Source organism: Halichoerus grypus, chromosome 15, assembly GCF_964656455.1.
Source record: "Halichoerus grypus chromosome 15, mHalGry1.hap1.1, whole genome shotgun sequence".
NCBI lineage: Eukaryota > Metazoa > Chordata > Mammalia > Carnivora > Phocidae > Halichoerus > Halichoerus grypus.
The window spans coordinates 11,996,775-12,140,953 of record NC_135726.1 but is presented as its reverse complement, the minus strand read 5'-3'; the positions used below and the strand labels follow the sequence as shown (position 1 = coordinate 12,140,953).

Here is a 144,179-nt window from a genome sequence, read left to right as displayed (position 1 = left end):
TGAAAAGCCAAGATAATCTTGAAGAACAAAGTTGAAGGATTTATCCTACCAGATTTTATGACTTATTAAAGGTATATAGTACTTCAGTAGTATGGTATTGGTTCAAGAGTAGACCAAATATATTAATGGCACAGATCTGGGAACCAAGAAACTGATACCACAGAGAAGTGGAGAAAAGACTGTTTTTTTTCAATAGCCATTGAACAAATTGAATGTGCATATGGGAAAAAAATGAATCTTGACCCATACCTTACACCATCTTCAAAAATCAATTTCAAGTTGATTAGAGATCTAAATATGAAAGGCAGAACAACAAAGCTTCTAGAAGATGATATAGAAGAATGTATTATTTGGAGGTAGGCAAATATTTCTTAAGTAAGACCCAAAAAGGTCCAATCATAAAATAAAAGACTGATTAGTGAAACTACTTTATGATTAACCAAAACCCATGTCCTTCAAAAGACGCCATTAAGAAAGAAAAAAGGTAATGGGTATTATACGCAACTGAGGAATCACTAAATTCTACCCCTGAAGGTAATAATACACTATATGTTAACTAAATTGAATTTAAATAAAATCTGAAAGAAACAAAGAAAGAAAGAAAGGAAGGAAGAAAGAAAAAGCAAGCAAGCCACACTTGGGAGAAACTATTTGCAAAACACATAGCTGACAAAGAACTCCTATTTAGAATAAAAAAGACTCATGAAAGAAGAGAAGGTTAGAATAATAGAGACTCACATAATTAAATAATAATAATAAAACTGGTCTGCATGGCCAGTCCCTCAAGGCACCACTGCTGAATGCTGAGATGTTACCAACTGCTCTGCCTTGCTCCCCGTGCTCTCCAAAAGGTAAGATGATTTTACTGCAATGATACTGAATGCCACAGTAAGGAAGTCATTCTTATGTCAATTTTCCCCAGTCCTTCTGCTTATGTCAAAGAGAAAGCCTCTGTTTGATGTTAATATATCTTTAACACCTTGCTGGAAATTATCTTTGGCAGCCAAACGAAATCTTGCTAGAACTGATTAACAATAAGGTATTTGTTTTGTTTTTGTTGTGTTTATCTTTATAGCTACCTTATATTTTTTCTAAAGATTATTTATTTATTTATTTGAAAGAGAGAGCCAGAGAAGGCACAAGCAGGGGGAGGGGCAGAAGGAGAAGGAGAGGGAGAAGCAGACTCCGTGCTGAGTGGGGAGTCCAACTTGGGGCTCAATCCCTGGACCCCAAGATCATGACCTGAGCTGAAGGCAGACGCTTAACCGACTGAGCCATCCAGGTGCCCCTACAGGTACTTTATATTTTTGGCAAGAGATACCGGACTTTCCATTTGTGAAAGTGGTATATAGTATTCTTTTTATATACATTTATTTCAGTAAAGAAGTGAGTCCATTAAATAAAATTAATGCATATTTAAATAACGATGGCAAAATCCATCAGGTGGTAACGACCGTGCTTAGAATACAAAAAGCAAGGAAGGCCCCTGTATATGCCCCTGGTAGCGTCCCTACCCCCTCTATATGCCCCAGGGGAGTGTCAGTACCCCTTATATATGCCATGGCTGTGTCCCCAGCTCCCTGAAAGCCTGCTGGGGCAGGAAAGCTTTGTGAGCACACACCAGGTTAGAAAGTTGTGTTTAGAAGATTGGATGGGAATGCAACCCTCTCCCTCCCTCATGACCTTGGGCTGTATCTCTCCCTGGGGCATCCCTCCATCGGCACTCACCCCTGCACAAGCTGGCAGGGCGTCATCTGAAGAGCCTTCCATGTTGAGGCCTAGAAGGAGGTGCAGAGGAGAAAATTTAAATTTGGGGCCCTGGAGGGGTGTGTCAGGGTGTGTGTGTCAGGGGATGGTCACCATCTGGCGTCCTGGGAGTGGATGGGCAGCTGAGTGGGGGCGCTGGACCACCTCTGGGCTGGGTGCAGACTCCCCGTGGGGTGCCCGCCCTCGCAGCCCTTCACCACTAGGTGGCAGATTCATACTAGCAGTCTGGAACCAGCCACACCCCCTGCCCTGCCTGACCTGCCCAGGACCTCTGCAGGGCTAAGTCAGTCTCATTCCCCCTCAAAACCAAATCCCAGACAACAGGAATGGATCTAGAGGGTATAATGCTAAGTGAAATAAGTCAGACTGAGAAAGACAAATACCATATGATTCCACTCATAAGTAGAATCTAAAAACAAACTACTAGTGAATAAACTAACAAAAGCAGAATCAGACCTATAAATAGAGAGAACAAAATGATGGTTGCCAGAGAGAAAGGAGGTGGTGGGATGGGCAAAATGGGTGAAGGGGAGAGGGCAAAAAGAGGCAGAGCATAAGGAATCCAGTCAATGATATTGGAATAGCCATATAACTGGACAGATGGTAGCTACACTTGTGAGCACAGCATAATGTATAAACCGACAAAGTATAGTATCAAATTACTATGTTGTACACCTGAAACTAACGTTAACATCGTATGCCAACTATACTCAAATAAAAATGAGAAGAAGAAAATAAAAACAAACAAAACAAACACACAAAAACAGATCCCAGAGCCATCTGGAGCACCAGAAAATGAAAATGACCCCAATCAGGGATTCTTTACCCATTTTGTGCTTGGACTCCTTGTAGAGGCCTGAGGAAGTTGTGCCACCATCACTGAATGATGTTTCCAAATGCATAAAATATATAGGAATAAATAAGAAGATCTAAGAATTTTGAAAAAGTGGGCATAAGCGCTTTTCTAGATCTCCGCAATGACTAATATGACATGAAAATGTCTCCAATTTCTATTGGTACTGCTAATACCACTATGGTTTATTTGGAAGAAAATAATGGAAGAAAATCCTAAATATCATGTAGAGGTTAATAGACAGGTTTAAGAATTCCATGATTTCTATCTGCAAACCCAAGATTAAGAAACCCTTAGTGAAAAGAGAGGTGGTAAGGATGGGCAAAATTTAAACTGAGTGCCTTAAATCATGCACAGGTACACCTCAGTCCCTCCATATGGGAAGTGCCAAACATTTTCCTGTTCTGCCCCAGCTTCAGTGCTTCCTCAGCCTTGACCTCAAGAGGCTGGCTGTGAGCAGCACTAGACAAAGGCATAGTCCAGGCCACCAGGGTCTCAGGAGACATTCCTAGAAAAAGTGAAGATTGGCAGGAGCCTAAAATATCATCCAGGCACACCCATTTAGTTTCCAGACATTGAGATACAGGAGGAAGTAAGTGCCCAGCATCTTACCACACTCATTCAGGGCACAGCCAAGGCCCACCTTTCATTTCCATTTCCCTACTTGGGCCTAGAGAACAAATTGGGAGGGACACAATGAGGGACATCTCCCCAAAGCAGACTAGGGGGCTCTCCAGGGCCTTGGTAAGTCACCAGTAGCCATGATGGGGAGCCTGGTTTCTTTGGGAGTAGGGGTGCTCAGAGGAAGTCTCCCTGAGAAAATGACAATTGAGGCAAAACGTGAAAGAGGGAGGGATGGATATCTGGGAATGGAGAGGGAGAGAGAATCTGAAGCAAACTTGTGCTGAGCATGGAGCCCAACATGGGGCTCAATCTCATGACCCTGAGATCATGACCTGAGCTGAAACCAAGAGTCAGAGGCTTAACCAACTGCGCCATCCAGGCACCCCAATCTGACTTATGTCTTAACCAGGGTGATCACATGTTCTGATTTGCTGGAGTCAGTACTGGCTTACTCCTGTTGGCCATTGTAATTATTATTAGCCCTCCTTTTTCCTCTCAAAGAGGTAATAACTTACAGTCACATTAGCAGGATCACCTGGCTGCCATGTTGAGAAAGACTGAAGGGGGTCAAAGGCGGGAGGAAGAAGATCATTCAAGAGACCACTACAATAATCTGGGCAAGAGCAAATGGTGACTTTGGCCAGGGTGGTGGCAGTGGAAGTGGTGAGAAATGGAGGAATAAATCTAGAATTCAATGTTTGACATGTTAATTCTTTAGACTTCCAAGAAGCCATTGGGCAAGAGGTGGATGCTGCTGGTCCATGATGAGCCTCTGGTTCCTTGTACCCTGTCTCTTCTGTCCTCCACTGCCTGGACCACACAGACTTGTTGAAGAGGCAGTTGGATACATAGAAAAGATGCTATAATCTAGGGGTGGTGGGGGCAGCTCTGGCTGTCCCTCCACAGAGCCTGGACCAGAGAATCTCTTACATCCTGCAGGGATCCAGCTCCAGAAATCCAGATACTCTCCCAGTGTCTTCCTGACCCAACCAGAAGCTCAAGAGTTTAGAGGGGCACTCAGTTCTGTGAGCCAAGCTGTGTTCATGGTTCAACACTCAGATATTATCCACCACTTTTTGCTAGGACTTCACACACCCTATATCTAGGACTGGCTACATAATTTGTGGGGTCCAGTGCAAAATCAAAATGCAGGGCCCTTATTAAAAAATTATTAAGAATTTCAAGACAAGGGTGGCAGAGCATTAAGCCAAGCGCCAGGCCCTGTGCAATCACACAGGTCATACATCCATGAAGTCAGCCCTACCTGAAAGATGTTTCACAATTACTTCCAGAAACCGCAAGTGAAAGTCGTACGGTATGTAAGAAAGGGAAAGACATGGAAGCCCAGGTTCACAGAACTCTGAGTTGCAATTTCCACCTCCACCACTCCAGCTGCAAATATTTATGTGTCTGGTGGACTTCCTGTTGAAAATAAGCATTATAATGAAAGACCTACCAGACCCAGTAGGTTTCTGGTCTCAGCTGCTGGATAATTTTAAAATGTGGGGCAAATGATTTCCCTGATAAGTCACACACAGATGGAGGGTGGGCATGGAAAGAAAGTGCTGGAAGGAAATTGTTCTTGGTGGGAGGCCAGGGACAAATCAAGAGAAGTCATAGGGTAAAGGGCCAGTCGGTGGCATGACAGCAATGAATAAAATACCAGCAGCCCCCCAACACTGGACTAACTGATCTGGTGTGGTGACCCTAAGTCTGGTGAGGCCTAAGTGTAGAGGTGATGCACAATGACACAGGGGTGCAGAAATGAGGACAAGATAGGTCCTACCACAGGTCCAGGGGCGAGATTGCAGGGATGCTGCCTAGGAAGAGGCTGGGGAGACAAGATGAGTTGGAGGATCTTCTAGGGGATTTGACCAGGCAGAACCAGTGATTCTTCCAGATGCTCCCTACAATCCAGGTGAGGATTCTCTCTCCCACCCAATCAAGTCTGGCCTTGATCTTGGATTTTGATCTTTGTCCCAATCTATCTCATTTGATCTGAGCTCCAAGAAGTGTTTCACTCTCTAGCAAGACGGTCAGTCAGGGTCTATCCAAGAAAACAGAAACCACACTAGTTATTTCAACAGAGAGAATTCAATATAGGGAATTCAACAGATACTGGAGCAATAAAAAGGTGAAAAGGTAAATATTGACATAACACAGACATTGTAACTTCAGGAAGCAGCTCCCCACTCCAAGGGCTGGGAGAACAAAGGAGAGACATTGGGTCTATTGGAATGCAGACGATTATAGGAAGGGGCCCAGGGTGCTACAGCTCAGACCTCTGGGGGAAGTCCCCACTAGGTTAATGTGGCACCTCAAAGGTTGAGGGATGGACCCTCCACCTCCAGAGCTGGGGCCCCAGATTTCAAGAGAGTAGGCATTTGTCTGGCTGTTATCTTTAAGGAGTGTAATGAAACTGGCTTGGCAGGTGTAGAAAGTGCCTGTCAGGGTAGAGAACAGTTGCTATGGTGAGGTTGGTAGGAACAGAGAGGGAACAGGATGGAGCAGCTCCCTCCTCCTTGTCCCCGCATTTCTGTTCCCCCTTGCTACCCTAATTGGCAGAGCTCAATGTGGAGCCAGCTGGCAAAACAGAAACATGGACATCAGACTCCCAGCCCAGCACCACAAATCAGAGCATGGAGGGTAAGTTGGAAGAGGTGAGATAGTAGATTGGACCTACCAAGTCACAAAGTTGGACAGGCCAGAGTGGTCCATCGTAGGATGGAAATGGTATACCTGAACCTGAGTCCATGAAGAACCAGAGGACAAAAGTAAGCTGTGTAGGCAGGCAGCCCAGACCTGCATGCCACCCACCAGAGTCACAAGTGTCCCAGCTGTGGTGCTCTGAAATCTATCACTGTGACTGCACTGAGGCTGTGCCTGCCATGAGCTGGTCCCTGCCATGACCACACATGGCATGTACACTAAAGCAGACCCATTCCTAGTAGACATAGGACTTCTGTGACAGCCAACTTTAGCTCAAGAACTTCCTGATGGCTTGGCTAAACCTTCCTGATGCCTGGCAGTCTAGAATGCTTCCATCCATCTCTGTCCCCACTTGGGCTCAGACTTACACTGGGGTCTAATGATTCCCTCAGCCTCCCTATTTTCCTTCATACAGGCATTCCCACACCCCCCCTTTGCTTCTTGGAGCATCTGAGTTTCTCAGCATTGTCAGAAACAAATCCTCAGGATGGTCAGCATCTGCTCCAGCCCCAATTCCTCTGGCAGGAAATCCCCCACTTCTGGTCCCCAAATTTCTACTAGAAACAGATTTTTCTTTAAAGATTTTATTTATCCATTTGTCAGAGAAAGAGAGAGAGAGCACAAGCAGGGGGAGTGGCAGGCAGAGGGAGAAGCAGGCTCCCCACTGAGCACGGAGCCCAATGAGGGAACTTCTAGAAGTCTGCTCTACTGAGGGACGTCGCTCCAGTGGCTAAGTGGGGGGTGGAACCCTCGCGGGACAGTGTGGTCTCAGGACCCTCGGGGTCACAGAAAGCCCGGGGCTGCCTGAGTGCGGCAGAGCTCCCAGGTATCGGAGCAGGGAAGCCGGCTGCAGAGATGGAGCCGAGGCGCGGGCTCTCAGCTTGGGGTTGCCATAAACCGTGATCCGCGGCACAGTCGGGCCACTGCTCTTCCAGCAGGGACCCAACAAGCGGCAGATCCGGGGAGACTCCCCTTCTTCCCCTGGAGGACTTGCTGGGTTTGGAGACTCAAAACAGGGTCATGTGACTGAGATAGAAGTGCTTGGTCACAGGCCGGATGAGCACAAGCACGGCCTGAGACCAGGGAGAAGGAAGTGATTGCTTTTTTCTGAGGGTGCACTGAGGAGTGGGGCCCAGAGTTTTTGGCTCCAGGGCCAGAGACTGGGAGGCCATTTTCTTCCTTTCTTTCTTTTTTCTTTCTTTCTTTCTTGCTTTCTTTCTTTTTTCTTTCTTCCTTCCTTCGTTCCTTCCATCCGTCCTTTCTTTTTCTTTCTTTCCTTCCTTCTTTCTCTCTCTCTCTTTTTTTTTTTTTTTGCACTGATTTCATATCCTGCCACTTTGCTGAATTCCTGTATGAGTTCAGGCAATTTTGGGGTGGAGTCTTTTGGGTTTTCCACAGAGTATCATGTCATCTGCAAAGAATGAGAGTTTGACTTCTTTGCCTATTCAGATGCCTTTTATTTCTTTTTGTTGTCTGATTGCTGAGGCTAGGACTTCTAATACTATGTTGAATAGCAGTGGTGATAGTGGACCTCCCTGCCGTGTTCCTGACCTTAGGGGGAAAGCTCTCAGTTTTTCCCCATTGAGAATGATATTCGCTGTAGGTTTTTCATAGATGGCTTTTACGATATTAAGGTATGTACGCTCTATCCCTATACTTTGAAGAGTTTTGATCAAGAAAGGATGCTGTACTTTGTCAAATGCTTTTTCTGCATCTATTGAGAGGATCATATGGTTTCTTGTTCTTTCTTTTATTAATGTATTGCATCACAGTGATTGATTTGCGGATGTTGAACCAACCTTGCAGCCCAGGGATAAATCCCACTTGGTCGTGGTGAATAATCCTTTTAATGTACTGTTGGATCCTATTGGCTAGTATCTTGGTGAGAATTTTTGCATCCATGTTCATCAGAGATATTGGTCTGTAATTCTCCTTTTGGTGGGGTCTTTGGTTTTGGGATCAAAGTAATGCTGGCCTCATAAAGTGAGGAGAAGCTGCCATTTTCATTCTCATCCTCTAAAGCTGTGAGGAAAGCCTTCTGGGAACAAAAGCCACATAGAGCAAACCCGAGCAGATTACTTAGCCTGGCCCCTGGCAAGGGCGGTGCAATGCGGCCTGGGGCAAATACACTTGAAAATCAATGCAACAGACCCCGCCCCCAGAAGATCAGCAAGAACATGCAGCCAAGACCAAGTTTACTGATCAATGAGAACGGCAGAACTCCAGCACTACGGGAATACAGCACAGAATTCATGGCTTTTCCCCCGATTCTTTAGTCTTTCAACTTTAATTTTTTTTAATTTCTTTATTTTTTCTTAAATTTTTCTTCTTTCCTTTTTCAACCAACTTATTTTATCAACTCCTTTTTAAAAATCTTTTTTAAATTTTCATTTTTACAGTCACATTCTATCCCTTCATTGTATTTAATCTTATTTTTGTGTAAATATAAGTTTTTCTTTCTTTAAAATTTTGGGATGCAGTTTCTTCTAACAGACTAAAATACACCCAAAATCTAGTGTATGGCTCTGTTCTATTCACCCACCTGATTATATTCTTTTTCTTTTTTTTTTTCTCTTTTTTTGTTTTGTTAAAGTCTTTTTAAATATTCATCTTTACAGTTACATTCTTTCCTTTCAATGTATTTAATTTTATTTTTGCTTTTTAAAAAGATTTTATTTATTTATTTGAGAGAGAGAATGAGAGAGAGAGAGACAGCACGAGAGGGGGGAGGGTCAGAGGGCGAAGCAGGCTCCCTGAGCAGGGAGCCCGATGTGGGACCCAATCCCAGGACTCCAGGATTGTGACCTAAGCTGAAGGCAGTTGCCCAACCAACTGAGCCACTCAGGTGCCCTTTAATTTTATTTTTGTATATGTAAGTTTTCTTCCTTTACAATTTTGAGATGTAGCTTCCTCTAACAAACTGACCAAAATACACTCAGGAGATAGCGTATTACTCTGTTCTGTTCACCTGTCTGTTTATATCCCTTCCTGTTGTTGTTGTTTTTCTTTCTCTTTTGTTTTTTCTTCTTTTAATGTCCGTTTTACAGTTACATTCTATCCTTTCATTGTATTTAATTTTATTTTTGTACATATATAAGTTTTTATTTCTTTACAATCTTGGGATCTAGTTTTCTAAAAAACAGACCAAAATACACACAGAATCCAGTGTATTGTTCTATTCTGCTCACCTGTCTCATTATATTCTTCCCCCCGCCCCCAGTTTTGGGTCTCCTCTGATTTGTTTAGTGTATATTTCTCTGGGGTTGTTGCCATTTTAGTATTTTGCTTTCTCATTCATCAATTCTTCTCTGGACAGAATGACAAGATGGAAAAACTCACCTCAAAAAAGAGAACAAGAGTCAGTACTAACTGTCAGGGACCTAATCAATATGGACATTAGTAAGCTGTCGGAACTAGAGTTAGAATAACGATTATAAAGAAACTATCTGGGCTTGAAAAAAGCATAGAAGACACTAGAGAATCCCTTTCTGGAGAAATAAAAGAACTAAAATCTAACCAAGTCAAAATCAAAAAGGCTATTAATGAGATGCAATAAAAAATGGATGCTCTAACTGCTAGGATAAATGAGGCAGAAGAGAGAATTAGTGATCTAGAAAACGAAATTATGGTGAATAAAGAAGCTGATAAAAAGAGAGATAAACAACTACTACAAGGGGAGAATTCGAGATATAAGTGATACCATAAAACAAAACAATATTAGAATAATTGTGATCCCAGAGGAAGAGAAAAGAGAGAGGGGGGCAGAAGGTATATTGGAGCAAACTATGGAAAGAGTCCAGATGTCCATCAACAATTGAATGGATAAAGAAGATGTGGTATATATATAGAATGGAATACTACTCAGCCATCAAAAAAATGAAATCTTGCCATTTGCAACGACCATGGATAGAACCAGAGGGTATTATGCTAGGGGAAACAAGTCAATCAGAGAAAGAAAATTATCATATGATCTCACTGATATGTGGAATTTGAGAAATAAAGCAGAGGATCATAGGGGAAGAGAAAAAAAATGAAACAAGAAGAAACCAGAGAGGGAGACAAACCATAAGAGACTCTTAATCTTAGGAAACAGACTGAGGGTTGCTGGAGGGGAGGGGTGTGGGGGGATGGGGTAACAGGGTGATGGACATTGGGGAGGGTATGTGTTGTAATGAGCACTGGGTATTATGTAAGACTGATGAATCATAGACCTGTACCCCTGAAACAAATAATACATTATATGTTAATTAATTGAATTTAAATTTTAAAAATTTAGGATTGTTTGTTCTAGTTCTGTGAAAAACACCATTGAAATTTTGATGGGGTTTGCACTGAATCTGTAGATTGCTTTGAGTTGTATGGGCATTTTAACAATATTTAACAATTATTTAACAATAATTCTTCCAATCCATGAGCATGGAATATCTTTCTATTTATTTGTGTCTTCAATTTCTTTAATCAATGTCTTATAGTTCACCTCCTTGATTAAATTTATTCCCAGGTATTTTGTTCTTTAAAAAAAAAAAAAGACTTTATTTATTTCTTTAGAGAGCGAGCAAGCAGGGGGAGAGGCAAAGGGAGAAGGAGAGAGAGAATCCTAAGCTCCACTGAGCATGGAGCCCAACATGGGGCTGGATCTCACAACCCTGCGATCATGACCTGAGCTGAAATCAAGAGTCAGACACTTAACCGACTGAGCCACCCACGTGCCCCTATTTTGGTTCTTTTTTTTTTTTTTTCAAATATTTTATTTATTAGAGAGAGACTGAGAGAGAGAGAGAGAATGAGAGCATGAGTGGGGGGAGGGGCAGAGGGAGAAGCAGACTCCCCACTGAGCAGGGAGCCAGACGTGGGACTCGATCACAGGACCCTGGGATAGTGATCTGAGTCGAAGGCAGAGGCTTAAGCAACTGAGCCACCCAGGTGCCCCTGTTTTGTTCTTTTTTGATAAAATTGTAAACAGGCTTCTTTTCTTGATTTCTCTTTCCAATAATTCACTATTAGTGTATAGAAATGCCATATATTTTTGTATATTAATTTTGTATCCTGCAACTTTACTGAATTATTAGTTCTAACAGTTTTTGGTGAAGTCTTTAGGATTTTCTATGTACAGTATCATGTCATCTGCAAATAGTGACAGTTTTACTTCCTCTTTTACAATTTGGGTGCCTTTAATTTCTTCTTCTTGCCTAATTTCTTTTATTTTTTTTTTTAAGATTTTATTTATTTATTTGAGAGAGAGAGAATGAGAGAGAGCACATGAGAGGGGTTAGGGTCAGAGGGAGAAGCAGACTCCCTGCTGAGCAGGGACCCCGATGCGGGACTCGATCCTGGGACTCCAGGATCATGACCTGAGCCGAAGGCAGTCGCTTAACCAACTGAGCCACCCAGGCGCCCTCTTGCCTAATTTCTATAGCTAGGACTTCCAATACTATGTTCAATAATAGTGGGGAGAGTGGGTATCCTTGTCTTATTCCTAATCTTAGAGGACAAGCTTTCAGTTTTTCACCATTGAGTGTGATGTTAGTCAAGGGCTTTATTATGTTGAGATAATTTCCTTCTATTTCTAGTTTGTGGAGAGTTTTTACCATGAAAGATTGTTGAATATTGTGAAATGCTTTTTCTGCATCTACTGAGATTTTATCCTTTATTTTGTTAATGTGGTATATCACATTAATTGATTTTCATATGCTGAAACATTCCTGCATCCCTGCAGTGAATCCCACTTAAATCATGGTGTATGATCCTTTTAATGTGTTGGTGAATCTGGCCTGCTAATATTTTGTTGAGGATTTTTACATCTATGCTCATCAGGGATATTGGCCTGTAATTTTCTTTTTCTGTGGTGTCCTTGTCTGGTTCTAGAAACATTTAATGAGGTATTTTAATACATTTTAAATGCAGTAAGTCTTTGAAAGTCAGTATGAGTTTTGTATTCAAAGCACATGTCAATTCAGACTAGCCACATTCCTAGTGCTCAGTAGCCACAGGGGACCAGTGACTGGATACTGAGCAGTACAGGTTCATCTGCTACACAGCAGCCATTATCTGAGCACTTACACCCATGTCATGATGATAAGAACAATTACAATCAGACTGTACTGCATGTTTCATACTTACATCATGTCAGGCTCTATGCTAAGAGCTTCTCTTGGATTATTGCATTTAATCTTCAGAGCAATCCTGTGAATACATGCCATTATTATACTCACTTTCCAATAAGGTGACTGAGGATTAGCAATATTAAGAAATGAGCCCTAATGGGGCGCCCAGGTGGCTCAGTCGGTTGGGCGTCTGCCTTCAGCTCAGGTCATGATCCCTGGGTCCTGGGATCAAGCCCCGCATCGGGCTCCCTGCTCAGCAGGAAGCCTGCTTCTCCCTCTCCCACTCCCCCTGCTTGTGTTCCTGCTCTCGCTGTGTCTCTCTCTGTCAAATAAATAAATAAAATCTTAAAAAAAAAAAGAAAGAAAGAAAGAAAGAAATGAGCCCTTAGCCACATAGCTACTGAGTGAAGGAGCCAGGCCAGGAAGCCTTAGGCAGAAACTGCCTTCATGAATAGCTTCTACCTTGTCTCCCAAAATCCTCACACCCATCTGGCAAAGCAGGTTTCTATTATGTCTTTTTGGAAAATAAGTTTACCTGTATACTCTGTCAGGCTAAATTAATGCAGATTGAGCTATAAATATGTATTCATTTTGGCTAAGTAAATTTTCACCACCACAGTATCATTGTTCCTTAAAAGATTATTAAGAAACAGGGTATAAGCCATGCAACCATCTATCTGCCTTTACTTCACAAGTAAAAGACCATAATTTACTTCCCTGTTGATTTGATTTGTGATTTCCAGTGATGCAGATTGTTGATTTTCAAGCAGAGATCAGAACAGAATATGGCTGTCTATACTTCTATCCATGTTTTTCAATGTGATTTAAATAGTTTTCCCAAAGGTTAAGATCTTCCAAGACACATCATTTTCAACCTTATTCAGTAGCATACAGGGCGTTGCAAAAATAGCTATTTTAGGGAAAGCAAGGGCATTAGGCTCTTGTGGCAATTTCTATACTATTTGGACATGGGATCCCTAAGATTAGGGATACCTTCTATTCTCTTTGGGGAAGCGGTTAGAAAAAGCAAGAAAATAATGATATGATCATTGCTTTCAGGTTCTGAAGTCCTTTCAGTTTCTGGTGTTATGTAAATTCCACTGTTCTGCCTGCTCAGAAAGGCTGATTTTTTTAAATGTGAGGAAACAATGATTTCAAGGTGGTGATTTCTCAAATTTTAGAGTTTGGTAAGAATCATTTGGGATTATAATCACCTGCTTATAAAAATGCAGCTTTTGCCCCAATCCTCTGAGATGTTGATTTATTTAGAGTGAGCTCACAAATCTACACGGCCTCGCCAAATTTTCTCCTCCACAAAACAACGAGAAAACTGACAAAAATGTCCAGAATCAATTTTTTTTTAGAATTTTAAAAATTAGCCAAAATTTTGCAGCAAATCAGGAAGCATTTATTCAAGAAAAGTTGCCATATAATTTGTGCTCTTTTCTGTAAGTATGCCAAATAAAAACAGAGCTCACCCCATGAAAAAAAGCCTTTTCCCCAGGAGCATTTGTCAAAAACATTTAGACATACTAGTTTAATTTCATAGTTGCATGAAGTGGTGGATAACAGCTGGGGCAAACAATAGCCTTTTTTCTTTAAGAGCTTAAAAGGAAAAGCTGGGTTATGAGATTTTCATAGAGGTGAACATTTTTCTATTTTGTGTGAAGTCAAATGTCAACTTGGACGCCCTCTGGAGTACTGTAGTGCTGATTAATGAGGCTTAATTTTATTAAATACTTCTTGGTGGCAGCCCGAACAAAATCCTTTCAAAGCCTTTCCTAATGTCTTGGTATGACTCACAAAAGGTGAAGCCATAATATTCCTTGCTCTTCATCAAAGTTGGCAGGAAACGAAAACAGGGCAAATTCTTGCAAGTATGTCACCATATGAGCTGAGTAACTGGAAACCTGGAGGGGTCAGGGTTACTGTGTTTGAAAACCAGTTGTTGAAGAGACTCATAGTGGATTTTATAGGAAGTTTCACAGAAAACTGAAGGCTTGCACCTCAGATTTAAGCAGAAGGATTTTTCCTTTCTTCTTCTCCTTCTCCTTCCCCTCCTCCTCCTCTTCCACCCCCTCCTTCTCCTCCTCCTCCTCTTCTTCTCCTTCTTCTCCTCCTTCTCCTCTTCTTCTCCTTCTCCTCCTCCTTTTTTTTAAGTAGGCTCCACCCCAGAATGGAGCCCAACGTGGGGCCTTGAACTCACAATCCTGAGGTCAAGACCTGATCTGAGATCAAGAGTCGGACACTTAACTAACTAACCCACCCAGGCACCCAGATTTTTCCTTTCTAACTGCACTTTTAAGAATGGATACTTCATGTCCCGTACCTTGTCTTTGTCAGAGCTCCTACATTACAATAACATCAGGCAAATTAAAATAAGACTTTAAATGGGAAACTATCCCCCCCCACCTTACCTTCCACAATTCTTAAAACATACTCATTCTTATCCTACTTCCTCCTTTTGTCCATCCATCTATAAGGTATATTGATGGCTTACAAGATTTCATTCATTCATTCAATGAACATTTACTAATGCACCAACCCTGTCCTTTGGGTATGCAAAGGTGACTGTGTTAGTTACGACTCTTGGTTGTAGGTAGCAGAAACAAACAAGAATATTCTGGAAGAAACAGATGGGACGCAAGGGAAATGGGCTTGGAAAATGGACAGGAGAAGGAGCAGCTATGGAGAACCAATAAGCAGGAGGACAACCACCATTTTTTAGCAGAAACCACTTGGTTGGCATGCTACCCACTGCCACTACAGGTCACCGCTGGATGCCACCGTCACCGTGAGCAAGGCCTGCTCATCTCATTGTCATCTGTGTCATTAGGACAAGCGATTGGCCAAGCCAGGTCCCATGTCCATGCCTTGGTGGCTGGAGACAAAGAGTGTTTCTTGTCCTTTTATGCTTCCATAGTGGGACGTAAACTATACAATGGCAGGGGAAGGAGGGAGCTCAAAAAATGGGAAGGGCAGGGGCGGAGCAAGATGGCGGAGGAGTAGGAGACCTGGATTTCATCTCCTCTCAGGAATTCAGCTGGATGGGGATCAAACCATTCTGAACACCTACAAACTCAACAGGAGATCGAAGAAAAGAATAGCAACAACTCTCTGAACAGAAAAGCGACCACTTTCTGGAAGGTAGGACGTGCGGAGAAGTGAATCCGAGGCGATATTCGGGAGGATAGACGGCGGGGGAGGGGCCTCCGTCGGCCGCTTCTGGCAAGTGATAGAGCCATGGAGCACAAAATCGGAACTTTTAGAAGTCTGCTCCGCTGAGGGACGTCACTCTGGTGGCTAAGTGGGGGGTGGAACCCTCGCGGGACAGTGTGGTCGCAGGACCCTCGGGGTCACAGAAAGACCGGGGGTGCCTGAGTGCGGCAGAGCTCCCAGGTACCGGAGCGGGGAAGCCGGCTGCAGAGACGGAGCCCAGGCGCGGGCTCTCAGCTCGGGGTTGCTATAAACCGTGATCCGCGGCACAGTCGGGCCACTGCTCCTCCAGCAGGGACCCAACAAGCGGCAGATCCGGGGAGACTCACCTTCTTCCCCCGGGAGGAGAGGTGTGGGAGCGCACCGCGGGGATCTGCTGGGTTTGGAGACTCCACACAGGGTCGGGTGCCAGATAGAAAGGCGCGGTCACAGGCCGGGTGAGCGCGGAGTGCGGCCGGAGACCGGGGAGACGGGAGTGACTGACTGCTTTTCTCTGGAGGCTGAGGAGCGGGACGCTGAGTTCTCGGCTCCGCCGGGGCGGAGACTGGGAGGCCGCCATTTTCACTCTCCGCCTCCAAAGCTGTACGGAAAGCTTGCAGGGAACAAAAGCTCCCGAGGGGAAACCTGAGCAGATTACTTAGCCCGGACCGGCAAGGGCGGGGCAATTCTGCCTCCGGCAAAGACATTTGGGAACCACGGCAACAGGCCCCTCCCCCAGAAGATCAGCGAGAACAGCCAGCCAAGACCAGGTTTACCGATCAGTGAGAACGGCGGAACTCCAGCGCTAGGGGAATACTGCACATAGAATTCATGGCTTTTTTACCATGATTCTTTAGTCTTTCAAAGTTAATTATTTTTTTAACTGTCTTTTTTTCTTTTTTCTTTTCTTTTTTTTTGAATTTTTCTTTTTCCCTTTTTCAACCAACATCTTATCAATCCCTTTTTTAAAAAACATTTTTATTTTTCATTTTTAGAGTCATATTCTATCCCTTCATAGTAGTTACCCATATTTTTGGCATATATATATATAAGTTGTTCTCTCTTTAAAATTTTGAGATAGTTTCTTCTAACAGATCAAAATATACTCTAAATCTCTAGTGTATGGTTTTTTTCTACTCCCCTGCCTGATCACATTCTCTCCCTTTTTTTTTTTAAATCCTCTTCTTTCTTTTTTCAAACAACTTATCAATTCCTTTTATAAAATTTTTTATAATTTCCATCTTTACAGTCATATTCCATCCCTTCATCATATCAACCCGTATTTTTGTACATATATAAGTTTTTCTTTCTTTAAAATTTTGGGAGGCACTTTCTTTTAACAGACCAAAATACACCCAAAATCTAGTGTGTGGCACTGATCTATAAACCAGCCTGATCATATTTGATCACATTCTGTTTTTGTTTTGTTTTGTTCTGTTTTTGTTTCTTTTTATCTTTATCTTTTTCTTTTTCTTTTTTTTTTTTTTTTCCTTTTTCTTTTTTCTCTCTTTCCCTTTCTTTTCCCACTGCTTCAGGTCTTTTCTGATTTGTTTAGAGTATATTTTCTGGGGACGTTGTTACCCTGCTAGCATTTTGTTCTCTCATTAATCTATTCTCCTCTGCACAAAATGACAAGACGGAAAAAATCACCTCAACAAAAAGAACAAGAGGTAGTACCGACTGCCAGGGACCTACTCAATATGGACATTAGTACGATGTCAGATCTAGAGTTCAGAATCATCACTTTAAAGATACTAGCTGGGCTTGAAAAAAGCATGGAAGTTATTAGAGAAACCCTTTCTGGAGAAGTAAAAGAACTAAAATCTAACCAAGTAGAAATCAAAAAGGCTATTAATGAGGTGCAATCAAATATGGGGGCACTAACTGCTAGGATAAATGAGGCAGAAGAGAGAATCAGTGAGATAGAAGACCAAATGATGGAAAATAAAGAAGCTGAGAAAAAGAGAGATAAACAACTACTGGATCACGAGGGCAGAATTCGAGAGATAAACGATACCATAAGATGAAACAACATTAGAATAATTGGGATCCCAGAAGAAGAAGAAAGAGAGAGAGGGGCAGAAGGTATAATGGAGCAAATTATAGCAGAGAACTTCCCTAATTTTGGGAAGGAAACAGGCATCAAAATCCAGGAAGCACAGAGAACCCCTCTCAAAATCAATAAAAATAGGTCAACACCCCGACATCTAATAGTAAAACTTACGGGTCTCAGAGACAAAGAGAAAGTCCTGAAAGCAGCTTGGGAGAAGAGATATGTAACCTACAATCGTAGAAACATTAGATTGGCAACAGACTTATCCACAGAGACCTGGCAGGCCAGGAAGGACTGGCAGGACATATTCAGAGCACTAAATGAGAGAAATATGCAACCAAGAATACTATATCCAGCTAGGCTATCATTGAAAATTGAAGGAGAGATAAAAAGCTTCCAGGACAAACAAAAACTAAAGGAATTTGCAAACACGAAACCAGCCCTACAAGAAATCTTGAAAGGGGTCCTCTAAGCAAAGAGAGAGCCTAAAAGCAACATAGACCAGAAAGGAACACAGACAATATACAGTAACAGTCACCTTACAGGCAATACAATGGCACTAAATTTCTATCTTTCAATAGTTACCCTGAATGTAAATGGGCTAAATGCCCCAATCAAAAGACACAGGCTATCAGATTGGATTAAAAAACAAGACCCATCGATATGCTGTCTGCAAGAGACTCATTTTAGAACCAAAGACACCCCCAGATTGAAAGTGAGGGGGTGGAAAACCATTTACCATGCTAATGGACACCAAAAGAAAGCTGGGGTGGCAATCCTTAAATCAGACAAATTAGATTTTAAACCAAAGACTGTAATAAGAGATGAGGAAGGACACTATATCCTACTTAAAGGGTCTATCCAACAAGAAGATCTAACAATTGTAAATATCTATGCCCCTAACATGGGAGCAGCCAATTATATGAGGCAATTAATAACAAAAGCAAAGAAACACATCAACAACAATACAATAATAGTGGGGGACTTTAACACCCCCCTCACTGAAATGGACAGATCATCTAAGCAAAAGATCAACAAGGAAATAAAGACTTTAAATGACACACTGGACCAAATGGACTTCACAGACATATTCAGAACATTCCATCCCAAAGCAACGGAATACACATTCTTCTCTAGTGCCCATGGAACATTCTCCAGAATCGATCACATCCTAGGTCATAAATCAGGTCTCAACTGGTACCAAAAGATTGGGATCATTCCCTGCCTATTTTCAGACCACAATGCTTTGAAACTAGAACTCAATCACAAGAGGAAAGTCGGAAAGAACTCAAATACATGGAGGCTAAAGAGCATCCTACTAAAGAATGAATGGGTCAACCAGGAAATTAAAGAAGAATTAAAAAAATTCATGGAAACCAATGAAAATGAAAACACAACGGTTCAAAATCTTTGGGATGCAGCAAAGGCAGTCCTAAGAGGAAAGTATATAGCAATACAAGCCTTTCTCAAGAAACAAGAAAGGTCTCAAGTACACAACCTAACCCTACACCTAAAGGAGCTGGAGAAAGAACAGCAAATAAAGCCTAAACCCAGCAGGAGAAGAGAAATAATAAAGATCACAGCAGAAATCAATGAAATAGAAACTAAAAGAACAGTAGAACAGATCAACGAAACAAGGAGCTGGTTCTTTGAAAGAATTAACAAGATTGATAAACCCCTGGCCAGACTTATCAAAAAGAAAAGAGAAATGACCCAAATAAATAAAATCATGAATGAAAGAGGAGAGATCACAACCAACACCAAAGAAATACAAACAATTATAAGAACATATTATGAGCAACTTTATGCCAGCAAATTAGATAACCTGGAAGAAATGGATGCATTCCTAGAGATGTATCAACTACCAAAACTGAACCAGGAAGAAATAGAAAACCTGAACAGACCTATAACCACTAAGGAAATTGAAGCAGTCATCAAAAATCTCCCAAAACACAAAAGCCCAGGGCCAGATGGCTTCCCAGGGGAATTCTACCAAACATTTAAAGAAGAATTAATACCTATTCTTCTGAAACTGTTCCAAAAAATAGAAATGGAAGGAAAACTTCCAAACTCATTTTATGAGGCCAGCATTACCTTGATCCCAAAACCAGACAAAGACCCCATCAAAAAGGAGAATTACAGACCAATATCCCTGATGAACATGGATGCAAAAATTCTCACCAAAATACTAGCCAATAGGATCCAACAGTACATTAAAAGGATTATTCATCACGACCAAGTGGGATTTATCCCTGGGCTGCAAGGTTGGTTCAACATCCGCAAATCAATCAACGTGATACAATACATTAACAAAAGAAAGAACAAGAATCATATGATCCTCTCAATAGATGCAGAAAAAGCATTTGACAAAGTACAGCATCCTTTCTTGATCAAAACTCTTCAGAGTATAGGCATAGAGGGTACATACCTCAATATCATAAAAGCCATCTATGAAAAACCTACAGCGAATATCATTCTCAATGGGGAAAAACTGAGAGCTTTCCCCCTAAGGTCAGGAACGCGGCAGGGATGTCCACTATCACCACTGCTATTCAACATAGTATTGGAAGTCCTAGCCACAGCAATCAGACAACAAAAAGAAATCAAAGGCATCCAAATCGGCAAAGAAGAAGTCAAACTCTCACTCTCTGCAGATGATATGATACTTTATGTGGAAAATCCCAAAGACTCCACCCCAAAACTGCTAGAACTCATACAGGAATTCAGTAAAGTGGCAGGATATATAATCAATGCACAGAAGTCAGTGGCATTCCTATACACCAACAACAAGACAGAAGAAAGAGAAATTAAGGAGTCGATCCCATTTACAATTGCACCCAAAACCATAAGATACCTAGGAATAAATCTAACCAAAGAGGCAAAGGATCTGTACTCAGAAAACTATAAAATACTCATGAAAGAAATTGAGGAAGACACAAAGAAATGGAAAAACATTCCATGCTCATGGATTGGAAGAACAAATATTGTGAAGATGTCAATGCTACCTAGAGCAATCTACACATTCAATGCAATCCCCATCAAAATACCATCCACTTTTTTCAAAGAAATGGAACAAATAATCCTAAAATTTGTATGGAACCAGAAAAGACCCCGCATAGCCAGAGGAATGTTGAAAAAGAAAAGCAAAGCTGGCGGCATCACAATTCCGGACTTCCAGCTCTACTACAAAGCTGTCATCATCAAGACAGTATGGTACTGGCACAAAAACAGGCACATAGATCAATGGAACAGAATAGAGAGCCCAGAAATGGACCCTCAACTCTATGGTCAACTAATCTTTGACAAAGCAGGAAAGAATGTCCAATGGAAAAAAGACAGTCTCGGGCGCCTGGGTGGCTCAGTCGTTAAGCGTCTGCCTTCGGCTCAGGTCATGATCCCAGGGTCCTGGGATCGAGCCCCGCATCGGGCTCCCTGCTCCGCGGGAAGCCTGCTTCTCCCTCTCCCCCTCCCCCTGCTTGTGTTCCCTCTCTCGCTGTGTCTCTCTGTCAAATAAATAATAAAATAAAAATCTTTAAAAAAAAAAAAAAAAAAAAGGAAAAAAGACAGTCTCTTCAACAAATGGTGTTGGGAAAATTGGACAGCCACATGCAGAGAATGAAACTGGACCATTTCCTTACACCACACACAAAAATAGACTCCAAATGGTTGAAAGACCTCAATGTGAGACAGGAGTCCATCAAAATCCTAAAGGAGAACACAGGCAGCAACCTCTTCGACCTCAGCCGCAGCAACTTCTTCCTAGAAACATCGCCAAAGGCAAGGGAAGCAAGAGCAAAAATGAACTATTGGGACTTCATCAAGATAAAAAGCTTTTGCAAAGCAAAGGAAACAGTCAAAAAAACCAAAAGACAACTGACAGAATGGGAGAAGATATTTGCAAATGACATATCAGATAAAGGGCTAGTATCCAAAATCTATAAAGAACTCATCAAACTCAACACCAAAAGAACAAAGAATCCAATCAAGAAATGGGCAGAAGACATGAACAGACATTTTTCCAAAGAAGACATCCAAATGGCCAACAGACACATGAAAAAGTGCTCAATATCACTCGGCATTAGGGAAATCCAAATCAAAACCTCAATGAGATACCACCTCACACCAGTCAGAATGGCTAAAATTAACAAGTCAGGAAATGACAGATGTTGGCGGGGATGCGGAGAAAGGGGAACCCTCCTACACTGTTGGTGGGAATGCAAGCTGGTGCAGCCACTCTGGAAAACAGTATGGAGGTTCCTCAAAAAGTTGAAAATAGAGCTACCATATGATCCAGCAATTGCACTACTGGGTATTTACCCCAAAGATACAAAAGTAGGGATCCGAAAGGGTACGTGCCCCCCGATGTTTATAGCAGCAATGTCCACAATAGCCAAACTGTGGAAAGAGCCAAGATGTCCATCGACAGATGAATGGATAAAGAAGAGGTGGTATATATATATACAATGGAATATTATGCAGCCATCAAAAGGAATGAGATCTTGCCATTTGCAACGACGTGGATGGAACTGGAGGGTATTATGCTGAGCAAAGTAAGTCAAACAGAGAAAGACATGTATCATATGACCTCACTGATATGAGGAATTCTTAATCTCAGGAAACAAACTGAGGGTTGCTGGAGTGGGGGGTGGGGTGGGAGGGATGGGGTGACTGGGTTATGGACACTGGGGAGGGTATGTGCTCTGGTAAGTGCTGTGAATTGTGCAAGACTGTTGAATCTCAGATCTGTACCTCTGAAACAAATAATGCAATATAAGAAAGAAAAAAAGAAAGAAGAAGAATGTAGCAGAAGGGGAAGAATGAAGGGGGGGAAATCGGAGGGGTAGACGAACCATGAGAGACGATGGACTCTGAAAAACAAACTGAGGGTTCTAGAGGGGAGGGGGGTGGGAGGATGGGTTAGCCTGGTGATGGATATTGAGGAGGGAATGTTCTGCATGGAGCACTGGGTGTTATGCACAAACAATGAATCATGGAACACTATATCTAAAACTAATGATGTAATGTATGGGGATTAACATAACAATAAAAAAATTAAAAAAAAATGGGAAGGGCCTTGGTAGCTAAAAACAACAACACATTCCAAAAAAGGAAGGCACTGACTTTGCTCATAATACATTCCAAGTCTTGTAGGAAAGACAGACAGCAAATAGAGCAAACCCAACTTAGAATATGATACCAGAGACATGATCAGAAAAAAGTACAGTGCCAAAGTTCTGGGCACAAACTTGCAGTCAGTTGAGTTGGGGTTAAATCTTGCTTCTACTAGATGTAAGCTGTGTGACCTTGAACAGTCATCTAGCCTCTAGTTGCCTCCTCACTTATAAGGAGAGATGAATAATAGTAATCTCTTCAGAGGATGGTTACAAAATAAAGTATACAAAGTGGCTGGCATAGTGCGTGGTCACAGTAACACCCCAATAAATGTTAGCAATGAGTATTATTACAGAGGGCCATGGGAGCCCTACCAGAATTGGCCAGAAAGTTCATTGTTCACATGCACAAAACTGAGACCTACAAGCTCTATCCACTCACCTCCTTCCAGAAAATAGAATCATTTTAACTTGGCCTTTGGAAGCAGGTAAGTGACTCTGCCTAAAGCAGGGACATAAACTACCAGCTTATCTTCCTATCTTTTCCCCAGTTCCTCATTTAATTCATAGAAAAATGGGCGGAGATAGATCAAAAGACTTGCTTCAAATTCACAGAAGGTTTAGCGACTTCAAGAACAAAGTTGGGAGCCCCCACCCTAGAAGGAAGCTGTGAAGAAAGAGGTTTTGAGAATTGTGATGTTGGGAGAGGAACTGGAATTGTATGCACATACCCAAGTAGGGATGTCCAGAGAGGCCAGCTGAAGTTTTAAAAACATTATCCACCTTTCCTGCCTCTCTTCATCCTACCATTATTGAATATTCTGGGATTATTTAAGAGAAGAGTGTTTCTCTTTGTGGTTCCACTGCCTTGTCTTGTGATCTCTGTCAAACCAGACAATCATTTCATTTCTTTCATCCTCCGAAGCTGCCCTGTCCACTAGAATTTTCCACAATGATGGAGACGTTCTCTACCTGCACTGTCCAACATGGTAGCCACTGGTTATTAAGTCTAGTTATTAAGAGTTTGAAATATGGCTAGCTTGACTAAGAAACTGAATTTTTATTTTAATTAATTTAAATTTAAATAACTATGTGTAGCTAATAGTTACTATGTGGGATGGTTAATTTTATGTCAACTTGTCTGAGCTAAAGGATGCTCAGATGGCTGGCCAAACATTATTTCTGGCTGGCTGTGAGTAGGTTTCTGGAAGTAATTAGCACTTGGATCGTACACTGAGTCAAGAAGATCACCCTTACCAACGTGGGTGAGCATCATCTAAACTGTTGAGGGCCCAAATATAATAAGAAGGTGGAGGAACAGTGAATCAGAGCACAGTCTTTAAGATTTTGGAGCAAGACCCTTCCAATATCTACACATAACCACTCTGCTTTTGAGAAACAGCTCTTGGCCTCCTACTGGGCCCCAGTAGAGGCTGAACACTTGACAATGGGCCGTTAAGTTACCATGCAACCTGAGCTGCCTGTGAACTGGGAGTGTTCTCTGCCACACCAAGCCATAAAGTTAGGTGTGCCTGGCAACACTCCAACATCAGATGGAAGTGGTATATATGTGATCAGGCTGGAGCAGGTTCTGAAGGCCCAGGAAAGCTACATGATTGAGTGGCCCAAATAGCCACGGTCGCTACTCCTGCTACGCTGCCTTCTCTCTCCCAGGCTGCACCTATGGCTTTATAGGGAGTTCCCTATAATTAGTTGGCAGAGAAAAGACTCAGGCCTGGTTTACAGATCTTTCTGTAAGATATACAGGCACTCCCCAAAATGGACAGCTACAACACTCCAGCCTCTCTCTGGGACACCCCTGAAAGGTAATGTTAAGGGAAATCCTCTCAACGGGTAGGACTTCGGGCAGAGTACCTGGTTATGCACTTCGCTTGGAAGGAGAAATGGCCATAAGTGCAATTATGTACCGATTCATGGTCCGTAGCCACACATGGTCAGGGACTTGGAAGGAACATGATGGAAAGTTAGTGACAAAGAAATATGTAGAGAGAGGTATGTGGATAGACCTCCCTGAACGGGCAAAAAATGTGAAGATATTTGTATCTCATGTGAATGCTCACCAAAGAGTGACCTCAGCAGAGGATTTTAATAATCAAGTGGACAGAATGACTTGCTCTGTGGAGACCACTCAGCTTCTTTCCCGACCCACTCTTGTCATCTCCCCATGGGCTCACGAACAGTGTCTGTGGTGGAAGGGATGGAGGTTATGCATGTGGTCAGCAACGTGGGCTTCTACCCAACAAGGCTGACCCGGTTACAGCCCCCACTGAGGGCCCAATCAGCCAGCAGCAGAGACCAACACTGGCCCTTGATACGGAGCCCTTCTCGGGAGTGCTCCGCCAGCTGCTGGTGGCAGGTCCCCTCCACTGAACCTCCACCATCATGGAAGGGGCAGCGTTTTGTCTTTCCTGCAATAGACACTTACTCTGGATACAGACTTGCCTTCCCTGCATGCAATGCTTCTGCCAAAACTACCATCCGTGGACTTACAGAATGTCCTATCCCCTGCCATGCTATTCCACACGGCATCACTTCTGATCAAGAAACTCACTTCACAGCAAAGAAGTACAGCTAGGGCCCATGCTTATTGGTCTTATGATGTTCCCCACCGTCCGGAAGCAGCTGGCTTGCCAGAACAGCACGGTGGTACTACGTGTTGAGTTACAGCAAGCTTCTCCAGAGTCTCTAGATGCTCCGAGTCTGTGTCCAATAGGTGGCTCTTCTATCTGGCAGCCTGGACCCACTGGTCCAGGAATCAAGAGGTGGAGATAGGAGTGGCACCAGTCACTATTACCCCTAGTGACCCACTAGCAACATTTGTGCGTCCTGTCCCCACATCTTTATACTCTGCTAGCCTAGAGGTCTGTTCCAGAGGGAGGAATGCTTCTCCCAGGAGACACAACAATGACTCCACTGAACCGGCAGTTAAGCCTGCCACCCAGCCACTTTGGGCTCCTCATGAATCGACAGGCAAAGAAGGAAGTTGCAGCAAACGGGGCAGCTATTCAATAATGAAGATAAGAAGGAGAATGTCTGGAATACAAGAAATTCGTGAGGGTGTCGCTTAGTATTACCATGCCTTGTGATTAAGGTCAAAGGAAAATGACCACCATCCAGTCCAGGAAGGACTCCTAGTGGCCCAGACCCCTCAGAAATGAAGGTTTGAATATCTCCAAGTAAAGAACCATTCAGCTGAAGCACTTGCTGAAGACAAAAGGAATATAGAATGAGCAGTAGAAGAAGGTAAGTAATTATAAATACCAGCCATGACCACGTGACCAGCTACAGAAACAAAGACTGCAATTAGCATGAGTATTTCCTCCTTGTTTTGTGATGACTATGTCTGTGTGTATATATGCACATATTAGGCAAATATTTTAAAATATATTTTATGTATATTATATAATACATATTATATACATATACGTTACATATAGAAATCTAGGTGTAGGTACGGATATATAGATATAGATCTCTCCATCCTATTGGTTCTGTTTCTCTGGAGAACCTGACTAATACAAGAACCAAGATTCACAAGCTAGGGCCCCCCCCCAAAAAAACTTAAAAAGGACAGTGTATGGCTTCAGTAATGGGAGAACAGATTCTAATAAGTTCAAGGGAGATACATATTCTGATGATAATACCAATAACAGCTAACATTTATGATGTGGAGACACTGTTCTGAGCATTTTATGTGACTCTTTTTTAATAATAGCTTCATTCACATACCATACAACTGACCTGTTTAAGGTATACATACAATTCAGTGGTTTTTAGTATGTTCACAGGGTTGTGCAACTATCACCACAACCAATTGTAGAACATCTTAATCACCCCAAAAGGAAACCCTGTGCCCATCAGTAGTCCCTTCTCATTTTCCCCCAAGTCCTCCAGCCCCTGGAAACCTTTAATCTACTGTTGTCTCTATATTTGCCTATTCTGGACATTATATAACTCATTTTAATCTTCACAACCACCTTTGAAGTGGGTACTGTGATTGTCCCCCTTTTAGGCATCAGGAAAGAGAGGCATGGCTCACACAGGCAGACAGTGGGAGCTGGGGTTTGAACCCAAACAGTTTCTCTCCGTGGTCCACAGGACATCGCCCAGGTCTCATCAGCGGGATCTGCCCTTTTGAGCTATGTTTGAGCAAACCACTCCCTGCATCCCAAGGAGCTTGATTGGAAGCATTTGGAGAAGAGAAGGGCTAGCAGCCAGAACACCAGGTAGCTGTGTGCAGGCTGGGCTGAGAAGTCTATGGGTGAGGCTACCTCTCAGGTTGAAGGGGAATAACCACACGCTTACTTACCTAAAACCAAAGCTTTAGTCACACAAGTCAATCATCCCTAGGACTGCAAACTACCTTGCCTTCAAATGTGCCCCTGGCCCGATCTCAAGACCCACGCCTGTATCCTAGGGAAGAGAATTATTCATCTGGTTGATTTATTTATTTTTTTTTAATTTTATTTATTTATTCGAGAGAGAGAGAGAAAGCCAGAGACAGAACAAAAGCAGAGGGGAAGGGGAAGGGCAGAGGGGGAGGGAGAAGCAGACTCCCCGCTGAGCAGGGGTCCTGGGATCATGACCTGACCTGAAGGCAGACACTTAACCGACTGAGCCACCCAGGCGCCCCATCTGGTTGATTTAAGCAGGACTATGTGCAACAGTGTGCTCCCAGCCTTGCTTGAGGCTCTCTCGGAAAGCAGGAAGAGAGAAAGTGAGCACTCACACCTCTACGTTGCCTCAGGCCAGGAGTATCTCTAGAATTCAGGTGCATTACTAGGACTCTGCAGGGAGCTGGTGAGAACAGTATGAGGAGCGCTCCTTTTCCCAAGCACAGCTGTTAAGTGGAGGACTGGGGGACTGATGAATGGAAATGAGGTTACCTGAGCCCAACTCCAGAGCCCACCAAGCAGATACCTTGCCAGGGGCAACGGGACTGCCTGCAACGTGTGTGCGCCTGCGCACAGGGATGAGCTGCCCCTGGAAGCCCTTAGCAATGCTTAGCGCCAAGAACCAGTGGATTTGGGTTTATTACTGCCAATATGACCCCTTGAAACGCAGTGTCCAGCCTCTGATTAGGTTTTAAGAAGCACAAAACTGATCCTAAACAGCCTTCCTACTTTCATTTCCTTTTCCTCTGGAAAATGTTTAGACTTCCCTTTACATTTTATTTGTTCAGCCAACATCTGTTAAAGCGCTTACCACATGCCTGGGGTTATGCCAGGCCTGAAGACGTGCCGGTGGATAAAAGTGGTCCTTGTCCTGGGGGATCTTACAGTCTAGGGAGAGAAGCAGAAGCAAAATGGGCGGGACCAAGCTGGGAGGCGGGAGAGCACAGGGAGCACTGAGCGGGAGGCACCTCGCCTGGGGGGAGGAGGGAAGGGCCACATCCCCCAAGATTGGGTGGATTTGACTTCGGAATGACAGTTTTCCCCCTAGAAACTCTTAAGAGCTCAAAAATCCCCTCCATGGCCCAATTCTATTGCTACATTCTTACAGTCACCACCTGTAACCTTCTGCATTCTATTAGAATAAAAATGGAAAGACTATACATTATCTTCCTTAGGTTACTCATGAAAACCACATCTGACCACCTTTGCCCATTTCACCCACCTCCCAAAAGTTTGTACATTTTGAAGGTGAGTAAAAGGTACAAACTTCCAGTTATAAGTCTTGGGTACGTAATGTACAGCCCGGTGACTAGTTAACAATGCTGTATTGTGTATTTGAAAGTTGCTAGAAGACTAGATCTTAAAAGTTTTCATCATAAGAAAAAAATGTAAGTGTGTGGGTGATGGGTGTTCATTGAACTCATTGTGGTGATCATTTCACAATATATACATATGTCAAATCATTTTGTGTGCACCTGAAACAAACAGTGTCATTTGTCAGTTATATCTCAATTTTTAAAACTGAAAAAAGGGGAAAATACATTATTAGTATTTACTTCTCCATTAAACAAGATTGAGCATTGCTTACAAAACTTGGTAGTAGAGTCATGCGATGAGTATAAAGCAAACAAATATTTACCCCTTAGAATAAATCAGAGAAAAGGAGAGACATAGGTAAGGACCAGTTTCCTACTAGTAACAATGTTTATTCTATTAATAATACCATATTAATAATTAACTTGTTAATTACCTACTATTAGTCATTACACTACTATCAATAACTATGTTGTTAGTTATCAACATTAAATAATAGATGGACCCTCCTAGAACCCAGATATTCATTAGCTGCTCAAAGACCAACCAACCTTCATTTCATGGGATCTTTAGGACTTGAGCAGTTAAAGAGAAGAAGACATTATTCTACACTTTTTCTAATTACTCTTTTTGAAAAGCATTTCTAGCTAGAACTAGTAGTCTAACAAATCGGTGACCCATGTTACCTCTTACAGGTGCTGTGTGGAGAATAGTCCAGGATTTGTCCTTAATTGCCTTCGGTTATCAAGATACCATTTGTTTTATGGCTTCTCGTAGTAGATTGATTTATTATTATTATTATTAATTTCTTGTTTTTCATAGATTTATTTAAACCTTCTTGTGTTTAGGTCAAGTATTGACTTAAAAAGCTCTGGAGGGCACCATCAAGGGTGAGAGAGAATCACTGAGAACTTACTCTACTCTCAGGAAAGTAAATCTTGAGTAATAGTGTAGTCATTTTCCAAGGTGGCAAGAATCACTTTCACCTTATCAATACCAAGTGCATATCTGCATGGTGAGCGACCCTGGCACAGTTGTAGCTTTTGAAAGTTTTTCTAGGGGCGCCTGGGTGGCTCAGTTGGTTAAGCATCTGCCTTTGGCTCAGGTCATGGTCCTAGGATCGAGTCCTGCATCGGGCTCTGCTCAGCAGGGAGTCTGCTTCTCCCTCTGCCTCTCCTCCCCGCTCAGGCTCTCTCTCTCTCTCTCAAAATAAATAAATAAATAAAATCTTGGGGGGGGGGAAGAAATTTTTCTATGTCTCACACGTCCTTGGTCATTAATTTCTCTAAGAGCTGGCCAAGCTGCCGTCAAACAAAACATTCACCTTGTGGGGCTCAGGACTCTTGCTCTCTTCTCTCTGGTTTAATGACCTCGTCCTGTATTTTCTGGCCAAGGGAAGAACCGACAACAGTGCTTTTTATTTGTTTGTTTGTTTATTTTTGTTTGTTTTGCTTAACGCTATATAAATGTATTATCTTATAGTTCTGTAGGTCGAAAGTCCCACAGAGGTCTTTGGGGCTAAAAATCAATGTTTTGGCAGTGCTGTATTTATTCTGGAGACTCTAGGGGAGAATCTGTGTCCTTGCCTTTTCTGGAGGCCAGCCACATTTCTTGGCTGTGACCCCTCCCCTTCCATTTTCAAAGCACGCCACTCTAACATCTGACTGCAACCTCATGTCTTTTCTCTGCCTCTGACCCTCCTATGAGGACTGTTGTGATCACATTAGGCCCACCTGGTAAATCTAGGATACTCTCCCCATTTCAAGATGCTTCAGGCTAATTTAATAACACCTGCAAAGTCTCTTTTACCATGTGCTAGAGGCTGAACATATGTGTCCCCCAAAACTCATATGTTGAAACCTAATTCCCAGTGTGATGGTATTAGGAGGTGGGGGCCTTTGGGAGGTGATTAGGTCACGAGGGTAGAGCCACCATGAATGGGTTTCGTGCCTTTATAGAAGAGGTCCCTGAGAGCCCCCTCGATCCTTCCACCATAGGAGGACACAGCCAGAAGACAGTCGTCTGTGAACCAGGAAGCAAACTCTCACCAGACCCTGAATCTGCCAGCACCTTGATCTTGGACTTCCCAGCCTCCAGAACTGTGAGATATACATTTCTGTTGTTTATAGGCCCCCCAGTCTATGGAATTTGTTACAGCAGCCCAAACAGACTAAGATGCCATGGAAGAGGACACATTCACAGGTTCTGGAATTAGGATGGGCACGTATTTGGGGACCATTATTCAGCCTGCCACAGTGAGATTTTTAAGCTGTGAGCTGCCTATAATCCTGCTTTTACAAATGAATCGAAAATGGAATTTGGGGCGCCTGGGTGGCTCAGTCATTAAGCGTCTGCCTTTGGCTCAGGTCGTGATCCCAGGGTCCTGGTCCTGGGATCGAGTCCCGCATTGGGCTCCCTGCTCAGCGGGGACCCTGCTTCTCCCTCTGCCTGCCCCTCCCCCTGCTTGTGCTCTCTCTCTCTCTCTCTCTGACAAACAAATAAAATCTTAAAAAAAAAAAAAAAAAGATTGGAAATGTGTTGCTTAGCAGTAAAGGGAATAATACAGGTTACTTTAAATAATACCTTTACCTGAAAGCCCCAAGGTCCATTTCATCAAATCAGCGGATGCCATTATTTTATACGACATTAAGTGAGTGAACAATGACATTAAAGATATTTCTGTGTTCAAGGAAAACAGATGGCACAATTTGTTGCACCATTTTTTTTTCCCTGTGAGCTCATTCTTTTTCAATGATCTCTCACCCAGAGGTATGAGGAAATGGAAGAGCAGAAGGTAAGGAGCTCAAGGGTACAGGGCACCCACCTGAGGTAACAAGAAGAATACCCGAGAACAGAATCCAGGTCACGTCCTGCCTACTCCTGACCTACTAATCATGGGAAACGATTGAGCAATAGCCCTGGCTTTTCAACTGAAAACTTGTCATGAGAGACACTTGCTTCATTTCTCAGCAGCTATGTCTTTACCTGAAAAATATCAGTAAGAATGAGAAACAAGCAGGGGACAATCTTCACGTTTTATTTGGAGTTCTAAGTTCAACTGGTCTACAAAGAGCTGTGGAATGGGGTTGACGAGGTAGATGCAGAAACAGAGCACAAAGTACAGAATCCAGTGAGTTCCTAACAGGCAGAAGATTAGCTGCAGCCCAGGTTGGGGCTGGGGAAGGGTCGCCAGATTCCATCTATTTAGAAAGCAGACTGATATGGATGAAATGTCAAAGATGAGCAGAATGTCTGATGCCCTGGGTGGAGACATTGTGTAATTAACTCCAGTTCAAAGATGTGGGCTTGAGAGCCAGGTGGAAAAAAGCCTGAATGGGTGCTTGTGTGGCCTGGTGGACCCAGCTCCCCAGTTCTGGCTGCCCTTCTTGGCCAGTTGCCCTGAACCAGTCTCAGGGGGCCCTAGCAAGCTTGAGAAGCTTCCAAAGCTCTCCGTAAGTGGACAAGTGAGTTTGCAATCCTGGAAAGGCATAAATAATAAATCTACACATGATGAGGAAATGAAGTTTTGATTTAAATTGTCCATCCTGGGGTGCCTGGGTGGCTCAGTTGTTAAGCGGCTGCCTTCGGCTCGGGTCATGATCCCAGGGTCCTGGGATCGAGCCCTGCATCAGGCCCCTGCTCGGTGGGGATCCTGCTTCTCCCTCTCCCACTCCCCCTGCTTGTGTTCCTGCTCTCGCTATGTCTCTCTCTGTCAAATAAATAAAATCTTTAAAATAAATAAATAAATAGTCCATCCTTCTGTGAAAAGTTGTATACATTGTACTTCTTTTTATAGGCTTTATTCAGTTTTTAGTGGTTTGAAACTTTTTTTTTTTTAGATTTTATTTATTTGAGAGAGAGAATGAGAGAGAGAGAGAGCACACAAGAGGGGGGAGCGGGAGAGGGAGAAGCAGACTCCCCACTGAGCAGGGAGCCCAATGCGGGACTCAATCCCAGGACTCCAGGATCGTGACCTGAGCCAAAGGCAGTCGCTTAACCAACTGAGCCACCCAGGCGCCCGGTTTGAAACATTTCAAACAATCTGATATACTAGAGAATTTAACATGTAACTTTAATTATAATCCTAAGGAAGATTTAACTACGTGTGCAGTCAACATTTAAAATGCTGACGAGTTTTCTAAATGTTTTCTAAATGTGTAAGTTTGATTTTTAAAATACAGAAGTGTTTTAAGATTTTTGTCTTGGGGCACCTGGGTGGCTCAGTCGGTTAAGCATCCGAGTCTCGAATTTGGCTCAGGTCACGATCTCAGGGTCCTGGGATCAAGCCCCATGTTGGGCCTCCTGCTCAGTGGGGAGTCTGCTTGTCTCCCTTTCCCTCTGCCCCTCCCCCCTCAAATAAATAAATCTTTAAAAAATATTTTTATCTTACTAAATGTATTTTTTTATTTATTGGATAAAAGTTATCCAAATCCTTATCAAAACTGTATTATTAGATTTGTAAGGCTTTTTTCTTAGGTGCCTACAAAATTCAGACTTAAGGAAAGACCTTAACCTTCCTACATAAACCATACAGGAGAATAAGTTTTTTTACGAAGAATACCAGCTAATGAATTCAGAAAGAATGACAGGCTTGGAAAGGTGTCTTTCTGCAAACTTTAATAAAGCAATGATTCTGGGCAATGACCATCACCTGCCAAAATCACCAGTGTAAAGCTGAGGAGTTATGTTAACAACAGATACATCTGGCCAAACCTGAATCCATGGATCCTTCTTCACATCACAAAAAGAGAAACAACCAGTTATTATGTATCTCCTGATGGAAGAACACAACACGGTATTGAATGTATTCTTGCCCAAAAAACCAAACCTGAATGTGATCAAATCTCTAGATTATGGTTGCCAAATTTAGCAAATAAAAATACAAGATGACCAAATATAGCATGGAGCATTCTTAAACTAAAAAAAAATTATTCACTGTTAAGTTGAAATTCAAATTTCACTGAGAGTCCTGTATTTTCTCCGGAAACCCTACTCTAAATCTACCTACCAGTTCGCAGGAAATACATAGGCATGCAATCAGCAAAATGTAGAATGTAGAAAATTCTACTAGACAAACGTCCTTCAACAAATAAATTGCAAAGAAACAACAGGGTTTTTTTGCTAACTGGAAGAGAAAAATGATTTGTTCCTTGACAGGTAAATTGCAAAAATGGAAGAGTGGAAACCTATAGATCCTTTAGATTCAAAGAGACTAAAAGGCATAGCAATGAATTTAATACATGGATTCTGGATACTGACTTGAATAAACATTTGTGGCACAACTTAGGGAACTTGAATGCTAACTGAATACTTAGGAATTATTGCTACAGGTTTTAAGTGTCACAGTGTCTGGCTGGCTCAGTCAGTAGAGCATGTGACTCTTGATCTCGGTGGGGGATATGGGGTGGTCGTGAGTTTGAGCCCCATGTTGGGCATAGTTTACTTAAAAAAAAAAGTTTTAAGTGTCATGGCTGCACTTCACAGAATACTGGCCTCCTGATGATACATACTGAAATGTCATGCATGAAATGATATGCTGCCCCAGATTTGCTTCGAAACAATCCTGGGACAACATGGGATGGGAAAGGGGCTGGGCTAGAGATAAAATGAGATGAGCAGGTGCTGACAGGTGTTGAAGCTGGGTGGGAAATGTGTGAGGGTTCTTTATACCGTATGGTCTTTGTATATATTTGCAATTTTTTAAAAACTTTTTTTTAAAGGGGTGTTTAAGGAAAACTAAAGCTTAAACGTATAACTTAAGCAGAATATTAAGATGCAATCAAGTATAAATGTGCATGCCTTCATAATAATTGAAAGGAATGACACAGGGGCGCCTGGGTGGCCCAGTCGTTAAGCGTCTGCCTTTGGCTCAGGTCATGATCCCAGGGTCCTGGGATCGAGCCCCGCATCGGGCTCTCTGCTCAGCGGGAAGCCTGCTTCTCCCTCTCCCACCCCCCCTGCTTGTGTTCCCTCTCTCGTTGTGTCTCTCTCTGTCAAATAAATAAAATCTTTTAAAAAAAGAAAAGAAAGGAATGACACATTTAAACTATAGCTTAGTGAAAATAAATACGCTGGGGGCGCCTGGGTGGCTCAGTCGTTAAGCGTCTGCCTTCGGCTCAGGTCACGATCCCAGGGTCCTGGGATCAAGTCCCACATCGGGCTCCCTGCTTGGCGGGAAGCCTGCTTCTCCCTCTCCCACTCCCCCTGCTTGTGTTCCTGCTCTCGCTGTCTCTCTCTGTCAGATAAATAAATAAAATCTTTAAAAATTAAAAAATTTAAAAAAAGAAAATAAATATGCTGTTTCCCCATCTGTTTACAGACTTCTTGAACCCACCCAGAGACTCCTCTGGAACCCTGAGGGTCCATCCATCTCAGATTAGGAACTCTGAAGTTAGCACAACAAAAAAACCCCAAAAAACAAAAAAACAGTTTGGAGATTCCCAGGAGTGGAACTGAAATGTAGGCAGGGATGGTCGGCGTAAAGATGGGGGACTACGTGGAAAAAACATTATGGAAACAGAAAAATGTACGCCTCACATTCTTTAATTCCACAATGGCTCGAAAATATACCTGAAGGGAGAAACCTCAATATGCAATTAGCACTTAGAAAACCTGAAAGGAGTTAGAGAACTGTTGGTGCACTATCACACCTGGTTAGAACAATTTAGCAACTCTTCACCAACCATTTCCCACAGTATTTATGATACCATAACTTCTGTATGATACCATAATGATACATGTCATTATACATTTGTCCAAACACATGGAGTGCAGGACGCAAGAGTGGCCCTAAGGTAAAGCACGGGCTTTGGGTGATGACAATGTCTCGGTGTAGGTCCATCAGTTGTAACCCATGAGCCACTGTGGTGGGGGAGGTTGATAATGGGGAGGCTGTGCATACGTAGGCGCGGGAGGTATGTGGGAACCCTCGGTATTTGCCATTCAACTCTGCTGTGAACCTAAAAACTAAAAATAAAGCCCCCCCCCTTTTTTTTTAAAGTCTGGTATCGGGATGCCTGGGTGGCTCAGTCAGTGGAGCAACCAACCTGTGGGTTTTGGCTCAGGTCATGATGTCAGGGTCATGAGATCGAGCCCTGCGTCGGGCTCTTCGCTCTGCGTGGCATCTGCTTGGGATTCTCCCTCTCCCTCTGCCGCTCCCCCTGCTCTCACTCAAGCGTCTTCTCTCTCTCTCTCTCTCTCAAAAGCAAAAAAAAGTGAGGTATCACTGCCTATCTTGGTCTGCCTGCCACTCCGGGTACCCATACTGATCTGTTTAACATGTGTATTTCCAGAATGTTTTAGGTTTTTTTGGGTTTTTTTAAAGATTTATTCATTTGAGATAGCACAAGCAGGGGGAGGGACAGAGGGAGAAGGAGAAGCAGGCTCCCTGCTGAGCAGGGAGCCCGATCGGGGCTCGATCCCAGGACTCCGGGATCACGACCTGAGCCGAAGGCAGATGCTGAACCCACTGAGCCACCCAGGCGCCCCCAGAATGCTTTCTACATAGACACATACATGCCCCACAGAAAATGCACAGCATCATATTGTGTGCTGTTGTTCACTTGCGCTGAGCAACTTTCTTGCCGTCATCTGACAGTTACATGACCCCTGATTAAGGTGAGGAAATCAAGATACCGACTGATAAACACTGTGAAAACTCTTGTATCATTTGTTAAAAACAAACATAAAACGACTCCTTGAGGCTAAGAAAAAAAACCACCAAGAAGCTGAGGATTTGGGTTAGTAGGTAAGACAGTGAGTGGTATGAGCCTGAAGCAGGAAAGCAGCCCCCCCCACCCCCGCCCCCCTGTCCCCCCCCGTCTCCCCCCCCTCCCGTCCCCCAGCTGACCACCCTCTCAGCTAGGTTCTGCTGTCCTCCGGCTGAGCATCCACAGCAGACAGGGCCACTCTGGGACCAGGACGGAGCCAGACAGAACCCGGCCCGCTGGGGCCTCATGCCCGATCACAGGTCCAACCTGAGCACCATTAAGCCACGAAGTACCAACCACCCCACCCCAGCCAAGGAGAGTGGCCCCTGCTGCGGCTTTACCAGTACCAGGGACAACCTCTCTCTGCTCTCCCCTTCCTGTAACCTTTATTTAACGTACCCGGTCATAGAACGAGCCTTGCTTCCCACGGGAACGTAACACCCAACTCAGAGCAAACCTTCGCTTCCATGGCCCCACAGGGAATCACCTCCCACAGGTGCAGATCATGCAATAAGGTCCCACCCTCTCACGGAGTGAGCCAGGGGGCCCTGGGGAGTGTTGGGCCTCTCTCCGTGGAGGAAGCCAGCCAGCTTGGTTACCGACAGGGGTGTTCCTGGTGATCCTAGCCTCGCAAGCTTTTTTTTTTTTCTTGAAAACTTTAAAAACAGTGGACCCTGCCCTCAAATACTCATAGATCACCCCTCATTAACCATCGCTTCCCACAGTGGCTTTAGTGATCTGATCCCCTTCCCGATATCCATCTCCTGTGTCTCTAGGTAACCACCACTACTGTCCTTCTTTTGGGAAACTGCCCCCACTCAGCCTACCTGTTCAACTCCTTGGCTTCCAAGGGCCCCAGAGACTCGGGTCCTCAAAGGGGCTGGTGTAGACCTCCTCTCCTGCGGGTCCCAGGGAGCCACCGGGACCACCCTGCAGGGCTCTCCCAGCTGACTGCCAAGCACCTTCCCTGGGGCTGGGCGGGCCCAGGGCCTCACCTAACCCAGCCCCAAGGACCCACAGCTGCTCTGTGGCGGACGGACAGATGACCTGGGGTTGGAAGTGATTCTTATTCCATGTTTATTTTTTTCCCTTTAATCCACGTTTAAGTGTGTCTGTGTGCAGGTTTTTGTTTGTTTGATAAAGCTGGAATTCTAACATAAATAAAAGTTCTTCGCCGTATCTTTTTTTCTTAATATATCATCCTTGGCTCCAAATTGCTCCCAATTTCTTGAATTCAAATGTCTTGGAACAGACCTCAGCTTGTCTATTTGAGGTAAAATCTCTCTCTGTTTTTTAACTCTTTCTATTCAACTTTTGAGACTATTTTAGAAGAGTCCCTGGGGTGCTTGGGTGGCTCAGGCGGTTAAGCACTGGACTCTTGATCCTGGCTCAGGCCTTCATCTCAGGGTTGTGAGTTCAAGCCCTGCGTTGGGCTCTGTGCTGGGTGCGGAGCCTACTTATATTTGTATTTTTTTTTTTTGCAAGAGAGAGAGCGAGCAGGAGCTGGGGGGAGGTGCAGAGGGAGAAGCGGGCTTCCCGCGGAGCAGGGAGCCCAATGCAGGCTCGATCCCAGGACCCCAGGATCATGACCTGAGCCGAAGGCAGACGTTTAACTGACTGAGCCACCCAGGCCCCCCGGAGCCTACTTATAAATAAATAAAGAAGAGTCACATTTTCTTGGCGCCATTGTTATTCCGAGGACTATGTAATATACACAATGACAGCACTTTTTAGGGAAGGACTTTTAAAACATGCTTTTGTCACTACCTATTAATAACTAAGCTATTAACCTTAAGGTAATGATGACAGTCTGCTTCCTTGAGACCGGAGTGATACTGTGTTTGAAATGGGGAACACACCCGTAAACTTTATTTAGTGATAAATCTGTTCACTAGAACCCTTAAAGCACAAGCACGTATTCTTTGGCTGTGGGCTTTTTCGGCCCGTAAAACGTCCTGCCCCAGGTACAGCTGTCCCATTTAAACCCAAACTGAGGGACTCAGGTGCTTCGCGCCTAGCTGTCTCCAGCGCACAAAATTCTTCTCAGTCAGGCACTGAGCAGCCAGCAAAAACTTCTCTTTTCCTATTTAAAAAAAAGTTGCTTGTTTGTTGGTTTTGGGCAAGGAAGACTTATAATATTTAACTAGTGTTTTTTTTTCTTTTTTACATTAAAGAATCAAAGCAACATAGTAAAAAAAAATCAGTTCTAAAAATTAAAAATAAAACATAAACATCTTTTTTCACCCCAAGCCCTTCCAGACCTCTTCTCCAGAAAACATTCCTATGACTAGCGTATGCTTCCATTTATAGATGTATACGTATATATTATTCTTTAAAAAAGCAGAAATAGGACCACACCTTATGCACAGTTTGGGTGTCCTTTGACTTAATATATATAGCAGCACATATAACCCATGTCCATGTTTTTCCCATGGTGCATAATATTCCATCGTATGGACATACCACAGTTTATTCAGGCCCCTCTTGATGAACATTTAGGTTGTTTCATTTTTTTCTGCTAGACTAAACAATGTGAAGGTCAACATTTTCATACTAACATATTTTTTAAAGATTTTATTTGACAGAGAGAGAGAGCACAAGCAGGGGGAGTGGGACAGGGAGAAGCAGACTCCCCACTGAGCAGGGAGCCGAACATGGGGCTCGGTCCCAGGACCCTGAGATCATGACCTAAGCCGAAGGTAGACGCTTCACCGACTGAGCCACCCGGGTGCCCCCTAAAACGTTTTATTTTAGAGGAGTTTTAGATTTATAGGAAAATTGCAAAGATGGTACAGACAGTCCCCATATGTCCCACACTCAGTTTCCCTCTTCGTCAACACTTGACATTAGTTGTCCCTTCCTGTCATTTTTCTGTTCCAGGCTCCTATTCAGGATCCCACACTACATTTAGCTGGTAATGCCTCCTTTAGTTCTGCTTGGCCGTGATCATTCTTCAGACTTTCCTTGTTTTTGATGACCTTGACAGGTTTGAGTACTGGCCAGGTGTTTCGTAGAATGTCCCTCAGTTGGAATTTGTCTGATGTTTTTCTCATGATTAGGCTGGGCTTATGGATTAGAGGGGGGAAGACCCCAGAGGCAAAGTGCCCTGTTCATCACACCGTATCAACTATTATATCATACTGTCAACATGACTAATCACTATTGCTTTTGACCTTGACCACCTGGCTGAGTGAAATACATTTATAAAATTCCTGTGTTGGCATAAGCAAGGTTATGGTGATGAGTTGAGTCTTGAGGGTTTCCAAAGTAAATTGTGGTGGCAAGGCTGAGTATTAGGGGACAGGAGACCTCTAATTCTCTAGGAGACCCTGCCAGGGGAGTGGAGAGAACTCTATGCCAGAGTACAATGAACTTTGAGGCAGTATTGGAAATGTATAAATACATTGTTCAGAATAACCCCAGTGGGGTAATTCAGTAGTCTTCCCTTAGTGGCAGGGGATATGTTCTAAGACCCCCAGCAGATGCCTGAAACCACAGATAGAAACAAACCCTATATACTGTATTATGTTTTTCCCCATGCACACATACCTATGATAAAGTGTAATTTATAAATGAGACACAGTAAGAGATTAACAACAATAACTAAAAAAGAACACTTATAACAATACACTGTAAAAAAAGTTACATGAATATGGTCTCTCTCAAAATACCTTCACTGTACCGAACTCCCCCCCCCCCCCCCCCCCCCCCCCGGCCCCTGTGAGGCTGTGAGATGATAAAGTGCCTACGTGATGACTTGAAGTGAGGTGATTGGTGAGGGTGTTGGCCTTCAGGCTACTGTTGACCTTGTGACCACATGTCCGAGGGAGGATCATCTGCTCCTGGATCAGGGCTGACTGTGGGTAGTTTCACAGAAGTGAACTGCAGATAAGGGGGAGTACTGTACTGTTACATACACTTTGCAGAGGAGGAAACTGAGGCACCGTGCCAAGGACACCAGCGAGCTGAGATGCAGTCCACGAGGTCTCGGCACAGGATCCAGGCTCCCACCACTGTGTACACCACCTCACCAATGGTATCATTAGTCTTAAGTTGCATTTCCCAGACTATTAGTGAGACCAGATATCTTGCCTTTGGTTTATTAGCTAAGGGAAGTCTTTTCAAGACCTCCGTGCGCTGCGTTGCTGGTGCCAGCAGCTGGGATCATCCCAGGGTCTAATTCTGGCATGACCTTGGGCTAGGGTTGCCAGATTTAGCAAATAAAAATACAAGATACCCGCTTAAATATGAACTTCAGATGAACCACAAATAAGCATGTTCCAACTGAAATTCAAATTTGCCTGGGCATCCTATACCTTATCTGGAAGCCTACCCTCTGGCTACAAAAGCCCCCAGGCCTGATTTCGCTGAAGTTGAATGAGAAGTATCACTACTCTGAGAAACTTTTCAGCCATTCCCCCACGTCAGCAAATTTCTCACTCAGTGTGTCCCTCCCTGGGGCTAGACCTTCTGCCAGGTGTCTCTCTCCTCTCCACAGCTCCCCAGGGAGCATGCAATTCCTCTCACCTTATTAGACGGGAAAATTAAGCTTTATTTTTTCGTATCTTTTCTTTAATGGCACCAGAGGCAGCCCACCTCTCATACCCAAAGAGGCTCATCAATGTTATTTCCTTATACGCGAGTACCCTGACTAGTTATGTTATACCCCTAATATGTGAAAGCCATTACAACCAATTGTTTTCATTTGGTCCTGCTATATTTCTACGGAGTTGAATTCTATTTCCTTGTAACCTGTTTCCATTAATCCTCCTTTTGACTTCTGGAACTACAAGAAAAATCTGTCAGCCATGGGACGTCAGTGTCTCATGCCTTCTCTTCATCTTCTCTTTACAGGTCAAAATTTTCCAACTTTTATAACAATTCTTCATTTTATATAGTTTCCAAACTCTTCCCCGCCTTGCTTATTCTTTGAACTCTGTTCCTCTAAAAATGCCCAGGAATTGAACAGAATGATCCACAAGCGGGCATAAAGAGAACTGTTACCTCTCTCTGTCCATCCAAACAATAAAGGCTGAGATTTTGTTGACTATTGGCCATAAATGCACGTTTCTTGGCACATACTGAACATGTAGTTAGCTAAAATCTCTAGGCCTTTTTTTTTTAGATTTTATTTTTTTATTTGAGAGAGAGAGAGATAACAAGTGGTGGGAGGGACAGAGGGAGAGAGAGAGAGAGAGAGAGAGAGAGAGAGGCAGAGAAGCAGACCCCTGCTGAGCAGGAAGCCAATGAGGGGCTTGATCCCAGGACCCAGAGATCATGACCTGAGCCAAAGGCAGACACTTAACTGACTGAGCCACCCAGGCACCCCACTAGGCCTTTTTTTTTTTTTTTTTAAAGATTTTATTTATTTATTTGAGAGAGAGAGAGAGATAGCAAGAGAGAGCATGAGACAGCATGAGAGGGAGAAGCAGGCTCCCTGCTGAGCAAGGAGCCCGATGTGGGGCTTGATCCCAGGACCCTGGGATCATGACCTAGGCCGAAGGCAGTGACTTAACCGACTGAGCCACCTAGGCACCCCCAGGCCTCTTTTGTAAGAACTCTCTCATCCTGTACTTCTACATCTAATTATTTCTAACTGCAGAGTTTGCATTTATCCTTCATAAAATGTATCCATAACCACAATTTGATGATGTTTTTCTTTGAAATCTTGATTTTTTAAAAGAAGTTTATTATTATTTTCATCATCATTATTATTTTAGTAATCTCTATAACCAGTGTGGTGCTTGAACTCACAACCCCGAGATCAAGAGTCCCAAGCTCTACCAACTGAGCCAGCCAGGCGCCCCTTAGATCTTGATCTGATGCAATTATCCAACATCCGAATTATGCATCTCAACTCTGTGTCATAGGCCAGTCTTAAACAAATACATTTCCCCATAAGCCATCCATCAGGGATTGCTGCTCATTCTTCCTGTTAAAGCAATGACACCTGACTTCAACTTTACATGATTATTTTATTTTCTCCTTACTTCAGCTTCTGCCTTTCTCACTCACTTCCAGAATTGGTACTGGTAGAATCCTCCAAACCACCTCGCCCACCACCTGTATTTTAACTAGGTTTCTCATTTAAAAATGCGATTTAAAATCAGTCTTAAAAGATCAGATTTTTGGGACACCTGGGTGGCTCAGTCGGTTAAACATCTGCCTTCAGCTCAGGTCATGATCCCAGGGTCCTGGGACTGAGCCCCACTTCCGGCGCCCTGCTCAGCAGGGAGCCTGCTTCTCCCTCCGCCCGCCGCTCCCCCTGCTTGTGCTCTCTCTCTCTCTGACGAATAAATAAATAAAATCTTAAAAAAAAAAAAAGCTCAGATTTTAGCAGTGTGTGAGAAACGTTCATACTCAAGGTGTGGGACAGGATTTCAAATGGCTTTTCTTTTCTGATGGTATACATTTGTTCAATCACTGGATCAATGAAACTAGGGTGAATTACAGGTGAGGCAGAGCTTCCATTTCGCCAAGTAGAGAAACAGGTTCAGACAAGTCTGGATTAACCTTTATCCTCAACCTCATTTCAGATTGAGGAATTGATGAGGGATTCTCCAAACGAGGTCTCTGCTGCCACCTGGTGGTAATAATTTCTCAGCTTCAAAGATGTAAATGTTCCGGAAGTTCTGGGCTCTAAAAATTACACCTTGAGCTCCTTTACGCCATCTCTACTTCAGATTTTCCAACTCTATCAGAGCCTTTTGTGGAGAAAACAAGAAACAGTATATCTTCTATTTCTACTGCACAAACGTTTACACTCCGCTGTATCATGTGTCTAAAATGTTCACAGAAGGAAAAAAAAAGTTTTGATTCCTTTAAGGTCACAGATTGACCCAAGCCTTTTAAAGCCAACAAAAACACTAGTTACTGGGATGCTTTCCAAATGGGAAAGAAAAATCACTTATGTTGGGTTTTCTTTCTTTCTTTCTATTTTAATGTCTTTTTTTCCATTTCTGATTTCCAGTAGGAAAAGAACAAACATAGTATTGCCGGGTGCTCTAAATTAAGAAAGTAACAGGAGAAAGTAATGTCTGGCCTGGCCCCGGCCTTTAAGCCAGAGTCCCTCCCAGCTTGGGCCAGGGTGTGCATGCTAGCAAACGTTCAACCTTCTGAAAGCAGGGGTGGATGGGGTGCCTGGGTGGCTCAGTTGGTTAAGCGACTGCCTTCGGCTCAGGTCATGATCCTGGAGTCCCGGGATCCAGTCCCACATCGGGCTCCCTGCTCAACAGGGAGTCTGCTTCTCCCTCTGACCCTCCCCCTCTCATTCTCTCTCTCTCTATCTCATTCTCTCTCTCAAATAAATAAATAAAATCTTTAAAAAAAAAAAAATGAAAGCAGGGGTGGGGCGGGGCAGGGGGAGTACGGGGGGAGAGAGGGTGAGAGAGAATGCCTTCCTGAATGGCAATCCAGAGCCCTGAAAGCCAAGCTGAGTTCAATGACAAAACAAAGGTCATTTTTAACCTAATCATTTTCTCTTCCTTTTTATGACATCTGGACTTAACGTAGCAAAATAAAGGTAGGAAAGGAAGGTAAGATTGTTTTAAGATCTAGGCTACCGTAAGAAGTATTTTTATGATAGAAGAAATGTACTTTTCTCACTGTTTTTCTGTTAGTCCAGTCTGAAAGAGTTTATCCCTGGGCCTTACCCATACATGGACAGGTAGTCTTCCTGGTGGCGGTGCTGGGGATTTCTGAAGTCTGGTTTGGGAGGGAATAACCAGTCTCCCAGGATGAGTTGTATATTTTCAAAGTGATGGCAGATGCTACATGTGTCATCTACTTCTGGGAGGTTTTTTTTTTTTTTAAAGATTTTATTTATTTATCTGACATTTAGAGAGGGAGCACAAGTAGGCAGAGTGGCAGGCAGAGGGAGAGGGAGAAGCAGGCTCTCCACTGAGCAGGGAGCCCAATGCGGGGCTCGATCCCAGGACCCTGGGATCATGACCTGAGCTGAAGGCAGCCGTTTAACAGACTGAGCCACCCAGGCGCCCCTACATCTGGGAGTTTTAACTACCTTTCGGACCACAGGTGTGGCTGGAAAATAATTATAACCACCATAAAGGAACAGAGTTGAAGGACTAAAATTGGAATGAGACACTAGAACCTAAGATGGGGGAAGGAATTGATTTTTCCTCCCCTACGTCAGGGAGGACAGAACAAGTCCACAAGCCCCTGTGCGATTGGTTACAAGATCCACTGATCGTGGAGCACCTGGGTGGCTCGGTCGTTAAGCATCTGCCTTGGGCTCAGGTCATGATTCCAGCGTCTGGGATCGAGCCCCGCATCAGGCTCCCTGCTCGGCGGGAAGCCTGCTTCTCCCTTTCACACTCCCCCTGCTTGTGTTCCCTCTCTTGCTGTCTTTCTCTGTCAAATAAATAAATAAAATCTAAAAAAAAAAAAAAAAATTCCACTGATCATTACTCAAGAAAGTCTCAGTTAGGTCCAGAGCAGGTCTAGCATGTCCCAGTTGATGCCCAAAATTCATACTTGTTTCTCAGAACCAATTGTGGTGAATCACAGTGTCTCGCTTTCTTTTTTTTTTTTTTAACACACTTTGAGATTATAGATTCACGTGCAGTTTTAAGAAATAATACAAAGACACTCTGTACCTTTTGTCCAGTTTCCTCCAAAGGCAACATCCTACAAGACTGCAGTAGAGTATCATACCCAGGATGTTTTCCCCCCTTTTTTATAGCTTTATTGAGCTGTAATTAATATTTTAAAAATTGCACACATTTAATGTATACATTTTGATGAGTTTGGACATATGTATAAACTTGTGATACCATCACCACAATCAAGGTAATAAACACATCCACATCTCCAAAAGTCTTGTCACACCCAGGATATTGATTATTCTCATTTCTCCAGTTTCAGCTACACTTATTTGTGTGTAACTCTGTGCAATTTTATCACACGTGTAGGGGTGTATGTGTCACAATCAAGATGCACAACTGTTCCATCATCACAAGGATCTCTTGTGTGCCCCTGGACAACCATACTTCCCACCTGCCCCTCCCCCATCACCTGACAACCAGTAATCTTTTCTCCAGCCTGATAATGTTGTCATTTCAAGAGTGGTGTGTAATGGGAATCATACTACTTTGACCTTTTGGGATTGGCTTTTTTTTACTCAGCATAATTCCCATAAGAGTCATCCAGGTGGTTATGTCTGTCTTTCTTTCTTTTTCTTTCTTCCTTCCTTCTTTCCTTCCTTCCTTCTTTCCTTCCTTCCTTCTTTCTTCCTTCCTTCTTTCCTTCCTTCCTTCTTTCCTTCCTTCCTTCTTTCCTTCCTTCCTTATGTGTATCTCTGACTCATTCCTTGTTATTGCTAAGTAGCGTTCATGGTACAGACGGGCTATCATTAACCATTCACTTGCGGCGGGACATCTGGGCTATCTCCATTTGGGGGCTGTCACAAATCTTAGCCATTTTAGTATGATTTTCTCTGGGTTTTTTTTTTTTTTAAGATTTTATTTTTAGGTAATCTCTACCACCCAAATGGGGCTTGAACTCACAACCGCGAGATCAAGAGTCACATGCTCCACCGACTGAGCCAGCCAGGCGCCCCAGTTTCCTGTTTCTCATGTCTCGCCTTCCTGTGTTTACTTGAACATTTTTAGAAGCTCATCTCGATTTATGTATATATTTTTTCTCCCTTCAAATTTTTCCACTGTGACCAAATACACAAAATATAAAATTTATTATTTTAGCCATTTTTAAGTGTTATAGTTCAGTGGCATTAAGTATATTTACACTGTTGAGCAGCCATCACCCCCGTCCATCTCTATAAATTTTTTCATCTTAGAAATTGGGAACTCTATATTCATTAAGTAATAACTCCCAATACCCTCCTGTCCCTAGCCGCAGGCAACCACCATTCCACTCTCTGTCGATGATTTTGACCACTCTAAATACCTTATGTAAGTGGAATCACACGGTCTTACGACTGGCTCATTTCACTTAGCATAACGTCCTTCAGGTTCACGCATTTCGTAGCACATTGCAGAATTCCTTCCTTTTTTAAGGCTGAATAATATTCCATTGTATAAATATACCACATTTCACTTACCCATCCACCTGATGATGAACACTTGGGTTCTTGCTTCTAGCTATTTTGACTAACGCTGCTATAAACGTGGGTGTACAAACACTTCTTTGGGACTCTGCTTTCAATCCTTTTAGGTACATACCCAAAAGTGGAATTGCCATTAGTTCCACATAGAACTGTGTGGTAATTCTATTTTTAACTTCTTGAGGAACCGCCATATGTTTTCCACAGCGACTGTACCATTTTACATCTACAGTGTTTTTGAGTGTATCGCACTATGTAGTTTTCTTAGTGGTGGTTCTGGGTATTACAACATACATGGGACGGCATCACAGCCTACTGGTATCAACGTTTTACCCCTCTGGGGGAAGTGTGGAAACCTTCCTTCCATTTAGGTACCTTTACTTCCCCACTTTTAAATATCACTGTCTTGAGTACCAAATGATGTTATAATTTTTGTTGTGATCGTCAAACATGATTTATATAACTCATGAAGATAATTATTGCATGGACCCATATTTCTGCTCCTGCCACGGTTCCTTCCTCCTTTCTGATGCTCCAACATCCCTTCTAACATTCATTTCTGGTTGAAAACTTCCTTTGGCTATTCTTTTAAAGTATGCCTGCAATCGCAAATTCTTTTCATTTCCCCTTCATCCTGCAGGATAGTTTTTTTTTTTTTTTTTCTTTTCTTTTTTAAAAATTTTTATTAACATATAATGTATTATTTGTTTCAGGGGTACAGGTCTGTGATTCATCAGTCTTACACAATTCACAGCGCTCACCATAGCATGTACCCTCCCCAGTGTCCATCACCCAGCCACCCCATCCCTCCCAGGCCCCTCCCCTCCAGCAACTCTCAGTTTGTTTCCTGAGATTAAGAGTCTCTTACAGTTTGTCTCCCTCTCTGGTTTCATCTTGTTTCTTTTTTTCCTCTCTTTCCCTATGATCCTCTGCCTTGTTTCTTAAATTCCATGTATCAGTGAGATCATATGATAATTGTCTTTCTCTGATTGACTTATTTTGCTTAGCATAACACCCTCTAGTTCCATCCACGTTGTTGCAAATGGCAAGATTTCATTTTTTGATGGTTGCATAATATTCCATTGTATATATGCCACATCTTCTTTATCCATTCATCTGTTGATGGACATCTGGGCTCTTTCCATAGTTTGGCTATTGTGGACATTGCTGCTATAAACATTGGGGTGCACGTGCCCCTTCGGATCAGTTTATTGTATCTTTGGGGTAAATACCCAGTAGTGCAATTGCTGGGTTGTAGGGTAGCTCAATTTTCAACTTTTTGAGGAAACTCCATACTGTTTTCCAGAATGGCTGCACCAGCTTGCATTCCCACCAACAGTATAGGAGGGTTCCCCTTTCTCCACATCCTCGTTAACATCTGTCGTTTCCTGACTTGTTAATTTTAGCCATTTCTGCAGGATAGTTCTGCCGGATATGTAATTCTGGGTCAATACTTCTTCTCTTGCAGCTCTTGGAAAATGTCCACTTCTTTCAAGCCTCCAGAGTATCAGATGAGAACTTTGTTGTCACTTGAATTGGTGTTCTCTTGGAGATAACGTGTGGTTTCTCTCTGGTGTTTTCAAGATTTTTTTCTTTGTTCTTTGTTTTCAGACATTTAATTATGATGTGTCTTGACATGGATTTCTTTGGGCTTATCCTGTTTTGATAAGTTAATAAATTAAAACTTTTGAGACAAATAAATAAACCCCAAGTAGTTGAACAGTAGGTTTATGTTTTTCACTAAATTTGGGAAGTTTCTGGCCATTATTTCTTTGAATGCTCTTTCTTGAAAACTTCCAGTCCCCTTCTGGGGTTCTGATGGTCCAAATGTATCTTTTGTTATTGTCCCTAAGACTCTGATCTTTTTTTTTTTTTTCAGTCAACTTTTCTCTGTTCAGGTTGGGTAAATTCTATCCTCAAATTCATTAATTCTGTTCTTTTTTTTTTTCTTTTTTCTTTTTTAAAGATTTTATTTATTTATTTGAGAGAGAGAGAATGAGAGACAGAGAGCATGAGAGGGAGGAGGGTCAGAGGGAGAAGCAGACTCCCCGCTGAGCAGGGAGCCCGATGCGGGACTCGATCCTGGGACTCCAGGATCATGACCTGAGCCGAAGGCAGTCGCTTAACCAACTGAGCCACCCAGGCGCCCTCATTAATTCTGTTCTCTGTCATCTCCATTCTACTCTTGACTTCATCCAGCAAGTTTTAAAAGTTTGCTATTGTATTTTCAGTTCTATAATTTCCATTTAGTTATTTTTTATAACTTCTATGTCTTTGCTGAGACTTTTCCATATTTTTGTTTCAAGAGAATTTGTAATTGGTTGTGGAAGCTTTTTTATGATGGCTGCTTTAAAATCCTTGTCAACAGGACACCTGGGCGGCTCAGTAGGTTAAGTGTCTGCTCAGGTCATGATCCCAGGGCCCTGGGATCAAGTCCCACATCAGGCTCCCTGCTCAGCAGGGAGCCACCTTCTCCCTCTCTCCCTTTGCTGCTCCCCCTGCTTGTGCTCTCTGACAAATAAGTAAAATCTTAAAAAAAAATCCTTGCCAAGAGATTCTAACATCTATTCATTGCAGTGTTGCATCAGTCAATTATCTTTCCTATTCAAGTTTGTCAGCCTGGTTCTTGGTGTGACAGGCGATTTTCTATTGTATCCTGAACATTTTGGCTATTATGTTAGGAGGTGCTGGGTCCTATTTAAATCTTATATTTTAGCAAGCAGTCACCTTGTTCAGGTTTAATGTTTATAAGTGGGCCTGGCCTACTTTTCTAGACTGCAGTTCCAATGACAATTTAATTTTCAGAGCCTTTGTGATGTTATTTTGGGATGCTTAATTTATCTGGAGCCACTGGGGCTCCTCTGGTCCCTCTGGTGCTGTATGAGGGGGCTAAAGGAGTTTTCCAGGCCGGCTGCCTGATCCCCTCCGGGCATGTGGGAATAAAGAGGCTTCCTGAGCCAGGTGCTATGGTGAGATTCCCCTAGCCAGTGTCTCTAGCCACTTGGTGTCTCAGTGTAAGTTTGCTCACTGGTCACCAGATGTCTTTCAGTGGGGAAGAGGGTCTCAGACCCAGATGGGAGGGAGAGCATCTCCCCACTTGCTAGACATAAACGGGACTCCCTGCTGCTTGATGTCAGCGAGTTCCCAACCAATCTTTTGCTGGGGCTGCCTGGCTTACCTGGCCTGGGTGGAGCTCTTGTTTCACCTGGGCTGCCTTCTACTGCTAGGCTGGGTGTTGGAAAATGCTGGGTGCAGGTTGCTTTCTTCAGCTGGGCAGGGGGAGGGTTGTAAAATGTCCTCCTTTTATGTTGTTCCTCCAGCCCTGGCTTCCCTACCAATTCACCTTTCTTCTTCCACCTTGCAGGGTTCTCTGGTTGTCGCCTGTATTGTTTCCAGAGTTAACAGTTGAACTTCGCAGGGAGAGGCAAGTCTACCCTGTCCTGTCCAGACCAGAAGTCCCAAAACTGCTGCAAATGGAAAGTTCTTCTTTTACATCTATTACTGGAGGGATGTCATAAAGTATTGTCAAGTGAGAAAGGCTAATTGCAGCATAAAGCATATAATACAACCACATTATTCTACAAACAAAAAATGCCTTCTAGTATTTGTTTGCACATTTGAATGTGAGAAAAGTGTGTACGTATAAGCATAAGGCTGTTAACACTGGTTGCTGGGGAGGCAGGAGGAAGATTATTAACTTTGTTTCCATGTATTCTTTCACCGATTCTTTCAGTGAAAACTTTGTTTTTGAAGAAGAAATTAAAATAATTTTCAAAAATCAATTCTGAAGACTGGAAACAACACAAATGTCCTTCAGTAGGTGAACAGTTAAACACACTGTGGTCCATCCATACCGTGGAATATAAACTTAGCAATAAAAAGGGACAAGCAACTTGGCTGGATCTCAAGGGAATTACAATGAATGAAAAAAGCCAGTCTCAAAAGATTATACGCTGTATGATTCCATTTATAGAACATTCTTGAAACTACACAATCCCAGATGTGGGAAACAAATTGGTGGTTGCCAGGAGCTTAGGAGGTGGTGTGTGTGGTGGTGGTCGGGGGGTGATGGTGACTATCACGGGGCACCATGAGGGACCACTACTCTATATGTTGACTGTGATGGTGCCAGATACATGAATCTACATGTGATAAAACTGCAGAGAACTAAACACACACACATACACACACACGAGTGCAGCTAAAACTTGTGAATAAGGTTGATGGATAGTACCAAAGTCAACTTCCTGGTTGTGATATTTATCACAATGACACAACATGTTGCCATAAGGAGAAACTGGGTGAAGAATATACCAGCTCACTTTGTATTAGTTTTTACAACTGTTTGTGAATCTACAATGACCTAAAAATAAAAAGATTAAAAGAATAAATTCCGAAAAACCTCATGGTTACCAGAGGGGAAGTGGGTGAGGAGATGGGTGAAACACAGGAAGGGGATTACAAGGTACAAACTTCCAGTTATAAAATGATTAAGTCACAAAGGTGAAAAGTATAGCACAGGGAATACAGTCTATGCTATAGTAATAACATTGTATGGTGACAGATGGTAACTACACTTAACGATGCAAGTACTGAATAATGTATAGAATTGTCAGATCACTATGTTGTATATCTGAAACTAATATAACATTGCATGTCAACTATACTTCAATAATAAATAAAAATAAATAAAATTTAAAAACGAAAAACTAAAAAAAAACCAAAGTCATGAAATGTAAAAAAAAAAAAAAAAAAAGAAATTCTGGCACAATAAGATAGTGGTACAGAGGGGCATCTGGGTGGCTCAGTCGGTTAAGCATCTGACTTCAGCTCAGGTCATGATCCCAGGGTCCTGGGATCGAGCCCCGCATCGGGCTCCCTGCTCCGCGGGGAGCCTACTTCTCCCTCTCCCACTCTCTCTGCTTGTGTTCCCTCTGTCGCTGTCTCTCTCTCTGTCAAACAAATAAATAAACAATCTTAAAAAAAAAAAAAGATAGTGGTACAGAGAAGTATCAGCCCCCTGTGCTTGTTCTTAGTGAAGCTGCTCTCTCTGGGAAGCAGTACCGAGGCTGACCATACATATTTCCCAAAGAGAAGGTTTTTCATATCTTTTTGCCTTAGTGTCAGTATTCCCATTGTCGCCGTCCTAATTAAGGCACAGAAATAGACTTCTAACCAGTGTCCCTTTCCACCATCTCTTCACCTCTAATTTGCACAAGGTCAAATTAAAACCTGACCTGTCACTCTCCCACTTAACTCTCCTCGATGGCTCCCAATCGTCTACAGCAGTTATTTCTCAAGTAAGATCCTCAAATCATGGGTGTTCCCAGTTGGTCTGCAAGTCAAGCCCTCGAAGGGAAAAGATAATTTGGTGTGTATATATGTTTCCTCAAATTTGACATATAATGTTAACTACAATTTTTTTTTTTTTAAAGATTTTATTTATTTATTTGACAGAGAGAGACACAGCGAGAGAGGGAACACAAGCAGGGGGAGTGGGAGAGGGAGAAGCAGGCCTCCCGCCGAGCGGGGAGCCCGATGCGGGGCTCGATCCCAGGACCCTGGGATCATGACCTGAGCCGAAGGCAGACGCTTAACGACTGAGCCACCCAGGCACCCCAATGTCAACTACAATTTTAATAAACATCTCATTTCTTAATTAGTATGTTCTTGATATCCTCAAAGACTGCACATATGTGCATATAAAGACTGTTGGCCATTTCATCTTGTCTATCAAATGAGTATGCTGTCTATTAAATTTGCATTCTCACTATTACTAGTATGTAGCATATCTCCAATTTGCAAAAATGGATCAACGGCTTAAAAAGATTAACTGAAAAATAAAAATAGTGATAAAAGTGGACTGATTAACTTTTTTACACCACACACAAAAAGTAAACTAAAAATGGTTTACACACCTAAATGTAGGACATGAAACTATAAAACTCCTAGAAGAAAACATTGGCAATAATTTATTTGATATTGGCTGTCACAACATTTTTCTAGATATGTCTCCTGAGGCAAGGGAAACAAAGACAAAAATAAACTATTGGGACTACATCAAATAAAAAGCTTTTGCACAGCAAAGGAAATTCTCAACAAAATGAAAAGGTAACCTATGAAATGGGAGAAGAAATCTGCAAATGATGTATCTGATAAGGGGTTAATATCCAAAATATATAAAGATATATACAACTCAACACCAAAAAAACACAAATAATCGAAATTAAAATGGGCAGAATACCTGAACAGACTTTTTTCTAAAGGAGACATACAGATGGCCAGCAGACACATGAAAAGATGCTCAACATCACTAATCATCAGAGAAATACAAATCAAAACTACAATGAGATATCCCCTTACACCTGTTAGAATGACTAGAATCAAAAAGACAAGAAATAACAAGCGTTGGTGAGGGTGTGGAGGAAAAGGAATCCTCATGCACTGTTGGTGGGAATGTAAATTGGTACAGCCACTGTGGAAAACAGTACGGAGGTTCCCCCAAAGTATTAAAAATAGAAATACCATATGATTCAGTAATTCCACTACTCAGTATTCACCCAAAGAAAACAAAAATGCTAACTTGAAAAGATACATGTTTATGCAGCATTATTTACAATAGCCAAGACATGGAAGATTTATTATATACAATACCAAGGGTCCACCCATAGATGAATGGATAAAGAAGATATGACAAATACCATATAAGGAATTTTGAAAACAAAACATAAGAATAAAAAAAAAAGCAGAAACAGACCCATAAATACAGAGAACATGTTGATTGTTGTTAGAAGTGGAGGGGTGGAGACTTGGGCAAAATGGGTGAAGGGGAGTGGGAGGTACAGGGCTTTCAGTTATGGCATGAGTAAACCATGGAGATAAAAGGCACAGGCTCGGGAATATAGTCACTGGTATTGTAATAGCCTGTAGGATGACAGATGGCAGCTACACCGATGCTGAGCATAGCATAAAATATAGAGTTGTCGAATCACTATGTTGTACACTTGAAACTAATGTAATGGGGGCACCTGGGTGGCTCAGTCGTTAAGCGTCTGCCTTCGGCTCAGGTCATGGTCCCAGGGTCCTGGGATCGAGCCCCGCATCGGGCTCCCTGCTCTGCGGGAAGCCTGCTTCTCCCTCTCCCACTCCCCCTGCTTGTGTTCCCTCTCTCACTGTGTCTCTGTCAAATAAATAAAGAAAATCTTTAAAAAAAAAAAAAAGAAACTAATGTAATGTTTGTCAACTATACTTCAATTTTTATTTTTTTCTGAGTTCAAGTCTACTCCACTTTTTTTTTTTATTCAACACTTCCATACATCACCTGGTGCTCATCATGACAAGTGCACTCCTTAATCCCCATCACCTGTTTAACTCATCCCCAGCCCACCTCCCCTCTGGTAACCATCAGCTTGTTCTCTATAGTTAAGGGTCTATTTCTTGATGTGCCTCTATCTCTCTCTCGTTTTTTTTCCCCCTTTGCTTGTTGGTTTTGTTTCTTAAATTCCACATATGAATGAGATCATATGGCATTTGTCTTTCTCCCACTGATTTTGCTTATCATAATACTCTCTAGCTCTACCCATGTCATTGCATATGGCAAGATTTCATTCTTTTCTTTGGCTGAGTAATATTCCATTAAATATATATACCAGATCTTCTTTATCCATTCATCAATCAATGGATACTTGGGCTGTTTCCATAATTTGGCTATTGTAGATAATGCTGCTATAAACATTGGGGTGCATGTATCCCTCTGAATAAGTATTTTTGTATTCTTTGGGTAAATACCTAGTAGTACAATTGCTGTATTGTAGGGTAGTTCTATATTTAATGTTTTGAGGAACCTCCATACTGTTTTCACGTGGCTGCACCAGTCTGCATTCCCACCAACAGTGCAAGAGGGTTCCTCTTTCTCCACATTCTTGACAACACCTGTCGATTCTTCTGTGGTCAATTTCAGCCATTCTGACAGATGTAAGGTGATATCTCATTGTAGTTTTGATTTGCATTTCCCTGATGTTAAGAGGTGTTGAGCATCTTTGCATGTGTCTGTTGGCCAACTGTATGTCTTCTTTGGAAAAATGTCTATTCATGCCTTCTGTCCATTTTTAATTGGATTATTCACTTTTGGGGTGTTGAGTTTTGTTTTGTTTTCTTAGTAGACTCCATGCTGGGCACAGAGTCCAATGAGGGGCTTGAACTCACAACCGTGAAAGTAAGACCTGAGCAGAGATCAAGATTTGGACGCTTAACTGACTGAGCCACCCAGGTGCCCCTGGGGAGTGAGTTTTATAAGCTCTTTATATATTTTGGATACTAACCCTTTATCAGATAAGTCATTTGCAAATATCTTCTCCCATTCCATAGGTTGTCTTTTAGTTTTGTTAGATGGTTTTGTTCACGGTACAGAAGCTTTTAATTTTGATGTAATCTCAATAGTTTATTTTTGCTTTTGTTTCCCTGGCCTCAGGGGACATATCTAGAAAGAAGTTGCGATGGCCGATGTCAAAGAAGTTACTGCCTGTGTTTTCTTCTAGTTTCAGGTCTCACATTTAGATCTTTAATCCATTTTGAATTTATATTCGTGTATGGCGTGAGAAAGTGGTCCAGGGGCGCCTAGGTGGCTCAGTCTGTTAAGCATCTGCCTTCAGCTCAGATCATGATCTCAGGGTCCTGCAATAGAGCCCTGCGTTGGGCTCCCTGTTCAGCGGTGAGTCTGTTTCTCCTTCTCCCTCTACTCCTACCCACCCCCATCCTTGTGCTTCTTTCTCTCTCTGTCTCAAATAAATAAATACAATCTTAAAAAAAAAAAAAAAAAGAGGGCGTCTGGGTGGCTCAGTCAGTTAAATGTGTGCTTTCGGCTCAGGTCATGATCTCAGGGTACTGGGATTGAGCCCCACAGGGGGCTCCCTGCTCAGTGGGGAGTCTGCTTCTTCCCCTGCCTCCCACTCCCCCTGCTTGTGTTCTCTCTCCATCTCTCTCTCTCCCAAATAAATAAAATCTTTAAAAAAGGAAAAAAGAAAGTGGTCCAGTTTTCCCCCACCCTTTGTTGAAGAGACTATCTTTCTCCCATTGCATATTCTTTCCTGCTTTGTAGAAGATTAATTGACCATATAACTGTGGGCTCATTTCCAGATTTTCTATTCTGTTCCATTGATCTATGTGTCTATTTTTGTGCCAGTACCATACTGTCTTGATTACTACAGATTTGTGATATAACTTGAAGGAATTGTGATGCCTCCAGCTTCGCTTTTCTTTTTCAAGACTGCTTTGGCTGTTTAGGGTCCCATACAAGTTTTAGGATTGTTTGTTCTAGCTCTGTGAAGAATGCTATTGGTATTTTGATAGGGATTGCATTAAATGTGTAGATGGCTTTAAGTAGTATAGACATTTTAACAATATTTGTTTTTCTAATCCATACCTGTCCATTTCTTTGCATCATCTTGAATTTTTTTTCTTTTTTTTTTTTTTTGATGTCCCATTTATTTGTTACTCTTAAAAAATCTCATTTTTGACTGGACTCAGACTTAGAGGTAGAAGCTCTCAGAGAGGACAGCCTCTGTCTCTTGGCAGTCTATTCCTAGGATTTTTCTTTGGCCTCCTTCATTCTCTTGGCCAAACGGTTAGCATATTCTGCAGCCTCTTCCTTATTTTTCTTAGTATGCTGTTTCTTCAAAGCAATATGCTGATGTTTGTGTGGGAGGACATGTGGAGTAACAAGATGCTGAATCTTGTGCTCTTTGGTTCTAGGTTTCTTACCTTCTTTGTTCAGGGGCTTTCTCATAACATACTTGTGGACATCATCTTCTTTAGAGAGATTGAAAGTTTACGGATTCTGCTGGCTCTCCTGGGTCCCAGGCAACGAGGCACAGCAGTTATCAGTGAGTCCAGGAGTACCCTTCTCCCCCTTTTTCTACAATGACCAAGTTGAGAACACTGAGATTGGCATCCACAATGCAACCCCAAACAGATTTGCCCCTTCTTTCTCCAGTCCTCCTTGGTCTGTAGCAGGAATGCTCCTTAATCAGCAGCAGGCAGACGCGGCCATGGGTCAGGACACCCTGTTTCATGGGGAAGACTTGTTTGTCACTGCCACCATTGATTTGGACCATGTAACCCTTCCATTCTTCACCCAGAGCATCAGCAGCAACTTCTGTGGCCATACACTTCTCATAAAACGTATGAAGTTTGCGTTCATCATCCACTTCAATGAGTTTCTCGCAGCCAGAAGCTGGGAAAGAGATGTTCAGCTTCATCCTGAAGCAGTCTACCACCTCTGAGGTGCCACGAGAAAGAGTGTCTTGAATTTCTTTCATCAGTATTTTATTGTCTTCAGAGTACAGGTATTTCACCTCATTGATTAGGTATATTCCCAGGTATCTTTTTGTTTTTGGTGTAATTGTAAATGGGATCGATTCCTTAATTTCTCTTTCTGCTGCTTCATTGCTGGTGTATAGAAATGCAACAGATTTCTATATGTTGATTTTGTATCCTGAGACTACTGAATTCACTTATCAGTTCTAGCAGTTTTTTGGTGGGGTCTTTAGGGTTTCTATATATAGTATCATGTCATCTGCGAATAGTGAAAATTTTACTTCCTTCTTGTTGATTTGGATGCCTTTTATTTTTGTTGTCTGATTGCTGTCGCTAGGACTTCTAGTACTATGTTGAATAAAAGTGGTGAGAGTGGACATCCCTGTCTCTTCCTGACCATAGAGGAGAAGCTCTCGGTTTCCCCCCATTTAGGATATTAATTGTGGGTTTTTCATATATGGCCTTTACCTGTTTATAATTTTGAGGTATGATCCCTCAAAATTAACTTTATTGAGGGTTTTTATCATGAATGGATGTTGTACTTTGTCAAATGCTTTTTCTGCATCTACTGAAATGATCACATGGTTCTTATCCTTTATTAGTGTGGTATATCACATTGATTTGCAAATACTGAACCACCCTTGCAAGCCATGAATAAATCTCACTTGATCGCGGTGAATGATTTTTTAAATGTATTGTTGGATTTGGTTTGCTAGTATTTTATTGAGAATTTTTGCATCTATATTCATCAGGAATATTGGCCTGTAGTTCTCTTTTTTAGTGGTGTCTTTATCTAGTTTTGGGATCAGGATAATGCTGTCCTCATTGAATGAATTTGGAAATTTTTCTTCCTTTTCTATTTTTTGGAATACTTTGAGGAGTAGGTATTAACTGTTCTTTAAATGTTTGGTAGAATTTGCCTGTGAAGCCACTTGGTCCAGGACTTTTGTTTGCTGGAGTTTTTTGATTACCGACTCAATTTCTTTGCTAGTTATCAGTCTGTTTTCTTTTTCTTCCTGTTTCGGTTTTGGTAATTTATATGTTTCTAGGAATTTACCCATTTCTTCTTGGTTGTCCAATTTGTTGGCATACAGCTTTTCATAATATTTTCTTCTAATTGTACTTCTGTGGTATTCGTTGTTCTTTCTCCTTTCTAATTTTGATTTTATTTATTTGGGTCCTTTCTTTTTTCTTTTTGGTAAGTCTGGCTAGAGGTTTATCAATTTTATTAACTTTTTCTTTTTTTTTAAGATTTTATTTATTTATTTGACAGAGAAAGACACAGCGAGAGAGGGAACACAAGCAGGGGGAGTGGGAAAGGGAGAAGCAGGCTTCCTGCAGAGCAGGGAGCCTGATGCGGGGCTCGATCCCAGGACCCTGAGATCATGACCTGAGCCAAAGGCAGACACTTAACGACTGAGCCACCCAGGCGCCCCTTTTTTATTAATTTTTTCGAAGAACCAGCTCCTGGTTTCATCGATCCGTTCTTTTTTTTTTTTTTAGTTTCTATATCATTTCTGCTCTAATCTGTTTCCTTCCTTCTGCTGGCTTTAGGCCTTGTTTTAGGTTGTTTTCTAGCTTTAGTTGTAACATTAGGTTGTTTATTTAAGATTTTTCTTGGTCCTTGAGATAGGCCTGTATTGCTATATATTTCCCTCTTAGGACCACTTTTGCTGCATCCCAAAAGTTTTGGACAAGTGTGTTTTCATTTTCATGTATTTTTTTAATTTCTTCTTTTATTTCCTGGTGGACCCATCCATTGTTTAGTAGCATCTTATTTAACCTCCATGTATTTTTGGTCTTTGCAGATATTTTTCTTGTGGTTGACTTCTAGTTTCATAGCTCTGTGGTCAGAAAAGATGCATGGTATGATTTCAATCTTCTTGTATCTGTTGAGGCCTGTTTTGTGGCCTCATACGTGATCTATTCTGGAGAATGTTCCATGTGCACTTGAAAAGAATGTGCATTCTGTTGTTTCAGGATGAAATGTTCTGAATATATCTGTTAAGTCCATCTGGTCCAGTGTGTTACTAAGCCATTGTTTCCTTGTTGATTTTCTGTTTAGGTCACCTGTCCTCATTGATATAACAGGGGTGTTAAAGTCCCCTACTATTATTGTACTATCATCATAGATTAGTTCCTTTATGTTTGTTATGACTGTTTTATGTATCTGAGTGCTCCCATGTTAGGTGTATACATATTTACAATTGTTACACCTTCTTGTTGGATTGTCCCCTTTGTTACTATGTAGTGCCTTTTTTTTAAGATTTTATTTATTTATTTGACAGAGAGATAGAGAGCACAGATAGAGTGGCAGGCAGAGGCAGAAGCAGGCTCCCCGCTGAGCAGGGAGCCCGATGCGGGGCTCGATCTCAGGGCCCTGGGATCATGACCTGAGCTGAAGGCAGACGCTTAACCGATTGAGCCACCCAGGCGCCCCATGCCCTTTTTTTTTTTTTGAGATTTATTTATTTGAGAGAAGGGAGGAGGGGGAGAGGGAGATGGAAAGAGAGAATCCCAAGTGGACTCCATGCTCAGCATGGAGCCCGATGCAGGGCTCAACCCTGAGATCATGATGTGAGCCGAAATCAAGAGTCAGTCGCTCAACCAACTGAGCCACCCAGGCGTCCCATATAGTGCCCTTCTTTGTCTCTTGTTACAATCTTTGTTTTAAAGTCTAGTTTGTCCAATATAAGTATTGCTACTTCTTTCTTTTGACATTCATTTGCATGACAAATGTTTCTCCATTCCCTTTCAGTCTGCAGGTGTCTTTAGGTCTAAAATGAGTCACTCGTAGGTAATGGATGCGTCTTGACCCCACAATCCTCAGTAAGAAATGAATTTACATTGTGATCCATTATACATGTATGCGAGTGTGTGCATATACACTCATAAACAGGTTACACAAAATGATATTCACCACTCTATTTCATTTCTTTAATGCTGGTTTTTATATACTAAATCGATTTCACAATCCATTACTGGGTCCTGACCTGTAGTTTAAAACAGTGATATATAACACAGTTTGAGACATGTACTTATATTTCTTAAGTTAATCAATTTGGAATTATGAAATTTTAAGGAACAAAAACATATTCCAGTAGAAATATCAAAAAGATTTCTCGTTCCTGGCACATATAATATTGAAGAGTTGAAAATCATTCTGAAGAATAAAACAGGTGGGCATCTGAATCACAGCCACTTGGAATGCAGATAAACGAAAAATGGAAAGTCTGTTAGGGAGCCCAAATGAAGAGTGGAAGGAACTTACCAGAACTCAACCAACCTGCGCAGTAGCATGGGAGACTCAAATATCAATGCTGTGAAGCCATCTCATTTTCCTTTTGCTAAATGAAATGATTAAAAGACTCTTAGTGTTGGGGCGCCTGGGGGGTGCAGCCAGTTGAACATCCAACTCTTGGTTTTGGCTCAGGTCATGATCTCAGGGTCATGGGATTGAGCCCCACATCAGGCTCTGCACTCAGCGCAGAGTCTGCTTAAGATTCTCTCTCCCTCTTCCTCCTCCCCACCCACCCTGCCCCACGCTCTAAGATAAATAAATCTTAAAAAAAAAAAAAAGACTCCTGGGGCGCCTGGGTGGCTCAGTTGGTTGAGCGACTGCCTTCAGCTCAGGTCATGATCCTGGAGTCCCTGGATCGAGTCCCGCATCGGGCTCCCTGCTCAGCAAGGAGCCTGCTTCTCCCTCTGACCCTCCCCCCTCTCATGTGCTCTCTCTCTCTCATTCTCTCTGTCTCAAATAAATAAATAAAATCTTTAAAAAAAAAAAAAAACTCCTGGAGTTGGAAAGAAACTTAAAATATCAAATTCTACTTTCTCCCATCAGATGACAAGAGTAAATCAGCATTTCCTTTGAAAATCTGAGCAGTGACTCTGGTCCTATCCCGAGGAGTTAACTTCAATTAGAAAGAGAATAAAAACAATTTCACTAAAACACTGTTCAACCTTCTCTCTCTTTTTTTTTTTTACAAACAATTACCTGACTTTTATTAGCCAAGGGACAGCAGCTTGAAGAGAAATAACAAACATAAGATACATCTTTAGAGTCCTTAAGTACATCATGTATTTATACTTTAAATATCATTTTTAAAAGGCCACTATCCATCAGTTCATTTAAATGTACCAACTTATATCATAGACCCACTTATCAACTAAGTTAACGTCCATTGTCCTTCGGCTCAGGAGACTGTCCTTTGATCCGACCTTGGTCTGAAATGGCATCAGAAAGGATGCTGTTCAGTGGTTTAAGGTTAACACCTTGAAGGTAAACACGGCTCTGGAGGCAGGTGCTTTTCTTCAAGCAGATTTCCACCTGGCTACGGGGCTCTGCACGTCTGCCCTCCGCCTTCCCGGTGACAGCCACGCCATCCAGAGCCAAACAGAAGAGAAGCAAGAGCTCATGCACAGCTGGTGCGGTGGCAGTCTCTGAGGGGAACATGCTCCAGTGTATTCCAGAATGGCCTTCTGGGGCCTCCTCCTGGTGGAGACCTTGTCATCCACCATGTACGGAACCCTGTGGGATCTGCGACAACCCCCTGGTCTGTGAGTTCAGAAGGTGCTTTCGAGCAGACAGTGACATCCACACCCGGTGGGACACACCTCCTGGGTCCGAAACCACTCCATCATGTGGCTGGTGTGCCCACCATGCCCGCAGGTCAGGCAGAAATTGGACGACCCGCGGACGGCCACGTGGCAGATGGCGCACTGGAACGTGAAGCCTTTGCAGACGGCACACTGCGCGCCACGGACCTCGTTCCGGCAGTGGCTACAGTACACGCCAAACTCTGCAGGCGGTTGGAGAGGGCCAAACAAGACACGGAGCGTTAGTTCTGCGAAAGGAACCTGGGCGCGGTGAGAATGAGGTCTTCATCTTAGGAGTCTGCAGGGATGCTATTACAACAGGATTCTCTCTTTTTAAACAGCAGAGGCCCTTCTTCCACAATCTCCCTAAGGCTTACAAAGACACACCGCTGTCACTGCAGGCTGTGTGCCGGGGGACAGGGCAGGCGGCGCCCGGCTGCTGGGAGGCCTGGGGTGAAAAGCCCAGGTGACGGCTCCGCCTCATCCTCGCCTAGGCCAACGGCTGCAGGGGCCTGGCTCATAGAGGTGGCCACCAGCTGTTTGTTGACAGAACCGAAGGACTCAGTGACACCCAGCAAAGCTGATCAGTGTCACAGTGTCTTCCCTACCTGTACACCAGTGACCAAGTGGCACAAGATGCACCAGGTCAGGACCCTGCGGTCAGGACCGCCTGGTCCCCAGCTCCCCGGAAGAGACGCCGAGGGCTAACCCCACACCCGCACGCACATCCTGGCGCACCTCAGGCACGACCCTGAGTCCGGGCGGCCCGTGTCGCTCCCCTGTGTCCCCTGCCCAGCTTCCAGCATGCCGCCGCACGAACACACCTGCCATGGCCGCACGCTCTCCTCCGACGGTGCCGTCGGCGCCCGGCCCTGCCTGCAGCCTGCCACCTCTGCTGGCCTCTGGGGCAAAGGCTGCTTGGGTCTGGAGCCCCGACGAGCAGCGGGGCAGGAGGGGCTGACCCGCGCCCCATTACTGCCTGAAGACCGCCACCTCTCCCCCTGAGGAAATGCCACCTGGCTTCACCATCCCTGCCTCTTCTCTGCCCTCACCTGGGGCACTCTGGAAACACTCCCCCAACCCCCGTCCCCTCAGGACTTCTGTTCTTGGTTCTCACTCTTCTCTTGACCCGTTCTTGGCACCCCCAACCCTCTGCACACCTGGCCTCCCAGGGCCTCGCCCGTCACGTACTGCCTTCACCCTTTCTGGCGACAGTCTCCCGAGGCCAGCCTGAGTGACGTGGACCAACATCATCATTACTTTTTTGCAAGTCTCCCCAACTCTCCCTCCGCGGCACTAACGAGCAGAACCTGCAGGCCGGATGAACGCTACCAGGTGCCTACTCCACACCTGCCCCCGGCACTCCTGGGGGAAGGCGCCCCGGCAAGACGCGCTTCTCACTAAACACACGACAACCAGCTCCCAGGGCTGCAGAGCGGCCGCTCCGCCATTTTCCCCCTGGCGCTTCTTGCCTCCACCACAGCCCACGCACTCCTGCACACCCCTGCTCCCCTCTCTCACCTGCTGGCCTCCCCTCTTCCCTGAGACAAGAGAAGCCTCCATCTGCAGCCACCAAACCTTCAGATTTCCCTACTTGCTCCTCTTCTCCTTCCACCTCCTACAACAGAGGAAGGCTACTTTCTGTACCTGAGCCAGTTCCTCTGCCTCAGGACAAATGGCAGTCACAAAAATGTACCAATAAAGACTTTTAAAATACATGGTAAGTAAGGGAAAATTTTATGACAGTCCTAGTTTAGGTAAATCCTGAGACAAATTAAATTGGTTTGATAAGTTTGGTGAAAAATAGCCATGTCTTGTCCCTTTATGCACAACTTTTTATGTTAGGTAATGTTTATGGTTTATGTTCTCGTGAAAAGCCTAATTAGTTTCAATTTCTTAAATTTCCTTTACTGGTTTTATTGGTTGGACAAGATTCAACCTTTAAAATTATGACATTGTAAAAATGGTACATTCAATAAATTGAATTATGTCTTCATAATTGTTCTTTGACATTTGAGATAACTGTAAATGTAAACCTAATTATTCTCCAGATCTATCTGGGTAAAATTATTAAAACGTCCTCTCCCTGAAAAACTCAATATGCCATTAGGAACTGTGTTTCTCCATACTATGTCAGCTTAAATGTAATCCCTAAAATCGTTATTAACTTTAAGATGTTGAACTAATATTTCATTTAGTTAATTAATGAATCATTTGAGGGGATGTGGCCAATTTCTAGGTGGATATAAATTCACAAAGATAGGGAATACAAAACACTAAGTCACTAAGTGTAATTTTAATATTTCTCTCTTGCCTCTTATTGTTCTATATAATGGAATGGCCATTAGTTGAGAAGGACAGGCACACATTTGGGCCACGCTGGTGTACAGAATAACTTTCGCCACATGTGGAGATACAAAAGGATGTAGAGTTTGTGTGAAATCACAAGCTGTCGAGGTGTCTTTTATAGGAACACTGACAAACTTGGGGAATCTCAGGGAAGGAAGCATATGCCCACAGGTATAGGCTTTGCAGGTGAAACCCGGCAGAGGCGAAATGAATCATTCCTGGTTCCCAATGGACAAACTAATAAGGACAATAAAAAATACGTCTGGCACATAAATGATCAAATTACGATTCCTAAGGCTTTATGAAACCCCCAGGCAGAAGCCAGCTCCAAAGGCTTAGTGCCATATGGTCCTACATACAAAAGAGCTGTGTGTATTAATTACCATCAGTTACACAAATGTAAATAAAACCAGCCAAATAAATAAGACGTTAAATAAACGGAGGCAGAAAATTGCTTGACTACCTCCTCAAAATAAATGAAGCCTCGAGCCCTTTCTATAAATCTAACCTCTTAAATGAACACAATTTTATCCCTAAAATTTGCTGCTGATATGGGATGACCCTTGCAGATGTGATGAGTCCGAGAGGAAACTGCGGGTTTTCCAGCAATTTGGAGACTAACTGTAGCTGTGGTAACCCTGGAGTAGTTTTCTCTCAATATCTGCTGTTTGCTAGATCTGAGAAGTCCACTTCTTCCAAAGTAATAAATAATGAAGATGAAAATACGTAATGCTTTTGTCTGGGTCTATCTTTCATAATCCCTCCCCTTTGAAATCCTACAAGACTGTTTGTGACGATATTAGGACTCACTATGCATTCTTCAGGACCATTTAAGTCTCCATGAGTTCCTGTTTTACTTCTCTGATTGGATTATAGACTTTTTGACACCAGCCCCCCAAACCACACCTTGTGTTTCCTTGCATGGCCAACAGAACTTGGCAGGATGCTTATAATAACAGCTGTCAGTAAGAGCGCAATGTATCAGTTACCTACCTCTGTGATTCATATATTTTCCTGAAAACTAATTCTAAATCACAAGTTGCCCCAGACCTTCATTACACTTTCATACACTTTCATGCACTTAGATGCTCTGAAAAATACATTGCCCAAATAACATTTTGCACCTTTGCGTTTCCTGAAGTACATACACCAAAATAATCCATATTAAAACAATCCTTGTTATTTGATATCTAAATCTCTGTATTACTCTGGTTTGTTTGTTTAAGATTTTAAGTAATCTCTACACCTAACATGAGGCTCGAACTCACAACCCTAAGATCCAGAGTCACATGCCCCACCAACTGAGCCAGCCAGGCGCCTTGTTTGGGTTTTTTAATTGAACCTACACACATACAACTTAAAAGAGTCAAATAATGTTATATGTCTGATTAACAAAATCAGCATTCCCTTCCACTCCCCTCGCCCACCACTCCCAGGAGGAAATCCTTCCAACTCACTTAACTTTTTTGTTTCTACCTTCTATCTCCAAACACCGCTGTACAAAGCTAATTCTTAATTTCCACATTTAAGCATTATCTCAACTTTCCTGTGGAAGCTTCTTTCACTCCCCAATCCCCCTAGCCACACACATACCCCATCCCTCATCTTCCCCACACAGTTCCACTATTACTTGGTTAGATCAGCGTTCTGTTTTCACATCATCTATCCAGGTGAACATTATTCAAGCCAAGCCATGTACCATGACCACTTTTCCTTCTTGCACGCTTAGATTTTCTTAGTAACCGTCTTGTTGTTTTTGTTTGCGTAGTTTATCATAATTCACTTGCAAACCCTCTCTCAAATACCTGAATCTCTATGAATATACTGGACACTGAAATCCACTAGCTATTTTTCTAACTTTCTCTTCTTGGAGACAGCACTCTTGAAGCTCCAACCTGGATGGGTCTGTCTCTCAGTCTGCCATGTGGATCTCCCTTTACCATCATCCCGACTCCCTGCCTTCCTGGATAGGCTGAAGGTTTACTTTTACACGTGACTGATCATTTGGGGCAGGATTCTAGGTTAGAAATCATTTTCTGGAGACTTCCGAAGGCACTGCTGCATTGTCCTCTCCTTTCCAGTATCTGGTTCACCGCTCCTGAGAAGTGTGGTGCTGCCCATATTCCTTAACCTCTGTATGAGGCCTGTTCTCTCTCTCTGGAAGCTCCCAGGGTACTCTCTTTATCCTGGGTCTTTCTTCACTCACTACACTAGGTGCTTCATGGGCCCTTTCAAGCTAGAAAGCTGTTTGCCTTCTCTGGAGAACGAAAATTCCAGATTTTCTGTTGTGATATAGGCAGGCTCATAACCTGCTCTGCAAACTAGGAGCAGGGACCTGGGGACCCTAAAAAAGCCATCAAACAACACTCCTGTGTTTAGTCTCACCTTTGTGCCACTTCCAGAGGTGCCAAGCATCACTAAATCCTGAGCCATCGGGGTGGCCGGGGGAGGGGCGGGGGCTGGAGCAGGGTGGGGGTTCTGTCGCATGTGGTACTGGTGTGGTACTGTTTTTCTGCCTGTCAGTTTAGGCCCCGTAAAATCAGCTACTACTAAGCTATCTGCCTTCCTGGTCCCAAATGCCATCAACAACATGATTCTCTTTGCACGATCATGCCTTTTCAGGAAAGCTCTGGATAGACGCTTTAGGGAAGGGGGGCTCTGGGGGAGAGAGGAAATCAATGTGTGTTCAGACTACCCTCTCTGGCGGTCTTCCACATCACCCTTTAAAACTCTTCTCTTAGCTCCTTTCAGATCACACTCTCGCTTTTCCTCAGAACTCACTGGTGTCTCCTTCTGAGTCTGCAGATACAAGCTTCTCTCAAGACCCGGAGTGGGTGGGCTCTTGCCCTCCCTGTACTCTTCCTTCCCACCCCAGGTCCCAGGTCAATGTACCCATTCTCACAGCTCCAGTACCACCTACATGCTAAAGATTCTCAAAATTGCTAGTTCTCGCCCCAGGCCACCCTTTGAGCTCCAGATTCCATTTGGCCGCCTACATGACTTTACAGTCTGGCAGCTCATACACATCTCCAGCTATCCCAAACAGACCTCTTAATTTTCTTCCAGCCTCTTCTATCTTAGAATATGGCACCACCACCTACCCAGGTGCCCAAGCTAGAAACCCAGGAATCATCTAAGCTTTGTCCCTTCCCCTCAATCCCACATCCAATTTGTTATCATTATATGTGGAGTCTACCTCTAAAAAGTATTTTGAATCTACCCCCTCTCTCTACCTCCACTGACATCACCTGAGACTAGGCCGTCGATCTCCCTCTGACTACCCTAACAGTCTTCAAACTTCTACCCCACCCTCCTCCAAACCTTCCTTCATATAACAGCCAGTGATTCTCTCAAAACAGAAATCAGAGCTTGTCACTTACCTCTTAATACCCTTTGAAGCTTACCACTGGACTCAGAATACAATCCCAATTCTGAACCATGACTGGCAAGTTCCTAATCACCCTACAATCTAATCTGGTACCCTTTTCGCTCACTGTGTTCTAGCCACTGGCCTTCCTTCACTAGTTTAATGGGTGCTGCTCTCTGCAGATGGCTTCTCATCCCTCCACCTCAGCCCCTCAGAAAGGCCTTCCCCGTACACGGCCAGACATCACCTGGAATGCTCCCTTCCTGCTCTCCCTGCGCCAACATCGTTGATCACAACCTACGGTTATTTAATTTTCCTCCCCCACTAGTCTGTGAGTTCCATGAGGGGAAGGAATGTGCTAGTACTCTGCCTCACAGGAGCTCAGTACGTCTTAGCTGAATATATGAATGAGTACCCCTCCTTCAAATCCGTATCTGAGTACCGTATATAAAACGACTTCCACTTAGAAGAGAAATGTACTCTTGTCATGAAATACAAGGGTTTTCGGAAGGTGAGAACAGACTCAAAATGCTTCAGAAATTTCTGCCTCTAAGTGAGAAGCTAAAAGACTTCACTCCAAGTCTTACATTCAGGGACAAAATAAATGATAGGACCTTTCAGATAGTGACAGGAAAAGAAAGAAATTCGTATTCACCAATCCCTTTGTGAGGATCAGGAGGACAGGAGACAAACTTCAGCACCTCAGCTCGTTTCTCTCTCAGACCCCAGCGATAGAGGATTTCTCCATAGCATTTCTTAAAGTCATCAAATTGCTGGGTATTGGCGGGGTCCAGAAGCCTGGATAAAACTCAAAAGATTTCCTGTCAGTTCCTTTAAGAAAAAACAAGCTCAATACCAAATGAACTTAACATAGCTTTCTTACAGCAAGAGTCTTGACTTTGGGGAATCTAAGCGTTATGAAAATTGCAGCTCTCACCGGGGAAGGCTGTTACCTTTTATTTTTATCATGCTGATCACGTTCTCGCTCACGGGGATCACTGTAGGTAAGACTCCCAAAGCGGATTTCTTCTGGAGAAGACTCTCCCCAAGGTGAGGAGACATGTTCTGCTTCTCTTCCCGCTGAAGCAAATCAAATGGGAAGGGAAGAGGGAAATTAGAGAAGGCTTGGAAAGTGTCTGAAAACTCTCATAATGCAGAGTGTGCTCAATTTAGTCACTGGAAGAAAAATAAGCTAAGCTGAAGATGCTGAGAAATATAACTAAGCAGAACTCTTTCCTAGCCTTACCTTTTTATTTAGATATTTACTGTTAAGGTAACCTGATAACTAAGTACACACATAATGATTAAGCAGCAAATTATGGTACAGTGATATAAAATATTAGATAAAGCAGTCATTATTGATAAAGACTTTTTAAATGATGTGAGAAAATGTTCATGATAAAATTAAAAACAGAACACAAAATCATATGTATAGAATGACCCTTCACACACACACACACACACACACACACACACACACACACACACACACACACACAGATTGGGGAAAATGTTTTGGAATGTTAATAGGCATTATTTCTAGGTGGAGGTTCAGTGATGATTATTTTCTTCTATAATGCTTTTTGTAATACTGGGCATGTATTACTTTTTTTTAAGATTTATTTATTTGAGAGAGAGAGAGAATATACATGTGCACACACACACACGTGCAGGGCAGAGGGGCAGAGAGAGGGAGAGAATCGCTAACAGACTCCCTGCTCAGTGTGGAACCCGATGCAGTGCTCAATCTCACAACCCTGAGATCATGACCTGAGCTAAAACGAAGAGTTGGACACTTAACCAACTGGGGCCACCCAGGTGCCCCCATGTAATTACTCTTATAACCTTTAAATTAAAGGAACAAGATTTCTGTCTTTCCCACCCCATTCCCCTAAATAGGTTTTCCAGGAAAGAGAAACTTCATTTTGTTGAAACATTTTAAAATTTCAAAACATTTTAAAGTTTCATAGTTTTAAAATTATTTTGAATATAATAAAATGAATTTTCCTGACTTCTTGTGCAAATGGTACTGTTAAAATGTTTTTCTGCATGACACAGAATCGTTGTTGGCAAGACAGTGATATTCTCTCAGAAAATTATTTGACACTGTACTTACTGGCCACAAACTTCTGTTTTTTGTTTGGGTCTTCTTTTTTTTCTTAATACTTTGTAACTCTTCCTATCAAACTACTGTAACTACAACTTCTTTGCCTGCCCCTCTAACAGGCATCACCTCCTACCTCAAAGTCTCTACATGTGTAGCTTCTATTCTATAGACTGGAAAACTAAATCACCACGCTCACTCAAGTTCTATATAAAATAAGAATAAATTCTAAGAAAAAAAAAGAAAATTAAGATGATTTTTAAAAAGAAATTTCAAAAATCCAGAAACCACAAATACACTTATTCGTTAAATAGACCTTTATGGCCAGCTGGAATCAGGCTGATCTTTATTTCTCCACATTGAAAAGAAGTATGTGGGAAGCCACAGCTAACAAGAAGTAGCAGATGACTGGGGTGGGGCGGGGGGCATGTGAGGGAGAAAGAATGAGGGTTGGGTTTACCGGGTAAACACTGAAGTCCCACCGTCAGTCTCTCAAGGTTACGAGTTGAAAAGCAACCCAGCCAGGCACAAAGACATACCAGAAACTGGCCTGTTCAAGTCCAGGCCTTGCTAACTACAGCATCCCCATCATATTAAATTTGGAGAGACATGAGAAGCAAGGTAAGTATAGAGTGCATCTATTAACTGAAGCTGACACAGTAACAATTCACAGTTTTTAGAGTACCAGAAATCCAGCGTGGCCAAATCAGCACCATACCAACCTATGTTCCAGCCACCAGTGTTGAGCCCTGGGTCTGACATGCTTGAGCAGGAGCCTGAAGAAGTAAAGCTGGGCTGCAGGACAAACAGGAGCAGAGTCAGAACATGCTTCCCTTTAGGAGAAGTCAAACACAACACACAAGGCCGCAGGCTTACATATCGGCTGTGGGACACCACAAGGTTAGAGGACCGGCCGGGAAAGGGTCCGAAGGGGTTTGGTATTCCCTGAGGCCGAGACTGGGCCTCAAACACGCTGCAGAGCATGGCCAATGTCTGGACGTCCCGGAGTCGGCAGTAGTGAGCCAACCTGGAGGAAAAGATGAGAGAAAGAAAGTCAAGAGAAGAGATAGAAGAAGGATAACTGTCACAGTTGTGGTGGGTTGCTGACAAAGGGATAGAAGGGAGGTTTCTTAATTCTGCTTCACAAAATCGTCAGGAACCAGGGCTTTCTACATATCTAGCAGATTGTACTTTGAGTATGGCTAAATTTGTTTTGGAAAAGAATGTATCCAAGTATTACAAATGAGCTGGATAACCCAACTGAAAGCTTCTAGTTGGCATCCAGGCATGGCTCAGACTTGAGTGTGGCTTCTCCAAGAACTAAGTGGACTAAACTAACATCTGAATGAGGCCATGCATGTGCTCTTAGTCTCCCCAACTCCAAGAAGGATCACTCTTCACTCGTAACCTAACGCTACGTGAGGGTGCTCAGAACACTGTACCACCACCATGGTATGGAGAACTGGCAAAAGACACGAAGGTGGAATTATGAATATGAGCTATTAAATAAGAATAACAAGGAATATTGTTAGCTTTTAGGTACTCACATCCTCTTGCTCCTTTTAGGACCACTATGCTAGGATGTGAGGTAGGGATCAGAACGATTTGGTCTTTGTGATGGAATGATACTGATACTTTCCTACCAAGCAATGTATGGTATTTCTTAAAGTGTTTTCATACCATCATACTTGAGCCTTAAGTGATGTGGATAGAACCACCATTATCATCCCTGCGTCACCATGAGGCGACTGAAGCTTCAGCACAGGTCCCACATCCAGCCTCAACAAGTAAGTCAAGCAATCCTCCACCTGAAGGAATTAGAGCTTTTCTGTCTCTCTGTCAGGCTCTGAGCCTCATGATTATGAAGATTCAAGTGGTAAGCCATTTTCACATTGTATTTCCAGCTTGCCACATTAAAGTGCAATAAATCCAACACAAATTCAATGTTTCCATAAACTACCAAACAGGGTAAAAACGTCATTGCCCTTGGAAAGCATGTAAGTCAACACGGAATTAGAGAATCTGCTCTTGGGAGCAAAACTCTATAGCACCCAAGAAATTTAGCATTTCAAGAGTTCAAACTCCTGTGTTCAGACTGGGCTAAAGCATAAATCTCTAAAGGACACACGAGTCTCGAATCCTTGTTGTAAATGACTAATATTGTCTACTTCCTTCTGCTATAAGAAGTTAGTTGTGCACAGAAATTATCGTAGCACTAACGGGAAAGATCTCACTTTTTCCCGTTCCTCATATCCCTTCAATGAAAATACTGCAAGTGTTTACAGACCTAAAATTCACATCACTCATTTTCCTCACTTTTAGCTCTCAAAACCTACAGGGACTCCAGCAGCTGTCGCCCAAATGGATGTCGAGCCCAGGGTGTTTCCAAATCTGGGTCAGACTTAGGACCAAGGCAAAGATCCGTAGCAACTGTAGCCAGTGACCAAACCTGGAACAGATCGAAGAGAAACACCTGAAGTCAGACTGGTGAGGAAAGGACCAGGAAGCATGAAAGAACCCCACCTTCCTCCACACACAGCCTAAAGCCTTGCTGCTCTGAGGACAACAAAAACTGGGAACATTAGGTCCCCTTCCAGACATACTGAATCAAAATTTGCATTTTAACAAGATTCTCTGGGGACTGTAATGCTCAAGAAACACTAGTCTTAAAAACTTTTATTAAGCAAATTTCAAAGAAATGACACCATGCATTAACCCCAATGGGTTGTCTCAAGTGACTTCTTCTGTTGCTTCATTAGTGAACAGGCAGGGAGAGGGGAAAAAAAGCATCCCGTATCACATTTCAGATCTGTCCTTTGCCCAAGTAAAGGGAAACTTTGTTGCTTTCATTACAAAAGTTTCAGTATACTCTCAAAGCTAAAGAAAAATAGGCCAGGACAAAACAGACTTGACTTTCTTTTTGTTGACATCCAAGTCTGAGGAATATCTCCAAACTTGAAATGATACAGGGCTTGGGGTCATCAAGCAGAAACTAATATCCATTAGGTGTCTATTAACTCCAAGATTCAGCACATGCTAATATTAAATATATCATGCCGTCAACAGAGCCTCCTTCCCTCCACACTTTTAAAAATGGAGTGCTATTGGAAAATCTTTCTTAGTAGCAATATATCATTGTATGCCTACTAACTGGAAAACACTATCCTAGACTCTGTGAGAAACTTGAAAAGAAGAAAATACAGACTTTAATCGAGGAGTCTATAATCTAAGAAAAAAAAGAATAAACAAAAATACTGAAAAATGGGTAGAGAAACATGTCAGATATGTAAAAAATCAATTAAATTAGGTGGCACCCATATACTCAGGCACCCAAGTATTGATTAAGACAAGATACATGAGGTTTACTTTTATCTCTATAACCAAGGACCTACCTGAACAGTTGATGAGAGAAGTTATGTCTCTCTGGGTTAGGACAGGATGTTTATTATTCTGGCTGACAATTTAGGCATGTTCCTTCCTCACTTTTTAAAAAAATATTTATTTATTTTAGAGAGAGAGAGGGAGAGAACGTGGGAGAGGCAAAGGGAGAAGGGGAGAGAATCTCAAGCAGACCCCTCTGTTGAGTGTGGAGTCTGGTGCAGGGCTCAATCTCACGACCCTCAGATCATGACCTGAGCCAAAACCAAGAGTCCGAAGCTTAAAGGACTGAGCCACCCAAGCACCCTGTTACTTCCTCACTTTTAATATACACTTCCTAAACAGCTTTGACAGGAATAGTTGACACTTGGGTTTATTTCTGCAACTCTTTGCAAAACAACAGACACATCATCATCAACATGTGCATAAAAAGGAACAAAAAAACCATTCTTCAAGCATTTGCACCGATGCCATTTCCGTCCCTTTACGAGTACCATGCCACAAATGATGACAATAATTACAGGAACAGAGTGGCGACTGTCCCTTATATTGGATATTTGCCATCTAGCAGATATGGGTATGGGAATTTTACATATATGACCTTATTCTTTCTCATCAGTACTACAATCAGGACTATTTCATAGTTGAGGAAATTGAGGTTCAGAAAGATTAAGTGCTGGCCAGGATCACACAATATTTTTTTTTTTAAGTAGCATGGAGCCCAACGTGGGGCTTAAAAATCATGACCCTGAGATCAAGACCTGAGCTGAGATCAAAAGTTGGATGCTTAACCAACTGAGCCAGCCAGGCACCCCTTAAAGATTTTATTTTTAAATAATCTTTACACCCAACATGAGGCTTGAACTTACAACCCCAAGATCAAGAGTTGCATGTTCTACTGACTAAGCCAGCCCGGCAACTCGCCCACATTTTTTTTTTTTTAAATTTTAAGTAAACTCTACACCACACATGGGACCTGAACTCACAACCCTGAGATCGAGAGTCACATGCTCTACTGACTGAGCTAGGCTCTTGAAACAAAGAATTTTTTTTAAGATTTATTTATTTGAGAAGCAGAGAGAGAGGACCAGCAGGAGAGGCAGAGGGAGAGGGAGAAGAGAATCCAAAGCAGACTCCGTGTTGAACTTGGAGCCTAACATAGGGCTTGATCTCATGACCCTGAGATCACAACCTGAGCTGAAACCAAGAGTCGGACGCCCAACTGACTGCACCACCCAGGCCCCTGAAACAAAGCATTTTTAAAAGTATAAAAACCCCAGCAAAACAGAATTGAGAGTGCAAATGGCAAAGGCACAGATACCCACATTTATGTGTGTAACAATCACCATGATACCAGAGTAGAAATGTAATAAAAAATCCTCACTACATGCTTTAGGATCTTCTCAACTAAGCTCTAATAAGAAAAAGACCCAAAGGGGGGCGTGCCTGGCTGGCTCAGTTGGAAGAGCATACAACTCTTGATATCGGGGTCATGAGTTCAAGCCCCACATTGGGGGTAGAGATTACTTAAATAAATAAGTATTTTTTAAAAAAGAGAGAGAGAACCCAAAGGATTTAGAAAGCTGCTCTAGCCCTGCAGTTTGGCAAAGAAAATGGGATAGGAATTGCAAAATAGGAAGCACGCCTTGAAAGGTCACTAAACCAAAATTATGAAGTGAAAACAATCGGCTCAAAAAGAAAACTCCAGATGGCCATCAGGAGGGATGCACGATACCTGGACAAGGTCCTTCCTTCCAACAAGCAAGGCAGAAGTGGCATTCTTCTGGCATGTTTCTTGAATATCATTCACATTCAATCTGAAATGTAAAAAGAATTAATAAGAAGTTTCTTTCTAGTCTAACCTCCTAAATCAGTGACCCCTGGTTTAACAGACAAACTAAAAACTGCCTCTTTAGTTGTCATCCAAAATGTTTTATCCATGTTGGCCTTAAGCTTTACTCTTGCTACATAATATGGAGAAAAAGCTTACCCGCAGCTCAGGCTGGGGTTCGTGCCTGGGGAAGGTGAAATTGTTCACCTCTCTGAAGTCAGGACAGGAGGCCAACCCCAAATGTCAATTTGGCAACCAGCTTTTCTGTGGATTTCCCCAGGCTTAACGGTTGAATAAAAAGGAATTTAAATATGTGCAACACTGTGGTTTCTAATACAAAGAGCGGTGTGCTGTGTATGTATTACAAAATAAACACTTTTTGTTATGTGTTCCAGTTCAAGAAGGCCAGCCTCTGTATGCCTGTCACTAGCCTCCCAACTCCCTACAACCAAGGTGGCTTTGCTGTTAACTGTTTTACAAATAGGTATCGAAAGCAGAATTCTGAGGCCCCCTCCCACCACACATCTATTATAATCTCCTCCTTTTAATTATGGGTGATACCAGTGAATATTGATGGGCTATCATACCCAAGATTAGGTTATTAATCAGTCCACTGTGAATGTGTCAAAAGGGAGATTATCTTAGGTGGGCCTGACCTAATCAGGTGAGACCTTAGAAAGAAAGTGAAGCATCAGAGAGAAACTCCTGCTGGTCTTGAAGATGAAAATCACCGAGTTCTAGGTCTTCAAGGAATTAAATTCTGCTAACAACCTGAATGAGCTTGGAAGAGGACTCTGAGCATTGGATAAGACCACTACCTGGCCACCTCTACGATATCAGCCTGGTGAGACCTTAGCAAGGACCCAGCTAAGCCATGCCGGGCCCGTGACCCATGGAAACCGAGATAATAAATGTATGTTATTTTAAGCTGCTAAGTTTGTGGTACCTTGTTATGCAGCAATAGAAAGCTCACATACTGGTCTCCTCCTAAAACTTCTTCTGAAGAAAGGGTTCCAATACTTATTTATTTTTTTTAGGGATAGAGAGAAAGAGACACACAGAGAGTGAGTGTGCATGTGGGGGGGGTGGGGGGCAGGGAGAGGGAGACAAAATCTCAAGGAGGCTCCACACCCAGCATGAAGCCCAACACAGGGCTTGAACTCACAACCTTGAGATCATGACCTGAGCCGAGATCATGACCTGAGCCATAATCAAGAGCCAATCGCTTAACGACGGAGCCACCCAGGCTCCCCGAAAGGGTTCCAATACTTTAATATTTTTAAAATACTTTTAAAAAAAGAAATAAAACCACGTGGATTATGATGACTGTGTGATAAGCATGGCAGACTTACATGTACAGTTCTCCCAGTGATTTGTGAACAGGAAGAAGGCATGCAGTGTCCTGGATGATAACTTTCCCAGCAGCCTTGATCGGTCGATTGCCGGAGTCCGATCCCTCACGCTTGCTTTTCCATCTCCTGGATTTCTGGGGGAGATGACGAGATATAACTAATGGGGACTTTGATGAACGGAAACCTACAGTCGCAGAGCACGTCAGAGTTGGGTCATTGGTTATTTGCAGAGACTCTGCATTACATCATGCCCACAATTATATGAATCAGCATCTGTAGAAAATAAAAGGATGGCAAAGGGCATTGAGCTCTTGGTTCCAAAATCCTAACAGGAACATATGCACCTACTGCAGTTCTACATACATGGTACAGATGCCCAAAAATAGACACCTTGAATCTAGAATTTAAAAAAAAAAAAAAAGAAAAGAAAAGAAAAGAAAGAAAGAACAGCAGGTAAATAAGTTAGTAAAGACCCCAAAAATGTGGGAGAAGAGCAACTTTTAAGGTTGGGATCAGCCTTAGGTTCAAAGTTCTTGCCTGAAGCTAATCAAAGGTTTTTTTCTTCTCAGACAGCTTTAATAGGATTTGTTGAAAATTTAATTCAGACACAGCAGTGTGGGCTCTGCAAACCTTAATCTGTGGCAGGCAGACCGAGAAACTTAGCAGCTCAAGGAGAATTACCTGGTTTTTCCTAGCAGACTTGAATTACTTCTAAAAGTGATCATTTTAGAATGCCAAAAATACTTGAGCAGAGGGACCTGGGTAATGGACACGGAAGATCATGAGCAACTGTCCTATTTCCCCAGAGCCTCCCCTACAAAGGAGCCTGTGTGTGGGAAATGAGAGATGTCCTGGAAAGGGAGAATTATCAGCGTAGCCTGATCTGGTATCTTCAAAATGACAACCAGCCGAGGGAACAATATTCTATTTTATTTTATTGCTGGAAGTTAAAAAGGGGGCCACCAAAGTGATTCAACTCAGGGGGGAGGTGACATACTTATTAACAAAGTTGCTAGGGAAGGGGCCTGCAATCTGGAGTCAGAAAACCAAGGTGTGCTGGTCTTATTACCACCTGTGCTGGTTCAGTGTGACCCTGGGTGAGCTCCTTATTTGCTATGAACTTAGTCTCATGTCATCCTCTTTGCTCACTGATAACTATGCCTCAGGATGAGCTCCTTTCCGATCTTGCAAGTCTAATAAGGCCACAATGAAAAGGTAAGAGTGCAGACTGAAAACTTACGATTAAAACAAATCTGTAATGATTATAAATGTATTACAAGCTCTCAGGAATTTAGATTAGATCATTACTTATATTACTCACAAATAATTCATTTTCCGCTAGTGATTTTTCTACACTCTTCCATTCATTAGTCATGGTCTATAGTTAGTCGCTTCTGACCAGCGTTGTCCCATCTAATCCCCAAAGGTGCCCACAGCATGGAACTTCCTATGGGCTCAGTAAGGGTTATGGAACCTACTAGATCCAGGACACCTGGACTCGGTTCGTGGCAGATGAAGTTTAGCTGAGGTCTCTGAACTTTTTATCATAATTTGTAAATACATGTGCTACATTATCAATTTGGAACTTTGACCCAGTTGATCTTAAGCAGCAATTGAGTTACTTTGTGCTCTTTATTCATACACATCATTACTATCAATACAAGAGAAGCCCTGTCTACTACTGTCCGGCAGCCCTTCGATTCTCGATTTGTGCTGCCTAGTTTCTAAAGAATTACGTACACACTCACAAAAATACTAGCCTTTTAGCCACAAACAGCCTGATGAGGATGCAACTAAGGGGAGAATGGGCTAAAGAGCAAACAGCCTGTCAGAATGGACTGGAGCCAGGCGGTGTTAACCAACACAGGACAGATGTTGTCCATGTGTGTGAAATAATTTGACGTGACTGGTTGTGGGTAGGGTAATTCTGTGGGCATCTACCAGGCAGTGACTGGAACAGCACAGTGTGGTGAACTGGAACAGGGAGGGTGTTAAGTACACAAACTTTTTCATCCAGGTTTCCAGGAGTTTAAAAATTCCAGGAAACAACACCCGTAGGTCCTACATAATCGAATATCTCAAATGAGATTTGGGGTACTGGATTTAAAAAGTAAGAAAGAAACAAAAGGAAAAGATCCGACACTAAAAAACTTCCACCTGGAATGGAATATGATCCATCTCATTGGTTTTCTGTGTTGGGTGGAAGGCTTCTAAAACACTGTTCCAGGCAGACACTCTGGCTCGTTGTTACGAGAGAAAATGAGGAGTGTTTGAACAACTGGGCACGTCACTATAGCTCCATGTGACTAAAAGGTGGAAATAAATGGAGGCCTCATGAGGGATGGGGTCTACTAGCTTTCAGACCACACTGAAAACCACCACAATGTCCACCTTTTTAAGCAAACTTAATGAAAGCAAAATATTAAGGCCCGTGTGCCAAAAGTGGTCCCTTTGCATACAGACTAGCTCATTTAAAAATGTTTTTCCTGGGCGCCTGGGTGGCTCAGTTGGTTAAGCAACTGCCTTCGGCTCAGGTCATGATCCTGGAGTCCCTGGATCGAGTCCCGCATCGGGCTCCCTGCTCGGCGGGGAGTCTGCTTCTCCCTCTGACCCTCCTCCCTCTCATGCTCTCTGTCTCTCATTCTCTCTCTCTCAAATAAATAAATAAAATCTTTAAAAAAAAAAAAAAAATGTTTTTCCTAGCAGACGTGAATTATTTCTGAAAGTGATCATTTTAGAATGCCAAAAATACTTGAGCAGAAGGACCTGGGTAATGGACATGGAAGATCATGAGCAACTGTCCTATTTCCCCACAGCCTCACCTTCAAATGGCACAGATGGTCTTATATGTGGGAAATGAAAGATGCCCCGGACACAAGTCCAAGCGTATAAATGTATGACTTAGGATTTACAGATTTGTCTGTTATTATGAACAACAGGAGCTCCTGCTCGGGGCTGTTTCCTCTCTGCAAGCGTGGGCATTACCTCAGCTCTCTGAAAGAGGGGCTGCTCCTTCCATTTCACAAATGAGAATGTGAGTCTTACTTGAGGCCACACTCCTAAGAGCTGAGATCTGAACACAGGCTGTCAGCCCATCCTTATTAACCTGCTTTCGAGTGCATGATTTTGGATTAAAAAGAAAAAAAAAAAAGCCCTAAGACTAAGCTATCTGTTACTATGTAAACAGTTTGGTCCATTTTTAAATGGATCCATTTCTGCATATAAGGAGATCAACATCTGATGGTATCGAGTCCTGACCCGTCTCTACAACCGCTCTCATTTCACTTCTCTGCCAAGTATCCCGAGCACATCCAGAGCAGCACGCTGAATACCAGCAGAGACAAGAGGCGGCCGTGGCTTCATGTGGGGCTCACCGGGCTCAGACCCAGATGCTGTATTTCAAGCCAGGCTCAAGACCCTGACCCTCACACTCTGTTTCATCCCCTTTCTGGGTGTGGGAGGGGTAGGCACGTTCAGAGGGAAGAGAACGGAGTCCAAAGAGATGCCTTAGGACTCTTCCCTCTGCCCATCTGTGGTCCTTGGTTACAGAGATGGGGAGAAACAAACCCGTGTGAGTCATCAATAGGGACTTAATGAAAATGTAAAGACAGTGGTCTTGGACAACTCTCTGTAATCATCCTTCACTGAATTATGGAAATCACAGTCTGGATTTCCTGGGACTTGCTTGGCAACTTCTTGAGACAGCAGGCTTCCAGGTGGTTTCGCCGATCCGTTCGAAGTACAGGCGATGTGTGGTAGAAACTCACTAAGCTGCCTCTGAGCTTGTAACAGGAGGTCGCCACCACTGGGTCACCCTAACCACAGCTGCCACCAAGCCTCAAACTATAAAAGCAACTATGGGACAGCGCTGTGCATTCATATAATCCAGCAAGGAATAACTGCAAAACATTATCAAAAATCTGTAAGGGGTCATAAAAGAGTTTTGTTTTTTCTATTTAGTGGTTGGTGGTTTTTAAATACGAAGTACCTCCCTTTCAGGCTAGAGGGGTCTCCCAGTACTCCAGTCTAGTGACTAATTATTCTGGGGATGCAAATATAACAAGGCCACCTAAATAAACACATGCTCAATCTCCAATCAGATGTCAGGGCCTTAGGTCCTCGCTGCTCCCAAATGAGCACAGATAACTTTTCGGCAGCAAAAAGGGTTCATATTCCAACCACACTTCCCCAAGACTTCTTTTTCCCTTACAGCTTGCTGGTGATCTGAGGAATCTCTCATCTGTGCAACTGTCAGGTGACAACACGCAGAGCACAGCGACACACCAGGCTGAGGTGTGGCTGAACGTCCCAGGTGAGGGAGGGCACTCTGGCCTAAAAGCCCCCGAAACCTCCCGCATTGCTCCAGTCCCACTCTGACGGGCTTCAATGTGGGTGCTTTTCTGTGCAGTAGGATCAGTCCCTCTGGGAGGCAAAGGGCCCTGCGTTTCTCTTGGGTCTTCTCAATGCCCCATCACAGGAAATGCCCCTTCCCCACAGATTTCATAAGCAGGGATTGAGGGAAGAGAGACAAAACGAGACAGACAGTTATCACATGATGAGCACCGGGATGCTCCTCTGAACATACCAAGAAGGCGTTCATGGAATCAGAGGAAGGAGGACAGGGAGGAAAGGACTGGGGGTGGGGGAGGCACTGGTGCGAAGAGCACTGAATGACAACCAAGATAGCCAGCTTGCGACCGCACCACCAGTATTACTGCTACACTCGGAGGCGACATCAATGCCAATAAATGGGTTAAATGTAAAAACAGCCCAAGAATAAGCCACCGACTGCTTCGCAGCAACCCCACCAACAATGCAAAATCAGCAGAGTGGGCGGTGAGTCAACATGAGTTCCTATTTCAATAGCAGCAGGAGCAGAGTCTTCTGGAAATCAGTGGAAACCCAGCAGTCGGGTTGGCTGGGACAGGCTTTTTGAGGAAAGGCGGCCACGTTGGCTCTGCCCGCAAGTTGTCAGCAGCAGCGGTACGTGCTAATCAGGGCTCCTGATTTCAACTGGGTTCGGTATGAAAAGGCTATAGGACGATTCCCCGAAAAATTTTTTACACCGAATAAAATTTACAAAAAAGCCACAAGGCTGCCTTGCACAGCCCGAGGCCACCTTCTGAAACATGAAGGGGGTGGGAGAGGAAGACAGAAGAGGGGGGGTGGCCAACAGGAACAGGGAAGAGAGAAAGAAAAGAGAGAGGATGTCCACAGCAGAGGTTTCATTGCAATGCAAAATACTGATGGCAAGGAAAAAATTGTTCCAGAAAGTTCCTGAACGATTAAAAACTAGCTTATGCATCATGCCAATGAAGCAGGTGAGCACTTCCCTCTTTGAACTAGACCAAGACGATAAAAACAGAGAGACAAAATGGTGGAAGCCTCTTATATCTTCCTCTGCTTCACCCCATGCCAAAGGTAGGCTTTTGAAAGCTCCAGGAAATTATACAAATACTCCAAATGAAATCAGGTGAGCTAAAGGCTTACAGTTGGGGTTCTTTCCAAGAAACCCAGTGTTTGGCTTCATTTTTAAAGAAGCCCATTCACGATCCTTAACGGTCTCAGTATTCACCCATTTGAAAGTGGATGAAACAAGGAGGAAGTCCTCGGTGCCTGACTCCCAAGAGTGAAAAATTTATGGTGCTGGTCCTGAAAACCAGCCAGCCTGTCACTCAGGTTCCTCAAAGCCAGGCAGGTGGCATTTTATTCTTGGGCCTTTGGGCAGACAGGATTAGTCAAGGAGAGCATTTGCACAGCGCACAGTACCGGGAAGTCGTTAATTGCTTGTATGGACCAACGTCGCCGGGCAGAGCGAGGAGACATCTGTGCGTGAAAACGTTACACCCAGGAGGAGGGAAGAAAAACACCAAGAAAATTAAAAGGGAAAAATATAGAATAAAATGAAAGCTTCCCACACATCTGATGGATTAAAAGGTACCACAATTTACTGCAAAATCGGGTTTGAACGACTAAAAATCTAAACCTCAGCAGAGCAATATTTGTATTCCCTCACCTCCCTCCCGACCCATTGCTCTCCCAACCCAGCTTCAGTGTCATCGTTCTTCAGTTCGAAACACATCTCAAGATATAAGGAGGCTGAGGTCAATGTTGGTGTACTCTAGGGAGGATCGCAGGGCAAGTCGAGAAATGGGTGGAGGGTCTCCCCTCCCCATCAAGAGCACATGTATGTGCGAGAAGATTCTCATTCCTATAAAGGAAGAAGTTCTTTGGTAGACTTGACACCCAACTGTTTCTGGTGTGTGGTTTGGTGGGCATTGGGGAAAGTGGAAGCCTTGACCTCAGGGCTGCAGGGCTATTTTCAGAGTGATGGGTAAGCAAGTGTGCATGAGAAATGGAGGGAAAGAGGGAGCAAGGCTGAAGAGCTGCCCTCCTGAGGGCACTGGCTAACAACACGAGCATCAGTGTGAAACTGGGGCCGAAAAGCACTGTTTATGGAAATCAGAAATTATTCTATTAACTTCAAGACAGCCTCAGTTATTTACATTAGAGCTATTTTAGCGACATAAACTGAAGCACGGGTGCAAAATTTTAGGAATGTTTATAGGCCAAGGCCTAATGTTTATCACAAGTTCTGGGTCTTCTGATTTGTCCTAGGAATAAACAATATTTCATCAACTATTAATAGTTGGTCCAGTTACCAAATGAATGCTAGCATCTCTCCAGCTTTCTAACTTCCTATAAAATTTGATAGTTGGTTTTCATTGTTGTTGTTTTTTTAGGTCTCTCACATTTTTAAGGATTTAGCAACGAACCTTGGAATTCCATCCGGAGAACATTTGGGTGAATATAATAATATGACCTAAGTAGGGCAGGTTAAAAATACATAAAAACAAGACAAACAAACGGTAAAATCCCCAATGGTTCCATAAAGCGTCTTATAATCTCCAAAACACTCTATAATTCCTTCACTGCTATACTTTAATGCAGTTATATTCTTTTCCTTGACTCTTACTCATTTAACGATCTCAAGGGTAGAGATCTGAAAGAGAATAAAAATATGTAGGGGAAAAACTGGGGCTGAAAATAAAGACTTAAGCACAGAGAAATGTGGCAATCTGGAATCATTTTGAGAACAAAAGTAATAAAAGTGGTATTATTTGACATGTCAAACTAGATACCTAAGGATAAGAAAATACTCCTTGAGGGATAAAACTATATCGACCTCTAAGAGGAAGGAAGATGGCCTCTGTAAGGTATCATGGCTGTGTTTCATTTCCCTGTGCCTCAAGTAATGGGATGGACATGAACAGGTTCAAGGAGAGATGAATTTATTTCAGATTCGTCACAAAATGACTCACTTGTTTAACTTCTTATGAGGTTGAACCACATGAAACTTTTTGAGATTAAAAATGGTCAAGTATCGGGGCACCTGGGTAGCTCAGATAGTTAGGCAACTGCCTTCGGGTCAGGTCATGATCCCAGGGTCCTGGGATCGAGCCCCATATCGGACTCCCTGCTTGGTGGGGAGCCTGCCTCTCCCTCTCCCTCTACTGTTCCCCCTGCCCGTGGTATCTGTCAAATAAATAAATAAAATCTTAAAAAATAAATAAATAAATAAATAAGGTATCAGTAATTTCATAGGATTTCACCTAATAACTACTATATGTCACCCACTGAGATGTGCTTCCCTCCCAAGAGCTTCTACGGTTCTTAGAATGTTCTATTTCTTGGCCTGTGTGACTGTTAATTGACTGAATTATATACTTATGATTTGTGAACTTTTCTGTACGTATATTACACAGAAATACAAACGTTTCATATAAAATTACAAGTGTCTGCCCCCATTTTATATGGCCAGTCTCTGAAATAAAACTTAAAGATCACTTACTATATGAGGTCATCTTAGGGACTATAATAGCCTGTTTTCTGTGGAGAAGCTGTGTATTGGGAGCCATCCGAAAGTGAAGTATCACATCCTTCCCCTCCTCCCCAGCAGATCCTGTCTGATAAAAGGTCATTATCTATGTGCCTTTGGTCCCTCTTTATGATTATGGCATTTATGGTAAAAGAAGCCAGACTGTGAAAAACATGTACGTAAGTAAGGCTTTACAAATGCTTTTGCGTTAGGAGAGGTCCCATCGTGGAACTGGAGTTACTGTGACTAGGCACGGCCTTTCTGCACTGTCAGAGTCAAAATGCTAGTCCACCTATTTTCCCAATCCAAACCCAAGCAGGAGTAACACATGACATGACTCAGAGGGGGATTCAGAACTGTCTCTTTGACTAAAAGATCTCCTCAGCCTGGCCCTGATGCTAAAGAAAATGCCCCCATCTACCCAACCATGAGTTTGTTTGACTGTTATGTCAATAAAATGCCTACTAGCTTGCTTAGAGGGGAAGAAAACCTAAAAATTTTGAATGTAAAGGACTTGGGAAGATAACAGGGGCCAGAGGGGCACAGTTCTGTCAGAGAGGTGAAGAAGAGGACTACAGAAAGGCAACAATCACTGTCCCCATCCAGCAGAGTGGTCTTGTCCAAGGCTGGTCCTGTCTCAAGCGTCAGTCCCTGCTGCTCATTTCAGTCACACACCAGCCCTAAGACTAGACAAAGGCAGAGGTGTCCAACCACCAGCGTGAACCAAGGCTAGACACCGCACTGTCATCGAGGTGCAGACACCTCTAATGCCTGCTGGAAACTGGGTTCTTATTTAAAATAATTCAATTTTTTAAAAAACACATTTCAGTGATAGTCAATCCATCATTTCTCAATTAGTTCGGGACAGCAACAAAGAATTCCTAAGGACTGAGCTGGTTAACAGCTTGGTGGTAGCTGTGTTTAAAACATCATGTCAGTTAAAAGGCAGTTTAAACCAGCCTCTCAATCTGACAACACAGAAAGAGTTCTTAGAAGCACTCCTACACTCTGCCAACATTCTCTACAGTGTCGTCACCAAAGGCTTCTGACAGCTTAATATAGCTACGTTAGGGACGAGGAGTTCCTGGAGAACCCAGGAACACAAGGACAGGCTCAGGTGATTTTCACATAAACTTTCCCATTCAGATGGGCACTTCGGTGTAGACTTAGTAAAAGCATAAGACCCCTCAGAGATCAACTTGAAAACTTCTCACCGCTATGACGTTCTAAATATATCGAGATCCCAAGCCTTCAGAAGCATCCCTTAATTTGTTGACAAACATCAGAACACCAAGGAAGATCTGCAGCTAAATTATCCTACCTGAAACAGTGGGAATTACCTTAACAAGTTGGAGGTAACAAGGATAGGGTTAAATGGGGAGTGACGAATATGGATTATAAGAACCACCCCATCTCTCCACACACACAATTCACAGTAGTTAAAACCAACTGGAAGGAACAAAGCAAAGGTCCTTCTTGAACAAACTAATTTTGAAAGTTAAAGACTACAGGGGGATTACTAACCTGGCTGCTTTGCACAGCAGGCAGGGAGACAAAGGACAAGAACCCAGAAGGAATAAGAATCGAAGGCCATGGCTCTGCTGCTTACCCGCTCCTTATAGTAGAAGGAGCTGATGGAGACTTGCTCCTTCTCACTGCGAGTGGGGCTCCCGCTGTACAAACGAAGGTTCCCAGGGGCCTCCGTGCGGATCTTCATGGGAGCAATCAAGCCAGTATGATAAGCAGACAAGGCTGACAGAGACCTGTGGTTGAAAACACAGAATTATCCATACTGGCTACAGTCCTTCCATATTTCCAAGTAGTGTTACTCTTAAGCATGTGATGAAACCAAGAGAAAAAAAAGATAGGTAAAATGGGAAAAAAAGGAAACAAAAAAAGAACAAAATGAACTTATGAAACAGAAAAACGCTTTGTCTGCAAAAGCAGAGAATACTTCTGACTGTATACATAGAAAACTCAAAGGAATCTGCAAACTAGTAGAGCTAATAAGTGAATTTAAATAGGAGGCCAATCTATAAAAATCTACTTATTTCTATATATTAGAAACAAACATTTGGAAATAAACATTTAAAAAATTTCATTTACAATAGCATCAAGTACCTAGAAACAAATTTAATTTTAAAATGTGCATTGAAAATACAAAATATTGCTGAGAAATTAAAGAAGACTCAAAACAATAGATATATACCATGTTAGTGGATTGGAAGATTCCATATTATTGTCAAGGTGTCCATTTTCTCCAAACTGATCTACAGAGTCAACACATTTCCAATCAAAATATGAATAGGCTTTTTTTTCTTTGTAGAAACCAATAGGCCATTTCATATTTTTACAAGAATGCAAAAGACCTAGAGTAGCCAACATAATCCTGTAGAATAATAAAGTTGGAGGACACACCCTAGCAGATTTGAAGACCTACTATATAAAAGCTACATTAAGAGTATAGTGTTGGCATACAGAGAAACCAATAGATGAAAGGGAAACAAAACAAAACAAAACAGACTCCAGAAATAGACCCACAAACATAGGGTCAATTGATTTTCAACAATGTATCAATGCAATTTTTTTTAAAGATTTTATTTACTTGAGAGAAAGAGAGCGTAAGTGAGGGGAGGGACAGAGGGAGAGGGAGAAGCAGACTCCCCACGAAGCAGGGAGCCCAACGCAGGGCTTGATCCGAGGACCCCGGGATCATGACCCGAGCCGAAGGCAGACGCTTAACAGACTGAGCCCCCGGCGTCCCAATGCAATTTTTTTAAATCAATGCAAATTCAATGAGAAAAGTCAAATTTTTTCCATAAATGGTGCTGGAACAATTATGTATCTCTATTGAAAAAAGTGAACTTTGGCCCCTATCTCACATCATACACAAAAATTAATTTGAGATTGACTACAGGCCTTAAATAAGGAATCTAAAACTATAAATTTTTAAAAGAAAATGGAAGAATATTTTTGTGACCTTAGGTAGGCTAAGATTTTTTTCCTAGAACACAAAGACACTAACCATTAAATTTTTTAAAGTGACAGGTTGGACTTTATCAAAATTAAAAACTTCTGTTTATCAAAAATCATTAGGGAAGGAGAAAGACAAGCAACAGATTAAGAGAAAATCGATACATACTTCAAGCAAAGGATTTACAACCAGAACAAAAAACAACCACAAATAAATAATAAGGAACACAGTCCTAAAGAAATGGGCAAAATACTTGAACAGGCATATCACAAAAGAAGATACCCAAATGGTCAATGAGCACACAAAAGCTGCCCAACTCACTAGTCATCACCAGGATGAGATACCACATACCCACCACAATGGCTAAAGTTGAAAAGACTGAAAACACCAAATTTTGGAGAGAATGTGGAGCAACCAGAACTCTGAAACATTGCTGGTAAGATGGCACAACCACTGGGGACAGACTTTTTGGCAATACTAAAAACAAAAATCATACATACACCTATCCTAGGACCCAAGGATTCTAGTCCTTGGATAGAGAAATTAATATACATGAAAACAAAAAAAAGACCTGAATGTGTAGATCTACTCATAATAGCCCCAAACTGCCCAAATAACCCTGAAGAGGAGAATGATAAACAAACTGTATTATTTCATATAGTGGAACCACTGACATATACAACTATATGGATCCATTTCAAAAACATTAAGTTGGGGGCGCCTGGGTGGCTCAGTCGGTTAAGCATCTGCCTTTGGCTCAGATCATGATCTCAGGGTCCTGGGATCCAGCCCCACGCCAGGCTCCTTGTTCTGCGGGAAGCCTGCTTCTCCCTCTCCCTCTCCATCTGCCCTGCCCCCCACTCATTCTCTCTTTCTCAAATAAAATCCAAAAACCAAAACATTAAGTTGAACAAAATAAGTAAGACACAAAATAGCACACGCTGCATGATGTTCTATTTAGATGAAGCTCAAGCACAGGCAAAACTAAAACTACAATGATGGAAGTCACAAGACTGGTTTCCTCTGGGTGAAAGGACAGGGAACCTTTGCTCTGTATCTTGGTCTGGGTGCTGGTCATCAAGGTATACACTTCAGATTCGTGTACTGTAAATTATACCTCAATAAAATGCTGTTCTGATCCAAAGCCCAGATACACATATTCTTGTTTCCCTTTGAGAGTAGGTGATTGTTTTTTAGTACAATCTTTCAAATAAAGAACCCAAAGTAGCATATGGGGTCTCTGACGCTTAACTCCCCAGTCCTGTTGGCCAAGGTCTCATCTGCCTAGGTTACTGCAGAGATTGGCAGACTCTCAGGACAGCAGTAGCTTCAATCTCCTTTCTTTCCTGTAAATATGCTGATTATATTACATCCAGCACACCCAGGTGTTTGCAGTGGGAGGGCTTCTGTGTTATCCTGGTTGCCCCATTGCAGAACCAGAAGTCTATCATATATAACTGATAACATTTAAGCTTAAAAAACCAGTGGTATGGGGGAGGTTGTGCATGTGTGGGCTCAGGGATGTATGCTAGAACTCTCCGGACTTTCCACTCAATTTTGCTATACGCTTAAAACTGTTGTAAAACATAAAGTTGATTAATGAAGAAAAAAACCTTTACTATATGACCCAGCAATTCCGCTCCTACATATATATACCTGAGAAAAATGAAAATCTAGGCCCTCACAAAAACTTACAAATGCTCATAGCAGCATCATTCATAATAGCCAAAAAGTGGAAATAACCCAAACATCTACTGACTGATGAATAAATAAAGAAAATGTGGCATATACATATGATAGAATATTATCTGGCAATTAAAAGAAAGGAAGTTCTGACACATGCTACGTGTATGAGCATTGAAAACATCACACTAAGCGAAAGAAGCCAGTCACAAAGGACCACATAACTATATGATTCTATTTATATAAAATGCCCAGAATAGGCGAATTTATGTGCAGCCATCACTATCGTCAATTCTAGAACATTTTTAATGACCCCCCAAAGAAATTGCATCACCCAGCTGTCAACACTCCGAAGTCCCCCATTCCTCCAGGGCTGGGTAAACACTATCTACTTTCTGTCTGTATCTGTGAATATACAACAAGCCATTGAATTATTTTAAATGGGTCAACTATATACTATGTGACTTATATCTCAATAAAACAGTAAAAACATAAAAAACAAAAACAAGAACAAAAAATACAACCAGGAGTAATAATAGGAAACACAGAGCAATGTGCCAGGCATGGTTCCAAATGCTTCTCAGGGATTAACACATTTAATCTTCCCAGCAACTGAAGGAGGTAGGTGCCACTATCATCCCCAAGTTATTGTTGAGGAAACTCAGTAACTTGCCTAAGGTCACAGAACAGCAGGGCCAAGATGGGGACCCCATGGCTTGGCTCCAAAGTCCACATTCCCATTTGTTACTTTAGATTGCCTCTTAAAAACAGAACAAAACAAATAAACCAAAAAACCCACACACAGAAAAATAATGGAGACCAGACAGAAAGTGTATTAAATTGCTAACAGTGACTCGCCAAGGAAAAGGAAAGCTTTCAAATTTTAATTTAAAACTTCCATATTGTGAGTTTTTCCAACCACTTAATGTCATTTTTAAAAATTTAACATGTTTCGGTAATGTTAGAAGTGGTATATTAGTGTTGTGGACCTGCAGATGATCTTGTTACTTTTTTATTTTTATTTAATGTTCAAATAATACTTTAGCAATAGGGGAAAAGCACACTAAAAAAGAATTTGCCTTGTTTTGACAACAGCTTTTATCAAAGTCCTTCTTCTGGTGGTTTGGTAGTAACCAGATCTCCCAAATCTCAGCTTAGTGGCAATTTCGTGAACCTAATCTTTCATGAATAAATCTTAAGAGTGGGGGGCGCCTGGGTGGCTGAGTCGTTAAGCGTCTGCCTTCGGCTCAGGTCATGATCCTGGGGTTCTGGGATCGAGCCCCACGTTGGGCTCCCTGCTCAGAAGGAAGCCTGCTTCTCCCTCTCCCACTCCCCCTGCTTGTGTTCCTGCTCTTGCTCTCTCTCTCTCTGTCAAATAAATAAAACCTTTAAAAAAAAAAATCTTAGAGTGGGTATTTACTGAAGAACTAAAACCACTTGTCCAAAGACAAACTCAGTGCTCATTCCCAGATGTCTGCCCACTTATGGCCCCATGAATGCAGCTAACATCTGCATCTCCCAGGCTCACCTTGGAGTAGGTTCTGTCGGAGACACTGCTCGATGCATCGTCATCGGCCTTGTGAAATACACCAGATACCCTGACAAAGGAGACACACATGTGCACATCAGGGTCAATGAGCTGCACGTGGGAAATCCTAAGGAAGCCCTGGTCAGTCCTGGCTGTGGCCATATGTAACAAGGACAAAGGTCAGAATCTCTAGGATCCAGGAGAGATGGGATGTGTGTGGTGTGGAAAAAATCTTTTCAGGTACTTTATATTTCTTTGCTAGGGGACCCGTCCTGTGTTGAGAATCAGGGATCTGAATTAGACTCAAATTCATGGTCACCAGAATGAAAAGAATTAAAACTATAATTTTGTTGAACATTCCCAGGATATGTCCACAGAAGCCAATTCAGCATCAGACCACTTAACACTACAGCAGTCTTTTGAGTTCCCAGGAAACAAAAATAAATGAAAATTTCCTGATTTTTCTGAGATTTCTTTACAGACTACAGGACATTCTGGGCTTTTTGCTCTCAAAATCTAGAATCTGAGAACCAAAAAAGAGACCAACCTGCTCCGCAGAACCTGGCCCCCGAGGTTCTAGGGAAGGGAATATTGGCATCCTGGTATGACCCATAGGCAGTGGTCACTCGGGCAAACGTTGGTAAGGGCGGAGTGACAGAGTTTGGGAGTGCAAAGGGGTTGCTGGAAGTGCTGTCTTCTTGGTTCTGAAATTTAAAAGTTAACAGACTAAAAACCACAAGCTGTCTTAAAGCTGACTTACAAAATAAGGACACATTAGTTTGGGGAGGAAGAAACGAAACAAAACATCAAAGCATAGGTTGGTACAAGAATCCCACCACGAAAGACTCAAGGCAGGAGACGAGCTGGCGCAGGCAGGGCTCCAAACAACTCTGGTTTCGTTTCACTTTTTGCAGGGAAGTGTCTTTCAGGATCTAGAAAAGGCACGAAACACAGTCAAGAATAGCAACATTCCTTCTCCTGATTCACTTTTCTTCTTCAAAGCAGTGGGAAGTCGTGAAGATGCAGGGAGGCTGGAGCTGTGTCTGAGGCTTCGGCATCCTACTTTCCACCTGACTCTAGAGGCTCACAGAGCATATTCGAGAAGCCCTCTCCTTAGCCAGGGCAGGCACACAAAGCTTAAGAGAACACATTTCTTTCTGGTGAATTCTACTCCTTTCCTCTCCTTCTAGCTGAACCCCCACCCCCTCATGAAAATTTCAGTATCCTAGAAGTAATACCCAATACAGGCCAGGGGGAACAGATTTCACTTCGGTGGAAATTACAATATATCTTTTTTTTTTCTTTTCGCTTCTTTAAAAATATAAATCCTAACATTTTAAGGCACATGCTATAGACATAAACTGACATACACATACTGAAGACAGGTGTGTAAACTGGGCCTGCGTGGTCCAACATGGACCTATTTTAATCCTATCATTTTAATAACAATAGGAACATCTATCTTTTCTGCATGTGCAAATGAGACAATGAAATATTCAAATTCCAAGTCCAAAGTCATTACCCACATGCAGCTACACAGGCATGTGAAATGAGGTAGTCTGAATAGAGATGTGCTGGGGTGCTGGGGTGCCTGGGTGGCTCAGTGGGTTAAGCGTCTGCCTTCGGCTGGAGTCATGATCTCGGGGGTCCTGGGACTAAGCCCAGCTTCAGGCTACCTGCTCAACAGGGAGTCTGCTTCTTCCTCTCCCTCTGCCCTACCCCCCTGTTTGTTCTCTCTCTCTCAAATAAATAAAATCTTAAAAAAAAAATAAAAAAAGGAAAGGGCCAGCCTCAGTTGTTAGGCGTGCTGAATTGAACTGTGCTGTAAGTGTAAAATTCATACCGAGTGTTGAAGACTTAGTACAAAAAAGAGAATGCAAACTCTTGCAATAATTTTTATATGGACTACATGCTGAGATGAGAATGCTTCGCATATACTGGAGTACGTAGAAATATTACTGAAATTAATTTACCTGCTACTTTCAATTTTTTTTTTTAGTGTGGCTACTAGAAAATTTTAAATTACGTGTAGCCTGCATTATATTTTTATCAGGCAGCACCGAATTAGACCTTTAAAGATACTTCCTAATCCTATCATTTTTAATCCTATCATTTTAATAACAATAGGAACATCTATCTTTTCTGCATGTGCAAATAAGACAATGAAATATTCAAATTCCAAGTACAGACAAACAAAAAAACAGACTCCCAACTATAGAGAACAGATGGTTACCAGAGGGCAGGTGGGTGGGAGGATGGGTGAAACAGGTGATGGGGATTAAGGAGTGCGCTTGTCGTGATGAGCACTGAGTAATGTATAGAATTGCTGAATCACTATATTGTACACCTGAAACTAATTTAATATAACACTACATATTATACTTGGATGAAAAATAAAAATTTCCAAGCACAAAATGCACCCATACTACAAAATCAGAGTAGCATTTGAGAGATCCTTACACCACTTGAAAATTTTCTTGGTTACATATCTTCCCCCAGGAAGATGGGTCAAGTGTATATGATACAAACTAGGCAAAGGGTGTGTAGTATTTGGGTCATCTTGGTTTGTCAGGACATTTCAGTTACTTCACTCATGACGCTGCTCAAACTGAAAAAGGTGTATCATACCCAGCTCGTGGGGCTTTTTTAATGGAGATTCTGCCTGATTAGCTCTGATTAGAACTGCCAGAGCAAGTTTCTGAGGCTGCAGGAGCAAGGACCAGATGCCAGGCTATCCCACCTCCATTCAGGCACCGCCATCCCTTCAGATACCTCACCTGGGCGGCCAGCCAGCCTCACCTGAGGATGACACCACCTCTTTTCTTGGAATGGATTTTTTTTTTTTATTGCCTTACATTTTGTTTTTGTTTTTAAGTAGGCTCCATGCCCAGCATGGGGCCCAATGCAGGGCTTGAACTCACGACCCTGAGATCAAGACCTGAGCTGAGATCAAGAGTTGGATGCTTAACTGAGCCACTCAGGCGCCCCTTGTTTTCTGATGATAAAATATCTTTTAGCTTCAGAATACATCTTGCCGGGCGCCTGGGTGGCTCAGTTGGTTAAGCGACTGCCTTCGGCTCAGGTCATGATCCTGGAATCCCAGGATCAAGTCCCGCATCGGGCTCCCTGCTCAGCAGGGAGTCTGCTTCTCCCTCTGACCCTCCCCCCTCTCATGTGCTCTCTCTCTCTCATTCCTCTCTCAAATAAATAAAATCTTAAAAAAAAAAAAAGAATGGGGCGCCTGGGTGGCTCAGTCGTTAAGCGTCTGCCTTCGGCTCAGGTCATGATCCCAGCGTCCTGGGATCAAGTCCCACATTGGGCTCCCTGCTCAGCAGGAAGCCTGCTTCTCCCTTGCCCATTCCCCCTGCTTGTGTTCCTGCTCTCGCTATCTCTGTCTCTGTCAAATAAATAAATAAAATCTTAAAAAAAAAAAAAAAGAATACACCTCGCCTACTGTTTCCAGATAAATGAAAATGTACTGCAGGGTTCTTAACCAGGGATTAATGCATAGCTTTAACGACATCTATAAGCAGATTATATACAATTATAGAACTACAACTATATTTCTAAATTATATACAACATTTGTGCAAATTTCTCTGGGGAAGGGTCCATTGTTTTTGTTGGATGTTCAAAGGGGGTCCATGATCTAAAAAGGTTAAGAACCACTGCTCTGATGTTTTCTATACACAATGAAGTTAACACCGAAGCACATACATACAGATGACTTTCAAATCTTATCTACCAGAGTTTTCATTCAACTTTACCACTCAGCTTAGATGCTGATGCCTGTGAACAGACGTCTCCTCTTACAACACTAAGGGGAATGTGTGAACACAGACCCCTACCTTTAGCAGCTTCGCTTTCATCGTGGATGTGATGGTTGTGGGGTTGATAAACTGGAAGGAAGGGGCAGCGTTGTTGGGGTACTGCGCAGGGAACTTCACCAGCATCTTGACACGGTGACCACTGCAGTGCACGGACACCGTGCAGCTCCTGTCCGCCGCGTCCATCTGCAGACGACAAAGGGACAACTGCTCGCGAGATGAGCCATCGGGCATCTCCAGACGCAAATGAATTTAAACAAGCTAACTGCAAGCTCTAGGCTCCTGGGACCTGGGCAAAGGGAGACTCTCCAGAGACGAATTTGGAAGATTTAGACAACTCGTGTTTAAGACAGATTTTTAATTTTAGCACTGATTTAATAAGTTCAAAGTATTTTGACTTAAAAAAGCTTCAGCCTGAAGCTGTGAGGTAGAACTGAAACTTGCTATATTTATTTTGAGATGAGAAAATAAAGCAGGAAGAAATTGAAATACCGGACTCGAGTTAAAAAGCACTCCTGGGAAAATCCATGGAGACAGAAAGCGGATTAGTGGGTGCCAGGGGCGGGGGCTCGGGCAATGGGACGTGACTGCTAATAGGATTTTTTAGGAATGATGAAATGATGAACATGCTCTGGAATTAGGGGTGATGGTGGCACAGCTCCGTGACTATACTATGAACCACCAAATTGTACACTTTAGAAGGGTAAATTTTATGGTAAATGAATTTTATCTCAATACTTTTAAAAAAGCACTCCTGGAAAAGGAATCAACATCTCCTTCTGAAACTAGAATCACTTGGCTGTCCACACTGTTCTCAACTGTTCTCAACAAAGGGTTATGATCTGAATTGATACAGGTAACCAATTAATCAAAGAATCCTTTCTCTCTCGATTTCTCGTGCTGCCAACCAGAGAAGGCAGCTGGAGTAGAGCGAAAAAAGGCACACACGTGGGAAATCTGGAGACAGATTCAAATAGTATCTCTCAGTCGTTAAGCGTCTGCCTTCAGCTCGGGTCGTGGTCCCAGGGTCCTGGGATCGAGCCCCTCATCGGGCTCCCTGCTCCGCGGGAGGCCTGCTTCTCCCTCTCCTGCTCCCCCGCTTGTGTTCCCTCTCTCACTCTCTGTCAAATAAATAAATAAAATCTTAAAAAAATAATAAAAATAAAAATAAAACAAGCCAAAGGAGGGGCATCTGGATGGCTCAATTGGTTTAAGCATCTGATTCTTGATTTCAGCTCAGGTCATGAGCTCTGGGTTGTGAGATTGGAGCCCTGCGTTGGGTTACATGCTGGCGTGGAGCCTGCTTGGGATTCTCTCTGTTCCTCTGCCCCCCTCCTCCCAAAAAGGCCAAAGGAGATAATTATGCACATATCCATACCTACTGTTAGTTGAATCTGGGCAAAAAAGAAATCAAGCTTCAAAATTCCTTCACAGACTCAATTCTCTGAAGGAAAGCATTTCAATACCTCCCCAAAAGGAAGAGAGTAAACCTTTCCATGTGTTAAATGAACAAAGAGGTTTGGTGACCTTCTTACTATGAATCTAAGTCATTAAGGAAATGACCAGCTTTAAAGGGAGACAGTACAGCAGAGTCCAAAGAACCTGGTGTGTGTGTGTGGGGGCGGGGGTGGTCAGGAGGTTTGGCTTCTAAATTCAGCTCTGCCACTAACCACACCAGTAACCTCTGCCAAATCACTAAGCCTTCCTGGCTCTAAGTAACTTCACACATGGTAAAATGAGGTGTTGGAGCAGCTAAGAGGATTTCAAGACACATGAGCATCAGTTTATTCCTTGGTTCATCTTACGAGAAAATACTATGGTGAGACTATAATTTGCATTTGTAGAACATCTATTTCTCTAGAAAACCTAGAAAATAAAAAAGCAAGCAGACAGATTCACTTGTTGGTGCAGCAAAGCTCTTTGCTAGCTGAGATCAGAGCTGAAAGAGTCCCCTCGCCCACCGACCGCCATCCGCAAGCAGGGGAACGAGGCCGTAAACTAGCGAGCACCTCCACGTTGACGTTCCGGATCTGCACGTTGATCAGCGAGAACTCTTGCTGCAGAGTCTGAGGCAGCCCTGGCTGCTCCGATTTATTCTCTTCCAGGATACTGCTCGGGGGGTCTTCCTTTAAGACTAGCAGGAGAGAGAGGTTCTTCAGTTGTTGGAAAACCCTTTTGAAAATGGGTCCGAGAGCCGTTCTAGGGTATCTGCCGTAACTCTGAGATGCACAGAGGGGCACTTCCCCTGAAACACCCGTTTGACCGATTACCTTCTTCCTCCCCGTGGCTCAAGTTGTGCTGGTGATCTGTATCTTGAGAGTGAAGGGTCTTCTCTGGTTCCGGCAGAAGAGAAATGCTCTCAATGAACTCATCGACACCATCTAATATGTCGTTTGCACAAAGCTGCAACAAAGGGTAGAAGATCTAGGTCTACAGATGTCAGTGGAAATGATCATCATGTCTGGTTAGGGTTCTGACTTAAAAATGGGAATCACAAAGGCTAAAGATGTCGGCCAAAAACCGATATAATCAGAATAGGTTTTACCCTCCACCAAATCTCCCTGATTAAATACACAGGAGAACAGACTTTTAGCTACCCTGGAAATTTTTCATCCTGTTCATAGTTTGTGCAAGCCTCAGAAAACATTAAATTCCAAGCCTTTATGGAGTTGCTCAGCTAACCCAACAGCAAAAATGAACAAATGGTACTTTCTGGAAAAAATATATTTGAAAGGCAGTAAGGTGATGATACTTAACCAAAATGCTAAGCGTGACTTCATACTGAGCAGTGTTGCAAAATTTTTTTTAAGACTGACTGATTTTTAAGTTATCTCTACACCCAACGTGGGGCTCGTGAATCTCAGGATCATGGGACTGAGGCCCACACTGGGCTCGCTACTCAGCCATGAGTTTGCTTGTCCCTCTCCTTCGCCCTCTGCTCTTCCCCACCCCCCCGATCTAATTAATTAATTAATTAATTTAAAAAATCTTAAAAAGAGAGAGAGAGAATTGCATGCTCTCGTTCCCAGGTTTTGGCACAAAAAAAAAAAGAAAAAAAGGAGCTGCATGCTCTACCAACTGAGCCAGCCAGGCACCCTGCAGGGTTGAAAATTTTACGCAGCATTTTCTATCTACCCTCTACAGAGCACAGGCCACGGCAGTTCATACCAGGTACCAACCACTGTGGTTCATATAAGAAACAGGTATCATTATGGGGCAAAAATTGAAAAGGGCTTCATAGGACAGGTGCCGCTGATGGATGTAAAGGGCTCTGAACACTGCAGACCCTAAGGTTAGACGTCCTAGTTCATTTAGAAGAAGAGAAGAAATGAAGCCCAGAGGCCATTTGCTCAGTCGGCTACCCACACTCTCATACTGGGACATGAGAAAAGGCAGTCAGAGGCTTTTCACGCTTAAAAGTACCCAACACGGGAACTGGCTCTTGAAGGTCTCAAAGCCTCCGTGTGTCCTACACAAGCCACTCGGCCAACCAGCAAGTATTAGTAAATGTCTCTCACGTATCCTCTAACTCCCACAAGTACTAAACTTTGTATTTTTTTTTAAGTTTCTAGCGTACCCAGTTACACTCCTCCACAACAGCACTGAATACATACCCTCTGCATCTGGGAATCCACTCGCCACATTCTCAAGGTCTGATCCCGTGACCACGTAACCAGTTGGTAGTCCTTGGACCCTAGAAATCACCAAATAATAATCCTGGAATTTTTTTTTTTTTAAGATTTTATTTAGGGGCGCCTGGGTGGCTCAGTTGGTTAAGTGACTGCCTTCGGCTCAGGTCATGATCCTGGAGTCCTGGGATGGAGTCCCGCATCGGGCTCCCTGCTCAGCGGGGAGCCTGCTTCTCCCTCTGACCCTCCCCCCTCTCGTGCTTTCTCTCTCTCATTCTCTCTCTCAAATAAATAAATAAAATCTTTAAAAAAAAAAAAAAAAAGATTTTATTTATTTGACAGAGAGAGACACAGCAAGAGAGGGAACACAAGCAGGGGGAGTGGGAGAGGGAGAAGCAGGCTCCCCACTGAGCAGGGAGCCCGACGTGGGGCTTGATCCCAGGACTCTGGGATCATGACCTGAGCCGAAGGCAGACGCTTAACGACTGAGCCACCCAGGCGCCCCTGGAATTTTTTTTTTTTTAATTCAACATCAGTTTTGCTACAGGTTGCAATGGGGTGAGATTCCTTCATCCATCCATTCAACAAATACTTGTTGACCATCTCCTAGACATCAGGCACTGCTCTAGGTACTAGGACAAGCATGAATACTACAGTCTCTGTCTTTATAGATCTCACAATCCAGTGGTGGCAACAGACAAATAGATAAATACAAAATAAAATGTCTGGTAGTGACAGTGTTATTAAACAACAACAACAAAAAAAACAAAAAACAACAACACCCAGGACTAGAGAACTGATGGCGGAGCTATCTTTAGACAGACCTCCCTGAGGAAGTCGGATTTGAGCAGAAACTTAAATGAAGTGAAATAATATCTGGCAGCTCAGCAGGTGAAGAGGGATGCTGGGATTTAACGTCACATTGAACTTTCGCCTCCACAAATGTTCCTCCTTTTATATGCTCCAGAGGAGCTGAGCATGAATATGATTTTTGTGAAACGAATTGCTTTAAATGCATAACGGTACCTTGCCGTTTAAAAGAATTTTTTGGTAAAGAGATGCATCTCTTTATAAAATGGATAATCCATCGGGGCGCCTGGGTGGCTCAGTCGTTAAGCGTCTGCCTTCGGCTCAGGTCATGATCCCAGGGTCCTGGGATCGAGCCCTGCATCGGGCTCCCTGCTCGGCGGGGGGCCTGCTTCTCCCTCTCCCGCTCCCCCTGCTTGTGTTCCTGCTCTTGCTATCTCTCTCTCTGTCGAATAAATAAATAAAATCTTTAAAAAAAAAAAGGATAATCAATCTTGATTGAGTGTTCTTAATTGACTGAGTTATATTTCCATATATCAGGTCTGGTCAGAGGGAAACTATTCTAAAATCATTGAGGGAGCTTTATGAAAGGATCAGGGCATTTCTGAGTAATTAGGTCATATCGAGAATCTCCTTTATGGCCATCCTTAGAGAGCAAAGAATTTAAAAGAGTTTAGAATTGAATTTCATCCAATTCTTTCATTTTACAGATGGGAAAATGGAGGCAGCAGAGCACATGATGTGTCCAAGCTAAAAGGGTGGGTGAGGGACAGAAGTTCCTTCTCTGCGTCCCTGCCCCCAGTTGGGCCTTCGCTCCTCAGGGTGCTGCTGTATGCTTGCGCGTGCCCGGCAGGACACAAGTCTTCTGACCGGCTGCCTGCCAGCAGTGCCCTGGACTCTACAGACTCAGGTTCACATCAGCAATCGTCTGCATTCACATCTGGCTTCTTTTCACGTCCCTGACTGTGGAGAAAAGTTACCCCTAATTCCATTCTAATCCCAACCCCTCCACCAGTGCCTTCACCCCCATTCCAAGGGCCCTTGCTTTCCCACGTACCGCCTCTCTTGCACCCTCTCCTTGCCCTCAGACAGAGAGGGCAGCAGCTCTAAGATCAACTTAGTCTGCTCCTTGCCTGTGAAGGCGACTTCATCCACAAAACCAGTTCCTGCTGCCTCTGTTCCTGTTGCCTTACGATCCGGCTTCTATCCTCAATCTGCTTCTGGAACTCGTCTCTTAATGATCACATAGCTTCCTATTTGTACCACTAAGTGCTTTCCTCTTACTCTGCACCTTGATCCTTCAGCAACATCTGAAACCAGTGACTGGAGCTTCCTTCATGAAGCATCCCCTTCCCTTGGCCACGACATCCCAATTCTCTTGCTAGCACTCTAAGAGCTCCGGCACCGCAGTGAAAACCCAAGTCAAAGCTTGAGGTGATCCAGTAAAAACTGACTAAGAAGCCATGGAAGTAAAATAAAATGGAGCAGCAGTGGTTGAAAAAGAAGTAAAATACAAGAATACGTGCAGGAGGATTACATTTACAAAAGGTCCAACAAGCGAGCTGAAACTATTTCGAGGGATGCATAAACGGTGGCAAAACTATAAAAATAACAACAGAAATCACTCTCATAATTATTAGGACAACGTTTCCTTCTAGGGAAGGAAAAGGACTGTGATCTGGGGCTCAAGCAATGTTCCCTTTCTAGCCCGTGGTGGTAGTTACATAGATTTTCACTTCAAAATTTGTAAGATTGTACAGGTTTTACGCAATTTTCTAGACAGATGATACACTTTACAATAAAAAGAATTGGAAGAAACACCTGTAACTTGCACTCAAAATCTCACTACTGACTAGATGGCCCCCATGTACACCATTCAGCCTGCCAGCTCACAGATGACACAGGTAACTGAAAACGGGTTGCCAAAAACTTTGTTTCAAGCCAGAACTATAGGCCAACCTCTCCCTGCTAGACTATGAGGAAACAACTTCATCTGTTTACTATGGCAAAATGCAAGAAAGGAAGTTGAAAGTCAAAGTCATGCATGCAAATTGATGGGATAAAGACCAAGCAGCCTCACGTTCCTAGAAGCAGGGATATTCGGGAAATATAGATGAGAAAATTAAGAGGATGATCAAAAGAGTCCCTTCAAAAACTATCCTGGAAGAAAGGCTTGCGAAGGTCACAAATAAGCCGGAATAAGATGAGTGCTATAATCCTAGATCTACCCGAGACCTTTCCTGGGACCCTGGACAGGTCACACCACTCCACTGCCTGGCTTTCCTTCCATAATATGGAAAGACCAAGAAATATACTTCTGTTCTGTAAAACCTTTAGAGATCGTGACAATAAGATCTCAGGAAAAGAGAGGCTGCAACTAAGTTTGCGTGGTGAGCTGGTGGAGCAGCCGAGGGCTTCTGACTCCATTACACTTGACCCTGCATTAGTGAGGGCTGGCTAGCTGAAGCTGCAACAACAAACAATCCCCAAATCTCAGAGGATTAAGCAAGGACATCTTGCTCAAGGGCACAGCTCCAGCTGGAGTTTTGCCAGTTGCGGTGGCAGAAGCAAAGAGAGCGTGTAATTGTACAATGGCCGCTAATGCTTCAACCCAGAAGAGATCGTATCACTCTGTTCATGTCTCATGACCAAAGCAAGACATGCGGTCAAACCCATCTTCAAGGAGGTGGGAGGTAAAAGACCACTGTGCGTTATGAAGGGAACTAGGCATACGTGGTGGGAGGCGGTGCTAATGATGACCTCAGGTCTCCTTCCTCCCCAGAGTGGCAAGGAGAAAACGCCAGGCTTCTGAGGACTGTGACCCCAGAGTTTTTCAGCCCTAGAGATGATCCAACAGAAAGTCTATCCATCTCTTACAGATCTCTTTCATGCAGGTGAGAGATGATACTGAACTTAAGAGAAGAGGCAGGAGCTTGGGAGACAAGCCACAGACACACACCCCTTTACCCGTCTACAGTGGGTAGGTGGCGGTCTCCCTGACTCTCCCATTCCTCAAGCCCAGAGCTGAGGGGTCTGCGTCCTCCGCACTGGACCACATGGTCAACCTTACTGGAGCTTCTGTGGAACATGGCTCAGAAGGAAATCAGGCTCCCGCTCACTCACCCTCCTTCTGTCTCCTCCACTGGAACTCCAGCACCACGTCATCGTGCCCCACAAACGTGTGAACTGGGGTGTTCAAGTCAAAGACATTCCACAAGAGGAGACTATTTTCCCTCCGCAGCTGGGGGACCATCACAGTCACCAGTCCGTTGCTGAAAGGCTACGGCAGGAAAGGGAAAAGCAGGTGGTTATTCCAGGGAGAGTCAGCTGAATCTTGAATTACCAAAGTTGGAATGCTTTCCTAACTAACATAAATGAGATGATGGAAGGCCCCAACCCATCTGGGGAAATGTTTTCCAAATACCATAAGTTAACCATCACATCTACTTTTCTTTTGCATTTATTCCCTTTTTCTGTGCATGGAAGGGACCAAAGCGAGTAAAAAATAAAGCTAAGCCAAATACTTGGAGAACTTTAAATTCTAAAATAAGCAAATGGCTCTGAACAGAACACACTGTTTCACATCCAGAACGAGTATGCAAGACACACTGGGGAAAACCCCAGAGCAGCGAGCAGAGTTCTTGCCATGTGGAAATGCACCAGAAGCACAGCATCTACACGAAGCATCGCCTTCCCACGGCCCCCAGAACTACAGCTATTCAGAGGGAAACCCTCCAGTTTCAGGACTGACACGTTTTACTTATCGACACCTAATCTGCTAGGTAGCTAAGGGGGCCCATTTGGTAGATAATCAGACTCTGTTCTGGAAGGAATAAACCACAGTCACCTAAAAGCACATTTATCTTCACTTTCCCTCCTGGCAGCACTCCTGGACCTCGCTGTTTATTTTTTAAAGTAAACATATTAATCCAGAGAAGTATTCTAATTCATAAGAACAATGTCTGATTTCTTGACAAGCGCTCCCAGATGCAAAAGCCATTTAATACCTAAATTATCTTCTATGTTCCACAGCGCCTCAGGGTGACAGCCTAATGCATAAAGGCAGCTTTATTCATCCCTGTACTCCCTTTCAAGCTGACACTGAAGAAAATATATTATCTCTGATCAGAAGCTATCAATGTGACAATGGGAAAACTGCTGAAAGACTAATAGCCTATCCCCTCTATCTGTAGCATTTTATGGTTTCTAAAGCACTTTCACATACCATTTTTCAAAAGGAAAGACATATTGTGCGTGTGCTAAATGCCACCGAACAGCATACTTTAAAATGGTAAATTTTATCACAATAATAAAAAGGAAGGCCTGGTAAAAATTATATTCATATGCTACAGAGGAGGAAAGTATTGTTCAAGAGCATCCAGCAGCTTGCCCAAGGCCACACAAATATTAAATGGCTCACTGCAAATATGGAAACAATCAAGTGCCCATCAATGGATGAACAGATAAAGAAGATGTATCTTACGCCACACACACACCACACACACACACACACACAATGGAATATTATTCAGCCACAAGAAGAAGGAAATCCCGTCATGTGCCACAACATGGGTGGGGTTGAAGGCATTATGCTAAGTGAAATAAGTGTACATCTTGAACTTATACAATGTTACACGTCAATTACTTCTCAGTAAATCTTGGGGAAAAATTCAAAGGCACGGACGGACCCAAAACCCAGGTCTTCTGAATCTAAAGCCAGATTTCTTTCCACCACGATCTACTGACCACAAGCCCCACAACCCTCTGGCGCCACCTCTCCCCCTTCCCCTGCCATTAGTGACCACCTGCATGCGCCCCGGCCTCCCAGTCTATGGTCAGCAACTCTCCCACAGATTCTTCCCCAACATTCCAAGAGCAAGTTTTTAAATACATACCAGCTTTTATGCCATCATGACCACCTTTGCCCCACCCCTCAGCCAAGAGAGAAAGAGAAAACTGCCTCACAAAGAAAATAAGAGAAAAGGGCCCTTGGCCCCCATGTCTGGAACACTAAGGTGAAGCTCCCCAGCAGGAGGTGGGGTGTCCCACTCACAGTGTATCTGGCCTTCCAGACAGGCACCTGGCAAGGGAGAATACTGAGGTATTTCCGAGGCTGGCGGTAATCCCAGAACTGGAAGAAAGAAAACAGGATAATATGTGAAATAAATGCCATTAAAAAACTCTGTAATTGAAATAAGCGCTGAAATAAGTGGTCCCTTCACTCTCTGTCCTCAGTGTGTTCCCGGCAGCCCTCCTAGCCAGGGGAGAGGGGCAGACACACAAAACCTTTCCCATATATCAACATTATAGGAGAATTTCCCAACCTCACCAGGACCAGCCCTCAGGGCAGATCAGGGTCAGCCCATTAAACGGGCCTGCAGGTGAAAGGTCAGAGTGACAAGCTTTCACCCTGTGTCACTTTTACATCATGCAGGGCAAAGTAACGACTAAAGACAGCCGATGTGCTGACTACTTACTGCATTCCAGACAGAGTTGAGAGCTTTAGGTTTTTTTATCCCATTTAATCTTTGCGACAACCAAATAATGGGTGTCATTCAGTTCCTTCTCAAAAGTAGAAGCTAAATTACTAAACAATCTAACTTGCCCAAGGTCACACAGGAAAGAGGTGGCTGTTTGGCCACCAATGCACTCACGTACACACTCACCCGCTCCGCCACTGACCGTGCGGAACGTGAGGCTCCAGAATGCAGAGTGAGCCCAACACACTCTGCCTTAGAGACGCCTGTGCTTTCAAGGAAGAGACACGACTATACTTAGAGCCTGAGCATTTGTCATGAAGCAGAAAATGGTAGAACACCAAAGGCAGGAGGCCCAAGACTGAAACTCTGAACTATTCCAGTATTAAGAAATTATTTTCAAAAATAGATGACAGTTTGGCAGTTTCTTAAGAAGTTAAACATGCATATACCATTGACCCAGTGATCCCAACTCCTATTTGTCCTGGAAAACTGGAAAGTTCCGTTCACAGGAAAATCTATACGTGAATGTTTATAGCAGCTCTATTCACAATCATCAAAAAGTGCTGACAGCCCAATCAACGTTCTTCAACAGGTCAACAGATAATAAACTGTAGCATATTCATACGGTGGATTACTATTCGCCAACTAAAAGTATATCATCTATCGATTCTTAAAACACCTTGGATGAATCTTGAAGGTGCTATCCTGAGTGAAAGAAGCCAACTCAGAAAGTTACATCCTGAATCATTCCATTTAAATGACCTTCTCGGGGCGCCTGGGTGGCTCAGACGGTTAAGCGTCTGCCTTCGGCTCAGGTCATGATCCCGGGGTCCTGGGATTGAGCCCCACACTGGGCTCCTTGCTTGGCGGGGAGCCTGCTTCTCCCTCTGCCTCTGCCTGCCGCTCCCCCTGCTTGTACTCTCTAATAAAAAAAATTTAAAAATCTCAAAAAAAAAATAAATGACCTCAAAACTACAGTGATGGAGAACATATTAGTGGCTGCTAAAAGTTGGGGGTTGGAGGAGGGTGTGACTATAAAGGGATCACATGAGGTAATTCTTGTTTCTTCTGACAACTCTCTTTTTGCCAAATTCAGACTCTATATTCAAAATAATAAAATTGTTAAGATGTGTTTTCTTTTTTTTTTAAGATTTTATTTATTTGACAGAGAGAGAGACAGCGAGAGAGGGAACACAAGCAGGAGGAGCGGGAGAGGGAGAAGCAGGCTTCCTGCAGAGCAGGGAGCCCAATGAGGGGCTCGATCCCAGGACCCTGGGATCATGACCTGAGCCGAAGGCAGATGCCTAACGACTGAGCCACCCAGGCGCCCCTAAGATGTGTTTTCCATCTAAACTTCTTCTGGGTTTCCCTCGATGGCTACAGGGAAAACTATAACTTGCTCCCTCAACTTACAAAAGAAGGGAAACTAGAAATCACGAGGTCGGCTTGGCACTCTCCAGACTTTTAATTAGATCAACACTTTGTGAATGTCTTCCTGTTATCAAGTCTACCAATGTGAAAAACTAGCAAATAAAAAAGTTCAACCTGGGCGCCTGGGTGGCTCAGTTGGTTAAGCGACTGCCTTCGGCTCAGGTCATGATCCTGGAGTCTCGGGATCGAGTCCCACATCAGGCTCCCTGCTCAACAGGGAGTCTGCTTCTCCCTCTGACCCTCCTCCCTCTCATGCTCTCTGTCTCTCATTGTCTCTCTCACAAATAAATAAAAAATCTTAAAAAAAAAAAAAAAAAAAAGTTCAACCTCCCTAAGTTAATTACATACAGGTAAACTATTAGTACTATGAATATATTCCAGCAATTGGGTCCTTTTCATGCTTATTTACAGACTGTCACGATAACTGTTAACAAAATCGATCCTTTAAAAAAAAAAGATTTGTTTCTGGATTTAAATATGCTCGATTGGTGAGCATTATACCATATAATTATAACATATAATTATGGGACAAGTTAGAGGACCCTGGGGATTTGAGCAAGGCCTCACTCACTTCATAACATGGTCTTATGCTCAAGGCAACAACTGCCAGTATTATGAAATGATTATATGCTGCATGTGAATGACTTCAGTCTGTTTCAACCTGACACACTGGTCACCGTAAGAACCAGAACAGCCATGCCATCCTCTCGTCCATAGGTGATTTCTGCTTTTCTCTTCCCTGCCAAAAGGCCCTTGCTACAAGCTACAGACCAGAAAGGAAGGCTTCTGAAGAAATACCAGAGGAGCCTCAGGCAAGAAAGAACCAGGTTCTTGAACAGCCTCGTGGGTACAGGACTCGGGAAGGCTGACCTTGACCCACGGGCAGACACACATGTCGGGATGGACCAAGGAACTGTGTCTGGATTTCCAGGACTCTTCGTCTAGAAGAAGGCAGTGTTGTAAAATTGACTGCTTAACCCAAGATCAGGGGGAAAAAAAAAATCATTAAACTGGTATGAATTCATCTCATTGTGGTTAATGATCTATTTTTAATAGCCATATAAGAAAAATCCTTTTCTTTCTTCTCGATCTAGCTCTAACCCTCAATTCAACAGTTTCACAGTTTAATAATTTATAAACTCAGGTGAAACATTCATTCAATGGTATCTTGTTCCAGCGTACCCCTTCAATTCAGAAAATAAAAATATAACAAAAATGTATTACTACAAATTATAAGCTAATCTATCATCAGGTAAACTTAAGAAAATGATTATGCAGGAAAAAATGACATACTGATCCTGATCTACAAATAACTAAAAATGATGGGTGAATATTATGCGAAGTGCCTCTAAAACTGCTTCATTTCTTACAATTATGCTATTTATATACATTCAATAAAAACTGTCTTCCTTCCACCAGGATACAGTGAAATAAATTAAATAACCATGTCAAAAGTCTCGGGGCGCCTGGGTGGCTCAGTCGTTAAGCGTCTGCCTTCGGCTCAGGTCATGATCCCAGGGTCCTGGGATCAAGCCCTATATCGGGCTCCCTGCTCAGCAGGAAGCCTGCTTCTCCCTCTCCCACTCCTCCTGCTTGTGCTCCCTCTCTCGCTGTTTCTATCAAATAAATCAAAAAAATCTTTAAAAAAAAATTTTTTTAAAAGTCTCATTGAATTCATAAGCTCAGCCTACAAGTAAGGAACAAGGACTGAGTCTCACATGTGGAAACTGGTCTGTTGCTTCAATACCCATGGAATCCAGCCTCACAGGTGGTAAAGATGTCACTGAACAGCAACAAACTTGAGGAAAGAGGAGGAGGGGAATTGGATGGTTTCTGGGTTCTGAACTTGGATGACAAGGTGACAAAAACCCAAACCCAAAACAGACCAAAAAAACCCACTCTGGCACATAAAAGTAAATGACAACCCTAAGGGATTTACAAACCTCAAGACAGAAGTTAACTTTTCAGGCCTTAGTGTTATGATTCTAGTTTTGCTCACCATACCAAAAAATGACATTGTCCATGTGCCCATGTAAACAAAGCATTACGTTAATGATGCTGAATCACAAAATTGCTAAGCAAACTTCTGTGGTCAAATCTCTGTCCTTTCAGACGGGGACCCGACCACAAGGAGGGCCTGTGGAACGAGGCTGGCCCTGTGCCCTGCATCCTTCTAAAGGCACCACATCCCAGAGTCAGGACAGGAAAAACAAACAACAAGAAATGCTGTGCTCTGAGATAAACCAAAAATAATAGGGTCACGGAAACAACATAAACCCTGGAGCATTTCCTGTAAGTTAGAGAGAATCTCTAGTAAAACAACTCTATCCCTGACTTTAGCAATGCTGACTGACGATGTCCTAACTTTTGCAGATATGATAATGATGTGAGAAAATTGCTAGTTTTCCACCCCAGGGAGACTAATCATAAACTTGGTAACCTTAACAATTCTGTGGGCTTTTTTCCTTTACTGATATATCTGGTTTGGTTTGGCGTTGTTTTTTTTCCTGAAATCTCACTTCCTGGCAACTTCTTGGCAAATAAACTTCTCCTTTCTAAATGGTTTAGTCTCTGACGTCCCTTCACGAAGGGAAAGAAGAAAACACTCTGAGCAAATCCCAGGAGCCCCATCAGAGATATGCTACTCCATCGTTCCTACTGGCCCATGCAACCCCACTTACTTGCCCAGCACCCCTACCACACACACACACTGTGCTTAGTGCAGCTTTCCTTCCCAGCAAAGTGCTGCTACAAAATCTGATGCCTCCCACACGCAGCTCCCCCAACTGTCCCCGGGGGTCACTCACCTTGACAGAGTTGTCCTGACTGGAGGTAGCAAGAACGTGCTCAATGTCTGGGTGCCAGTCCAGGCCGTGAATTTTGGAGAGGTGGGCTGCGAGATACTCCACTGCCGTGCTGGGTTTCTACAACAGGATGGGCACTGAGTGTTGTTAAGTTAGAAAGAACTCCCTGAGTGTCTACCACGGAACAGTCTGCTGGGGGCTGGATGGCGACACAAACACACTACCAGATCCTGTCTCTATCCTTAAGAAACTCCACTTTGTTTTGTTTAAAAAAACAAAACAGAGAAAGACTTCGCCAACCCTCCTTCACGCATGCTCTGTATTCGGGCCTGTGAACCTGATTTCGTCCCGCTCCAGCCCCAGGCATGGCTTTAATGAAGGATACAGGGTAGTGGGTGCTCCTTCCCTGAGCAGTGCAGTCTGCAATCCCTGCTCCCCTTCCTCCCTATCACCCAAGAAGAGGGGCTGTGACGTTCGAACAGACCTCACCTCGAGACTGGATGTAAAACCACCAATCTTAAAGTAATCGAGCACCAAGACCCCCAAAGAGAATGAACACACATCACAGATCACAGAAGATAACTAGACATGACTAGTAAGCTTATATAAAACAAGCAAACTCGGGAGGAAACCGCAGAAATATAAAGTCAGATTTTACTAAGCTATCAAATTAGAAGATACTTGTAAATAATACTCAATGCTGGCAAGGCTACATTTGTCACTGCTAGTGTTTATACAAAATAGTACAACCTTTTGGCAAAAAACTTAGACAATTTTTATCAAGCAACTTAAAATTTTCCCTTCTTAAGAGAATACTGAAATTTCACAAAAAGCTTTAGATAACAAAAGATGTTCATCTTGATGTTATTTGGAACACCAGAAAACTGGAAACAACAGTAAATGGGGAATAATTAAATTTTAGAGTCAATTATAGTACAGCTATCTGACATAATATGATATAGCCACTAAATGTTGGACTTAGGGATTATAGCACAGGGAAAATGCTATTAAATGGAAAAAGTATGCAAGACCATGTATGTGATAGGATAAACCATGTTTTCTAAAAAGCACAAGAAAAGAAAACACCAAAATGTTAGCATTTGTCTCTGGGTAATGGGCCTATAAATGTTTTTTATTTTCCCTTCTACATTTTCTACAAAGAGCATCTATTACTTCTATAATCAGCGTTGGTCTATGAGGTTAAGATCAGTCTTCAGAACCAGCCTCCCTGAGTTCAAATCCCAACAACAAACAAAGCCTCAGTTTACTCATCTGTAGAATGGGGATAAAGATAGCACTCACTTTAAAGACTAGTTATAAAGAGAGTTCTTAGAACAATGTCTGTGCATAATAAACGTGTAGTAAATGTTACTACGATTCGTCACTGGGGTGTTTGAATGAAATCCAACCTCGCCACCAATACTGTACTTTTTTAAGCCTCTGATGCTTGGTGTCATCAGTGCTACTTGACACTGGAAAGTGCCAGAGAAGTAAAAATATGACCTACAAGTTTTATAATCTATCTGAGCAAAAGCTGTAAGTATTAAGAGCAAAAAAAAAAAAGTTAAAACCCTTTGAACAAAACAGATAGAATTGCTGAGGGAAGTCAGGATTCTCAGTGGACCAACTGGAAGACTAGGGAGGAATAGTTTGGCATCTCTTTCTGCAAGATAAGGAACACTACTGGTTTTCCAATACTAGTTTGGAAGACAAGTCCTGATAGGATTTATGGCTAGATACCAAATGGTTTATTTTTGCCTATGGCCTGAAAACAGTCTAAAGCAAGTCTGCATGCATGACAAACTAACCAAGTATTTTATTTAAACCATTTACTATATTTAAATGCTATGCTAGTGATGAAAGGAACAAAACCAATCGCTACTTTAAGAAATCAAGAGAGGACACAAACAATGAATCATGGAACACTATATCTAAAACTAATGATGTAATGTATGGGGATTAACATAACAATAAAAAAATTAAAAAAAAAAAGAAATCAAGAGAGGGGAGAATGGCTATTACAAGACAGGACTAAGCGACAGAGACAAATACTAACACATAGAAGACGTACCTGTCTAACCCCTACTTACAAAATCACCTTCTCACCCAAGAGCCACGTAAGGCAGAGGGCTTCAGCCAGCACACGCTTCCCTAGCAGAATGTGGCACCCAATCCAGCAGACTCCCCATCCCTGCTTCATTTCCCTCTCCTCTGCCCAAATGTCTGACCAACTCCCTGCCACAGGGAAGGGACGGGGCTGCCAGAAGCCGTGCTGAGAGGTGACAGCACCCGGGCTAATAGTTTCAGGAAGACTGAAAGTGCGTACTTCCCACAGAAGCTGAGGAGCTCTAGCCTCCAGTTTCAGAAAGCAGGAAGCAGTAGACACCCCAGATCTTACAAAGTCGACTGCCAGTCGGGTATGGGGCATGGGGGTATGGGGGAGCCTTTGCCCGCATCACTGTTCTCACTGATGCCAACAAACCAAACTCTCAAAAGACTCTCTGTGGCAGTGGCAGCCCAGGACCCTGCACCTCTTCCGTGCCCATCAGTTACACAGGCTGTGAAGGAAGAATATATGCTCTGCAGGCTCTTGTGAGGCTGACGGGACAGCTGGATGTCTAAGGGAGGATTTGAGGACCCTAAGTACCTTGCCTCGGTGATTTATACCAGAAATACCCAGGACGGAATATGTCCTAGAACAACCAGTTTGCGCTCTGCAATCTGGGGCAGGGATAAGAAGCCTGCTGACCATTCTAGAATAGTGTCTAGTCCCCGGGCTTGACCTCCTCAATGACATACTCACTATCATTATCTTCGTTTTGAAGATAAGGTAACTGAGGCTCGGAGAAGTGTAGTGGCTCAGCTGATATCATAATTAGGAGGCAGCGAAGTGGGGCTCTAACTTAGGTCAGGCCCAGTTCATTTTCTTAACCACTGATCATAATATTCTCTATCTTCCTTCAACATCAATTTGATCAGGAAGCAAATGTCTTCTGGTACTGTGATCTTAAGATGGCAATTTGCCGCAGTGCACAGGGCACCCTGGCCTCTCAAGATGAGTCCTGCTACTCACAGCATCCTCCTCACACCCCCTGGGAGCGACTAAAGACCCACTGGGGTGGGAGGGAAGAGATTACTCACCCGTTTGTCCCATATCCGCACATCCCCATCATGACTGGTGGCAAGGCAATTAGCATTCTTTTTATTCCATTTGACCTGTGAGGCACCGGCTGCAAAGAAAAAGCAGGGGAAGAAAGTGACTGCCCTCAACCCCCCTGGCACCAGAGTAGAGAACATCCAGGGGGCTGGATAATGAGTTCCAGCTGAAGGCGAACAGAACCCTTCAGGTTTCTACGACTACACCAGCTCCACCGTTAAAGAGAAAATGAGGCCAAAAAATAAATGAATTAACACATTGGAACAGGATCAGAGTCAGCTAATTGAGGAAACAGTCTCACTTAGGAAAAAACTCTACAGGTTACCTCCACACAGAATCAGCAGGGAAACATGGTTTCTCACGAGCAGCTCAACATGGCTCTGTAGTTGGTAACTGATTACCCATCACACAGCCTGGCTCTTCATCATCCCCAGCGACCAGCCTGGCGCTCCCACTCAGAAGAGCCTCAGCTCAATGCCTGCTCCTTCCCACTGACTCACTCACTTTCTTACCTATTTAGGAGGGCAACCTTGGAGAAAGAAAGGTTCCTGAACCTCAGCTGAAGAATAAGCCCCTGTGTTGCCCAATTCTGCCCTCAGAAGGATCTGTGCACCATTTCCCTCCTGCACTCTCTCCTCCCAACAGTGGCTGCACGTGGCCACTGGCCCTGTATTAAGTCAGGAAACAGGAACGTGCCCCGCACTGTGAACTGAGTCCTTTCCCCACTCTGCCAACACAAAGAGGTAACAACAGTAACGAGGGAGCTATGTGAGAGGAGACATAGCGTAAGATGCCAGAGGGGCTGAGACCTGTGGAAATCTAGGACATATCAGCACTTCTAGCTCTTAAAAATAACCAAGTTAATTAAGTTAAACCAGAACAACACAATGGCTCTCCTTCCCATCTCTTCTTGTCCTTGCTCAGGCCACACATATTTCTCCCTTTGGGTGGGTGTTTATTACTGGGGACATCGTCGTGGACCCAGGGCTATGGAAGGCAACCTGATCCAAGAAGTCTAGAGTGGAACTGACACAGCAAGGACTCAGAATCTAACAGGAAATGGAGTTAAGACCCAGAAGTTACCGTTGCTTGGTTTTGGTGAGGGTATTTGTTTGTTTGTTGTGTTTTTTTGCTTGAGACACAGGGCATCTTAAGTCACCTAGGAATGAACGGTAGAGACCCCTAAAGGAGGAAGCTAGTGTAGGAGACCCAGTTTGTTTGCAAGAAAGGGTATCAGCTAGAGGAGAAAGTGAGTAGGAAGAGCCTGCCCCATTTCCTCAAGACAGATTACTCAAAGACTTCCAAAAGAAATATACTTTCCCCAGTGTGGGGTCCATCAGACCATGAAGACTTCCAAAGGGAAGGAAACCCCCTAATTCAATCTACTAGGATCGTGACAACAGAGTCAAACAGAGTTCCCAGACCTTTGGTGTTCTCAGAGAATACTCTGAAGCACACACAGGCTCTTACTTCTTCCTACCCCAAAGGTAGAAACAACGCCATAAACAACTGGCCAAGGTTGCACCTTCAGGGAATGGTAGATCAAGCAGCTTACCAAATCCACAGCCTCTCACTTGCCTCTTTTCTCCCAGGGCAGCTGTGCTACCACTGAGAAATCTCACTGATGTGCAAAAAAGAAGTGTCCCACCTCTCTTCTTTAGAGGACTTACAACAGAAGAGAAAGTAACCAGAGCAAGTAGGCTGAAAAAAAGAACTCTTTCTTTTTATAGCTCCTCTACGACCAGCCTAACTTAGAAACCTCTAAGTAGAAGCAACAGAATCCCAGGGAGGTAACTGAGGCATTTACAGACTATTTGTATTTCATTCAGTTGGATGTCCTCTGCAACCATGTCTGTGGGCCATCATGTGTCTCAGGTCATAAGTGCCTAAAAGCCAAGGTGGCGGGAGTAAGGCAGGCGGTGAGGGGCAGAGCAACAGATTTATTTAAGCACTTAGCCCAGAGGCACAGATGCTTGATCCCCACCGCCATTTAACAAACATTTACAGAGCATCTCCCCGGGTCAGACAGGTGGTCTGACCTTGGTCTACAGCACTGAACAAAACAGACATGGTCCCTAACTGCCCAGAACAGATAATCCACCTGCTTAATACAGTCGTGATGCTCAATGTCTTTAAATGATGAGGCATGGAGATGTGAGAGAAAAAAGAAGAATCATGTAATCATTTTGGAGCAAACACCAAATGTGAATTCAAACGTACCAAAAAGATACAAAGGAGCAGGATTTAAGAGACAGACAATGTATATTTTTAACAAGGATGCCAAAATACAATACAGATGGGCACCTGTGTGGCTCAGTCGGTTAAGCCACCAACTCTTGGTTTCGGCTCAGGTCATGATCTCGGGATCGTGAGATCGAACCCAGAGTTGGGTGCGCTCAGTGCAGTCTGCTTGGATTCTCTCCCTCTCCCCATGCTTCCCCCCACTCTTTCTCTCTCTCTCTCTCTCTCTTTCCAAAAATAAATAAATAAATCTTCAAAACACAATACTGATGACTGGGCTTCATCACTGTAAGATATACCAGTTCTATGTCCAAATTTTACTCTCCATAAATATCCCATAACAGCCCCAAAGCAGAATTCTAAAAACAGTCAATTCCAACTGAGCAATGAAAACAGGGGGACCAGAAAGTAATTTCAAAGTTTCAGTACATCCACATTAAATGACAACATGGGGACACAATCGGCATAATCTAGATTATGGAGAAACCACAGGACAAACAACCTGGTTTCTTCAATAAATAAACCTCAGGAAAAGAAAAATAAACCAAAAAAGGAGAGGGAGAAGAAACCTTACCAATTGTAAAAGATGAGAAATATATCAACCACTTATAAGTATGTTTTTTATTTGGATTTTGACTTAAATAATTTGTAAAACAACAACTGAGATTAGGGAAATTTGAATATCGCTTAAATATTTGATATTAAAGAGCCACTGTTAACATTTTTAGGTCCGTTTATGGTATCGTGATCATGTTTTCTTACAGGATTCTTCTCTTGTGGAAGTATCACTTACTGAAATACTTGTTGAGGAAATGATATGACACCCAGGACATGCTTCAAAATAATTCCTTTTTGTTTTTTTACTCACGACCCTGAGATCAAGACCTGAGCTGAGATCAAAAGTCAGACGCTTAACCGACTGAGCCACCCAGGCACCCCTTCAAAATCATTCCAAAAGAGATGGGAGTTGGGGGTGGGAAAGCGGGAAGAGGTAAAGATGAAATAAATAAAACTGGGTGGACGGTGACAGTTGCTGAAGCTGGATCGTGAACATAAAGCAATTTCATCTTCTTCTACTTTCATACACGTTTGAAATTTTCCACAATAAAAAGTTTAAAAACAAACCATTTTGGCTCCTGTCCTTGAATCCTAAAATAAGTTCCTGACCATGCTTAGCACTCCTGACTCTAACTTCTGAGGCCTAAAATCCCACCCACCGAGCCGGGGACTGGGGCAGGGGCAGTCCCCGTGAGAGAAGGGATGGAAGGAAGGAACTGAGCCGAGGGGGGGAACAAATACTCACCTACAGCGGACAGCGCAACTGTGGGCTTCCTTGTGTCTCTGGAATAGAAAAGTCAGAGATCAAATGCCCGATCCGTAGGCCACCATCCACCTGGGACTTTCTACCCTCTGCACACAGTTCTCCACTCCCCTTTCAGTGGGTGCTTAGAGTTCAGAGGGAACGTGAGGGCCTTAAAAACAAGGGTAAAGAGAGGCCTATCTCCCTTCAGGGACAAACCTTCTCAGCTCCTTCAAATGAGACTGAGGCTGAATTTCAAATCACACAGTTGGAGGCACAAAAAGCAAACTACATGACTCGGCATGGCCTGCATGACCCTGATGCAGGGGTGGAGGAAGCCAAAAGAATCCCTTCCTGGTGCCATTTCTCCTGGTGGCAACGAAGTGACCGTCATGGAGGCTTAACTCTGCAAGGACCTTCCCAGCACACTTCAGAGCTGAAGTAAAAAGCTACCCTCACATTCGCAGTCGCTAGGAGGTGGAAGCAGCCCAAGGGTCCATCGACAGATGAATGGATAAACAGAATGTGGTCTATACATACAAGGGAATATTATTCAGCCTGGAGATGGAAGGAAATCCTGTCGCATATGGTACAACATGGATGGACCTCGAGGACATTACGTTAAGTGAGATAAGTCAGTCACAAAAAGACAAATATTGCATGATTTCCCTTCCACTTGTATGAAGTATCTCAAGTAGTCAAATCCACAGAAACAGAAAGTGGGAAGGTGCGTAATGAGTAGTTTTAGCTTTGTAAGATGAGAAAGTTCTGGGGATCTGTCGGGCAACAAGGTGAATGTATTTTACTGAACTGTACACAAGGTGAAGATGGGGGCGCCTGAGGGGCTCTATCGGTTGAGCGACCGACTCTTGATTTCGGCTCAGGTCACGATCTCAGGGTCATGATACAGAACCCCGCGTCGGGCTCTGAGCTGGGTGTGGAGCCTGCTTGAGATTTTCTCTCTCTCTCCCTTTTCCCCCTCCCCCTGCTCTCTAAATAAGTAAATAAATAAAATCTTTTTTAAAAAATGGTGAAGATGGTAAATATTATGTTTTGGGTTTTTTTGACCACAATTAAAAACAAAAACAAAACCCTACTGCTGGATAGAACGGAAGACTCTCAGAGAGAGAGACTCCTGGATTCACTACAAGGCCGGAGGGCAACTTCTCCACGAAATGGTAACGTGACAGAACTGGGCATCCACGCAGAGCTAGGAGGACCGGATGGCCAATCTGCGGCTCACGCTTATTATCCAGAAAACCTGAAAAGGAATCATCCGTTCAGTGTCCCTTAATCCTTAAATTATGAAAACAATTATTTCACATCAATGAGGAATACTGTAACCTAGCCTCGTAGCTCCCTGGAGTTTTGTGGGGTTTTTTTTGTTGTTGTTTGTTTGTTTTAAAGATTTTATTTATTTATTTGTCAGAGAGAGAGAGAGAGAACACAAGCCGGGGGAGCGGCAGGCAGAGGGAGAAGCGGCAGACTCTTAACCAACTGAGCCACCCAGTCGTCCCCCTGGGGTTTTGCTTTTTTAAGAGCAGCCCCGTTCCATCTCCCCCGGATTTTGTGCCCCTTCCCCGCTCGGCGCTGCCGTGAGACGAATCACCACCGAGGCACTAACGCGAGCGGGATGCAGGTGAAGTCAGCCGCGCACACCCTGACTCGCGGTCTCCCTTTCCCTGGTCTGCCCACCTCTGAGTAAATCATCCCAGAGCCACTGCCATTCGGGAGCAGAGCAGTCTGCTGAGGGGAGGGGGTCCCATCTGGGGGACTCTACGGACTATACCCCCTGGTTAGTCCCCTCAAATTGTTACGGCAAAGGGAACTTTGCTCTACAAAGGGAGAAGGGAACAGATGTTCATTAAGAACTTACGACAGGCCAGGCCCTGGGCCGGGTGCTCCTTCGCTCGTCACTTCCAGGAGGAGTAACCCTGAGAGGTGGCTCTCAGTGGCGCTTACAGGCGGGGGATGGAAGCCTCACCAAGAGCAAAGCAGATAGGCCTTAGAGCACTCACTGCCTGCTGTAGCTATGTGTGTCTGTACCCATCAACCCCCCCCACTGTCACCTGTCACTTCAGTTAAACTTCCGCCTGACTTCCAAACGCCAGCACCTCTGTTTCTCTGCCAGAGGGATTCCCCTGCTTGCTGAGGCCTGCTTTGCACACCTCTGTGACGGGCCTAAGGTGCCAGGGAAGGGAGGCCCCAGGGGGCAGGCTTCAACCAATGACTGACAGGGGATGGCACCCCCACTTCCTTAGCCCTCGAGGGTGGGACACCTCTGAGGAGGGAGTTCTGCACTAGCACCTAGCAGTCCCCAGTAGGAGTAAGCGCCACCTGTTCACAGTGGTACCTACAGTGGGTAACACGCCCCCTACCTGTAGCCTTCCCAGTCCTGTCTCTCTTCTCCATCCCCCACCAGCATTTCTGTCACCTCCTAAACAATGTGCTTGCCATGTATCCTCAACTCAGAGTGTGCATCTAGGGGAAACCACACTAAGACCCCTGATCTCTAAAACAAAGGTCCTAGATCATCCCACAACCTGGCGGTTTGGCCTTTTAATTGTTCTTACTTGATATCCCAAATGTAGATGTAGGTGTCCACGGAGCTGGTAACCAGGAGATCTGGCTCAAACACGGCCCAGTCCAAGTCGCTGGGAACACGAGAAATAAACAGAACAACAACGAAGAGAAAAAATTCAGAGTTCAGAGTCCAGTTCCAAAGCACCAGCAGATTTAGTTTCTTGTGGCTTCAGAGAAGTCACCATTCATGGGACTCCTTAACATGACTTAGGGCAGCAATCTCCAAACTTCTTTGGGAATGAACAAGACTTAACTGAGCTTCAAAGGAAACTTTCAGGTCCTTCCCCCTGTCATCACCAGCTATACTGTCACCTGCTCCCAAAAAAGAAATGGAAGATTTAACTTCAACACACACACACACACACACACACACACACACACACACACACACAGAGCAAAAACACGAAGTAATTTTTGACTTATCATTCTCTAAATCAGATTCAACCACAGGTACCTTGAGTAAAACCAACATCTCTTAAAGCAGTGGCAACCTGCCACATTGCCATGTAGCTTTCAAGACGGGCAAGTCCTCCCTACCCAGGTCCTCCCTCCTAGAAAGGCAGTTCCTGTGCAATTAACACAGGCAGGGGGTCTAGCCTTTCCCAGCACTTCCTGGGTCAGCGTCCCCACTCCTGCATTCCCTGCTTGCTACTTCCCAGGAGGAGTATTCCCCAGCCAGAAATAGTGACCTAAGGACAGGATGGATCAAGGGACACTCCAGAGGCCAAGGCCACAGGCAGGAGGCGACCGTGCAGCTGGATAACGGACTCTGCTGCAGGAGCTCTGTGTGGTGCCCCACAGCTGCCGGAGAAAGAGCAAAGGGCTGCATCCCACTGTCGGTACTCCTGGGCCGACTGTGAGCGAAGCGATTCTGCTGGCAGAACTGTGTCTCCCTCCTACAGCAAAGATCTGCTCTAATCCTTCACTCCAGACTGGGCTGTACCTGTCTGAGTGTCTCCTGGGATCAGGGTTAGCGGTTACACGAATGCTGGTTCCTAAATCCTGGTTGCTCTTCGTTGTGAGGGCCATCACTACCATGAACGCAAAGGACCCGCAGCCACCCGCGGCCAATGCAACACAGAGGGTCAAGCCATGGAAGGAGGATGGTGTCTTCATTTCAGTTCCCACGGGACGCTGACAAAGTGAGACAGGTCAGGAGCTGGGGAGGGCTGGTGCCTACCTGATGACCCGAGTGTGGCCTTGTAAGGTTGTGCCAACTTCCCCGCTGCCATCTTTCCACTTATAAAGGTCGACCCGCTGGTTACTCTGAAAAGAAACAAGGGAAAGAAGGCAGCCAGGAGCACATGAGAACACATGCTCTCACTGCAATCTGCCTAGGGCTGAGAAGAGGAAGCCATGGAGAAACCAACGTGCATGGCAGAGATCCTACACACTGACTTCCTTACCAAGCCATCAGACGTGAGTACGCTTAGCATCTGAGCCAACCTCAGCTCAGTACCCAGGTCCTTAAAGGTTAGTGCTGTCTTCAAAGTGAACCCACCCTGGGGCGCCTGCGGGGCTCAGTCGTTAAGCGTCTGCCTTTGGCTCAGGTCATGATCCCAGGGTCCTGGGATCGAGCCCCGCATCGGGCTCCCTGCTCCGTGGGAAGCCTGCTTCTCCCTCTCCCACTCCCCCTGCTTGTGTTCCTGCTCTCGCTCGCTCGCTGTCAAATAAATAAATAAAATCTTAAAAAAAAAACCACAAAAAACCAAAGTGAACCCACCCTGAACAGACAGCTACACTGAAGCTACAGACCCACTACTGAGCACGTGAGTGATGGGTTATGGCGATGTCCCCTGGCCGACAGAAGGACCACCTCCCAACGCGGAAGGTCACACACCCATCTCTCCAGCTGCTGTCACACCAGATGTTTTTAGCGCACCTTTCCCACCTATCAAATGCCTGGAGTCCTTCTACCACACTTTAAAAACACATATGCACAAGAAAGAAAACAGAACTAACACCAAAGGGGTGTCCTAGGAGGCAAAATTATACAAGATTCCTTGAAATATGCCTATACTAAATTTCTTAAAGGCTTAAGTAAAAAGACACAGGAAAAACCAGCCAGAAGAAACCACACTACAATAGGGAAAGGAGGAAAGAAAAAACTGCATTTCACTAAAAGAAACAACAAGCCAGCAAAATATTTAAATATCATGAGCTTATGAAAAACACCAAAAGTGAATAAAAACGATAACTGTCTAATTACTAAAAGGTATCGAATAATTTCTGAACTGATACATAAGATGCAAGTACATTAATATCTATATATTACCAGAAATGTCAGTTTCCAATTCCAAACCTGCGTTGGGCTCTGTGCTCAGCAGGGAGTTTGATTGTCCCTCTCCCCCTGCTCCTCTCCCTGTCTAAAATAAATAAATAAAACCTTTAAAAAAAATCGTATCTCTGACAAAAGTCTAGTATCAAGAATATATAAAGAACTCTGACAACTCGGCAGCAAAAAGACATACAACCCAATTCCAAAATGAGCAATGGACTTGAATAGACATTTCTCTAAAAAAGGTCTACAAGTGGCCAATGGGCACATGAAAAGATGCTCAACATCATTAGTCACTAGAGAAATGCGAATCAAAACCATAGTGAGACACCATTTTATACTCACTAGGATGGCTGTAATTTAAAAATTAAAGAAAAAAGGGGTGCCTGGGTGGCTCAGTTGAGCGTCTGCCTTGGGTTCGGGTTGTGATCTCGGAGTCCTGGGATCGGCCCCTGTGTCTCCCTGCTCAGCAGGGAGTCTGTTTCTCCCTCTCCCTCTGCTCCTCCCCCTTGCTTGTGCTCTCTTGCACACCCTCTCTCTCTCAAATAAATAAGTAAAATATTTTTAAAAATAAAAATTAAAGAAAAAAAAAACAGAAAACAACAATTCTGATGAGGATGTAGAGAAACCGGAACCTTCGTCCATTGCTGGAAGGACTATAAAACTGTTCAGCTACTGTAGAAAACAGTCTGATCGTTCCTCAAAAAGAGAAACACAGACTTAGCATATGACCCTGCAATTTCACTCCTAAGTATATACCCAAAAGAAGTGAAAACAAGTACTCAAAGAAGTACATGTACACACATGTTCATTTCTGCCTTATTCACAACAGCCAGCCCAAAATGTCCACCAGTGAATGAACCGTTAAACAAAATGTGTTATGGCCGTACAACGGAAGAGTATTCGGCCATAAAAAGGAGTAAAGCACTGATTCATGCTACAACGGAGATAAAGAAGGCAGAGACAAAAGGCATGTATTGTATGGTTCCAATTATAGGAAATATCCAGAACAGATAAATCCACAGAGACAGAGCACAGACTGGTGGTTGCCAGGGGCTGTGGGGAGGGAGAATTTGGAGAAACTGCTGAATGATAAGGGGTTTTAATTTGGAGTGATGGAAGTGTTTGGGAACTAGAGAGGGGCATGGTTGTACTACATCGTGAATGTAGTAAGTGACATTAAATTGTCCATTTTAAAATGAATGTCAAAAAAATAAAAAGAAAAAAGAAAAGAAAAAAAAAGAAAACAATTGTCCAAAAAAAAAGGGTTATCTCACCACTTATAAACAAATGTAGTGTTAATCCACTCGGGCCAAGTACTGACTGGTCAGCCTGAAGCAGTGGTTTCTAATCAGGGGCGATTTTGCTTCCCAGGGACATTTAACAACGTCTAGAGGCATCTTTGGTTGTCATGAATATGGGGAGGGCAAGGAGGAGACGGGGACTTGGAGACAGAGGCCAGGGATGCTGCGTGATCTCTCACAATGCACAGGACAGCCCCTGCCACAAAGAATTATCTGGCCTAAGATGTCACTAGTGCCAAGGTTGAGGACCCCGGGACCAAATGTCAAATGATCAGGGGCTGAGGGTGAGAGGGAGAGAAAGTCCTAGAGGTATAAGCCAACAAAAAGAGCATTGTTCCTAACATACAGGAAAAGGGTTGGGAATGGAAAAGCAGGAGACTGGCCCTCCCTTCTCCTTCGGAACAGTCCCCTAAACCAGCTCCACCTCAGACGTCTATGGTGAGAGTCAGACAGTCAGATTCTATTTTGGAAATGACAGGGAAGAGCAGCTTTTTGTTCCTTCTGAAGCTGACAGCGTTGCTCTTCTTTCTTTTTCCTCAGACGCTTTCCTCTCTCAGACTGTCATTTCTGGTAAGAACAGACCCAGACAGCGCCGTGAATGGTAGCATCTCCTGGATGATAAGATGGGTTCTTTTAAATACCGTCCTCCCGGCCCAGTGCAAAAGGAGCCAAAGGCGTAGATTTCTAATTGTTCTAGGAGAATAGGATGCTAATAGAGAATCTGGCGAAAGATCCCAGAGATGATCTAGCCCAGATCCTTTTTCAGTCATGAATCCCTTGGAAAACCTAATAAAACGTATGCATCTTTTCCCTGGAAAAATTCACACATAAACAGGAACATAAAATCTCAGGGGGTTAGCTGATCTAATGAATCCCAATCAAGACAGAATCCCTTCCTTTGAGTGGAAGGGTGTGTGTGGAGTCCTCTGATCCCTCTGAAAGCGATGAACATCACAGTCACTGGCCAGTTACCTTCCTGCCAGTGAAAACAGGTTCTTATCACACACAGAAATGGAGGCATCTACTCATTTCCCTTTCAAAATCTGGAGCCACAGAAACACAAGATCCAACACCACGGGTGCCAGCAAATCTGCTCATCACATCTAGAAACACACACATGCACGCATGTGTATATATATGTCAGTAATTTGCCTCAATCTTGCTTCTAGAACCATCCATACTTCTTCTCTGCCTGAGAAGTGATGGTTACATTCTCTTTTCTACATAGAACATAGACCTACCGGCCCCAGCTCACACTTTCAAAAGCCTTTTCCTGTACTGCTTAAATGAGCTCACCGAAGCTGCAAAATAGTGTGCGAAGCTGTCATGAGGGTTCCACTGCACAGCTCCAATGTCCCATTTGCTCTGGCGAGAGATCTTTCGGTGACCTTCGAAAGGGGCATCTAGATTAACGATGTATAAGAACCGGCGGCTAGGAAAACAACATCAACATTATAACGATGTAACAGCATTAGCATTAAGACATTTGGAAAAGTACATTTGGAATTACATATGGTTTGCAAACAGTGCTCAAAAAAACCCCAGATGTGTATGACGTTCATCTACTCGGAAAGGCATACGACAGACAAGAGGGAGCCACATCCCTGTGCAAGCCTGTCTTCAGACATGGCCTTCCCCCTGGATCCTTGGAAGTCTGACATCTGCCCACTGGACTCAGCGCCAAGCCTCTCTGGTGTTTCCCAATCGCCCCACTAGGGTTGGTCCCTGAGTCCGCACTACTCCCACTATGCGGTTTGCTTTGTGAGGGTAGCATTTATCTCTGTAGTACAACTACTGATGGTAAGGCTTCGGTCCTGAGCCAACTGGGTGGAGTAGGGACCGTGTCTCCAATCTCTGCAGGTCTCTCCTCACCAGGCACAGTGCTCTGCATTCAGTAAACGTGCGCTACACACATCACTCATCTCTTGGTCAACTATCCAGGAGAAAATCTCAAATTCCCTTGCAAGTTGCCGACCTGGTGAAAGCAACTAAATTAAGTCTGTTGGGAAGGAAATAGTAACCAATAAAGTAATCGTGAATATAACATATTAAGTGCTGATAATGTTTAAGGTGCCAATCAATATAAAGGCTCTGAAAACAGGAGTGTCCTACGTTCACCTATCTTCCCTTTGCTTTAAGTGAAAAATCCTTGGTGTGTGAATCGACATCTCAGCAGCCAGTAGTTGTCGTTAGAGAACACGCCAAGCTCCTGGGTATCACTGAGGATAGGTGGGCTCAGTGATGAAGAAAAAGATTAATCATCCCTGCTCAGAGGAGATAGGAAATGCAAGTTAAAATGGCACGTCAAACTCAGCAGAAACCCGACAAGAGAGGCTTAGGGGGGAAGCAGGAAAACACAGGCAAGACCCAAATTCACAGAACTTCCGGAACTTCTGGTGCAGAACAAAGATCTAGAATCTCTGACCCCCTCTGAAGGAATCACCTGATCCTGTAGCAGGGAGGATAGCATCTTTCCATTAGCATCAACAACAGGAAAAAAGGCAGAGAGCTATCCATGTGGGGCGCGAGTCAAGAGGGAAGGTCAGAGGCATGACAGAGCAAAGGGAGAGCCACAGAAAGCAAGCACTTCAGGATAAACACATCTGATCGAACATACATGTGTATCTTCATTCCTCCATGAAGACCCACGAAAGTAAGAGTAAAAACATAAAACACAGAAACCCCCAAAGACAAAGACAGAGAGGAAGTGAAGAGCACAAGGACAAATGGTAACTGATGGAAAGAAAGCAAACACCCACGTGCCTGCAAAGGGGACGTGAATGAGAGGGAAGCTGATTCACGCTGCAGAACCCAAGCGAGCCCAGGAGCTGGAGGCTTCGGCCTACGGGCAAGGGGAACAGAGAGGCTACAGAACCAAACGCAGAACAGAACAAGCATGGTTTGAAAGAGCACTAAGGAGAGTGGTTTATGCACACCCCAGAGAGCCAGGTGACCACCTCTCCTTCACCCGGCTGGAGGGGAGGACATGCTTTAGAGAAACTACTTGAGGGGAGCCCCAGGCCTGGGACAACAGGCACAGCAGTGTGTGAGGATGAGGAGCTGTACTTAAAACAGGGCACTGAGGTGGGGTGTGAGGCCTCCCGGCCTCTGCTCTACTCAGTACTCACAACACTGAGCTTTTGTCTTGAGACAACGACAAGTGACAAGAGGATTCTTCTCAGGGGAAAATGACCAGCCCAAGAAAAAAACAAAAGCAAACAAGTTAACAACACAGAACCCAGGAGATAACAACATCTGGGTGCCCACCAAAAAAAGGGGTCGGGTTCCCACCTCATCTCCCTCCAATGAACCCCACCGTCACACATGTAAACTGATCACTCTTTGACAGTAACAGAAAGCCAGTGAGTATCAGTCACCAGAGGAAACATGAAAGACAGGCACCAACATGATCGAAAGAAAAAAAGGAAATAAGTAGTGCAGAGGAAAGAAGAAACCTAGAATGAACATTGTCAGAGAGGTAAAAGAAGACAAGGTAAAGAACAGAGAACAAGAGAGAGCTCCTGGAAATGAAAAGCATAACCGAAATAAAGAAATCTGATCGAAGAGTGGGAAGTTAAAGCTGAAGGAAACTCCCAGAATGCGAAACAAAAAGGACCAAAAGAAAATTCACATAGGATATCCAAATCGGACTAGGAGCAGCTCCAGAAAGAATGAGAGCAGGAAGTAGAGGGGCGGAAATTACCAAAGACGCAGTGCAGGAAAACTTCTCCAAACTGGAAGACACAGACTTCCAGAATGAAAGGGTCTTCCAACAGTGCTAAAAATTACTCTGGATCTTAATCTGAATGGGGATCGATTTGTAAATTTACTTGAGCAGTTCACTTAAGTACATACTTTATATATTTTCAGGTTCAATGTAAGAATATGAAATGGTGAACCTTTAAGATTATGTTGAAAAATAAGATGGATATATATGTATCTAAGAGCACACCAAAACAGGAATGCTTGCCTGACTTCCAGTGAAGTGATCCCATTCCCTCCTAGGATGCTACAAATAACAACAGCCACATCAACGAATGCAGAAAAGTCTAACATTTGAGACACAGTTATCCCTTAGCACCTCTGTATTTTATGGTTGTTAATATGACGACACGATGCCAAGTATATATTACGTTTCTGTTTAGATAAAACAAGGAATGATGCATAAAAAAGAGGGGCTCTCCAAGTGCCCAGCACAATGAATGAAAAAAAGACATACACCAAGGCAATCACAGTAAAAATTTCACATACCTGGAGGTAAAAGTAACACTAGAGACAAAGATAGCATTTGAAAGCTTCCAAAGACAAAAAATAGGTCACATACAAAGTCCAGAATCAGAATGGTATAGGACCTTTCAAAATTACTCTGAGAAAAGAACCCCAAATACTGATTCAGCCCAAGGGCGCCTGGGTGGCTCAGTTGGTTAAGCGACTGCCTTCGGCTCAGGTCATGATCCTGGAGTCCCTGGATCGAGTCCCGCATCAGGCTCCCTGCTCGGCGGGGAGTCTGCTTCTCCCTCTGACCCTCCCCCCTCTCATGTGCTCTCTCTCATTCTCTCTCAAATAAATAAATAAAATCTTAAAAAAAAAAAAAAAAAAAAAAAAAATACTGATTCAGCCCAAAAACTGTTATATAACTAAATTGGAAGGAGGGGGGAGGTCATGTAAGGGACACACAGAGGAAAATAAAAGTGCTAAATCCTCATCTATTTTAAGAAGTCAATTTGTTATGGGGCACCTAGGTGGCTCAGTTGTTAAGCATCTGCCTTCGGCTCAGGTCATCATCCCAGGGTCCTGGGATCGAGCCCCACATCAGGCTCCCTACTCAGCGGGAAGCCTGCTTCTCCCTCTCCCACTCCCCCTGCTTGTGTTCCCTCTCTCGCTGTGTCTCTCTCTGTCAAATAAATAAATAAAATCTTAAAAAAAAAAGAAGTCAATTTGTTATATCTATGATGGATAAATCAGGATACCGAGTATATGTGTACTATTTGGAACAATGGAGGCAACCCCAAAGAAAAAGCTAAAAGAGTCTCAATTAGTTGTTTCTAGTGAGTGGGATCAGAGGTAAGGAAAAGGTAAGGTAGGATTCTGCTCTCTGACAATATAATCCTTGTAATGCTATACTGACTTTTTCAATTATATATATGTATTTCCTTGATTTTAAAAAACCAGGTTTAGGGGCGCCTGGGTGGCTCAGTTGGTTAAGCGTCTGCCTTTGGCTCAGGTCATGATCCCAGGGTCCTGGGATCGAGCCCCGCATCGGGCTCCCTGCTCAGCGAGCAGGGAGCCTGCTTCTCCCTTTCCCTCTGCCTGCCTCTCTGCCTACTTGTTCTCTCTCTCTCTCTGTCAAATAAATAAATAAAAATCTTTAAAATATATATATATAATAATAAAAAACCAGGTTTAAAAACTGAGTAGTTAATGAATAATATATCCCCAAAACCACTGACTTGCACACTTTAAATGGGTAAACTGCATGATCTGTGAATTTTATCTCAATAAAGCTGTTTTTTTTTTCCTAACTGAGTGCAGAGGCGGCAGTAAAGAGACATACCAATTGCTCCTTATCTGTGCATCCAGTATGACATAAGAAAATGGTAATGGTAACTGTCTCTGGGGAGGGGGTCAAAAGGAAGGAGGAAAACTTACTTCTCACTGCATAGCCTTTTTAATTATTTAAATGTCTGCTACATTTAAGGTAAATTAAAATATTATTTCAAAATAAAACAATGAAATAGAAGATAATTCATTAATTTATAAGTGGGTTCAGGGGCGCCTGGCTGGCTCAGTTAGTAGAGCATGTGACTCTTGATCTCCGGGTTGTGAGTTCGAGCCCCATGTTGGGTGGAGAGATTAGTTAAAAAAAAACTGATAAATGGGTTCATAAACAACTAAGTTAATGAAAATACAGCAAACTCAGAGAGGTCGTGAATATGACAGGCGAGGGGAGATTCTGGCCATTAAGTGGCAGCACACTGGTACCGTGGCGGAGTGATGAGCAAATGCTGGGATGGCGCTTAGTTGCCAGAATCTTAAAAATGCTGGGCCAGAAGACACCACAGAAATTATGTAGCTTGATTTCTTCATAACGAAATCAAATTCCTTCACAAGAAAACCGAAGTCCAGGGAGGCCGAGTGGATAAGTGTCCTGGGACTCACAGTAAATGGCAATGCCAAACTAGGACCCAGATGCCCTCAATCCTGGTAACTACCTGTAAGACCACAGCAGACCTACAGAGTCTGGGCAATACACAGAAAACTGCAATTCTAAGACCAAAGTACCAGTCACTAAAATTTCAAAGGAATTTTACTGCTTACATGTTAGGGCAGAGACAAAAATAAATGGCAAACAGGGCGCCTGGGTGGCTCAGTTCGTTAGGCGACTGCCTTCGGCTCAGGTCATGATCCTGGAGTCCCTGGATCGGGTCCCGCATCGGGCTCCCTGCTCGGCGGGGAGTCTGCTTCTCCCTCTGACCCTAACCCCTCTCATGTTCTCTCTCTCATTCTCTCTCTCTCAAATAAATAAATAAAATCTTTAAAAAAAAAAATAAAAAAAAAATAAAAAAAAATAAATGGCAAACAATCCCTATAAGTACCCCCCGAGGTCACTAGGAGAGCAGAACAAAGCCCTATGACCACAATCCTTAAAGAGAAAGAGTATTTTCCAACTTCCCAGAAACCTCCTTATTTGCAGTTTCTTCCCAGAAATCGCAGCAGGGGAATGCTGCAAGCTCACTTACCCGGAAAGCACAGCATGCTGCCCAAGACGGTCCACAGACATTGCAGTTGCCTGAGAGAGAGAACACACGTTCAGTTTTGCCCGCGAAGCCAGCTTAGGTTGGAGAAGACACGCAGGTAGTCACCTCAGGGTCTTCCTCTTCCTATGGCCCAGCTAAGTCCCCAGCTGGCAGGTAGGATCCGTTGCTTACAGGGGACGCTTTTACCCCCTTCTAATCCTCACCCAATCTCACACTCACCTGCCACAATAGGGTGGTTGCTATCTGTTCCCCGATACCAGGATTACCCACAAGCAAGCTGGCATATTCTAAATTGAGAAGACATAATCTAAGACCCTTAGGGAATCTAACTACCTCAGAGCTAACGAGCCCCTTCCAAGCAAAACTTAACCTAGGACATCACACATGCACACACACACCACGCCACACCACCCCACCCCTATGCCCTTCCAAAGGCCATGGCTCCTCCTCCAAGCCAAATGGCAAGTGGTAATATTCAAACACCACCCGTGCTGAATCTATGGTCATAGTCTTGTTATTGAGATGCTCAGCTCCCATTTAATCTGAGATTTCTAGCACATTCTAATGATTTCCATTTCCCAGGTCTCCCGGTTCCCAGGGAGCACCATCTTTTCAGGATCCAATGTCCAATTCCCAAAAGACCAGACTGAATCAAAAGAATCTGCATTCAGCTGAAGCATGAGGCTGACTTTAATCATGGCAGCTATAGCCCTAAATTCTCTTATTTGGACAAGTCCAAATCCTGCTGCATTCTCAAGACATTACTGCACACTCTCATACATCCTCAGAAATATGTCACAGGTAATATCGGGGACGAGAAGCCAGAGCGCTCTCACTGGAGGCTAAAAAGTGATTGTTATGCATCCTTCATCCCACTAGAGTCGTGAGCAGAGAAAAACACAGCTGGAAAGGCAGGCAGTGAATGAGATGCAATTTCCACACTCTTCTGAACAATTTAGAGACAAAGGTATGAAAGAAGGCAAGATGGTACCTCCAACTAGAGGTAGTACAATCTTTCTAGAGGGTGTGTGGTAGACAGCATCAGAAGACGGCTCCAATATTCTGGGATTTAGCAGACGTGATTAAGGACCCAAATCAGTTGACCTTAAGATATAGAGTCCTGAAACAACCCAAATGGCCATGAGCAGGTGAATGGCTAAACAAAACATGGTATACACATACAATGGCCTACATACTATGGTATGGATGAACCTTCAAAATATTACGCTAAGTGAAACAAGCCAGGCACAAAAGAACAAATATTGCATGATTCCACTTACATGAGGTATCTCAGGTAAATTCATAAAACCATAAAGAATAGAGGAGGCAGGGAGTGGGGAATGGGGAGTTACCGTTTAATGAGTACAGAGTTTCTGTTTGAATTTTTTTTTTAAAGATTTTATTTATTTGACAGAAAGAGAGAGAGCACAAGCAGGGAGGGCAGCAGGGGGGAGAGGGAGAAGCAGCAGAGAGCCAGATGCAGGACTCAATCCCAGGACCCCAGGATCATGACCTGAGCCAAAGGCAGACGCTTAACGACTGAGCCACCTAGGCGCCCCCAGAGTTTCTGTTTGAGATGATGAAAAGTTCTTGAGGGTTGTGGGGAGACAGAGAAGCCCAATCCCATCAGCCCTTTAAATCTAGGTCTAGAGGTCAGAGACAGAGGCAGTCAGAGATTCTAAGGGTGAGGCATTTAACGTGAGGAAGATTTGCTAGCTGTGGAGAAGGTGGGACCGCACAGCAAGGCCCTGAAAATGACCCCTAAATTACAACCAGCAAGAAAACAGGGACCTAGGGGCACCTGAGTGGCTCAGTCAGTCAGGTGTCTGACTCTTGATTTCAGCTCAAGTCAAGATCTCACAGTTGTGGGATCCATGCTGAGTGTGCCTCTGCCCTCCCCCCCAACCCCCCACCCCCGCTCTTGGGTGCTCTCTTTCCCTCCCTCAAATAAACAAATAAAATAAATCTTAAAAAAAAAAAAAAAAGAGGGGCGCCTGGGTGGCTCAGTCATTAAGCGTCTGCCTTCGGCTCAGGTCATGATCCCAGGCTCCTGGGATCCAGCCCCGCATCGGGCTCCCTGCTCAGAGGGAAGCCTGCTTCTCCCTCTGCCACTCCTCTCCTTGTGTTCCTTCTCTTGCTATCTCTGTCAAATAAATTAAAAAAGAAAGAAAGAAAGAAAGAAAGAAAGAAAGAAAGAAAGAAAGAAAGAAAGAAAGAAAGAAAGAAAAAGAAAGAAAGAAAAAAGAAAGAAAAGAAAGAAAAGAAAGAAGGAAAGAAAGAAAGAGAAAAGGGATGGGGCACTCATCTGGCTCAGTGGAAAGAGCATGCAACTCTTGATCTTGGGGTCATGAGTTTGAGCCCCATGCTGAGTGTAGAGATTACTAAAAAAATAAATAAATAAATTTAAAAGTAATAAAATAAAAGACATCAATCCAATTTTAAATAAATAATTTTTTTAAAAAGGGGCGCCTGGCTCTGACTCAGTTAGTTGGTAGAGCATGTGACTCTTGATCTTGGGAGTCATGAGTTCAAGCCCCATGTTGGGAGTACAGCTTACTTAAAAAAATGAAAGAGGGGCGCCTGGGTGGCTCAGTCATTAAGCATCTGCCTTCGGCTCAGGTCATCATCCCAGGGTCCTGGGATCGAGTCCCGATCGGGCTCCCTGCTCCGCGGGAAGCCTGCTTCTCCCTCTCCCACTCCCCCTGCTTGTGTTCCCTCTCTCGCTGTGTCTCTCTCGGTCAAATAAATAAATAAAATCTTTAAAAAAAAAAAAGAAAGAAAGGAGGGGAGGGAGGGAAAGGAAGAAAGAAAAAGAAAACAGGGACGGGCCTCAGTCCTATAACCCCCAGGAACTGAATTCTGCCAACAACCTGAATGAGCCTCTTAGTAGATTCTTCCTTAGGCAACTGAGCCTCCAGATGACAACCCAAACAACTGACACGTGGATTTCAGCTTAGAAGACTCTAAACACAGAAATGAGCCGAGCAATGCCTGGACTTCTGACCCACAGAACTGTGAGCTAATAGATGGGTATTGTTTAAAGCCGCTAAGTCTGTAGTACAGTGTAACAGAGAGTGGCCTGGTAATAACAATGATGATAATAAAAGTCAAGGCTTTGACTCAAAAATTCCACCTCCAGAATCCATCCAAAACACAGAAAAACTTTTATACAGAGAGTTGCTTATTTCATTTTATCTACAAGTAAATGATGCGTATTTACGTAACAATATTCTCAGTGTTTAAAAACCACACAGAAAAAACCCAGGAGCCAAAACTGCAAATAGAGTATCATAACTCACCATATCACCTTATCAGAGGAAGTTCTTTTTAAAAAGTAAGACACAAAAGCCCACCTAACAGATGTGTCCCCACTCCTATCCCAGAAAAAAGGGGCCAACATCATGTTCATAGCACATTAAGGAGGGTCATGCTCGGCTGTCCCAAAGGGAGAATGGAGAGGAAGAGAAGGGCACCTAACCAGAGTAAAGCTGGTACTCCGGGGCGGGGGGACAGGAGTCCCCCCTGGAGGCTTCCCCACCTTAGGGCACCAGGCAGGGAGCAGCTGAGAGATGCTAAGTCTGGGAGTCAGGGGGTTAAGAACCACGGGAGCCACATGATCCCACTGCAGGAGAGGGAGCAGAGCCCCAGTGATGGCTGAGAGAGAGAATTCCCTTGCTTGCTTGCTCATGCTACTTCAGTAGCTCCCACAGCCCACAGGGTGAAGGACAACACCCTTAGCATGAGCGTAAAGATCACTTAGACCTCTCTTCGGCTCACTTCCACAGCCCGACTCACGTCTCTCACCTTCCAACCCCATCCCAACACCCCCGCCATGATGAATTCTTTATTATGAATTCCCTCTAGCCCTCCAAATTCAAGCAAGCACCACCCTCTCACCTCTGGACCCCCACACTCGCTGCTTCCTCTGCCTGGATAACACTTCTCTCCCTTCTTCACCTAGCCAATTCCCTCTTGTCCTTCAGGATTCGGTGCAGGCTCATCCCAGAAAGTTATTCTGACCCACCCCTCTTGTACACACCTAGTGGGTCACCTGTGCTTCCCTTGTGCTTCCATAGTACTCAAAGCTTATCTTTACACAGTACTTGGGATACTTTATAATAATCCTCTATTTACTGATACATCTCCTCCATTTGACTGCAATTGCTTACAAGTAAAAATCAACTCACTAGGGGCGCCTGGGTGGCTCAGTCGTTAAGCGTCTGCCTTCGGCTCGGGTCATGATCCCAGGGTCCTGGGATCGAGCCCCGCATCGGGCTCCCTGCTTGGCAGGGAGCCTGCTTCTCCCTCTCCCACTGCCTGCCTCTCTGCCTGCTTGTTCTCTCTCTCTATCTCTCTGTCAAATAAATAAATAAAATCTTAAAAAAAAAAAAAAATCAACTCACTAGTACAATGCCTGGCATAGTCCATGATATATACTGAATAAATGCGAGCTACCAGACACAATATAGGTCTTAAAAGTTTATGCTGCACAAAAACTTGTACAGAAACGTTCATGGCAGCATGAGTCCTAACAGCCAAAAAGCAGAAACCACCCAAATGTCCAACAGTTGATGAATGGATAAACAAAATGTGATATATCCCTACAATGAAATATTAGTCGACCACAACAAAGACTGAGCTTCTGCTACATACTACAGTATGGATGAACCTTAAGAAGAACTAAGTGAGGGGCACCTGGGTGGCTCAGTTGGTTGAGTGCCAGACTTGATTTCAGCTCAGGGCGTGATCTCAGGGTCATGAGATGGAGCCCTTCCTTGGGCTCCACGCTCAGCAGGGAGTCTGCTTGAGATTCTCTCTCCCTCTCCCTTTGGCCCTCCCCCAACTCCCTCGCGCACGTCCTCTCTCTAAAAAAAACTAAGTAAAAGAAGTTAATCTCGAAGACCACATACTATGTGATTCCATTTCTATGAAACGTCCTAATAGGCACATCTATAGAGAAGAATGCAGAACAGTGATTGCTTAAGGCTGGGGTAGTTGGAAGACTGGGTGCTGACGGTTAAAGGGTACAAGGTTTCTTCTTGGGGTGAGGAAAATGCTCTAAAAATGATGGTGGTACTGGTTTCACTCTGTGAGTACACTGAAACCCACTGAACCGTGTACACTTCAAGCAAGTTAATGATACGATGTGTCAACTATATCTCAATAAAACTGCGACCGATAAAAGGCTTATGCTATAACATTTTCATCTTTTAGACAACGACAGGTATGATACTTTACAATGGTCAGGTGACAATGAACTTGGAGATGGATTGCATTACCAATCCATTTTGGATTTACAGTTCAATTTTGGTACAAACACAATGATTCTCTCAGAAAGTTTATCTCTCTGGGAAAAATCTGTAATATACAGCTTCATAAGACTATCTTTCTACCCTGATTCAATGCAGAAGAAAGCCCCTCCATAGAGACCACTGCTATCTGCAGAACAAAATCTCGATTTGAAGGGACTAGGAAAGAAATCAACTCTTCCTCTTTCAACCCCAGCTGAATTAGAAAGAGCTGTTCAAAAATATGAAAACACCTTGCCCGTTCATCCTTCCACATGATGCAAAATGGGAAACATCCAATCAACACAAGTCAGAGCTAGGTCAGGTCCCCAAAATCAGTTTGTCACATGCCTGAGCAACGACTGTAATGTAACTATCAGATTTCATAGAATAAAATCACAAATTAAAACCGACGGACATAAAAAGGATCAGAGCATTTCTTTTTTTTTTTTTTTTTTTTAAGATTTTATTTATTTATTCATGAGAGACAGAGAGAGAGAGAGAGGCAGAGGGAGAAGCAGGCTCCCAAGGAGCAGGGAGCCCGATGCGGGACTCGAAGGATCAGAGCATTTCAAATGACAAGATCCAGTCTCTTTAAATCAGAGACAGACGCTGCTGCCAAGGCTGTTTTTAAAACCATCCGCATATAATACCTCCTAGGTTTGTATCCGAGGTTGTGTTCACAAACTCAGCACAATGGGTGCTTTCTGGGAAGTCTCACTCTTTATTTTTTTTAAAAGATTTTATTTATTTATTTGACAGAGAGAGAGAGAGAGAGCACAATAGGGGGAGTGGCAGAGGGAGAAGGAAAAGCAGGCTCCCTGCTGAGGACCCTGGGATCATGACCTGAGCCAAAGGCAGATGCTTAACCAACTGAGCCATCCAGGCGCCCCGGGAAGTCTCCCTCTTTAAAATCAGAACACCCTCGCGTTCTCGCAAGCTGAAATGGCACGCACTGGGTGTGACTAGGAAAATCACCTAACCTTTCTGAGTCCCAGGTTCCTCATCTGTAAAATAAGAAAGTGGACGAGCTATCTTCCAAAGGTCCTTTCAGCTCCTTAAGACTATTTTGTCAGGCTATGCGTTGCTTCCTTACACAAGTTATCTAATATAATCATAATCATTAACATGTATCAAGTACTTAACATATGCTGGTCACTGTGCTAAGTGCTCTGTGTTGACCACCTCATATAATTGTCACAGTAACTGTCAGGTGGTGTGCAGAAAAGAGTAGAGCAGGCATGAGCCTGCTCACCTCAGAAAGGCCTGCTTGCAAGGCTGGTTCTTGGCTGGGGTCTGGGAACTCGGGATTTGGAGTGTTCCCACCATTCCCTAACTGGTAAGAATGGCTCACTGTACCTACACTGTGTGTACAACGTAGTTTATGCTGAGCTCCTGCTGCCCTTCTGGGTGTGGAGTTGTGGTTCACGCTAGCCACAGGGTGCTTACGTGACCAACCCCCAAAAAAACCCTTGGGCACTGAGACTAATGAGCTTCCCTGGTCACATTTCCTACGTATTGCTATAATTCGATGCTGGAGGAATTAAGCATGTCCGGAGTGACTCCATGGTAAAAGGTCTCTTGCTCCTAGTTTCCTCCAGACTTTACTCCATGTGCTTTCGCACTCTGAATTTGCTTTGTGTCCTTTCACTGCAATAAATCATAACTGCAAATACAACTGTGAGTCCTCCTAGTGAAACTAGACATAGTGTGGGGAATCCTGGACACAGGTAGATACTATTATTCTTGTTTTATGGATAAAGAAACTGAGGCTTAAAAGGAACTAACTTGCCCAAGATCACATGGCAGAGAGATGACATAACGTGGATCCTAACACTGGCACTCCAGCACCATACCCCTGAACACTTGGCTGTACCCTACTCCTCCCCCATTCTTCACTGCATTTTGATATCAAAATTTCTAGAAACCAAATAATTTGCAGGATTCACAACATAACAGTCACTTCCACCAAAAATAGCCCTACTGTGCCCTTCCGTTCCCACAGTTTCCAAAATGAACTTTAAGTGAAACTAGAAAAGCAGGGACCAAAGCTGGATGGCTCCAGGAAAACGTCTGGACTATTAACTACTCATAACATTCCACTTAGCTAAAAAATTCGCCAAGTTGTGTTTTGTTTGTTATTTTGTTTACTTAGAGCAGAAAAAAAAAGGCCTCAATTTTTATCTATCTGGAAAAGTCGCAATAATGCTGAGACTAATAAGTCACCCACCATTAGGGTAACAGGGAACATACTTTCTGCTGAGATGCCTCATTTTTCATTTCAAGAAGCAAGAAATTGAGTAGCAAGAAAAAAATTACTAGAGAATGTCTCTATGAACCCAGGATATAGATTTTTCTTAAGAAGACTGAAAAAGCACAATCCATAAATTCAACTGCATCAAAAATACACTTCTGTTCATCAGAAGATAATACAAAGACAATGAAAAGGGAGACTATATTTGTAACACAGGTAACCAACAGAAGATTAGAAACCAGAAAAAAAGGTTTAATTCTTCCAAATCGATAAAAAAGAGACAATTCAATAAAAAAGGACATAAGACATACACAGGCATTTCATGGAAGAAATACAAAGCCAATTAAATATATGAAAAGATATTTATCTTAATCAGTAATCAGGGAAATACAAATTAAACCCAACAAAGGTAGACCAGGGGCGCCTGGGTGGCTCAGTCGTTAAGTATCTGCCTTCAGCACAGGTCATGATCCCAGGGTCGGGGAAGCCTGCTTCTCCCTCTCCCACTCCCCCTGCTTGTGTTCCCTCTCTCGCTGTCTCTCTCTCTGTCAAATAAATAAATAAAATCTTAAAAAAAAAAAAAAGGGTAGACCATTTCATAGGCACCCGATAGGTGGAAATCAGAAGGACAAGAGCTTGACATGGGCAGGGAATTTTGTCCATTTTGTGCACTGCTTATCTTGGTCCATTCAGGTTGTTCTAACAAATTACCATAGACTGGGTGGCTTATAAACTGCAGAAATTTATTTCTCACTGTTGTGGAGGTTGGGAAGTCCGAGATCAAGATGCTGGCATCCTGTTTGTCTGGTTTGGATTCATTTCCTAGACCACCCAGGTGTAACCTCATGCGGCAGAGCGGGAAGGGAGAGGAGCCCAGGAAAGGGCACTAATCCCACTCAGGAGTGCTCCACACTTATGGCCCAATCATTTCCTAAAGGCCCCACCTCCTACTACCATAACCTGGGCTTAGACTTCAACATATGAATTGTGGGCGGGGCCACAAATATTCAGACCATCATCCTGCCATCCCTTGTGCCTGGCATACAGTAGACTCTCAATAAGTAATTGCTGAAAGGATGGGACATTTAAATGTCTGATAACCCCAAGTGTTGAGGAGGATATGACTCCAAAGGAATTTTTTAAGCTCACTGCTAGGAATATAAAATCTGAACCACTTTGGAAAACAATCTGATATTTGCTGATGAGGCTGAAGTACATGCACAATCCGTAGCCCAGCAATTCACTCCAAATAAATACCGTATTTATATATGATCATCTACAGTAAAAACTGGAAACAACCCAAATGTTTAATGACAGAGGGATAAATCGACTGTGGTACATTCATACAATGGAACACTACTTCACAGTAAAATTAGTAAACCACAGGCATGGTAGTCAACATGGATGAGCTTCAAAAACAATACAGTAGGACCAAAAAAAAAAAAAAAAAGCAAGATTCACAAAATTCATACCATATGATTTCATCTATAGAATAGTCAAAAACAATCAAAATAGAACAAAATATTGTTTACAATTACATATATGTGTGCTAAAACTACAGAGAAAAGCAAATAAATGATTAATCCAGAAATGATTAATCCCTGCCTCTAAAGGGTCTGAAGAGAGGGATATGTTCTGGAAAAGGTATCCAGAGGGTAAATTTAACTAGAATGGTCTATTACATAAGCTGTGGAGGGTACATTTTATTAATGTTCTTCACATGGTACCCATAGCACTCACATATGTGATAAATTCCTAATAAAATAATTTTTAAGCCAAAAAATTTTAAAATGTCATTAGAAAAATGCCTCATAGGCGCAGCTGGGTGGCTCAGTCAGTTAAGCATCGGACTCTTAATCTCAGTTCAGGTCTTGATCTCAGGGTCATGAGTTCAAGCCCCGAGTTGGGTTCCACGCTGGGCATGGAGCCTACTTAAAAAAAAAGAAAAGTGCCTGACTCTTGGTTTCAGCTCAGGTCATGATCTCAGGCTCCTAAAATCGATCCCCACTTTGGGCTCCCCGCTCAGTGCAGAGTCTGCTTAAGACTCTCTCTCCCTTCCCCTCTGCCCCTCCCCCCTGACTCTCTCTCTAAAATAAATAAATATTTAAAAAAAAAAAAAAAAGAATGCCTGATAAAGACTATACCACAGGGGCACCTGGCTGGCTCAGTTGGTGGAGCATGGGACTCTTGATCTCAGGGTTGTGAGTTTAAGCCCCACATTTGGTGTAGAGATTACTTAAAAATAAAATCTTAAGGGGCGCCTGGGTGGCTCAGTCAGTTGAGCTTCCAACTCTCGATTTCGGCTCAGGTCACGATCTTGGGGTTGTGAGATCAAAAGCAGTGTCAGGCTCTGTGCTCAGTGCAAAGTCTGCTTAAGATTCTCTCTCTGCCTCTCCCCACTCCCCACTTGAGGACACACACGTGCACGCTCTCTAAATAAATAAAATCTTTAATAAATAAATAAATAAAATCTTAGGAGGAAAAAAAAAAAAACGCCAGGGGCTCCTGGATGGCTCAGTCGGTGGAGCGTCTGCCCTCGGCTCCGGTCATAACCTGGGATCGAGCCCCGCATCGGGCTCCCTGCTCAGCGGGAAGCCTGCTTCTCCCTCTCCCTCTGCCGCTCCCCCTGCTTGTGCTCTCTCCCTCTCTCAAATAAATAAAATCTTTAAAAAAAAAAACCCTAACTTATCCCTCCTTTGATGAAAATGCTTCAGTGATTTCCTGTTGCCTGTAGAATATAAATTCCTTATTTTGGACGGTTTTATGTGCTGGTCTCGGCCTACTTCTCAGATCACATCTTACACCTACTGTTCCCTCCGTGACTGTTTATTTTCATCTTTCTCCAGCTGCTCCACTTTGAGCTCCCTGAGGGTAGACATTTTGCCTTGTTGACTCCTGCTGTCTCCCTGGTGCCTAGAATAGTGCTCGGTATGTGGTAGCACTCAACAAATACTTGTTGAATGAAAAAATATTTAAAAAATCAATTACGTTGATTAACAGTATTAACAGGAATTAGGAAGAAGTGTTTAGGTTTTCAAAAAAAATTTTAGAATAATTTTAGACTTACAGAAACACTGGGAAGACAGTACAGAGGGTTACCATATACCCCGCACCCAGTCGCCCCTATTAAAAACATCTTACACTAGTATGGTACATTTTCTACAATTAACGAAACAAAATTGATATTATTAACCCAAATCCGTACTTTACTCAGATTTCCTTTGTTTTTACCTAATGTCCTTGTTCTGTTCTGGGATTCCATTCAAGATACCACGTTACACGTAGTCATCATGTCTCCTCAGGCTCCTTGGCTATGACAGTTTCTCAGACTGTCTCTGATGACTTTGACAACCTCAAGGAGTCTAGTCAGGTATTTTGTAGAATGTCCCTCAGTTGGGATTTGTCTGATGTCTTTCTCATGAATAGACTGGGATTATGGGTTTTGGGGAGGAAGACCCCAGAGATAAGGTGTCATTCTCATCCCATCATATCAAGGCTGCTTACTGTGAACATGACATATCACTGTTGATGTTGACCCGGCTGAGGTAGTGCTCGTCAGGTTTCTCTACTGTAAGCTTCACTCTTTTTGCCTTCTGTCCATCCTGTACTCTTTGGAAAATAGTCAGTATATGCAGCCCAGACTTAAAGAGTGGGGACTGCTTCCTTCCTTCACTTCTTTTTTTTTTTTTTTTTTTTTTTTAAAGATTTTATTTATTTATTTGACAGAGACAGACACAGTGAGAGAGGGAACACAAGCAGTGGGAGTGAGAGAGGGAGAAGCAGGCTTCCTGCGGAGCATGGAGCCCGATGTGGGGCTCGATCCCAGGACCCTGGGATCATGACCTGAGCTGAAGGCAGACGCTTAACGACTGAGCCACCCAGGCACCCCCCTTCCTTCACTTCTTTCTTTCTTTTTCTTCAATTAGTTGCTTATATCAGTGTGAATTCTTAGATATTTATTTTATATTTTGGATTATAATCCAGTAGTACTTTATTTTATTATTTTCACTTTGTTTCTCAAATTGTCCCAGCCTTCACCATTGGGGGCTCTTCAGGGGGTTCATGTGTTCTTGTGACATACTCCCATCACTGTTCTCATTTGTTTGTATGTCTTTTATTTTTTAATTATTTTTTATTATTTTAAAAAAGATTTTACTTATTTGAGAGAGAGAGAGTGAGATAACAAGAGAGAGCACAAGCAGGGAGGAGAAGGAGAAGCAGGCTCCCTGTTGAGCAGGAAGTCCTATGTGGGGCTCGATCCTAGGACCCTGAGATCATGACCTGAGCAGAAAGCAGCTGCTTAACCGACTGAACCACCGAGGCACCCCTATATATCTTTTAAATATACAGTACTTCCGGGGCGCCTGGGTGGCTCAGTCGTTGGGTATCTGCCTTTGGCTCGGGTCATGATCCTAGGGTCCTGGGATCGAGCCCCACATTGGGCTCTCTGCTCAGCAGGAAGCCTGCTTCTCCCTCTCCCACTCCCTCTGCTTGTGTTCCTTCTCTCGCTGTGTCTCTGTCAAATAAATAAAATCTTTAAAAAAAAAAAAAACACAAAAGGTCAATTTGACGTTTTGTGTGTTTTAAATATACAGTACTTCCTTATTTTCTGGCACTACAAGATGCTTAACTCTTATCATGTATATATCCTGCTGTAGTCCCCAAATTAGCCATTTCTCTAAGGATCCCTGGTTTCTTTTATTGGAGAATGACATTAGAAACCAAGATCTGGTGTTAGATGTGCTCACTGCTCTTGGGGTGTTATTGCCTCTAGGTACTCTCATCTGACAAAACAGGAAATGTATGTGTGTACTAATCCATGTGTATACATATATCTGTAAATATTTCCATATGTAATCATCTGCATTTATATTAAGCTGAATATGAGTTCATACTTAACATCTTCTACTCTAATCCATTATCACAAGTGACATTGGCTCCACCCTTTGCTTATCGGTAACCTCCCACTCTGTGAGAAACTGGGTCCCCCGCCATCCTCCATCCATTTACTTACTTGTTCATTCCAAAAGACACTTACAGTGGTTTCAGAATTGTTAACCTGAGCACAGTCCTTATATACAGTTCTTTTCCCCTTTAGTGTTACAGACTCCACTAAGGCTCTCATCATTTTTTTAAAAAGATTTTAAGATCCCAGGACCCTGGGATCATGACCCGAACTGAAGTCAGATGCTTAACTGACTGAGCCACCCAGACACCCCTAGGTCTTAAAGTTAGGTTTTAAAAAAATCAACTTGATATTTTATCACAGCTTTAATCATAATCGCCAAAAAGTGGTAGCAACCTGAATATCCACAAACAGGTGAATGGGTACAGCCTGTGGTCGCTCCATACACTGGAATACTACTGGTGGGCAATAAAAAAGACCAGACTAACTGATGCTCAACAACATGGGTGAACCTCAAAGGCACTGGGTTAAGTGTGAGAGGCCAGGCTCAAAGGGTTCTATACCGTACATTCCTTGTCTTACAGAAATCACCTCAGCAGCTGCCAAAGGCAGTGCTATACGTTAACTGTGGTGCTGGCTACAGGACTACATACATTGGCAAAACTCAACAAATTGTCCACATAAAAGGGGGAATTTTATTGTACATTAATTATACTCAATAAACCTGGTTTAAAAAAAAAACTGCTCTGCCTCTGTGGAGGATGAATTGGAAGGCAGCATAAAGCTAGGGTGCAGGGAGAGTGGTCCCCGAGTAGGGCCAGCTACTTTGGAATACTGAGTTTGAGACATCCCACAGATGCCAAAGCGGAGACATTAAGCAAACTGTTGCTATGAGTTCAAATTCCTGTCTTCATCACAATCTCTTTCTGAACTGTTTCTGCTCTTCCCGTTGGTTTAGAGATTTGTGAACTGCACATTCCGCCACCTTACCTCTTTGCCAGGGGAAACGATTTCAACTCCAATGCCCTTTCTAATAGCACAGCCACTTGATAAAGTGGCTATTTAAATGGCAATTAATTCAATTTTAATTAAGTTAAAAATGCAATTTCTCAGTTGCACTAGCCCCATTTCAAGTGTCCAATGGCCACATTTCCATCATCACAGAAAATTCTATTGGAGACTGTTGCTCTTGAAAGTTATCTCTAGGGGCGCCTGGGTGGCTCAGTCGTTAAGCGTCTGCCTTTGGCTCGGGTCGTGGTCCTGGGTTCCTGGGATCAAGCCCAGCATCAGGCTCCCTGCTCCGCGGGGAGCCTGCTTCTCCCTCTCCCACTCCCCCTGCTTGTGTTCCGTCTCTAGCCGTGTTTCTCTCTGTCAAATAAATGGATAAAATCTTTAAAAAAAAAAGAAAAGAAAAGAAAAGAAAGTTATCTCTAAGTTTTCTTAACACTCATCGATTCCAGGGATCACTTCAGAGTAGTTGGCAAGTACCACAGGTTCTTTGCTATTAATGAGTGACAGTAACATCTCAAGGCATGGTTTTATAAAAGTGAATGACACTTGTAGAAACTGTAGAAAAAAATTTCACCTTTCAGGCTGGGCTTTTTCTCTGAAAAACCAAAATGCTTTAATTTTTTTTTTTTTTTAAAGATTTTTATTTATTTATTTGAGAGAGAGAGAATGAGAGAGAGCAAGCACATGAGAGGCGGGAGGGTCAGACGGAGAAGCAGACTCCCTGCCGAGCAGGGAGCCCGATGCGGGACTCGATCCAGGGACTCCAGGATCATGACCTGAGCCGAAGGCAGTCGCTTAACCGACTGAGGTACCCAGGCGCCCCAAAATGCTTTAATTTTTTAAAAAATGATTTTTAGAAGAGGCAGGGGGTTTTGAAAAGTATATTGTTCTGTCCTCCCTTTTCAGGAAGACAATATGAAGAGTTTTGATTTTTTCTTTCTACATGAATAAAGTTAATAAAGGGGGTCTAGATCCCTTCCAGTTGCCACCAGAAACAACCACAAAACCATGCTAATTCAAACTAAGTCGTACCCTTCCAACTGAACAGAAAAATGAGAAAGAAAAATAGAGGCCCCCGCAAGGCAGTTAAATCACCCAATTTACTTTGTTCTCTTACTATGACCACTGCTGTTCAGGCTTAATTATTTGATATTGCTTCATACATCCTAATATATGTGTCAGCACCCTCTCTGCAGGTCTCTTCAATTACAGCTCTACACAGAGACTACCTGGGTTTCTCTGAGAATTAAAGCATTTGCAGATTAGTAGCTTCCAAATTAATAGGCTCAGAGGTAACTATACATGACTCTGTTACCAGTCCCCAGTGAAAGCAATTAACAAGAAGGGTAACAGGAATGTGGTGCTTTTTCCCTAGGAGTCTGGCGCCTCCCATGGGACAGCAGGCCTCCCAGAGACACCATGCTGACAGTGCAAAGTGCCTTAGAATCCTTTAATCCGAATGTTGCTGCTCAAATTCTCCATGGGGGCTATGTATCAGAGGGAACCACAGAGCAAACCGGTGGGTGGCTCCTCCACTCATTAATCTTTATGGCAAAAAAAGGGATGGAGTTTTAGAAAGAAGAAACCACATCACCCCTTGTTGTAATCCAGATTTGCCTTCAGTACAAATCACCTGAGTACTGATACAGTGTGCAGTGGTCTTCCAGCAAGGGCTCAGTAAATTCTTGTTGCATAAATCCATGGATGGAAGCCTGGTACACAGAAGGTAGTCAATAAATATTTGTTGAATAAATGGAGAGAATCACCCAAGACACTGTCCCAGGTGATGGGGAAGGGCAAATGGGGTATTTATTATGAAATTACTGTATGACAGATTGCTACAATATGAAGCAAAGTACTGCAAAGAACTAACAAGAGCCCTGGGGCCAGATGCCTGCATTCAAATCCCAATTCGGCCACATAATGGGAGGCCTTGGCCAAGTCACTTGAGATCAGCCAAACAGGGATCATCTCCCCCGTTTGGGAAAAGGGATAACATCGACTTATCTTGGTTCTTTCATAAATTAGAAAAGGTAAATGTAGATAAGTCACTTAGCATAAGGGCTAGCATTAGGAAGGCACGAAATACAAAAATGGTTAAAAAAAAAAATCCCTAGTAAATGCTAAAGTAACTTGAAGCTAACCACGTGCCTGTCACTGTGCCACATATCCTCAATATATCATAAAATTCGGGGTGCCTGGATGGCACAGTTGTTAAGCGTCTGCCTTTCGCTCGGGTCATGATCCCTCCCTGCTCCACAGGAAGCCTGTTTCTCCCTCTCCTACTCCCCCTGCTTGTGTTCCCTCTCTCGCTGTGTCTCTGTCAAATAAATAAAGTCTTTAAAAAAGAATATATATATATATATATGTATAAAATTCTCACGGCAGCCCTATGAGGCAGGCACGACCCTCACCTTCAGACAGGTGAGAAAGCTGATGCGCTCAGAGGAGATGGCAGGCTAGGGCTGAGCCCGGATTTCGAACCAGGGATTCGAACCTGGGCAATACGTGCAGCGCACACTCCTATTCCCTATCTGGTATTTTCCACTATTCTAGCATCAGCAGCCACCTAAAAGCTTAGCTGCCGAAACAGGCACTTTATAGTTTTGTGTTTCTTTTTTTTTTTTTTTTTTTTAAGATTTTATTTATTTATTTGACAGAGAGACAGTGAGAGAGGGAACACAAGCAGGGGGAGTGGGAGAGGGAGAAGCAGGCTCCCCGCTGAGCAGGGAGCCCGATGCGGGGCTCGATCCCAGGACCCTGGGATCATGACCTGAGCCGAAGGCAGATGCTTAACAGCTGAGCCACCCAGGCGCCCCTAGTTTTGTGTTTCTTTTAATCGAATCCACTCCAAAGTCCTGTGAGGGAAGGCTACCTCCACGCAGCTGAGGCTCAGAGAAGTTCTGCGACTTATCCAAAGTCACTAAGCCTCGAGCACCCAGCCTCGCAGAGCAAACCCTCTCGCTCACCACCCAGGTGTTGGGAAGCCTCTCCTCAACACTAACTCGCGCGCAGTCTCTGCGCTCTGGTGTCCCAAGGCAGACCCTACTCCCCGGACCCCCGAGGGGAACCCCCATATCCCGTCCGTGCCCGCCCCAACCGCCTCCAAAGGTCATCAAGGCTCCCCTCGCCCGCTCGGGTCTGACAGCTCCGGGTCACCCCCTTACCCCTCTTCCCCAGCCCCGGCTGGAGGGTCGCTCCGCCACCCCCGAGACGGACCCGGCAGCGTGGGGGAGGGGAACGGATGAGGGCGCATGCCCAGAGGGCTCCATTTGGCCCCCGGCTCACCTGGGAGTCGCGGAACTCCACCACCACGTTCTCGCTGCTCCATCGCGCCGCCATCTCCTGCACCGGACCGCCCCCGCCCTAAGACTACGCGTTTCCACTCCCCTAAACCCGCATTCCCGGGCTCGGTGAGCCCCACGCAGCCCGCGAGTAAGCCCTGCCACGCCCCGTCCCCCTCTTCCGACAGACCTCAAACTATTGGCTGACCCAAACACAGGCTCCGCCCCCTCTCCCGGCTCCTCCAATTGCCGCACAGCACCTACCCAAAAAAAACAGGCACGCCCCCTCCACTTCCGTCACTCGGTCTGAGTGACCCACGCTCCCTGCAGCTTTGCAGGCACACGCCCAGTGCCGCAACCTCTACCGGGAGTCGTAGTCCGAGGGTGAGCAGCGCGTGGGTAACTCCCGGACAGCTCGCGAGTGCGGGTTTGGCGAAGGGAGGCAGTAGTGTATAGTAACAAGCTGAACGTCAGAAGCAGATGTGAGAATCCAGCGGTTTTCTATGAAGCCAGACATTGAAGAGATTTGCCACTCTTCCCACTAA

The 144,179-nt window shown here is 43.5% G+C and overlaps 1 protein-coding gene and 1 pseudogene across 4 annotated transcripts; both read right to left on the bottom strand.

Moving 5' to 3' along the window:
- Positions 1-54,752: 54,752 nt before the first annotated feature.
- LOC118533031 (small ribosomal subunit protein eS6 pseudogene) lies at positions 54,753-59,013 on the bottom strand (annotated as a pseudogene).
- A 1,188-nt stretch (positions 59,014-60,201) lies between these two features.
- Positions 60,202-143,805, bottom strand: WDR59 (WD repeat domain 59). 4 transcript variants are annotated; one of them, XM_036088094.2, is made up of 28 exons: positions 143,639-143,691; positions 141,984-142,062; positions 126,874-126,923; positions 121,430-121,565; positions 117,732-117,817; positions 116,542-116,622; positions 113,972-114,009; positions 110,412-110,500; positions 107,274-107,390; positions 102,609-102,686; positions 100,679-100,835; positions 96,734-96,813; positions 95,390-95,522; positions 95,129-95,253; positions 93,141-93,305; positions 90,130-90,225; positions 89,841-89,997; positions 89,294-89,363; positions 84,718-84,871; positions 80,999-81,055; positions 75,230-75,363; positions 73,782-73,863; positions 71,005-71,117; positions 69,545-69,695; positions 69,391-69,463; positions 67,518-67,644; positions 67,220-67,362; positions 60,202-61,051 (listed from the first exon to the last, which is right to left on the bottom strand). In XM_036088094.2, exons 2-28 carry the CDS (start codon positions 142,050-142,052, stop codon positions 60,816-60,818), a joined length of 2,997 nt encoding a protein of 998 aa, XP_035943987.1. In that variant the 5' UTR covers positions 142,053-142,062; positions 143,639-143,691; the 3' UTR covers positions 60,202-60,815. The 4 variants fall into 4 exon arrangements, with proteins under 4 accessions (XP_035943987.1, XP_035943988.1, XP_035943992.1 ...); XM_036088095.2 differs by lacking the exon at positions 141,984-142,062 and having other exon boundaries at positions 143,639-143,805; XM_036088099.2 differs by lacking the exon at positions 141,984-142,062 and having other exon boundaries at positions 121,430-121,521; positions 143,639-143,805.
- Positions 143,806-144,179: the final 374 nt, after the last annotated feature.

Excerpts from the sequence above, each read along its gene's own strand:
- WDR59 (XM_036088094.2), bottom strand. The coding sequence starts at position 142,052 with ATGGATTTATGCAACAAGAATTTACTGAGCCCTTGCTGGAAGACCACT. Across the intron at positions 90,226-93,140 it reads TGAAAGCGAAGCTGCTAAAG|ATCCTGAAAGACACTTCCCT; the intron begins GTAGGGGTCTGT and ends TGCCTTTTCTAG. Across the intron at positions 84,872-89,293 it reads CCGACAGAACCTACTCCAAG|GTCTCTGTCAGCCTTGTCTG; the intron begins GTGAGCCTGGGA and ends TTTCAACCACAG.